Here is a 141038-nt window from a genome sequence, read left to right as displayed (position 1 = left end):
CAAGCTAAACTGTTGTAACTACACTTCACATGGTCAGGACTTTTCCTAATACAACACATTTGATGAAGCTTGAAGATACACACAAGCTTAATAGTCATAGTCACAGTCATAGCGCCACCTAGTGATGTCACAAACATCATTTGATTGACATCAGAATTATATTATAGTATGTAGTACATCTGTGTGCTCTTTATAACTGGCAGCGATATTTGCACAACTGTGCAGGTATAACCTGCTACTTTATACAAAATCCAAATACCATCATGTTTCAACACCTTGTCAGTTTACTGAACAGTCACACGCTCTCACGTACTTCTCCCCGCCTGTGGCTTTAATCAGTCTCCAGGCATTGAAGTGCCAAGTGTCAAAAGTTCATCTCGGTGGAGATATTCGCTTCTGCTGCTTTCTAGGCGTAAATGCTGCTGACTTGGCGAGGTCTTCTGCAAAAGATGTTCTCACTCTCAGAGAAACTTCTGTTTTAATAAAGGTTAAATAAAAAGAGAGCAAAGGTACATAAACCACAGAAATGAATGAAAAACTAACAAACTGGAGGTTTCACCTAACTAACATTGACTGAAAGGAAATAACTGGAGGAACTTTATGTGTTTAAATATTATCATGGAGAGTTTAAACTTACCAGCCGCTTGGTTCGATACTCCTGGAACCAAGTTCGGGAGCTACTCTAAGAAATGTACTTTTTTGAAGCTTTTGATGTTTAAATTATAATACACTATATAATATACTATATTATATATACTATAATACAAGCTGACACCTTTGAAAACTGCAACCTTCATAAAAACATGAAGTAAACTGTCAATGAAAATCATTATCTTTGCAAAGGCTTCATTTTGTGGGGGAAATGTATTGAATCACTCTGTAATTGTTCATTCATGCCAATAGGAATATTTCAGGCATATTTAAGAACAAAAAAGTACTGCATACATATTTCTCAAAGATGATCTATTTCACACATGGCCTTGGGAAACACTTACACACAGTTTGACGATAATAGTTGGACTGTTTATCACGACAGAGCAAACTACAAATTTTGACTGTGCTGCTTCATGGTTGGCTCTGTAAAAAACCTGCTCTATGCATGTCTATCCTGTCCCTGATATCATTCATCAGCCAGTGGTAGCATTGATAAGATTTAAAGCGTGTTCACATGACGCTGCCTTTCATACCAGTCATACTCTTAACAACAGAGGACCTCGGGAGGGAAATTCCACCCAGCAACTGTTAAAGTAGATAGTATACAAACTGGATTTTTCTTTAAAAACCTCAGAACACGGTTTCCTAGTGCCTCGTATCGTTAAACCAATTCACCTGAAGGATACAGATGATGAGCTGAGGAAATAATTTTCTTTAACTCCCCATTTTCTAATACAGTTATGAAGGTATCCAGGTATTGTTTGGTGGCTCTGTCCGAGCCAAAGTGCAAAACAGAAAAGCCCATGTACAGTAACCCCTGATCTGTGTGTATGCACAAGTTCCTGCAGACAGTAATTTCCATTTTAGTGTCACTCTCACTAAACCAATGCATGTTTTTCTTCTTTAGGCCCAAGTTTACAAGAACCTTCAGGGGCTGAATATGCAGAAAGAGCATGTGACTAACGAGGCAGCTATGACGGCAAGATGGAGAGATTTTTCTGTCTGCTGTGGTGGAATTCTAAAGATATGTGTGACAGGTCATGCAAAACATTGGTTATGGACTACAGTGTTGCGCTAAACTGGAGTGTACTCTACACACACACACACACACACGCACGCACGCACATGCGCGATGATTAAACGTCAGGGCTTTGTTTTGAGGGTAGAGATTCATTTCATGCTTTTGCTAACCAGGATTGGACTCAGAAACCTTGATACAACCTCCTGCTGTGTTACCACGGTGATATAAAGTCTCTCACTTTCACCTCATTTTCACTCTGTCACCCAGTTATGAATTCCCATATTACAGCTATCATCAGCAAACATGCGACACGAACTATTGCTGCTAAAAGCAGAGATGGAATATGAACTGTCTTGATTAATAGCATGTTACTTCATTCGGCCTGGTGCAGGATGTACTTTTACTGTACGTGCAGATGCCAACATACACAAAGCCTGCGGTGAGGGAGACACTCTGAAAGTAATGAATAATGTCTTGCATTTTAAAAGAGCTGTCATGCAAAAAAAAAAAAGTGAACACACGTGTTGAGGTTAAAATGAGATCGTTCGGTTTTTGTTTCGCAATTTTTGTCACGAACAGTTGGATTCTGTGAATTTTGGTTTGAAAACATCATCATGAGAATATTATGAAGACGTGAGGACACATCGTTTTCTGAGGCGCTTTAATAAGGCTTATGGAAGGTCAAATATTTAAGTATTGAGTTTAGGCCCAGTTTAGAGTAAAGTTTGGGTTTATTTAGCAGTGATGATGGCTAAGATTTGGCTCCAGGACAGAGGTTTTCAAACTGTGAGGCGGGTCTCTCAGTGGAGGCTCGGTGAATAGAAGTGAAAAAATATTGGTTATCAAAGGGTATCGTGAAGAACAGCCTAAATTTACGTGATTTAGCTACAGATGGTAAGAGATACAGAAGTTTTTAGATGAATTTGACTGAGTCAGAAATGAATACATGACTCAGGAAAGACTGATTTGGTAAACTCACAAGTTGTAAAACAGCAGTTGACTGTTTATGAGGTGAAGTATCATCCTAATGATCCTGAATGGGAGAACAGAAACAAACCTATTAATGTCAGGACGGCTAATGGGAGGCCCACCATCTCAGACTTAAAAAAAACAAAACAACCTTTGCTCATTATGTCAGCCAACAAAATCAAAAATGTATTATAAACATGATTGAAATAAGGTGAATGTTGTGATCTAAACAACCGTGTCAACTCATGAGCTCGTTTCCTGATTTTGAGACAATTACAACAACAGATGCGCAACTGCTGCACAGCTGCGGGAGTTTTTGTTTTTTGTTTTTTTTTTTAAACTGTGATTTGCAGAGAACATTTGAGTTTTTCTTTTTTATAATTTTTATTTCAAATTGAGCGTGAAAGTGCTCTACATGTTCAGAAATCCAGGACGTCTGCTGGCTTTCTTCACAGGTTTATTTGGTTCCAAATTCTGGATTTTTGAACTGTTTTTCACTTCCTCTATTAACTGCCGTGCGTAGCCGACATGAGTTACAGCGTCCAAAAACAATGTGTTTAAAACACAGGAAGACAGTGTGATCCTGAGTAAATAAAGTGGAACACGATTAATACACTGTACGTGACACATTTCTTTAAACTAAATGCCAACTTCGGCGTGACTGATATGAACATGTGGATGAGATTTTTTTTTTACCACATTGGGAAAGTCAGAAGTTTTCGAAGCATGAGGTCACAAATTAAAATACTGGATATGTTCTGACTTTTTATTGGCACTAAGTAGGAAAGTTAATGTGACCGTGAATGAATCACATTTTTTAAAACTCCATCCAACTCTCACATTTCACACAAACCACAAATATGAACCTCAAGGTGGCGCTAGAGGAGAGGTCAAGAGATCACATGGTTCGTGAGGGAATTTCTAAGTAACATCACATGAATGTCTGAACACAATTTTGCGGTAGTAATTGTCCATATAAGTCAGTTTCAGTGGTTAAATGTGTGACAGAGGGACTCACATTCGTCCATGTCTCGGTGGCTCATCAGACCTCAGGGAGTTGGGACCATGAAGGCCTCTGGAAGCCACCTGGTCTGCTGCTATACGTCTCCGTCTGCGCCAACAACCACACGGCTGGGGGATGGGGGGGTGGTGGGAAAAGTGTACAGGAAACCAGTACCTCACAGCTGCAGCGGTGGCGGCTCTGAGCCTTGCTTAGCTGAGCTGAGCCGTGCTGAGCCGCTGAAGACCTGGCTGGAGCATAGCCATGTTTCAGCCACGGCTGGTAGAGCTACACCGGGAAACACACACACAGCTTTCCCACGGGTCCCTGACTGGGGATTACAGTGCTCTCACAAGTTAACGTATACATTTGTGCACATGCACATACTGCACACATGTTTATATTGACACGCTGATATTTATCTCTTTTATAAACACATACAAATGCAACAACACATTCTCCAAATCCTGTGTCCCCCTGACCTTTGACCCTCCCTGTCATCTCCTTCTCCTTCACTCTGCCAGGTGTTTGGTCGGCGTCCTGTGGCTGCCAGCACAGCAGGCCCTCTGTTCTCAGCTCGCTGTGGAAGCCTTCACGTGCGCTCTCTGTTTCCCCCGTTTCTCCATCTCACTCTATTCATCATGACCATACCTCCGGCACTTTACTGTTGTTTCTCATTCTATTGCTTGTTGTTTTTGGCATTACTCTCCCCGAGGACCCCCACCGTGGAGCCAGTTAGCTCTCCAGCTCTAAGCTCTTAAGACAACAGAGCAAGGCCTCGATTTCTTTACACACTCTCTCTTTGCGAGAGCAGGCTAACACAATAACTGGAGGCGTACTGTACAAATGTTGCTCCTGAGGAAATTGGGAGTCTGCTTCACGGACAATGTTTGACCTCCTTTCTGCAGCAGACTGAACAGTCATTAATTACAGCAGAGGGCGCCAGATACTCTAGCATGTGCTCATGTCCTGGGGAGCTTCTCTTGTCCCGAGTCTTTTCTTTTAACAAGTTTCTTATTGAGCTTGTGCATTTTTTAAAGGAACTGTATATTTTAATGTAAGTCTAAATGTCTCTATCTTTATTCATTCTGAGGCAGAGCAAAGAAAGAGAGAAAGAAAAAAACCTATCCAAAAGTTTTCCCAAATCATATAATGTCGCAGGAAACTTAAAAACTGTAGCTACACCTCTTTTGCATCAAATTGTCCATGAAATTCCTGAAAGATGCTGTCTCTGTACGTGGTTTCCTTCGATCTATGATACTCAGGTCTATTCATGCATGTCAAAAGAATATCAGAACTACTACGGAAGTAAGAAATGGAGCAGAATAATTAAGCTCACAGAGAAACCAGCTGCTGGGTATACCTCATACCGCGGGCGTCAGACGTATGTTTGTGTGCTCGGCAAAAAGTACATTTCCACCCTTCAAGTGGACCTGAAAAGGTAAACGTCATTAAAGTTCAAGTGAGGAAGTTGGATTGTCAAGTATAAAGTCAGCTACAAAGCCTCTCTCACCCATCTGTTTACAGCCTTAATTAACAGGCAAACTTGAAGTCAGATGGAGGCTATGTCATCCGCCGTGTCAGGCCAGGGGTCAGTCCCTCTCTCTCCCTCTCTCTCTCTCCCTCTCTCTCTCTCTCTCTCTCTCTCTCTCTCTCTCATGGCTTCACTCTGGAAGTATTTAAGAGACCCTGGGGGTCACAAGACTAAACCTAGAGAAGGAAGCAAGGTTGAGTATTGGCGTCATTGTTAGGTAATAATGGACCGCAGTTGCAGCAGTAATTGGTCCTTTAAAAACACACACAAGACAGCTTATATATTTAACTGAGTTAAAACCAATCAAAACCTTTATAAAGGTTACATTTTATAACTGTATTTGCAGCTGCGCCCTTCATACCAGAGCTGATAGAAGCAACCTTCAAAGGAAAAGTTACAGTTTATAGAAAAACACGCTGCAAGCAAGCGAAAACAAAAAAGGTCAGAATTAATAAGACTTCTAACTTAAATGAACTAATTTGAAACACAAAAATGACAAAAGTAGTGGACATTTCTTTCAAATGTAAATGTGTTATGACAAACAGTAACAGAAAAGCCCAATCTGAGGTGCTTGTTAAAGATAATAGTGTTTACTTCAGAAATATAAAACACATGTGGCTTCAAGCATTATTGCATCAGCGCAATAATCAAAAAGTGAAGCAACCCACGAGACTGTTAGGCCTAAACATGCTTAAAGGATGGATGTGGAGGACGGAGAGATACCTATAGAGGTCAAGTTGTAGATCACAAGCCCTTGTCCTCCTTTACCAGCAGGAGAACTTGAAGTGGCCTGCAGGCTGATTGACGGTCACAGTTGGCCTCTTGAACATCTTGCAACACAAATGTTGTTACTCGTCACTAGGTACCAATTATTTATAATGAAAATCAGAAAAAAACAACTATTAATCCTCCCTCTCAAAACAGTTTGGGCCTCGATCTGTTTGCAAAGACTGGCTTTTCTTTTTTTCTGTAGGACGATAGTTTGGGATAAACAGATATAACAAGAAGAAGCTTCTCCTCCGTTTCATAGGTTACCAGGTTGAATCAACGCTGAAACAAAGTCACTTTCTGGAAGATGTTCAAACAGAGATGCTTGGAACATCAGCTACAAAGAGCAAAATGCTCAGAAACAAGATGCTGCCGCTCAGAAAACCCCACCGACAATAAATAAAAATAAACTGTGAAACACACAACACTCCACTCTGGTTGCACACTTGCTTGTCTACTACCCACTGATCTCATTTTGCCCTTAATAACAGAGGGCAGAGAGTTTAAATCTCTCCATCAGTCTCTGTTGTCCCTTCCCTTATCATTTTCTCCCTCCTTTGTTTTAATGTTTGCCGGAATGTCTCTTGTTGTGGTTGCCATGACGCCCAGCTTCAACACAATCAGCTGTAAACATTTCAGACAAGGAGATGATGTCATTCAGGGACACATATATCTGAATAATACAATTGACATTACAGCAAAACAAAAAATAACAACAACAACAAAAAGAAAACAGGACACTCTCGACTAGGGTGTAAAGTTGAACTTTGACCCAAAGTAAAAAAAGAAAAAAAGAACTCTGAAAAAAATCTCCATCTATATTTGAACTCCTCTGGGCTACTATAGATGCAACATGGCAGTTCAGATGAAAAGGACCTGCTCCCTTATAGGTAAGGGGGGGGGGGGGGGGCTTATCAAAATGAACAAAAACTAACTGATTCTTCGTTTCATGTGATTCTACAATAATAGAAACAGAAGTATTATATCACATTCATACACCTGGAGCTTTAATATAATTCTTTTCCCGCGCGCTCTATTACATCATGTTAGGTATTATTGATAGGCCCCGCCAGGATGAATGCACCTTCATTTTTGACCAAAGTGCAGAAGCTCAGTGTGTCTTTGATCAATGGACACTGGGTAACATCTTTGACTCTCACCTTCATACTTCCTCATCTTCAGCCGGGAAAGTCTACAGCATCTGGAAAGAGAAACCAGGTGAAGCTGAGCAGTAAAATCCTTGCTATCAGCTATTCCTCTTTTTCCCAGCTAACGGTACAGTTCACTAATGACCTGCTATTATGCGCAGCTGGTGTTGGGCTATGCTTGTTCAGGTCAAAGGTCCCAGATTCTCTCAGGTACGGCTCCGCTGGTCTGCGTCCCTACACTTTCAAAGCTGTCCTGGTTCTTCAACTCTACTCTTATTCTCTTCTGTTGTCTGGTGAAAATCTTTATTTTTCCAGATCTAATTATTCACGGGCAGATTATGTCCTCGTCTTTCAGCAAGAGATTTATTAAAATGTAATCAACTGAATCCTCTCGGTGAAAGATAAATTGCTTTTGTACTTTCCCTGACAAAGTGGGTCATTCACCTTGATATTTATATTTTCACAGTTTATTAGATGCTGGGGATGATAAATAGAGGCAGGACCCGAGACTTCTGCTCACGGGACTAATGTGTACTCGCAGGAAATGAATGATTCTGATCAAATATAATTAACATAAACACATCCACAGATTGTCCCCAAAACTGCTGATAGCATCACGCTAGAGCTGCTTTCTCTCCTGCTAGTTTAATGTTTAAACAAATCCCTTTAAAAGCCCCAAATCAACAATGCAGGGGCTACACACTCAGCATCGGAGGTAAAAGTCAAGAACGAGTCGGTACTTATAATAATAATTGTGAAAAATTATGCCTCTGAAGTACAATATTAATCTTCAAGACGCCAGAAGAGACCTTTTGCCTAACAAGAAGGGTATAAAGTGAACTGAAGGGTACGCAGTTGTACAATGTGGAAAGTTGTGTTGTTGTTTTTTTTTTGTTTTTTGTTTTTTTGAGGAGGAGCACGGATAGATTGTTTCATTTTAAGAAGGTTCAATCACTTCCTAAACCAGCAGTCCCAGGTTCTATTTTTTGGCACAAAACAATACACTCTGACTTTGTGAATATTTACAGCATCAGGAAGGCTAAAATGACACAAACTAAATATAATCCAGTGGGTTCGTGTACACGGTGTCATCCATTGTAACTGTGTGTGTAAGTGTTGTGTTTCAGTGGCTCTTGGATAACAATAGTACTCAGCGGCACAGGGGAAACAACTACATCAGGCTTTGCAAGGAGAGAAAATGCTTTTTATTGTGGGTATTTGGCCTTTTCATGGAATTTATTGACAATGAAACGAATATAGAAGATTGTTAGGCTATCTTGTTTGCTTGTGCATATTTTAAGCCTCAGAAATCCATCAACTAAAGAGTGAATAAACATCTTGAAAATGTTTTCATCATTTTTCTCAACTTTCAATCATGCATCACTGTATCACCATTAAGAAATGTGATATTGACTGCCATGTTGGATTGTTTTTAAACACTTTTTGGTTTTAGTTCCAAAAATAATGTTTTTTTTTTCAGTTTTATTTGAATTTTACTATTAGAATAAAACCTAAATGTCAGAGGACAATCGTATAATTGTATCAGACCCCCTTTAAGCAGGCACGGCTGCAGACTTCATAATTACATTCATGTCTGGATAAATATTTCAAAGATGGGTGAAGATGTCTTTGATAGACTCCCCTGAGGCTCTTTTGTGTCAGTCCTCCTTCACCCCAGCTGCTTGCAGCCTTGTCCCCTCACTTTACAGGTCGGGACGCGCACAGCTGCTTCTCCCCACCTCAGCTTCTCATTGTCTTCCACTGACATCATTGAATTACACACAGCAACACATCTTTCATCATCATTTCAGTAATGATTATCATTATCATACCACTTTTAAGATCTCTCAGTCTGCATCATATTTGGCTGACTTCCTTTCCAGTCTTGGAAAAAAGGAGTGGGAAAAGCTGGGTGGGGTTTAGGGCATGTGGGGTGGCAGGGTGGAGGAGGATGGAGCCATGATTGGATTTGGGAGAGGATATTTTGGTGAAACACTTTTGGTGGGAACGGTTTTGACTGAACGAGCCGACTGAATGAGAGACTGTGACCAGCTATTACACCTATGGTATCATTATCACACAATTGCGATGATCACGATCGTCATCATTGCATCGCCTCTGTGACTGCTTCTTATCGCCAGCTGCCGCTTTGATTCTTCCTTCCACCACTTATTCGCCCTTTTGGTTTTGAAGTCGTTCAAGGCAATTACCTTCCAAATCTGTTACACTATCTGACGTGTTATAAGCCCTGCTCTTTGTTCAAGTGGGTAATGACCATGTTGTTTTTACAATGGGGTGTACTGACCCCTCACAATGATAGGAATGGTCATTCTACAGCAGCAGTCTTATCTGGCATCAGCAGTGACAGTTGGGGAATGTGTTGTCGCGGTTACAAACCTATTACATTGTTTTCATGTTATGTATTTTAGTGAGAGGGTGAGGCTTTTGTGGCTTCCTGTTATCGCAATCTACAGTTGGTATACAACTCATTTACCCACTCATCTATATAACAGCGGGCAAAAAATTTAAGCCAAGAATGAAGCCAAACAACTAGAAAGGCATGTTATCTTTCAGTCATTCACCCGAGTGTATACATCTCAGGGCAGCAGAGGGTCACAGCAGGCTGTTTCCCTGAACCATACCCAGAAATCCACTGAGGTCTTATGTCAACAAGACTTTTAAACACTGTAAAACCTCACACCTCTCAGAGAAACCCCTGCACTTGGAAATGACTCTTCCTTAGTTTGCTTTTCTCTCACCCCGTCAACCTTCCCTCTGTCCGAAGTTGTCTTTCTTCCTCAGTAAAGTTTTTGATTGGTGTTGTGAAAATCTCAACAAAAATAAGAGCAACTGTTCTAAATCAGCACCTTAAAGGAACACACCAAATGTTTTGTATATGACTTATTCCACAGATTAAGATAGATTCCCTTCTCATGTCTGATGGTGCATCAGGAAGCGGAGATCCACAAGAGCTTTCAAATCGCTTGTTAGCTTGGCAGAATGAATGGCAGTGAATCGGTAGGTTCGCATACCTTCATCGAACGTAACCACAAACATTTTGCTGATTTTTCTGCTTAACAGTCATTAGGGTTTTGGCATAACATTTACTAAGAAACAATGAGATTTAATAATTTTTAGAACGAGACCCATTGCTTGAACCTCTTTCCTGATGGGGCGCAGTGATCTGATGCAGCGCACCCAGAAGTCCCACTGTAACATGGCCAAAAAAAACACACCATTTGTTGAGAACTTGAAGAATTACTACCACTGCTAATCATGGCCTACTTTATGAAATAAGATGATTACTTCTGGACTAACCAAGATCCTTATGTAGGTTATGCCAACCATTCCCACACCCTACTATTCATTGTGCTAAGCTAAATAGCAGTTAGCCAGTCTCACCTCCCTAAAGCACACTCAGAGGACAGAGGGATCTTCTTGCGTGGCTCTGGAGAAGTGGTTAATAAGCCAATTTCTTTACAAGTCAGTATTATCCTCAATACCATTTTAACAAGTTTAACAGCCCACTCCAGTAGAGCGATGCCACTTTTCTATATTCAAAATGCAGTACACTGTAACCACTATTTTTTCTTACAACTTTGCTTGTATCTATTCTGGCATCTTATCTCCTAAACTCTTTCTACCATCCCTCCTCTCTTCGAGGCTCCTGGCCCCTGCTGTGTGCATGAAACTTGACTGATCCTGGTCAGGAATTTGCCCTATATCACCAGAGTAGGGGCCCGTAGCTGTAAATCACATGACCAGTATGTGGGAATGGCCATAATGAAGATGGACGGGTAAGAGCGAGAGCTGACAGTGGGAGCTGCATTCCTATGGCTGGTCCTCCGATTACAGTGATCACACACACTTAAATCACTATTCCATGTTTTGTCTAACCTTTACATATTCCTAATATAACCCCTAATTGAGAATAAAGTGGACACCTAACCTTTCCCCCTTACTGAGAACAACAGAGCAATGCCACATAGCTCTGCGATATCTGAACATCTTTATTTTATTTTATTGGGTGACGTAAAACAGACAGAAATATGCTAATCAAGTCAAACACTCCATGATGTGGTAGAGTCTCTCAAACCAAACCACCGGCCTTCAACCAGCACCAGATGCTGGATGGAGACCACGTTATAGAAACCTTTGCAGAAGTTTCCTCAGTGAGACCACACACACCTCCACAGTCTCTTTTCACTTCCAACTTTATAGGAAGTCTCAGGAAATTGATGGCCAAGTTTACACTGTATTAAGGGTCTGTATTAGAAATGTTTTGCCCAGCTCTTGAGAAGAAATAACTCATAGAACCACAAAAATGATGAACTGGCATCTCAACGACTTCGCTGGCGCTTTCAAGAGTTCACTGAGTCTATCGCCGACTCAACCAGCCACACAATGCAACAAACATTGACTCTCGCAGATCCTCTGTCTTTTCATGGAACTGGGCTAGCAAAAACCAAACAGCTGGATGGCTATAGCACCACCTTTTATCCTGACAAAACTCCCTCCACCCCCAAGCCTCTGTCTGCTCATACACCTACAGTACAGCTGTTTGTGTGTATGTATGTGACACTTCAAAGTGCCCCCGTATGGGAGCTGTAGTGGGGTGACAAGCAGCCATGACCCAGCAGAGCAGGACTGCACTTGCCAAGCGAACGAGCTCTGGTTTGGACAGACTGAGTGACTTGTCATACTCACAAAAAGCAGATTACTGTTTTCAGAGCCAGAAATGCATCTACACGTGTGTTGTGTTGTGTGCATCAACTCCAAAATAATGAGAACAGCCTGTAACATAGTTGGTCAAGTAATCATGTCACTGTTCATTGTTAACTCCATTGTCTGAGAAAGCAAACCAGATTCCAGCCTTAATTGAAATCAGCGGTTCCCAAACTTTTAAAGTCCTTTACCTGGAACATTCAACCGCCTGCTGTGTACCCCCCTCTACCTACGTAGATGGAGATGAGACTAGCAGAGTGAACATCAATGCAAACTCTGTAAGACACAATACTGGAAGCCTCAGTGTAGCAGTTGGGTTCAACAATAGGGACACAGCCCTCTGTTGTTGTACTGCACCCACTGCTGCACCGGTGGACACGGAGTGAGATAGTTCCAATCATTTATCTATATTTGAGCAAGTTAACCAATACATTAGGTGCAATAGGGCCTTAGTTTTCTGACCCAGGAGGAATTTATCACAGATGATGTGTAATGAAATGGACCAAGGTCAGAGCCAATCGGAAGAAGAGAATGAGCAGGTCTTTGCAGAGGAAGGGCAGATAAATCAAAACCCTGAAAGGACATTACAGACGTGACATGTACACGCCTGAGGGTGCCCACAACCCAGTTTGGTAAGCAAGGATCTAAAGGTACTACACTGAAGACCAGAGTGATACAAAACCTGCCAAAAATACTTTTGTTTAGCACAAAATGAGCTGAAAAGATACATCGTGTCTGGCAAATTTTCTGGTAATTTTAAGTATTGGTGTATCGTATGTTTTTGTATCACTCGTTTGTTTTTGTTTTTTTTTAATTTTGCTCTTTTTTTTCCTAATAATCTCCAGCTCGAGGATGTCAGTTGCAAATTTGCTATATAGTTCACTCAGATCTGATGACATACATTAGGCATGGTCCCCAAACTAAACTGGGGGGACTATTAGTTATCTGAGCAGGTTTAGCCGCTACCCCTGCTTCCAGTGTTAATGCTTAGCTTATTATATCTGGCTTTGACTTTACACATAAAATGTAGGTGTGAGTTTGGTTTCAATCCCTTTAGTTGTGTAATAATAATTTCACTTAAACTGCAGGAAGAAACTGCCTTAAATGTTGAACTTCTTTCAGATGGTAGTTCATCTTGTTTTGGGAGAGGTATATGACGCTAACTCCACTTAGCACGACGCCAGTTTAAAAACCTACATTGCACGGAGGTAAAAGCAGTGGCAGGTTCATATTTGCCCTCCAAAGATCACGAAAAGTAGACAGACTGACTTAGACTGATGAGCAGAGATATAATGTGTATGTGAGTTCGCTGGTGGTGTCATCATGTAGCAAACACAGCTGGTCACCTGATGGTTTCAACCCAAACCGACCCTTGGAAAAACAGTCATGGTGACCACGCGGCATTGTGTGTGCATGCAAACATATGTGACAGGGCCATTTGTGTGTATTTGCAGTTCAGAGCGTGAAAATTGACTCATCATCGCTTTAGATCTCCTCTCTTGTCACGACACATGTCCTGTGTTTCCAGACTAAACGCCCTCTGCCCCCCGCCCCTTCTTTTTTTGGTTTGTGTAAAACTTCTGGGTGGTCCATTGATACACAGTTTTAATAGGCCTCAGAGCATATGCGTGCCTTACAGCAATAGATGTTTGACCCTAAACAAATGTATCGCATGCAGTTGCAGAGAACAACAGGATTTGTTTGTGTTGATAAAAGGACATGACTTCAGTTTCCCACATTGAGGATGAGAGAGGCTTTTCTTCATTTGTTTTATTAGAACGTATACAGTTTTATTTTTGTTTGATTGCCGTGCAAACTGACGACTTCTCCAAAAAATCTATTGCTTAATATGTTTTCTTCTGTTTAAAAAAACAAGGTGCGAACCAATTTAGCTGCTCTCACCCTCTTCTCTGCACACGCACACGCACAAACACACACACACACACACACACACACACACACACACACACACACACACACACACACACACACACACACACACACACGACCCTGCAGATCTGTTTTTCGTCTTTCCCCCTGTGATTGGAGGAACTTGTGAAAACAGCTGCAGCGCAATGAAGTGGGCATGAGACAACGGCAGGAAGGACTAGAGGCGTAGATGAAAGGTGGAAGGAATGCTGATGGGCAGGTAGGTTAAGAGAATGTTCTAAGTATCTTAGCATCTGTTATCCAAACCTATAATGATCACAGTGAGCATCACAGTGGAGTGGGCCGGGCATCAGGCTGGCAGCTAGTTGGACATCCTGTTCCATCATTTGTCTTACGTACACCTGCTTTACTAGAGTTTCACAGTCTTAAAAAGCTTTTGCAGGCTTTTCTAACGCACACAAAGCGATCACCCACACATCTGATACATGTACCTGAGCAAAATGAGGTGAAACAACATTTTACATTAGTAAGCCTGATTGTTAACTATAAATTGGGTTGCTAGATTGGAATGATGCTGTAATGTGGTTCGAATTGCTTGAAGGAACTCATAGTTTGTTTAGTTTGGCTTTCATGATCTGATCTTCATGGCTACCTTCGCCTCTTCTGCAGACGACAAGCTAACATTTATGGATAAACATTTATTCTTAGCTGACATAGATTGAAATATGTTGGTAATGGGATTCATCCAGTATCCAGTATCCAGATGGAGCAAACTGGTCAAGCTTGACAGCACTAAAAGGGGGGGGGGGGGGGGGGGATGTGTATAGTCTGAAGTTTTACTTTGATCAGAAATTCTTTTCTCTTGAGGTGCCAGTTGTAGTCTAATAGTGCTAGAATCTACTTCCAGTGATGACCTTATGTTGTTACTTTGATCAAACAACACAATTCCAATGAAATCACCCAAGAAGTCATTAAGAGTTGTCTCTTGTGTTGTTAATCTTGCCAGCACTAATCATTTCTATCATGCCTCTCAATTGAGATCACTTGATTTGCCTGGATGCACACGAAACATTCAAAACAGAATTTGACTGTTTGATGAAAACAGAAACAAAAATCAAAGTTCGCTGATGTGTAACGTAGCATATTTGTGCTCTTACATGAAGCAATATTCTGCTATTAAGCCGTGTTCCCTCGGGATTCTGGGAAATGTTGGAAATTTGTGAAAGATCGAAAAAAAAAAGTATGACAACATTGCAACACAAAATAATATTGTTAATATTATATCAATCTGTCTGCTCATTGGGAGTATTTATGTTATTGAGCAAGAAAGGCTCCGAGAAATTGGAGAGCCTCCAGCTGGACCAGTAATTTAGGGTAAAGATATGCTGAAATGTGTGGCGTGAAATACAAAATCTCGTTCCTGGCAGGGTGGCTGGATGAGCCGGAGAGCATATGGACAAAAAATGTTCAAGGTTATCTTGTCATGCATGTTGAACCTTTTACATTCATGTCTCATACACACCACGGTAGATTTATCCTACACGGGTACATATGTACTTCAGCAATGGGCAAATAACTGTTCCGCTAGAATGGAGATGACAAGTTTATGGCTCTCTAAAGTGAAGACACTTAAGGGGGGGGGGGGCAGACATATCAAAGTTCTTATACTTAGATATGTTTGACAGATTGTTCTAAAACCCAGACGCCATTTCCTACAGCGCTGTTGCCCATCCCCCGCTCTTAAGTGACCAGCGGGGGGAGAACCAGGATGAGGCTTCATTTTTCACCCCTTTCCTTTTTGACTCAGGGGTACGAGTCATTTTGGAGGACCTTACCTACGGCGCTATGTATCATCGCAAAGCCTGTGTAATTCAGGAATTATTTAAAATGGAAAAAACAAATTGAACTAGTGTGATGAGGAAAAACAGGACAGGAAAACTGGTCTTGATGCCGCTACATTTTGATAGAGCAAGTACATTCAACATAAAGCCTATACTTATTTCATTCATTTTCATCTAAAGTGAGTAAGAGTATGATTTCTTAAAACCACACTGTCATTTTACTGAGCAACAGTGATTCAATTCAGGAGGCTGGTGCATTCATGACCGTTATATTGAGCCTTAGCTCAAGTACAGTACATTTCTACCATGATTTGAGGATAAAAAAAAAAAGAAGAAGAAGAAGATCATGACAACTAGACAGGTAGCGAGCTGGATCGATCGATCTGATCGATCTGAAGTTTTACATTGCGTCAGTGACAAGGCAAGAGTTTTGTTTTCTACCTGGGAAAATAAGACAGAGGTTTACAAAAAAAATCACTGCAAAAACGAGCAAACTATTATGTGGCTGGAATGTTGATTTTGAATTCATTTTCATTTCATTTTGGGGCATTAAGTGATTGCAAACTCTGAAGTGAACGTGAGTGAACTGAATGGCCTGAATTGTTGAAAGAAAGAAGAAAGGTCAGTAAGGAGACAATTGCAGATGTGTACATTTTAATGATTATAGAAGCTAAGTTTATTTTAATAAATTGGTCTTAGATTTACTAGATACCTTAAGATTACAGTTTTTTTTTTTTAATTTTTACACCGGTAATATCACCTCCTGTCAATATCAATAAATGATTTTCAAACCAGCTGTCATGCACGTCTTTACAGTTTTAGCTCACAACTCAAAGTCTGTTATAGAGCAGACCTGATGTGCATGTGGTTATAACTCAGCAGCTTCCTCCCCCCTGCAGTCAAATTTACAGATGTAGCAAGAAATGACCTCACCTCATCCAAGTCTCAGCTCCCCCAAGGTTTGCACAGGAAATAGGGAGAACACCACCCCCGCCCAGCCCATTGCACCCAGCTCCCAAAGATATAACGTCAACACGAGAGGCCAAGAATAAAATGGATTTTCAAAAATGACTGACTGGCCCATCAGTATACACAATATTCTTAACATGCAAATAGGAGATAAACATTTAGCTCGAACTGCTGTTGTGAATTTTCAGACTGAATTCCAGCCGTTGTTTGGATTCCTCTGAGAGGGAATGTTTTATGCTCCTTTGAAAATACAGAAAAAAAGCACATCTGAAAGCCATTAGCTTCTCTTAGCAAACTCTTAGCAAGCAGTCTGGGGATTCTTTCCGCTCTCTTGGCATCCAACTACATTTCTTTCTTTGCCTCTTTCCCCTTTTCTTTTCCTTCTTGTTTGAGGGGCTCCAGTCTCTGTCTTTTGCAGTTACAAGGGTTATGGAATTTCAAAACTCTCCACCAGAAAGTTTTCCTCTACGGGCCACTAAAACCAACATCTTCCAAACTTCATCTGTATCAGACACATGAGCCTCTCTCCATCCCTCTCTCCACTGTATGTTTTAACTGTCACTTAACCGTGGCCCAGCAAGCTGCCCGGAGTTACAGTGAGCTGGATCACTGGGGAACAACATCACGTGTATGCACGCCTCTTCCTCCTCTGGTTCCCACATAGCAGGCAAGGGACATGTGAGGCAGGTCTTCCCTCCTCCTCCTCCTCCTCATCCTCTGCAGCCTAACCTTGCATAAATAGACCAATGTGTTTGTGTGCTGTTTTATGAGATCACATATTCTCATCCCCCCTGAACACTGCCATTCTTTGTCTCCACTCTTGTTATACTTTGAAGTTCTACATTCCTCTTCCACTGCATCACCGGGGCAGCACAGCTGCACAAGGCCAGGTCTTTACAGAGCCAAGCAGAGCAGCGCTCCAGGTAAGGTGAGGCAAGAAATGCCTGCATTGTAAGCGAATGATGGAAAGAAAGATGCTAGGAGTGGTAGGAGGAGGCATGAGAGACGAAGCAGGAAAAATTGGAACAGGAGATGAAGAAGGAGGATGTGAGTTACCGTCTGCACGTGAGGAGAGGTTGAGGTCATTTGTCTATTTGTCTTTCTACCTTTATATCAATCTGTCTGCTCATTGCAGTTTTCCACTTTAAATCAGCGTGTCCTTTTAGCTGCATGGTGCCTTTTTTTTTTATCTTTTGAAGGACCCCCCCCCCCCCTCCCCTCCCCTCCCCCTCCCCTCCCCCTGACCACAGGATTCCCTGCTGGGACCATCTCTAGCCCCAGCCACACTCCACCCTGACCCCATGCTCCAACCACAAAACCCAAGACCACGATGACACTATAAACCAACCTCCCAGCCCCACCTTATCTAATACACACACTGCACACACGCACGCGCACACACACAGTCACCACCACGCTCCCATGACCTTAAGGTTAACCTCAGCCAAAGCATACTACGAGCAAGGGAGAGTGAACAAACTTCAGTGTGGAAAATGGGAACGCTTACAGTTGGTGTTGTACACAAACAACAGGATTTTGCGTTTTTTCCATTATTTGAGGCCTGTGAAGCTTCAGTGAGCTTCAGAATGACCTAATTTAACTTGCATAGCATGCACATAATGAAATGAAATCCTTAAAATGATTCCTTATTTTTCCTCCAACTGCCTTTTTTTTAAACCTTGCTGATTGAAATAAAACATAAAGGGAGTTTTTTCCTTTTCATATCTCTTTTCATATTTCATCACGATGTCTTAAAGTTTTCCTCATCACAATAATTCAGAGCAAAGATGCGTGATGTAAGCGACCAGTTTCATTAAAACATCATTTCCTTACAGTCACGAAATGATATTTCATTTTCAAAAGTAAACATACAATATCTTGCAACAGTCTAGAAGCGAGGCACTATAAGCATAATATGCTTTCATATGATAGTTATTCCCAAAACATGCATTTTACATTTTAAGTACTCACAGAAGTGATTTGAGCTCATGACGATATGTATTTGCAACCGCCATCACTTCTTTGTGACTCCAGATTGCAGACATAGCAAGCTGCGTATATCTAGCTTGGAGATGACAGCATTCCCATCACTTACAAACAACAACAAAACTCCACTGACAAACTCCCGACCATGTTTTCTGGTAGAATTCACGTCTTCTCTATCTGATCATATGCTGTAACTGTAACCTTGCAAGCGTTTGCGCGATCATGAATGAGCTAGCTGGTTAAACCGAATGTGCCGGATGGTCAGACTCAATGGTGTGAACGAGCGGCAAACCTGATTTGTATATTATTGAGTCCATGGCTGGATGAAGGTTGATGTCATCCGACCTATTCAGAATCTGTGAACAGGACTCTTTGGACAGTTTAGCTGTTGCTAGCTGTTGTTCGTAGTTGATGGGCATGAGGCGCCATTCACCTCAAGTTAAACACACGGCTGTCTTTTTCTACATCCTGGAGTCACAGAGAAGTAGTGCAGACGTGAAAAAACATCTTTGTTTGCTCGAGACACCAATTTGTGAGGATTTGAAAGGAAAAATACACTTTTTGAAGTATCGCTTTAATCTGCATCCGTAAGTGCTTGTGAGAACCTCTATGCAGGATGTGAGCGGCAGTCTTACGTGTTACATCACCAACGCGGTGCATGCAACTCATTTTTGTTGAGCAATTTATCATAAACAGTCGTGTAAAAGGGCTGCTGTATGTCAAGGAAACAAATGTAAATGTTTAAAGAAATGTCCCATCTCTGCCTCTCCTGACCCACATTTGCACCGGTTCACCCCAGTGGGCAGCCGTACAGTATGACTAATCCAGGCCATTAATCTCTCCCTGCAGAGAAGCTGTCATGGAAGTGATTTGTCTCAGTGACAGCTCTCCTGGCTGGTCCAGAGACAAGCTGAAAGCCCCCACCAGCCTCTGGTGGTCTCTCATGGTTCTTTCTTTCAGCGCTGGGAGAGGTCGGGAATCACTTGAAGAATTCAACAAATTCGCAAGTATATAAGTTGACAAAGCACAGATCATCTTATTCTGCACAAACGGACACACAAAAAGAAGGAAACGCTTTTGACTATGATGAATCTATCAATAAATTATTCAAAGAATCACAGCTGACATGCAAGGCATTCCTCCTGTGATGGGCGGGATCTCGATGGCCGTACATATGGGTGTGTGCAAATGTAAAAGTGTGTTTTCATGTGAGGACAATGTAATCCTCATCTGGTTTCTGTACTTGCTTGTCATATGATGTGAGCAGCAAGCGAGACGCTGAGCTCGCTACACTGCAGCGACGACCAACCCCCTCATTCTTACTCCGACAGGGCCAGGGAACATGTACCAACAATGCAGTCTAGTCCGTGGACTACAAACTGCTTGCCGTTGTCAATGTGAGCCATGTAGACACCGCAAGGCTCACCACAAGTCTGACTAGGACCATTTTCTGTAATGGAATAACAAAATTAAATTTGACAATACAATTGTTTCCTGCAAGCACGTGTTCTAGTTGTGCATTTGAGCTGCGCACCTAGAGATGAACCCCTAATCTTGCATCCAGTGCACAGACACAAAAGATCTCTTTAACTTTGTCAGGGAAGTCTTTGACATCACAAGCACTTCTATTTAGTCGCTTGAGCAGATTGCTCCTCAAGACATATGTATTTACGTTAGGTCAAAATTCAGTTTGCTCACAGATGTGTATACAAATGAGTGTGCTGGAAAAAAAAAGAAGAGATGGGACACAAGTGAGTCGGAGAAAAAGAGGAAGGGAGGGCTAGTAAAACTATTTGCCCGGGCTCTGAAAGTGTAGCCAGATCACTGCTTGGTGAAATGTGGTTCTGTTTAGAGGGGGAGAGGGAGGGACTGCTGGGAGAGAGGGAGAGAGAGGGAGAGAGAGGGAGAGAGAGAGAGAGAGAGGAGGGACTGCGCGTGCACACACACACACACACACACACACACACACACACACACACACACACACACACACACACACACACACACACACACACGTAAATGAGCTTGAAACTCCTGAAGGGTTTAATTCTTTGTTCTCATCCATCCCAGTCTTTCTTGGTGTCAGAGTGAGACTGTGAGACTCCCCGAGAGCTTCTGCAGCACACCACAAATCATCCTACAAGACTCCGCTGCATGTCGAGGGCTGCTCCTACAGTGTGCTACATGTTCCACATTAGGATGCATTTGCATGTCCGCTAGGATGAAGTAAAAATGGACACGAATGTGGACTCAATCGTTTTCACAAACTGTATCTGCATATACAACGGTGCGATCATTTATGATGGAGAGGAAATATTTCCGAGTACGATTAAAATACTTCCTCTGATTATAAAAACAGTTGTGCATCTTCTCGTCATTCAGTCTGGAGAATTCACATTTACAGACTAAAAGCACATGGTTGCAATTACTTTGTTAATCTTAAAAACTGGTCAATCCGTCCAACTATCTCAGCCCTCTGAGGCTCATCAGAGGATGTTGGGGGGGGGGGGGGGGTGGAAATAAATAAGAGTACTTCCAGGTTGCCCAAAATTTATAATACCCAATTGTGTAAAAAAGTATTTATGACCCTTTCGAAACCTGTGTGTGTGAGTAGACAAAGGAGATGTGAGTGTCCCTGTCCACAGCAAACACTGCCCTGCTTGTTCTGCACAAAGACGTTTTCAGAGACCAACAGCAACGCTTTGATAAGACAGGGAATCTTTAGAGCTCCTTTGTGGTCTGAATGGTGCCGATCCTTGACTTGAACTTTGAAAACGTATTTGCTTCGGTTGAAAGAATGGCACCGTTTAACACCTGTGTGGTTCTTTTGGCAGTGATGAGGAGGCCCCATTCATGAAGTGCTCTTGCATACAAACTCCAGAACTTTTTTTTTTTTTTCAGTCCTCAATTTAGTATCACTGACAGGAAACTGAGGCTAATGGCTACTTGGAACTCTTGAGTAACACTTATGAATTTGAAAACCTGGTGATTACAAGAGCTACATGATATATGAGGGGGGAAAGGAGTTACCAAGAGGCATCAGGCTTTGCTCCCTGTCTGTGAGACTAAATTGAGGACAAAAAATAAATAAAAATCCTGGAACAACTTTATGCTAAGAGCATTTCAAAAATAACACTCTACACGGCTCTCATGCTAATATATCAACCAGTTCAACTAAAAGATGCTTGTTTTTTTTTTTCAATAAAACAATTACAAACCGGGATAAAAATCCAAGTTGCTTAAAAAGGTTGTCACCTCCCATCAGGAGCACAATCGTTGCTACGCAGCTCCTGTCATCGACTCTTTGAGGCTCTGAAATGGATGGATGAAAACTGTTCTTCCAAAAAAAGACTCCCTCCTTTGGTGTGTTGAAATCTGTTGCCCGTGAAAGCCAAAGCAAATGACTGACTTCATGTTCATCATCAAATCATTCAGAGGAACCTCGTGAGCTTGGTGTGGAGGTATGTATATTCACAATGTCTCTCATTTATTCAGGATTTTTTTTTTTTGTATTATTGAATTTGCCACCTGCTTGTATGTGGCAGTAGGAACATCCAAGCATTAATTCAACAAAAAAAAAAAAAAAAAAATCAGCCGCTTTACTTTTCTCTGGCTAAAATGTGATTAAGGCATTTTTAAGTGTCTCTTCCTTGAAGTGCACCATACAACTTTTTTTTTAAGAGTGTTGACGTCAGCGCAGTAGGTAGCAACACTTGAGATGTGCTCAGCTGTCCTCACCAATATACCACGCAGATGGTCTGTTTGTCTCTCTCTCTCGCTCTGTCTCTCTCTCTCTCCCTTTCTGTCTGTCTCTCTCCCTCTCTCTCGTTCTCTGTCTGTCTGTGTTCACTTCCTATCAGCACTTGTGGCAACAAAGCACAAGGATGTGTCAATCAAGAGCCCCTCTGGGCTGCAGCAGTAAATAGCAGAACTATTTGAATAGCGGGCTTAAATTTGACACACTGTGATGGAATAACACACGCTTGGGGCTTTGCTATTACATTTTTAAATTGAACCCATTGGAGTGGGAAGTTTTGAAGATGGTTTGACTGCTAAATTGCTTCGATTTTCATTCTTTCACAGCATCGTGACCTCTTTAACTCTGTTATTTAAATGATTCTTGTGGCTCCTCTCCACAGGCAAAGGGAGCTTTGCCGGTTTCTTGTGGATGCTCTTATCTCTCAGGTGGACTGCAGGAGTGCGATTCTTTTGCAGAGTGATGATAGTGAAGTCATGTTAGCTACAGTGTGAGGCTCTAGCTGCTTGGCCCCTGTTATAACAACTCCAGGAGTCTTGAGGAATGTGGGTTTGTCCTGCAGTCCGTTACTACCCCCTCTCAGTCAGTGTCCCCTCCCCTCTTCCTAACAGGGCAATTCCCTAACTTTTCTCTTTTTCTCACAAGGCTATAGTTCAATATTCCATTCTGGGGCACATATCCTGTCTCTAATTTCGGGCTCCTCGACACCAAAGGCACTCCATTTGCTGCAAGGTATTGTGCGCATTCTAACCTCATGACAGCAGTACAATAAGCTATCAATGGCTTTGATTGCTGCTATTGTTCCGCAGGTCCGTTGTTTCACGGGGGATTAACTCGTCTGATAAATAGATCTGAAAAAGTTAAGATGCTGAAAAGTGGATAAAAGGTTTAAAATTTGTTCCAAAGCGGCTGATGCGCGGAACTTTTTATTTTATTTTTTTACATTTTTTAGTTTGTTTTAATTATTTATTTTTTTTTACCGGCTTTTAAAGAAAGAGCAGGGGGGGGGGGGGGGGACCCGAGTCACGTTTTACAGTTTGCCTTGTTGAATTGTTTTTTTTTACTTTTTTCAGTTGGGGGGTGGGGGGGATCTTTTCCGGCGAAATCAGAAGGATTAAAAAAGTGCACTCCTTTTTTTTCCCCCCTCCTCGCATTTTGGATTAAGTCGGAGCTGATGTTGCGTTTTTCTCCATTCATAAAGTTGTGGTGAGCTCGTCTCCGCGCGGCGATATTGTGGAAAGATTATCTATCTTTGTCAACTCAATCATGCTTATGTTGCTCAGACGACTCCTGTGCGTACAGTAGATTCTCTCGTGATTCATCATTGCGCCTAAATCTACTGTAAACATTTTGTCACCTATATTTAAACAGACGCAGCTCTCACATGATTACGATTCATCGAAGATGCTTTATTTTGACAGCAGGGGTGTTCGAGGAGCTCTGCAGCTCTGTAATTGATCAGGCATGTTTTTCTTCTTTTTCAGCATTAATCCCGCCTCCATTCACTTCTCATACTTGCAAGCAACTTTTTTTTTTCTTTTCTCTTTTTAGAGTGGAAACTCTTTTGTCTTTTAATTGTCAGGGCCTTACACGCAGCTGTGTGTGAATAGTCAAACAACTATCAGTCTTTTTCTTTAAGTCTTTCACTGCTCATCAATCTCTCATCATCCATTAAACTTCATCTGGGTCAGTGGGATGCTGAGCTGTATTTCTTTTCTTTAGCCTAATATACAGTGTAATGCGGTTGGACCCATGGTTTCGGGGGCTGGAGGCTGTTGAGGTTGTATATCACCAGGGGCCCACAGTTCACTCTCAAACCTGTGGTCTATAATGAAGAGAAAATAAACCTCAAGGTTGTCCAATCCACTTGGACTGTGTTTTTCACTTTAATACCCCCTAAAGTAGTGAGGACCTCTGTGACTATGAGCTTTGCAATTCCAACGTAATTTGATTTAGAAATCCAGACCCTATACATCAGATAATGACTCATAATTGGAGTAATTTAATTTGGTGTCTTAAGGAGTAACTGTTAACAATTAAATGTCTCCACTGTTTTCTCTGCGGCTGTGGAATGTGTGATGGAAAGTGATTGTTCGCCGGTCATATTTACCTCAGTATTTAGCTCTCCACCCCTGTTCTCTCCATGGCCTCCGTCTCTCTGGCTCCCTCTAGACACAAGGCTTCGATTCAGGCCAGTAATTCACAATCCTTTTTGGCTTGTTACCCTTTTAACTGAAGCAATGTCTCATGACCCCTTGTTAAAGGTTGAATATGATTTCCTGGAGAGCTACGTTCTCTCTCTCTCTCTCTCTCTCTCTCTTTTTTTATTTTTTAGATTTTATCTTGTTTATTTAGCCATTACTTCAAAGCAGTTTCCCACAATAAAAGTGTAGATTTATAGATACTCCTCTTTTAATACATTACGCTACGTCTCAGATTTATCTCGCAATCTTTTAAGGGGTCGTGACCCCGAGTTTGGGAATCATAGGAAATGGATAAGCCATTTATTTTGCAGTATGGCAGGGTTTTCCATTACAAAATCCCTGAACATGACTTTTCAGACGAGCTTCAATTTATCATCTCTTGTAATGACAGTAAATACTTGATATTCAGCAGTCACAGAGGGAGTCTCCCCAATCAATTTATGGCTTTCCCCTCTGTATTGTGTTGTCAGGACATACAGTTTTTGGTGTCAGTGGTGTGTTAAAGCCCTCATGAGACGACTTTGAGCTGCAGTCAACTGAAAACAGATTGCTGGCAGTCAAGATTTAAATTTCTCTTTGTGTTGCCTTGCATGATTTTCTTTTCTCATCCCCATATCATGTGTTTTTCCTCTATTTTAACCACTCAACATGTCACAAATCCAATCTGAAAAAAATTGGCGTCCTGTTGGCTGATTCAGGTTGTATCAGTTTGAAGTTAATTGCCAAGACCCCTTGTCAGTGTATGTGTGTATCTCATCTCCATTTTTCTTCTGTCCAGCCCCAACTCTGGAGTGCACACCTGGACTTGGTCTGGATCCAGGTTTACATCACTCTGCTCAGCCTGGGTCCTCACGGTGAACAGAGAGTCCCAGAAGGAGTGCTAAAACTGGTATTACAGTTGGAGGGACAGCAAGACTGACCAATGGGACCAAAGAATCTGGCTCAGGTGCTGCTGGGATGGATGACGGTGTGTTTTGCTGCGGTCCATGTGGCCTGTGCTCAAACTGGGAATGGGCAGCTCCAAGCTAGCCGCTTCACTGGGAATGGGGACCAGAGAGAGGCTCAGCGGGTTCGACGCCGTGGTCAGGAAACACTGAGAGGGTAAGGATGACAACTTGTGTGTGTGTGTGTGGATCCACTGCGTTTCACTTCTATTTGATAAATAAAAAGAATATCCGTTGTTTCATTCTTAATTGTGTTAAAGATAGAAATAAGGTTCTTTTTTTGAGTTTTGCATACACAAACTCAGCCCATTTGTATCTGGAGAGGTTTTAAATAAAAATGACTTTCCCCTTTCTGCTTTCCTGGCAGCTCTCTTTCAACTGCTGTGCTTCCTGGTCTCAGGCCAAGCTCGCCTTATACCAAATTATGCTGCTGAATACTACCACATTGTTTTCTCAAAAACAGCACATGTTCGTCCTTAACGGGCTTCTTGTCATACTGAAACCTCCCTGTGTATTTATTTATGGCAAATTGTCATTTTCATGGGAAAGGGAGGAAAAAGGCAGCGTTCTTTATGAGGGTCTGATGAAGGAGAGCGTGACCCACATTCTCTGGAGTGTATTAGTTAAGCTGGAGAAAGTAGTTCAGGACTGCTGTTGGGAGACTGTCTGTGATAATTGTGTGTGTGTGTGTGTGCGCGCGCGCGTGTGTGTGTGGTACATACATGTATGCATGTTTTTAAAGGTGCTGTTTATTTGAGTGTCTATATGGGGGGAGATCACCTCTCACCAGCTGCAGCCCTCCTCCCCCTCCTCCTCCTCCTCCCCCTCCGCCTCCTCCTCCTCCTTCCTCCAGTCCAACTGTAACACAGAGAATCTGGGGATGTATGTCAGCTTTAACTGTATATTTTGCCTCTTTTTGAAAAACAAAGTATGTTTTGTTGAAGGCCTGTTGTCCACATCAGTTATTCCAATCAGACTCCCATCTGTCCCAGCTTATGCTTCACCCAGTGCCAAGCCACAGGAAATGAGGTATTCGTATCACCCGAAGGGGGGTATGAAATGGGGCGTTTGTTTCACTGCTGTAGGTGACAAAGCGGCAGAGGAAACATCGCGACAAGTACGACATAAAGACAGCAATGAGGGAATAAATGAGGGCTATGAGGATGGAGTTATTAGAGAAATAGAGATAAATATCTGTGCAGAAACTGTGCAAAGTTGTTTAGCTTGTACAACTGGTGTTTTCTCTAAAAACATGTTCTGTCACAGTCTTCGCCGCGTAATAGGAACAGATTAGTCTGCCTTGTCATTCATTTAAATAGGAGGCAGAGGTCCATTTTAAATAAAGGAAATAGTTCCCAACATATTAAAGCCAGAAATATTTCTAAATTTTATATTCTAAGTCTGAAAGAACACTTGAGTACTTTGACATTTTACTTTTCTTTGCCTTGTGGCACAGTTCTCCTTCATTACTGCTGGGCTGTCCTTTGGATGCATCTCAGGCACTCATTGGACCAGGTGACCGGCATCGATTTCCAAACATGTGACCCGAGCGAGCATTAATTTATAGTCAAAGTTTGTCTAACAGAGTGGCCAGAGACTTGCTCAATCACATATTATTCCCATCAAACGGTGCGTGGTTTCATGAGAACAAGTAACAAAAGCCTGCAGACTTTTTCCATTGTTGTGAACTGGTGGAAACACTACTGTGTTAGGACTGAAATGCTCCAGCAGTGATACTTCTGCTGTGAAATAATTAGGTGATGAGACTCAGATTATGTTCAAGCTCAGTGGGATTTAAGCCAAGACCACAATCCAGTTTTATTTGACATGATGTCCTACATCTTTTTGATTATTTTTATTGGATATCCAGGTGTTGCCTGGGAACTGTCATTTGAATTAGTGAGAAAGTCTAAAGGGCCTCCCATGTGCTACAGTAAGCTGGCCAAAGTAAATAAGCTTAATGTGTTGAATTTATTTCCAGTTACTGTTTGAGTGTCGCTGGATGAAAATAATCGTCTGAAATCGGGTAAAATTAGTCATGTTCATGTGAGGCTGTTTCATCCACTTTGGAAGGAAGCCTTGGGATGATCAGATCACATTTGTGATGAGTTAGTAAGCATTTTGGCTCCTGATGTGCCTTTGTGTAGTGTGAGCCAAAGTGGTCTTAAACAGGAGTTGATGAAATCTACTATAACTCATCCACCTCAAGCTACAACCCGCGACGATACATGCAAACCCTGCCCTGCGTCTCCATGCTTTCATCTCAGAGTTTCACCAATCCCAGCGGCCTGCCAGTAACTCCGTGTGGGTTTCACAGATCCTCCGCGTGGGAGATAGAGGGAGAGTTAGTGTAATGATGGTCATTATACTGGCCTTGGGCTGAAAGTGCAGTGTTTATTTGCTGGCGAGAAATCCACATCTCCTGGACTGTCTCTGGTAGTCCTGGATCTGATGCTGACTGACTGATTTATTGGCTCTCACACAACACACTGCAGCTTGGCATGTGTCCACTCAAGGGCGGTATCTGATCAGACCTTAGGCTGGCGGGCTGGCTGGCGGGCTGGCTGGCGGGCTGGCTGGATGATTGACTGTCTGCTTGGTAGAAGGAGAGAGGGAAAGCGTGAGGCAGACATAGAGAGCTTTTGCTTTTGATTGCTTTCTATTGCTTTCAAAAGCACTACCGAAAAGACTCGAATATTTATAGTTTAATAAGCTCTCATGAATGTCGAGTTGAAGAATCCAGCCAGGTTCTTTTTTTCCTCATTATCGGAGCCCAGCTTGGCACAGCTTTACCAAACCTCGCTGAGGAGTGACGGCTTGGATGCTGAATAACTTGGCAGACATTCAGACCCAAGGCAGAGAATTAGGATAATGTCAATACCACCCCAGTCGCCTGGATGGGCTCCTCTACATGCAGTCCCAAGAAAGTCTCTTTGGTATACTTGAAAGAGAATAAAAGAATTTCCTTGGATGTCACAGAGTGGACCTCTTCAGTCCAAATCTACTGTATCTGAGTATTTTGAGGACAGGAGAAGGAGAAAAAAAAAAAAAAGAGAGAACAAAAACATTGAAAAGAATTTATATTTGGGATGAATAAACGATTGCCAGTTTCCCCTTCAGTTTTATGTGCGTTAGGTTCAGCATTTATTTGTCAGCTCTTTATGTGCAGCTCATGAGCTATGAAGACAGGATTATTTAGGACAGATGTTAGGCATTAAATCTATGAATAAAGCGATATTAAATGTCAGTCTGTATTATTTAGCCACGAGTTCACTCTCTACATTTGACATTGTTGGTCTCTCTCTCTCTCTCTCTTACATTATACATTAACAGCAAAGAGGAGAGCTCAGTAATTTGATTTACAATTAGTCACCATTACAGCCGATCACAAACAGTATTATCTTTACCACAAATCATCTGAATGAACAGGGAAGTTGGATGATGAAATTTATTTGTATGGAAGTAGAGTAATAATCAAATATCCCCTCTGGGGTTTATGTGGTGCACCACAGTGTAAGTTGTTGTGCTATAGAACTTTATTATGTGTCAGCCGGAGGGCCATCACAACCTACACACACACACACACACACACACACACACACACACACACACACACACACACACACACACACACACACACACACACACACACACACACACACTCTGCTACCACAAAATGGAGCTATTAACTTTACACTGCCTGTCATTTTTTTAAACATTTGAATCACACAGTCTTTAAATTAGTCAAGACAATAGCGCCAACACTCTGTTTCCTTGTCTGCTGCAAAGATGAAGAGCAGTAAAGATATAACTTGTTAGAACTGTATTACAGTTTTGAGGCGCACAAATTAGCATTTCTCTTTTGTGTTACTCTTCCCTTGCTAGATTTCAGACTGAAACAATGTCACCCCGTCCTGTGTTATTCTTCTGTTCGAAGACAAGTTCCTACGTTCTATTCTGACTGTTCTATTCTATTTGTATATTTTTTATCCAACCACCATCTCCTCTTAACACTGCTTTGTGTGATGGTGGCATGTAATGTGTTAAAATTGCGTGGCAGCACCATGAAAACAAAACTAGTGTAAATCAAGTATGGAGTCTCTCTCATGTTGGTTCCCTGGTTGAACAATTAGCGGCGGTCAAACATCAAGTCTTTGCGGGGAGGACGAGTATTCATGTCTCATTGTAGTCTTGTTTAGAACGTCACGTGAACCCAAACCATGATGTTTTCCTGACTTTAACCAAATGTTTGTCATAAAGCATTATTTTTCTACAGTGAATGTCATTTCAATAAGCAGTTGTAAGTGAGTAACAATTAACTTTTATAAGCTACAAAAGAGGATGAACCGCCAACCAGAGCGTTGCTTTGTTAAACCAGGGATTTCATGTCTCCACTATGAAAGGATCCTAAATGACTGTGTTTTGACATTGTTTCTGTGGTGTTGGCACATCATTTTAACAGATGCCGTGCCACCACCATGTAATGTGGCGTTAGGCGGTCGTTGACACTTCAAGTTTTTTTTAGATTGTGTTGATTCTTCTGTGTTCCTTCAATTTCTTCACATTTACTTCTATCTACCCTTTTTTTTTTTTTTTTTGGTGCTTCGCTTTTTAATTGATCCTAAAGCAAGAAAATCTTCCACCTTGTGAAGCAATGGTGGGACCTACTTAGCAATGACCAGGTTTGCTTTCAGCGTTGTTACACATTTTACTGATGACTTAATTTCAGTTATAGAAAAGAAGGTTTCTTCATGTTAGGACAGCGACCAGCGTTGATTGCTTCCTCTCTCTTATCACCTCCTTGGTCTTTTATCATCCCCTCTCTCAGATCTGATAGGAGAGTAATAGGCCCAGGTGTTGCTGGAGGCAGCAATACATAAGAGTTTTCCTCAGAGGGGTCAAATACCAGGTGGTTGACCTTTGACCTTTGACCAGGACACTGACACACTCATACACAGACAGACACCTGACCTGCGTCCTGACAACTGAACTTCTGGTCTTTGTCGTGATGGAAACAGACTGTCTGTAGTCTTTTTACATGCCCGCTCTTCCTTGTAGGTCAGTCCAGGCTGACTGCTCTGAACTGCTTTAACCTTTGACCTTTTGGATTCCTGCATGTGGAGTGGACCCTCAGGCTAAAGCCTAATTATGTGTTGATTTTGCACTTTCTAATTTTGTAAAAACCCTAGACGAACCACATCAATGATTCACGACAGTAGAAAAGTGAATTTTAGAGTGAGAGAGAGCGTTTAGAGAGCGTTATTGTCGTAAGTAGCGGTTGAATTCCCTGTGAGACTGCTTACCCCAGTTTCCTCTTTTCTTCTATTCTTCATATTTCTCTTTGCATGAGGTGGCAGCCATTTTCCTTTTATTACTATTAATGCAGTTAACGAGCGATTCACGGGCCAGAAGGCAACTTCAAAGGCTGCGACATGGACACAGAAGAGTTAATCTCCTTTAGATTGAGCCCTGAGAACAGTAGGACATTTCAATATTAAGCAAAACCCCTGGGGCTCAAACTTCTTATTTTTTTTCTTCGTCTGTCTTTCATTCTGTTTTACTTCAGTTCACCATCTAAAGTCTGGTCTCTGTGAGGGACCAGGCACTGACCTGCAGGAAAGACTGGGATCGAGAGACAGAGGAAGAATAACAAACTAGAACACCTCAGGGTCAGGCCCGTATAATCCTTCATATATTAACATCCTCCGAGTCTGTAACAGTGGAAGATCTCCAGCGCTGTGTGGAGAAATAGATCAGGGAAGAAATCAAGTTCATTAAGTGTTGGAATGTCTCTCTCGCTCTCTCTCTCTCTCTCTCTCTCTCTCTCTCTCTCTCTCTCTCTCTCTCTCTCTCTCTCTCTGCATCGCTGATGGGTTTTTTTTTCAAGTCCCTGTTTGGTTTGTTTGTTTGCCCCAGAAATTCAACCCCTATACTGGCCCCTCCTTGCTTATGCTGCCCTCCTTTCCATATCTCTGTTTTCCGCTCCCATTCCTCCTCCTCCTCCTCCTCCTGCTTCCTCCTCTTCTCAACTTGTTTTGCTTTCCCTCCCACTGATCCTCTGTTCCTTTTCCTTTCCCACCGTCCTGTCTTCCCTCCTCCTCCTAACCACCGTTCCTGTCACTCTCTTTGCACTTTCGAATGCCAACCCGCATGTTTCTGCAAACCTCCAAAATGTCCCTGCCTCTGCCTTTTCTCCTCGTCTTTTGTTAGTTTTACCTTCCATCTCTGTCATCACGAACTCTACCAACATAAATATCTTTCCTCTCTGCCTGGCCCACCTGTTTGTCTGCCCCCTCCCATGCTATCTGGTAATGTGGTTGGAGGTGTGCTCTGCTCACCATACACTAGGGATGCAAACCCCAGCTGTCGTCTCCCTGGTGGCTGCCTGGGGTTACTACGGTTACTGTCTGTTGAGGAGGAGAGGAACGGTCATCTGTTTCATGCAGGAGAAACTTGAGATCTTCATTAGAGCTAATTCTTAATTTCCCTTCTAATGTGCTTGTTTTGGCTGGCAAACACGTAGAATTCTGCTTTAATGAAACAGATGCTTGTGTGCCGAACACGACTGCCATAGCTACCCTGGTGTTGTCTTTCTGTGTATCTGCAGTGCTAAACTGATAAGTTGATTGATCAGTTCAAGAGAAAATACTTTTACAACAGCTTTGATGATCAGCCAGTGGCTTTAGTCCTCCAAAGTCAGAGACTTCCTCTGGATTTACAGTATTTAAAGCTGATGCACACTTGTATATAGCATGCAGTCAAAACAGTTTTAGAACAGGCCAATGACAAAAGAGAAGCTGTAGAACAACTGAGCAAAGGTTGTAGAAGCGTTTGCTAAATAACCAAAATGAAGCACCCTGCTGATTTTGATGTAAAAGTCAGTTCACTTACTCATGAGGAGAATAAGTGAACCTGTCAAGAGCAGACAAAAAAAAAAAACCCATCTGTAAAGTGTCTGTCAGTTGCTCTGGTTGAAGCCTTGTTTAGACCTGATATGGACACGTGTCCAGAGTGATCAGATCACAAGTGGACAGCTCATGAGATCATGAGATCATGTGTTTACACCTGGCATTAGAATGCATCTAGACATGCGTCTGGTGACCATTTTACAAGAAACACATGGGGTATTTTTCCTCAAGTTGTGCGAAAAAGAAACATATCTTGTATATCATGTTTTCTTTTGCTGCAGATTGTCTCGACCAACACATCCATTCATAGTGAACGCTGGCATTTTAATTCCATTCTGTTTTGGATTTGGATTATTATTTAAAGTGATTTCACAGAGAGAGATCAGCTGCTGGTTTAGCAACAATAATGAGAGACAGAGCGACAGGGAGAGCAGTGCAGCAGTGTTTTACCCGTGTCTAATTGGTCAGAAATTGAACATTACAGACATGGTCTATCCCTTGGTTTGTTCCAGGCAAACCAAATCATTCAAGATGTTTGACACACTCATATCTCCATGGACTGTTGGAAATTACCAGACGCTGTGTAATAATAATAAAATGCTGCCATTGGCCTGTAAATCAGTGCGAATTTCCGCTTAAACCGAGGAAATCAGTTGACTAGGCAGTCCTTCATTGGAGCTCAGGACACAGTTGTGTACACAATGCTAAAAGAATGTGGCCACATGTGGCCCAGAGCACCTCCGTATGTGCTGTGACTCAGCGATCAGTGTGTCCTGAGTGTGTTCACACCTGTACTTAGAGCTGTCCAGTTGTGATCAGATCACTCTGGACGCATGCTAATGCCAGGTCTGAACATGGCCAAAGTAACGCTGATGATGTCATCTTGGTAATGTTACAACTAGCTAGATATTGATATTTGACAGATGTCCTGTGTTATAAATTGGTAACATAGCGTTTAAATGAGAAATACATTCCCTGCGTATACATATAATAAAAGTACAAGTAAATCAAAACAGTAGTCTACAGACTGGGTCTGTTCTTAGCTTTTTTCAGAAAAATCTATTCCCCCAAGATGCCTAGTGCTTTTCAGATGTGGATTGAGCCAACTCACACGTTTAGATTTCCGAAACGATACATTCAGTTTACATCAGTTGAGTCGGTGGTTAGCAGAGTGGCCTAGGACACATTAGTGTAGCCATCGCAAAAAGATATGTGACCACATGGGTCCCTGAACAACTCTGAAAGTGGTCTGAGCGATCACATGTCGCTATATCCTCTACTCACACCTTTACTTGAGCTCTCCGTTTGGGATCACATCACCTGAGACGCGTGTTGATGCCAGGTCTGACCAGGACCTTCATTTTTAAAGTGACGTAAAGTTGTGCGTCACAAATCCCAACCGTATCAAAGTGCAACACACTAAAAAAAACGGAGGTACCCATGTGTACCTAAAAGCAAGCCACAAATGCTTGTCGTTGGGGAAGAACAGTTATGTACCCTTCAGTTCACTTTGTACCTGTTTTCTTTGTGCCTACAGCCTCTAGAAGACCAATATTGTACCTTTGAAGTACCAGAATCTTGGTACTTGTCTTGGTGTCAATAGAGGACCCCTCTGAAGCTTGATGAGTTCATGTCTAATTTTACTAGTCCCTGGGTTCATGTCTGAAAACACTGGGTAATCAAGCATTACTTTAAACAGTCATAAATCATGTCCCAGGGTAGAAATAGTCCAAAGAGATGAGGTAGGCAAATGACTTTAGCATGAGCATCCAAAACGAGCCTTTATCCCAATTTGCCAAGTTGTGGTCTCTAAAATCATAGTCATGCCACCAGTAAATGCAAACAACAAACCACTGACACAAATGGCTGCAGATATACTCGTCATTATAAGCTTTGAAGGGTCACTAAGGATATCATTAGTACAGCCGCACAGTTGGAATCTCTTCAGCTTGCAAAACAGCTTCATGCAGTGTCCTGGGATGTTTCACTCCAGTGCACACACTGACTCACTTCCTTATAGTAGATGGATTTGTGTCTCATGCGTGATGGGAATTTGGGTCCATTTTAAACAAACTCGGTATAAGTAGGAAATGGGGATATAATTTTCTTGGATGATAAATAAAGTGTTCGTTATATGTTCCTTATGTGTGTGTGTGTGTGTGTGTGTGTGTGTGTGTGTGTGTGTGTGTGTGTGTGTGTGCGCGCGTGTGTGTGTGTGCGTGCATGTGTGTGTGAGAGAGAGAAAAAGCAGTCATCTGTAGATGTGGTAGAGCCATGTCCTCAGAGGAAAACTTTGTGGCTAACCTGTCCGACTAATCAAACCTTCCTTAATCTGGGATGATTCTTACATCTGTCAGACCAGGTCAAAGGTCAATGCAGGCTGGTCGGGATCAGAGCTGAAGGAGCAGCCTTGGATACTTGCCAGAGTACAAGAGAATCTGGCATTGAATTTGGGATGAAGGAGAGCTCCATGCATCCTGTCATTCAAAGTTAGAATTCAGCCTTGAATATTGCCGGCCTCCACCCTGGCCTCCGTCAACCACTTGAAAGAACTTTGCATCACTGTTTTGTTTACTTTGAAAGCAGAAGTCATGCAGGTCTTTGGCAACTCCTATAACTCTGTGTATTTGTGTAGGAATTTGTCCGAAATATGTTTGGGAAGGCTGCCTGAGTAGTGAATTTGTTTGTTCTTTCTTGTGATCTGTTAGGCCCAACGTGTGTGGCTCTCGCTTCCATTCATACTGCTGTCCAGGCTGGAAGACTCTACCAGGAGGGAACCAGTGTATTGTTCGTAAGTTCCTCCATCCTTTCACCCAAACCGCTCATCACTCACTGGCTAAATATCAGACAAACCAATGAACCAATTCAATTCTTCTTTCTTCTTCTTCTTCTTCTTCTTCTTCTTCTTCTTCTTCTTCTTCTTCTTCTTCTTCTTCTTCTTCAATCAGCAATTTGCAGGAATTCGTGTGGCGATGGCTTCTGCTCTAGACCCAACATGTGTACCTGTTCAAACGGTCAGCTCTCCTCCAGCTGTGGAGCCGGAGCAGGAGGTTGGTAAATGTCTCTCTCCTCATCATATACAGCAAATTCACCACCCTTTCAAGGCTCAAAAAGACTAATTAGAACACCCTACTATCAATTAACTATAATCAATAAATATAATCAATTGATATAGTATATAAATAATCAGCATCATGTTTTTAAGATTCCCTATATTCCACCACCCTTCCTGCTTTTCCGCCTTATTGTGAATTGAAGATTTTCAGGCTCTACACTTTAAATGTTTTTTTTGGTTCTATTTTATGACAAATTATAGACGTCATATTTCCTCAGTAAGCTGCCAACTGATTATCTGTGTATTACCGAGGAGTTCATGTGTCGAGACCCATAGAGTAGACGGATGGGAGCAGTACCTTTCTGGAGTCTCTTTTCATTGCCCTGAAACTATTACTAGCCAAGAAACACTCAGATAACCACTGTAAAATGGGAAAACTGGCGTCTAATTTGGACTTTTACAGATTAAACAAACAAGGCATTATCAGTTAATTGGTTTGCTTTAGAGCGGCTGGTAGTTGGCTTTTGTTACCTTTGGATGGAATCAGTCTTGTTGTTTTCTCTCCTTTCCAAGCTTTGTACTAAGTGACCTTGCTCCAGCCAAGTAGTTTAACTCACAGACACTAGACTGCTATCGTTCTTGCCATAAAACTCTCTGCCAGAAAAGAGTATTTCCTAAAATTCCTTTAAATGCCAGCCCTCTCTAACTAGCGTTACAGCCAGTGGGCTCAATCTTGTAAAATCTTTTGGATCGAAGCCTAAAAGTTGTCTTTATCACTTTAAATTTAGCAGATGCTTAAAAAAATAATAGTATAATCCCTTATTCTTCTACAAGATGTATATGATCCATACAACTGACAACATTATGTCGCTTGCCACGCTGAACAGTTTCAGCTCCTAAATCCAATTACCAGACTATTTCACAAATTTAATGCTCCCACCCTTCTCTCATGTGAGCCAGAATAACACTGTCGACAGAGTAATAGTGGTGTATAGAGTCCCAGCTCTGCACTAAAACCCTGCAGGTCACAGAGTTTGTCAGGATTAAAGCAGAGAGTCTGGCCGCCCCCAGCTCAGTCTACTGGGCTTAGTTACAGACCACTTAGGATATTGTGTGCATGTGTGTTTGGAGAGGAGTTAGTGTGTGAAATCTCATTACAGGTTTAGATATGAAGTTGGTATGTAGAGGACATGCAGAAAACATTTTAACACGACTTTAGGGAGCATGCAAACTATGTGTCAATGTGTGTGTATTAAGTAGTGTGCAGTGTGTTCAGCTTCACTGCTTTAGTAGGCCAAAGTCAGCTCGCTAGTCACGCCTGGACCCTGCCAGACGCTTTACACATGCTCACATTCCATTAAACCCACTAACACACACATTTTCGCTCATAGACAGATAATCATTGAAACCTAATTCTCTTGTTGAGACAGAAATACCGTGCACGCTCACTCACTCACTCACACACACACACACACACACACACACACACACACACACACACACACACACACACACACACAGTGAGAATCAGTTGGCTGCAACTCAGAACAGGATCTGTTTCAGTCCAAAGTAAGAATGACCCTTAGAGGAAGGGCACGCAGAATGGAGTGGAGAAAAACAGCCTCTGACCTGTGTGGCAGGATACACACAGATCTCCGTCAGTGCTTTGGCAAGAGCTATGAAGTCATGGTCTTTAAGGGGTCAAAAGGAGAAAGTGAGGTGATAAATTAGAGAAAGGGTTTAGCAGAGCGGGACTGAACCGTCACACTCTGTCATTCTTAGTGTTCTACAGGTCTTCAGGCAGGAAGGGAAGCTACTGAGATATTAATCACAAGCTACTTTATTGTTCTATGATTAGAAAATGGGGAAGATTCACGGTCTGTGAAAGTACCTCAGTCTCCAGCCTCTTAGGCAGGTTTAATGAAAGTCGGAGGTCAAACAACTTTATGACCTGAGATAAACGTACACCCAGAACTGCTACCTTAAGTAACCAAGAAGTTTTGCAGCACGTGTCAGTGCTTGGCTGTTTTATTTAACTGCTTCAGATATTACATTATAACACTTGTAACCATTTGTAATGTAAGTTGTGTAACTCTTCCTGAACTACTACTAATTTTCTTTGGCTCATTTGTTTAGAATGTTGTTTTTTGGGTGGTTTTTTTTTGAGCCACGTGTTTTCACGGTGTTTGAAAAATGACTTATGCTGAAAACTGTTTTCACCACCGTCTGTGAGTCAAGGCCAACAGTCTCATCGTCTTCCCAAATGTGTTAATTCTGCCTTTGGAGAAAGTCCACAATTTAACAAGATAATTCAGTGCAGTTGGGAACAAATTGTAGTTTGGAAACACCAATTTCCTCTGCCTTAATTACACAGCCTGATTCTCGCACCCTAGTTCGCTGGGTTATAGATAGCATCTTTATGTCTCACATCTTGCCTGTGGAATGCAGAGGTCTAAATAAATCAGTAACACATTTCTACATACAAGCATGTGTTTCCTTGGAAAGCCCAGCAGGCACTGCATTTGTAGAAGTTAAAAAAGCAATCTTGTGAAATCCAAGGTGTTTTTTGGAACTGCATGAGTCACTTTTACCGATAATGTGGACATAAATGTCAGTTCCCGCACAACTGTAAGTCACCCCTGTAATAAAGCCACTGTCAGAGCAGCAGCTGTGCCAGGGTCACCTTTATAACCTCTTCCTCCCATAACCATCATTATGAAATCATTAACGCTAACATTCTTGCGCTAATGCTGAGAAACAGCTGTCTTTAGACTGACAGGCTTCTATTGGCTATTGAAAATGGGCATTACTGGACCCTGGGAAAGCAGAGTGTCCTTTTTAATTAGAAGCCATGCCGTCGCCATAAAGTTTATCTGGATTGCAGCGTGTCTTTTTAGGCATGAGGGTGAAGCATGAGGAGAGTCTGTTCCTAAAACAAAATACAGGACTTTGAATTCCTAGAGTGCAAGGACTCCTAAGCTTATTCACACCAAGCATTTTCCCTCCATCACCCCTCTGTGCTGACTTGCCACTGTGGTGTGTGTGTAAATCAGGACAAAACACAGCTATTAAGATAGCCAGTTTTCCATCACGCACAGGTGCTCACACTCTCAACAGACACGCACACTCACACACTTCCTGTGTTTCGCAGCCCCTCATAAAAAACACCCAGATGTGAGCAGCTGACCGACGACACCACCAGAATACAGAGGTGCATTGTGGTTCTGCAGAACTACACCTAACTCTCTCTGCTCGACATTTGAGAGACTCTCGCTCACGCACATCCACCACCAACCCCCACCTCCTTTACCCTGTTGCTCTGCACGTGCAGCTTTCCAGGCGCGGGTCATTGGGGTAAACCTTCTCACTCAACCTGCATAGGATGGGCGGGGGGGGGGGGGGGGGTGTGAGGCGAAGTTAGCCAGTGAGATCATCTCCTTCTGACTCTAAATGTGCTTGTGTTTGCTTCCCTCTTATCCACCTCCTCCTCCTCCAATCTAGTTCCTTTGACAAAGAAAACACATGATACTAACCGAATCTCTGTGAATGGATAGAGAAAATATCTTCAGCCAAAGTGTTTCAGCACACTTCGTTATCCCGTCTCGTAACACTTTTGTGAGAGGTGGCTGAAAAAAAAATGGAGGATTTACTCAAGTTTCCCTCAGCTTCAGGGAAGTCGCAGCACGCTGGAACAATTTCCTCCACGGTTTGTTCCATGGCAGAGAAAACTAAAATCACTTACTGCATTAATTATTCATGTTTCACATCACTGCTCCAGTTGTTGGCCTGACTGTAGAAAGAGTCATGAGCGTGTGCAGCTCAAGTCTTGAACAAAGGGTAGGTTGAAACCTGAGAGGAGGACCTGACCCATCTCTTGTGAGATGGAGGAGAGAAAAGGAGGGGCAGCACACTAGTACACTAACCTAAAAACCTGGGCTGCTACGTGCTTCAATTTATCATCATATTGTCACGAGACACAATCCAGACAAGAAGCAGATTTTGCCAAATCTGACTGCCAAGTTTTGCACATGAGACAGTGAATTGGAACTCCTTCCAGAGGCATTAAATATATGGAGCGAGTCAGAGCTTTGTTGACTATTTCAGTGAATTACTCCCTTGTCATGCATTTACTGTAACTATACAAAGTCCCCATCCAAAGGTTTAGCCGCCAACAAAACAAGGCACGTGCGCTAATAGTGAAAAACTACCTATAGAGTATTTAGAGTTGGGGTACAGTTAAGCAAAGCTGGAGGATTAAAGTGGCTGAAAAGACTCCTGTGTGCAAACTCAAAAAGTCTCATTAGACAAAGTCAGCTTGGGGGAAGCTCCGTTATTTCCCCTCTGCTGCTCAGCTCTACATGCCAGAAATGTTAAAGAGAGAAAGAGACATAAACAGACAGTCGGAGAATAGGAGAGAGGAAATTAATGTTGAACTTGAGATTAAGATTTAGATAGAGGAGCATGAAAGGCACAAGGGAATACAGAAAAGTGGAAAACCAAAAAAAAAAAAAATCACATAGGGACTAAAGGACAATGAAATATCTTCCTTGAGCTGTAATTAAAAGAGGCGTCTGGTAAGAGCTTCATGTAGGTATCTACTTGTAGGTATCTACTTGTAGGTATCTACTTGTAGGTATCTTCATGTAGGTATCTACTTGTAGGTATCTTCATGTAGGTATCTACTTGTAGGTATCTACTTGTAGGTATCTTCATGTAGGTATCTACTTGTAGGTATCTTCATGTACGTATCTACTTGTAGGTATCTACATGTAGGTATCTACTTGTAGGTATCTTCATGTACGTATCTACTTGTAGGTATCTACTTGTAGGTATCTACTTGTAGGTATCTTCATGTAGGTATCTACTTGTAGGTATCTTCATGTAGGTATCTACTTGTAGGTATCTACATGTAGGTATCTACTTGTAGGTATCTTCATGTAGGCATCTACTTGTAGGTATCTACATGTAGGTATCTACTTGTAGGTATCTTCATGTACGTATCTACTTGTAGGTATCTACATGTAGGTATCTACTTGTAGGTATCTTCATGTAGGTATCTACTTGTAGGTATCTACATGTAGGTATCTACTTGTAGGTATCTTCATGTACGTATCTACTTGTAGGTATCTACATGTAGGTATCTACTTGTAGGTATCTTCATGTAGGTATCTACTTGTAGGTATCTACTTGTAGGTATCTACATGTAGGTATCTACTTGTAGGTATCTTCATGTACGTATCTACTTGTAGGTATCTTCATGTACGTATCTACATGTAGGTATCTACTTGTAGGTATCTACATGTACGTATCTACATGTAGGTATCTACTTGTAGGTATCTTCATGTACGTATCTACATGTAGGTATCTACTTGTAGGTATCTTCATGTAGGTATCTACTTGTAGGTATCTACATGTAGGTATCTACTTGTAGGTATCTTCATGTAGGTATCTACTTGTAGGTATCTACTTGTAGGTATCTACATGTAGGTATCTTCTTTTAGGTATCTTCATGTAGGTATCTTCTGCGGTTCTCCAGCCACCTGTGTACCAGGAAGACCATTACATGTCTCCTCATAAAGCTGCTGCTGTCACGAATGAGACTGTAGATCTCAAACTGCTGCTTAATGTCATCATAACCAAACCACCTCTGGTTTCTCGCTGCTCCACACAGCTCCTGCTCTTGCTTTTGTTTTCTCTTTTATTACCATTGTAACTATAAGACCCCCCCCCAACCCCCCCTGTCCAGTGAACCAGCTTCTCTTTGCAAATTCTTCACTGACTGACTTTAGCGTACCGCAGGATCAGCTTAGCGCTACCTTTAGGCCACCATTAGTCTGCTTGATAAGGTATGTGTCATGGCCCCAGGTGCCTTGTCTGTCAGTCTGAAGCTGCCAGAGACGTGCAACTATTGTTTATCTTCAACACGCAGTTTAGAAACAACTCTTAATCAGTCCGTTAATTCATGCTCAGGTTATTTTTTCAACAGTACATTTATTCACTCAAAGCCGTCTTCAGGGTTCAAATTTCCTTCCTGTCTTATCATTTCATTGTCATGTAAGAGCTTTGATAAGTTCATGTCACCTGTCAGCTTCATTCCTGATGCTTGTATGTCTCTGTCCCACAGTTCAGTCCTGTAACGTCAGGTGTATGAACGGAGGGAGCTGTGCAGAGGACTCCTGCTCCTGCCCCAAGGGCTACACAGGCAGCCACTGCGGACAACGTGAGTGTAAAGCCATGCCTGGATGTGTGTATGTGTATGTCATTGTTAGAGGTGGGGCCTTTGGTTATGTGAGGGTTTTTACTACTATTGGATAACCAGGCAGAGCAGTTGCCTCTTGCTTTGTCTATCAACACAGGGGCTGCCTGGTCAGATCCCAGTGTTGCCTCTTCAGGCTTGGTTGGGCATCTGCACAGACACATTTGGGTATGTCTTGGGGGTGGAAGGGGAGATGAGGGTATGCACTAGCACCCCCTCTGGCCATATAACTGATCTACTACAAACCTCACTCCTGCAAGGATAGGGTCTGTACCTCTACCTTTTTATCTACAGACAGATCTTCCTCTAAATGACATCACACTCAGCCCTCCACTATTTTCAGACCTCAGCAATGCACTGAGGTTGAAGTGGACAGCATGAACAGTTCCTGAGAAAAGCAACTAACATCCTGCACTTTTGCAGAAATTTCTCTCTTTATTTGAAAGACAGCAACAATAAAAAAATATTGGATTTGATTTCTCAGCTGGACCCAGGAGTCAATATTAGTCCAGGCTGTGTGGAGAACACAGCAAAACATGTCTAATATCATAGCATCTCTCACATGCTTACTGGCCTAATACTGGAAATCTGGACTATTATTAAAAACTGTAGCACAAAAGCTTGAATTAGGGTCCTTGTGGAGGTTGGAGCTAATGCTGAAGTGATGCTGTTGTCTAAATGATTAATGTTATCAATGAAAATACTCACATGTGTTTGTAATTGAAGGTGTTAGTGATTCAGTCGTTTGGAAGGTGAAGCCTTTCAAAACCATAATGAAACATGTGTGAGTAAACCATATTATTAAATTAACAAAAGATGCATCTGGAACGTCGGTCCAATCAAACCCGAGCTCACAGCAAACCTAATTGCTCTCTGGAACTAAACCATGAATAAATTGGCAAAGCATCTCTTCACTGTCAGCGATACAAAGCAGAGACAGATCTTGACCAAGCACAGACTAGTCCAAGAGAAAACAGGACACGGGAAGTCCTGGCTATCAAGATTCCCTGCATGGCAGGTGAGGTAGAGACAGAGATGCATGTCCTCCTAAAAATCTGACAAATATGATAAGAGCAGAGTGGAATACTTCAGTGATTCATTCATCCAAGACTCACAGTGCTTGGCAACAACAGAAATTGCTTACCACCAATCAACTTGGATGCCTTGTTGTGTTGTTTTGTACTGAGTAACTAGGAGTGCATATTTTAAATTGCAGTACACTTCTGTGTTGCTATTCAATAGCACGCCTGACCCAAGTGTGCTCAGGTTCACATGAACCATACCCAAGACCTCCATCTGAAGTGGACTCATGGGTGCAATTGGTAGGCAGAGTTCACACCAATCGACCTAACTGAACTTTGGGTTCTCCTTTGATCTAGGCCCGGATCCCTAATGTGAAAGACCTCTTTGTGAAGTATTCAGTTCCGTGTGAATCACTTTCTTTTTGTGTGTTTTGTAGCTGTGTGTGAGAACGGATGCCAGAACGGAGGGCGCTGCATCGGCCCCAACAGATGTGCCTGCGTCTACGGCTTCACTGGGCCACAGTGTGAGAGAGGTGAGAGCTCATTCTTCCATCAGTACATCACGTTAGGCTGAATGCACAAAAGGGTCCTGAGACAGTGAAGGAGAAAATGACAATTTCTTATGGGAGGGTCTTATTGTAGCAGCTTTAGCCTTCATTTTTATGATATATGGGACTGAAGATATTTGCAGGCAAAACACATGAAGTGTCACACAATCAGCTGATATTTTTGCCTTTCCCCCCTTTAGAAGGTTGAACTACAAAACTGTCCATGATTTTTATTATGCGTATCAACTTTCTGTTGAGGATTTCCTTAACTTGGATGGAGTGTTATTCCATTATAGTTGTGGATGAAGAGACAGCCTGAGGGATTCACATGTTCCTGTTTGGTTTCACCACAAAATCTGTGGCTGAGAGCAGTGGTTTCCAAACCACCTCTACCCCCTGAAACATTCAACCTCCTGCAGTCTACCTCCTCTACCTCAACGTATGATGTCACATTTTGCTGTTTTTGGAGGAAATATAACAAAGAAGTAGTAGGCCACTCATAGGAAAACCCGACAGTTGTATTAACAGGTTTTGTTCCTTACTCAGCCTCATGAGATTCTCATACATCATCAAAAAAAAATCGACACGATGCGCATTATGTCAATCACAATATGAAAGACTTGTACCTAATTTGGTGTTATTTGCACTGTTGGTGTTGAAACTAGCTGTGCTAACGCTGCCATTGGCTAGGCTAGGACAGTTAACCATGACGCTGGCTCTGTCAGACAAGGTACAGCCACGGAGAAGATGGTTTCCAGACTCAAGCTGTCATAGTAATTCTGCTATTGAATTACATCCATGAAAGCCATAGTTTCAACCATTCATCCACAATTTAGAATTTTGTACATCTCTTTGGTTGCCACGGTGCCTTATTTTTTCAGATGCTGGAAGAATATAACACAATGCAGCCCTAGTCTGCCTCCGGTTGGCTACTTGGCTCCGAGATAATCCGTCCAAATCAGAGGAAACTTAGGAAGGCCTTTTCACTCATTTTCCAATGGAGGATTTTGAGAGGATACATATTTACTAAATATGTGTTTTTGGTGTTCCCCCTGCCATAACTTGTTATGTTCCCCCGTTTTGGAATCACAAGTTTAGATGACATTAGCTAAATACGGCAAACACGAAGACGTTTTGAAATCTCGCTGCTTCTTGGAATACATTTATCAAGCCTTTATCGAGCTTTTGGAGTCAACACAGGCGGATGGGAGTCACCCTGAGAGCTCAGCTCATGGTGGGAAGGCTTTGATGTCCCTATCAGCCCAGTATTTATTCTTCATTACCTCAGTGTTTGGTGAGCATCCAGGCTGCTGATGACTTCATGTCATTAAACCAGACAGACAGTGGGTGTTTGTCTCCTAAGCTTTGAACAGAAGCTCTTGGTGTGTGTGATTGGAGGTGATGGCAGGATTTTGGAAGCAGATGAAAAACTGGCCTGAACTGGTCGCTGCATTTTATTTCACCTCGGTTCACCTTGTCAGAGAAGAAGATACATTTTAAAACTGTAGACCCTCTCGTTTCCCTGAACCTCCAACTCTCTCCCTCAACTCTTCTCTTCAGACTGTAGAGGTGTTTGCCCACCTCACATAATTTACATTTTCTTTTCCTACTAAATAACATACATTTACTTGTGTAAAATGCAGCCTTTGTTTTCTTCGTATCATTCCCACTTGTCTATGCTTCTGCAGGCATCCTTTTTTGTTTGTTTATCATTCTAACTTTCATTACCACTCCATCAAACTTTTCTTGCCCTCATCCGCTTGTTTCCATGCAGGATCTTGTTTACTTGGAAAAGTCAACATTCAACATGGCTGTGTTTGTCAGAGGGAGCCTTAAAGACATCTGGCCAAAAAAACCTACCCCCCACTCCTTCTTCCACAACCCCATAGGACTGACAGAATAGGCTTTTCTTTGTGGAGTTGTCCTGGACCTTTCCTGATGAGGAGTGAGTTGTGGAAGTAAAAGAGAGAGGGATGGTGGGAGAAAAGAGTGAAAATGAAAATGCACTCCCCAGCTGTGTCCACAAAACCTGGTGGAGGCAAGTACAAACACTACATGTTGCAGGACTCCTGGAACTGTTGGTAGCCACACGGGAAAAGCTGTAAAATCTGTGCTTTGGCGCCAAATATGCGTCAAAGAGAGAAAATAGAAAGTTAAACATAAAGAGCATTCACACAACAACACAACCTTTGAAACATTTGCCGGTTGTCCAAATTTAATCTAAAGCAGTCAACTTCTTTGGTTTTGCTTCACTTTAAATGGATCTTTGGCAAAACAGTCACTTGAGATCTGTATAGATCTGCCCCCCCCCCCCACGCACACACACATACACACAAGCTTCAGTATCTTCTGAAGGTTTTAATGATTATGATAAATGACCAGCACATTTTATTTACTGTAAGCCCGGCTCACAGCGAACGTCTGGCCCAGATGTGGCCCACATCTGTTCTCAGTTCAGTTTTACTTTGGCCCACATTTAACCTTAAACGATGGTGCTGATTCCGGGTGAGCGTGGCCGTCTAAACTCAGCCACCCTCTACATACCCGAGTCAATTTGAATTTGAGGCTATTAGTCAGTCGGTTGTTGTTGTGTGATTCAGAGAGAAGACTGTTGCTGATTATGAAGTTAGTGAAAGTCAACAACGTGGGCGACCTGGGTGTGCTTGATGGAGTCATGGGAAACCCCTGCTGGTAGTTAGTATGTCTGGAGTGTGAATGAATATGCAGCTATGCGCTTCCTGACTATGGTTCGAGTCAGCATTACTGCAGAACGACTCATTCCTGCCTTGTCATGAAAATTTCCCTCCATTCCTACAACGATTACTGTCTTAGAGCACCAGATGTACACAGAGGTCAGTACTTGTACCAGTATGTGTGCATATATGCTGCATTTTATTTCGTTGTGTGCAATATAAAATATGTGCAAGCTTATATGTGGAATGTGGTAATTTATATTAACAACTGTTCAACATGCATGCAGAGTAACACTGCCGGTGTATGCTGGAGGGAATGTAAGGCGACAACAAACCAGTTTCAGGGCCAGTTTGCCACCTAATTTCCAACCAGTTAAATGTGTTAAGACAACGAAAGAACTGATTCTCATTCAGGAAAACTGGTTTCCAGTAGACATTTTGGTGGTCGTGAATCAAGTACAGTGTCTGACTGACTGTCTGTTGTTTCTTAAGATTGCCATTTCATTTAGAGTTTAGTCTTTTGTTGGATTATCATATTCCAGAGCAAAGAGAGACTGCTTCCCTGCCTTGTGGTCCTCCACTGAAATCCAGATGATAGAAACTGAAACTCAGATGAAACTGGTATCCCAGCACATCCCCCAGAAGAGCCTACATCTATGCTGAAGCCAGCTCTTCGTTTCCCCCTTTTATCATGATGTAAATTAGGCTTTTATTTTGACAAACCTAGTAGTTCCCAACTCATTACAAATGTTACTTGCCTTCTTCACCAAATCATGGTGGGTTGTTGAAGGACTTTTTCTTTTTTCTTTTTTACATAAAATGTAGAATTATATCTAATGTGCTGGTGCAAGTGGTGCACCAATGAATATTGTGTATCTATTGATCTGATTTCCCATAAATAGAAAAAGGAAAATACCTCCGTTGTCCCTGCAGCAGAGCCTTACCCGTTCAACTGGTTCTGCTCCAGCACTGCGTGGTCCACTTCGTCTCATAGAACTGAACCAGCCTCCTCAGCCCAGTCCATCTCAAATAAGTCGATAATCATAGAGGAACAATTTTGCCCCCAGCAAGTAGTGATGTCAAGGGCATTTAGTGTTCTATTTCTGCTCTATTGACTCTGGCTAAGAGTGGCCAGAACATGTCTGGACAGGATGGCTGAGCTGGTGGATGGGTGGGACTCAGGGCAGGCGCAGGTCACTCTGTGGAAAATATTCCCTACAACAATTTAGCATTGAGTCAGCTAGTGTGGAGTCTTGTTAAATCTGATCTACACCAAGACGGTAAATTCTATACTAATGCAACAGGATGTTGCCTCATGAAATGTAGACGCCAATATGCAGGTTTAGTTTCCTGCCGGAGGGTACAGAAGAGACCCCATCAAACCAGGAAAGAGCAAATATAAATGAAGTGTTTTTATCTGCCATAACACACTGAATATGCTTCATTCAGGCACCGTGTTAATGATGTAACCCCTGGCTTAATTCATTTGTTGTGTTACATATTAACCATAATTCATAACGGTGTCTGCTTTTCACGGCGGCGCTACATTTGGATGATCCATCTCATAAACAAAACGCTAAGGAAGTCAGAGTCCAGGTCAAGTTCAGGTTTTGCTTTGTTCTCATCACTATTTGACAAGCGTAGGGATGAAGGCTGTCTTTGATCTGGACTGATGAAAAATAGAAGTCTCGCCGGAAAAAAAATAAGAAAGAAAAGAAAACACTACAAAGAGTTAGTAACACGAGCCATGAGTGCAAGTTGTTGATCGAACTTGGAGCCTATTTGCTCCAATGTGTTTTTGGCTGCATTCAATAAAGTCTGCTTTATTGTTCCATTGCTGCTCGTATTGTAACGGGACTTTTTCCCAAAAAACAGATTAAAATAGCTGTTGAGGCACAGATAGATTTTGCAGTACAGTAAGGTACAGAAAGCATCAGCTTGTTGCTACAAAGTATGGTACCAATCATTAAAGTGTATTGATGTGTTCAATTATTACTTCAGCTGTTTGGTCTATCAAGTCGAGTGTGTTCTTTAAGTACGACCTCAAAAAGGTCAGAAAAAGGCTTCGCACTGACAGATCTTTGTAGATTGCTTAGGCGCTCTTTTTCTTCCACAGTTGCGATCTGCTGCCTTTGTTTATTTGTGTGTGTTTACGATGTATTAAACATTCAGTCACATTTATGCTTTTTGGAACCAAAAAAATAAAAGGAACAGACTCCTCAAGGAATGATTAGGGCTTAAGGAAAAGAGCCATTTCAGGCCTGTTGATAATGGCTGTGATAAGACCTGAAGAGATTGCTATGGATGGAGGACAAACCTCCCAAACACATCAAGACACACACACACACACACACACACACACACACACACACACACACACACACACACACACACACACACACACACACAGACACACACACACACTCACACGCACACAGACACACACACACACACGAATGGGCACGCACACATGAAAACAAACAAGCCCACACATTTGAATCATTTATTTATACCCACATGAACAAAAGGACATATGGACATAAACAAGGAGATGCAATCAGAACATTTGCAAGAGCAGTGAGACGTGTGCTCATTCTGTTGGTGCACTCACATGCCCGCGCGCGTGCGCGCACGCACACGCACACGCACACACATACTCGCACTCAGAGGGTAATTAGAAAATCTCTCCCTTTATGAAAAGGTACGTAATTCATTCATGCTCAGAGTAAATCTTCCAGCTGTATAAAGTCTACAGAATACGCACACTGTCTCTTATTATTCACATGCGCCCATGCTCACACGTATGCATGCACACATGCACACACGTATGCATGCACACATGCACACACAATGGCTCGTGCACATACAAACTTCCCTTTATTCGTTTGACCTGTTGACCTCCTGTCGTACAACTTCATTATCACGTAATCAACTCGCATTTCACGTTTCTTATCTTCTCTGAGTGCCTCTCCTGGGAGTTTTCTGAATACTTCAGCAGTTATTAATGAGTCTGAAATGGATTTTTGCTCATATCTTGTACTGGTTTTCTTCCTCTCCTTTTCTGCCACTGCTCAGGTCAAGGCCCTCACTGATCCCACAACTGGACAAAGTGATGGGAAAGTGTTTTCCCAGAAGATTCTTGCCTAAGATTTTATAGTATTTTGTCTTCCTTTAATCCGTCTTTCAGCATTTTTCAGCCATGTTAGATTCTTGTATGGCTAAAGGAACATTACATGTGAAGGGCTCAAATCCTGCTAGCATCGCCTGATATGACTGGCTGGCTAATCCATGTGGACTGATCTGGGTGAAAGGTTACGAGTGCATCAGCAGCCTTAAGAAAGCTTCACACTGGACTACAACTGGAAGCAATTTCTGGAAACTTTTATATCGTCTGCCAAGGAGGTAGTGACATTTTCAGTACCGTTTGTCTGTTAGTAAGATTACGCAAAAACTATGAGGCCAAATTTCACCAAACTTGGTGGAGGGGTGTAGCCTGAGGAATTGGTTTAACGTGTAAGCATTGAGTTTGAGGTTGCCTTGACTCTGAGTGCCCTCGAGTTGAATGTGCTAATGTTTATACAATAAAAGCATTGTAAAACCCGAACAAATGAGACAACACCGAGTGGGCATGTTGTCATCATTACAGGAAATAAACTGTGTATGCTTGACGTCAGGTAGCACAGAGGCTGTGTGAAAAAAGCAGAGACGTGTGGATGAGACACTGAGGTCACTAAGTGTGGATTTAGGAATGAGGAGAGACGATCGGGTGAATGTTGAAACTAATGAGACAAAATTGCTTCCAAATGTTGGATTGCAGGATGTTGGATTTGTCCTAACCTGCCTGTGCCCATGCTCCCATGTGTCCATTGAATTTACATATATCCAGATGTGACTGACTTGTATGCCCAAGACAAACACCAGCTTGTCACATGGAGGGCCTTTATTTGAAATGAATCGACAAAGAGACAGTGTTATTTGTACTTAAAAAAGAAAAGGAGAGAAAAAAGAAGCTGGGATCGCAGGGCCAGCCGTTTGTTTGGCTCGATGCCTTAGCCAGATGCAGCGTTAATGTACACAGATGAGTATGTGCTATCTTGTTTATATGTGAGTGTTTAAGGGAGAGAACAGAGTGGGCAGAAAAGCACGCGTATGCGCATATATTTAATCAAGGACAAACTATCGGACTTGGCTGCTGTTGCTGGACAATCAGAGCATGGGGGAGTCTTGTCTCCTCAATGAGGAAACTCTGTCGGCCATGAACATTTTGCTCTTTTGTTTTCCTTTTTCTCTCTATGCCTCACCCTTTTTTGTCATTTTTTTCTAGCAAGAAATATGCATAATAATCCGTGTTTTGAGTTGTCAGTACTAGAAAGTACATAATAACACTGTGCAGCTAGACATAACTTATTGTTCAGTGCCATAAATGTCCATTGTTGTCAAGGAAGTACTAAAAATACATTTGGGAGAGTGAGTGTAACATTCACTAGTGTAACATTTACAGTTAACATGGACATTGTAGTTTATTTTAAGCTGTTCTTAAATGACCTCTGCGCAGTGGTGTGAATACCAATGAGAACAGCAAATCTGTTCTGTATTAATCCACATCTGAAAATAGTCCCTATCAAATTACACATTGACCCTGTTTCACGTAATATATGGTTATTAAATTATTTTAGATTTTTCACATTAACACTGTATATGCGCGACGTGTTTAAAAATGACCTTCAGGCCACAAACGGCCTCTGATGATGTTGTGAAGTTAAAAATATCCAGATGCGTTTAGCATCAGAAAAATGATAGGATAATTCAAAAACAGACTTTCCCCTCGAAAGCAGGATGGAAGGATTAACATCAGTATGGTGTATAGAAATATAGTGTTCTGCCTGGAAATATTTGGAGTGAAGGGAGACTCTCAGATGAAGATGGAGGGTCAAATAGCAGCTGGTGTGAGGAAGGCAGGGAGAGAATAGAAGACAGACAGGAAGGAAGGAAGACCCGACGTGGGTAGAGAGAAGTAAAGACAGATGCAAGGAGAAGCCAACTCTGCACGCTCACTTTGACCTACATTTTCTCTTGTTTCCTTTCTTTTCTGAGCCTCCCTTACTTTGCCCCATTCTCTGTGATCCCCTTTCAAGAAGCCAATAAGAGTAATATCTCTGGAGGAGGACTCGGATTTGTTATCTTTCCATCTCATTCTGACCCTCGCTGCTGAGCAGAACTCTCCTCCACATCTTCATTAGCCGTCCATGCAGTCCATCTTTCATCCTCAACTATAACAATCCACTTTTTATATATTAACTTTGGCACCGCCGAGGTGAACTCAATAAAGATTTCTCCCATGAGGGGAATCCATCTTTTGGCTCCTGAATGGATGTAGTGCTGGAGTGACTTCAGCATGAGGTCATTTTTGTTCTCGCGTGTGTATTTACTTACGGTTTCCTCCGTCTCCTTTAAGAAAAGACGGGCAAATCTACTCCTGTGTTATCAAGAACATGTGTTGCGTGAGGACGTGTTGTTGTCACGCAAAAATGCATTGTCCCATTGTTGCATTCATTTCAAGAGTTTGCAGTGGGGTGATGTCACGGACCACCGCGCTGCAGTTAGCTGCTCTCACTGATGCTGCTGTTCGGTGTTGTTGTCACTGAGACTGTAAACATTGCAGCCATTCCAACCTTATTGGCAATTTGCTGCTGTCCAATCTGTAGTGGGATGATGCCTGAAATCATGTGCTCTGACACTCTGCTACCAACACTAATATCGTTCTTCTTATCCCCCTCCTCATAAATGTGTCTCCCTGGAAGCCAATTGTTGATCCGAAGGCGAAGCACTTAAAATTGTGAGACTGAAGAGTTGTTTGAAGGTCCAGTGAGTCATGTCTCTAAAAGCCTCTTTTTTAATGCTGTGCCAAAGATCAATGACTCACTTTGCCAAATATTTCACAATATATATACCTCCTCCTTAAAGTATTATCTGTGCGTAATCCTGTTTCTTTTTATGTCGCACCAGATGTTTTCGAAGAGTAGGTCTTTTATGAATCAATCAAATCCTCTAACAAAGGTTATTTGCTTTTCCCACCACAGACTACAGGACTGGGCCATGCTTCACACAGGTGAACAACCAGATGTGCCAGGGCCAGCTCAGTGGAATAGTCTGCACCAAGACACTATGCTGCGCTACCATCGGTCGAGCTTGGGGCCACCCCTGCGAGCAGTGCCCCGCCCAGCCACACCCCTGCAGACGAGGCTTCATCCCCAACATCCGTACTGGAGCCTGCCAAGGTCAGACGAGACACATCCACTGTCTTTTCTGTTGACGCACCTGGAGGAGCATCCTTGTAATAGTGATGAAGGAAGACACGCATTCATTCGATTGCCTCTATAAACACTGGGACCATTCGTTAATCTGTCATCATCTCAGCTGCAATTCCTGCCCACAACATCCTCAAAGTAATGTTAACAACACTGAGGAGTGTTTACATGCACACCGTAGTCCGGATACTCACTTGTGTCTTCCTGTTAAGGTCTTATTTAACGGAAGGTGTACACATGACTTTCCCTAACGTCACAGTATTTAGAAGTACAAACAGGAAGATATGAGCTTTTTGCCACGCTGTGTATACACGATTTATCCTGTTCTTACCAATGATGTGCGAAATGTTAGTAGAATCAATGCCCAAATGTGAGTTTTGACTTAGAGAAACAAAAAGTGCTTACTTGCATCACTTCTTTTTGTGTTTAGCTTCAAGCTAATGATAATAATCCCATCAGCTATTAGCAACGGCAAAACTGTCCAAAAACATCAGTTTTACAAACTCTCAAGTGTATCTTCTGGTATAATCCACGTCCTCTTTATCCAAACGTGCGCTCAGTTATACACAAACACTTTAATTTGAGCTAAAACAAACTAGTTACAACCCGTCAGGTCTTTATGAGCTCACGACACCTATTGAAAGGCAAAATACACACTTTTTGGGTGAAGTACTGCATACATACTATAGATAGCTGGAGATAGACACAACAGAATCAAACGTCTCAGGCAAAATTAAAACGGTAAGAGAGTGAGACAATCTGAACTAGGATTCACCTTCTTTTATCAACATTCCTGTTGCTGGTGTCCCAGAATCCCTCAGACCAGACTTGACCCCCTCTACGTGCCTCTATAATCACCCAGAGCAGACTAAGCAATAACACTGCATCATTATGCTACCCGTGTGGCAGTCATGTCCCATGTTGATGTCATCCAGGTCCTCTCACATCCAGCCCCCCCCCCCCCCCCCCCCTTAGTTATGGGTGTGTGGATGGTAAAAACCATCAGGGCAGTGTCTGAGCTACTTTTGAGGACATAGAGTTGATTATTTTTTTGTGTAATTTGGAGGACTTTTACAGAAAAATCATGAATATAGAACATGGCGGTGTTACGGCATATTTACAGATCAAGGTGGCTTTTGAATTACAAATACGTGATAAATAAAAGCGGCTCCAAATGTCTCGAGGTTTCACAGAAAACAGTGTTTTGTTGCTAGAACAACAGCTGTAAATGTCCCGATGTCTTTCTCCTGGTTCAGTATTATGTGGGTTCTATATTAAATATAATGCATTGCTTTTATAAGGCCTGATAAGGTAATACGTCGCTGTATATATGATATTCGTGAAGGCGATTCAGGAGGGTAATGCATCTGGGACCTGAAAGTAGTTTAGATTTTGCTCCACAACTTGAACTCTTTTTGGATATGGCTGCCTGGCTGCTCACATGTTACAAATATATACCAGAATGTTCCAGAACGAGCTAATCAGCATCTCTCTGTGGCTCACATCTCATGTAGCTGACTTTTTTTTCATTATTTATTCAGAATCTCTAGTTCTGTCTTCACTATCTATTTATCTCTCCATGCACCATTTCTCTCACTCTCTTTGTCTCTATCTCTCTCTCTCTCACACACACTCGCACGCGCGCACACGCACACACGCACACACACACACACACACACACACACACACACACACACACACACACACACACACACATAAACCAAAGACACCTAATCGCCAGAGAGAGAGCCTAAAGCAACGTCTTGCTGGCAGCAGTATAAAGCACACATGACCATGAATCCAAATGTAAGGACTGCACTCCAGAGACTCCACATCAAAAATGTTGGCGGGTAGACTCTCTCTCTCTCTCTCTCTCTCTCTCGCTCTCACACACTCACACGCGCACACACATTCACGCCCTTTAGCACTCGACTGTACTTACATTAAAATGGAAGATTGAATGTATTCGGCTGATTGAATCAGGCTGTTTGTGTGGATTTGCACAGATGTTCCAGCGTTTTCGGTTTCACAGTTGATTCTCTTCAGTGCCTGACTAACACTGAGTCCAATATAATGCTACTTTGTGAGTAAATGTGTTGTATGTCTCAGCAAAGACAGGATCAGAGGGGCCTAGAGGGTCTTTACACTGATTTTTCAAGAAACCCGCCCAGTAACAAGTACCGGTAAAAGTGACTCACATTGAATGCTGGGAAAAAAACGAAAGAAGTCATTTCCTGTTCAAGCTGGTCTTTCTGGAAGTCGCCTGCTCCATGTTACTACTGATTTGTACATCAGTTCCCTTGAAAAATAGCTGAATATTGACAGAGGGTGCACCAGAAACATGTTCTGAACCATATGGGAGTACTTGTGGGTTTTTAGGTGGTTGACAAACATGGATACAAAACTTTTGTTGCTCTTATCAACACTGTCTGTGCAACCTTTTCTTAGATGTGGACGAATGCCAAGCGGTGCCTGGTCTTTGTGCTGGAGGTAACTGCATCAACACTGTGGGGTCGTATGAGTGTAAATGTCCCGCCGGCCACCGTCAGAGCGAAACCAACCACAAATGTGAAGGTGAGTTGATTAAGAAATGGCCTTTTCAACAATTACAAATAGAAACTTTTGTAAACTTATGAAGGTACTGGTGTAAATTCATCTCCAAAACCAGCAGCCATTTTCATACGCTGCCTTTTATCACTCTTGTGATTGATAAACACTAACAGCAGCACTGATTCTTCACATTCTTCACACTGATTTTCACATACATAATCGCCAGGCCATTTCACACCTTTTGGTTGTACAAAACATAATAAATATTCACTATCAATGTTGTAAACCCTTCATAGTTTATTGACCATGAGAACAAATGATATAATAAATTGAAAGGGGAAAAAAATGTCTTTTCTCACTCTTTCATTTCAAATCTTTTGTCAAATGTTCCCCCGTTCAATAGTATACACAAAACAATGGAAGAAAGAATTTATTTATGTTTGTATATCAGAATCCTACACTTTTTTTAGTCCCTCTAAAACAATGTATGATATGCACTTCATTTCAACCACGTTAATGTGGATACACTCGCTTTCAAGCGCACCGAATATCTATCACTTTGCAACTTTCAACCCTGTTTCGTTCAAAAAATACGTCACGATAAAGTTCTTAAACACCTTCAAACGTCACTTTAAGGTTTCAAAGTGTGATGATCAGACAACACGATTATTCAAGAGTTATTCTCCGTTCACTACTAACTGAACTTTACTGAAGGTCTCCTCGCCTGAGTGTGTGAACATCTCAACTAAAAAGAATCTTCACTGAGATTTTGTAAAGTTTACGGCGAGACGGTCATGGACTCTGCACTTCATGATAACCTCGGGTTTGCAAGGATCATTTGACGGGCGTTTAAAAAGTGACGACATGTTCCGAGTTAAAGTTGTCTGGACATGTGCGCATCAACTCAACGGAGACACACTGACATACACACACGGTAGAGGGGGATCACATTGCAATGTGTTGATTAGATGGAATTTAAACAATGCCCGGACTAAACAGTTTGATAGTTAGCCAGGCAGCGGTTGTGTCTCTTGGACTGAGGCCGGTGTTTTCTTAGTCCTTAGGGAGGATTACAGAAAGCCCTTAAACTGTTTCAGCCAGATGACTTCCATTCTACTGAACAAGGCCCAGCCTAGATTGGCAATTACAGTGGAGCAGTGTATGAATTATTATTTTAATTCTCCATTTAGTAACTTTTAGCGTGTCTTAAGAACTGCCAGATACAGACAGAATATTGTTTATATTTGCTGGAAACTGTCTCACATCCATGAAAAGCAATTATCATGACACACACAAAAAGTGATTTATGTGTCAGTGAATGAAGGCGGAAACGTGGAGGGTGACTTCACTGAACTGACTTACAGTTGTGGGTTTGGCTGAAGGCCACAGTTCAGGACTTGGGTTTTGGATGTGGTGGCCATATTCCAGTTTGTACCACACAGTACCACAGAGCTGAGCACTTTTACTACTTATATTTCCAAGAACTCAGAGACGGGATAGAAATGCATCAAAACATTCTGCTTAACGAGCTTCACAGAAAGTTAAAAAATATGTGCCAGTGTGTGTGTGTGCGTGTGTGTGTGCGTGTGTGTGCGCGTGTGTGTGTGTGGTCCGGCACATCACACAACAAAGGTGCCACCAAATGGTTTAAAATTTTGGTTGTGGAGTGGAATAATCTTTTTAGTCTCAGACTGTAAAACCAGTCAAGATGAGAGCTGCAACTCATTTTTATTTTTACTGAATATATTAGTCTACACGCGTCAAAAAAGACTGCATTAAAAGGTTTCTTACTTAGGTTCAACTTTCTGTGGCTCGTTTTTCGTTCAAGTCTATGTGAAATGTGATACGTTGTCAGTTCTGGTGTTGTTTAAGCATGCGAGTGAGAGGAGAAAGAACTCAGTGTTTGTTAAATCTTGTAAAAACAAGAGGACAATTGTACGTCTGCAGAAAACCCATGTTCAGTGTAATTTCACAAACCATCAGCACACGTCCTCTGGGTAAAGTTTTTTTTTTAATGAAAATGCTCTACTTTATGCAGCCTCACTGAGAGGTTTCACGGTGGAATTGGTGGAGTAGTTAAGATAAAGTGGCGGTTAAGATGTGATGGGTGTCTGATGGGCTTAGGAACAACAAGGCACCTGGTTTTACGGTCTGTTTTAGCTCCGACGGGGGCTTTTCAGTCTCTCCTCCCCTCCTTCTCTTCTTTTTGCTTCTCCTTCCATTTTCCCTCCATAAATACAGTCCTCTGGCTCAAAACCAGCTGTTAGTGCTCAACAAAGAAACACTTTCAGCATCCGTTACACAGGGACCTTCCCATCACGCCGACACACTCCCACTGTACAAATACACACACGCGGAGACAGTTTCACGCTTCACAGTTTAGATTAGATAAATCAACAGAAACTGGCTCAAACACACACACACGTTTTTGAAATTTAGCGTAGGCTGAGATAAACATGCGGCATATGTGACAACTAGAGCTTCATCCAGGTGACACTCATTTTCCTCCACACAGCTAGTCCCAAAGCGCTGCGTCAGTGTGGAGTGTAATGTCTGGCGAGCTCCTGCTGCTGCTGACACAAGGTTTATTTGGCTGGGTTTTTACTGCCTCACCTAGGCCTCCTGCCACCGCTGTCAGACGGGAGTCAGCCTGTGAGCTGTTAGCGCACATCCACAGGCTGATAGAGAGTGAATTACATGCCCTCTCCTCCAAGAAAGGCACACAGTAACACACCCCCGCTCTGCTTGTACAGGCTACCGCGCGCGCACGCACACACACACACACACACACACACACACACACACACACACACACACACACACACACACACACACACACATACACATGTCTGTACAAATGTAATTATGCCCCGCAGTGGTGCAGTAATTACGTATACGTATAAATAAGTGGGACACATCATAAAAACCCAATACCTTCTGGAACTTCACTTTTTGGTTCCCCCATCATGGAGTGTTGAGGTCTCCTTCACACAGTAACACAACTTAATGCCATCATAAAACATACCACACATATGAAAGCTCTGCCAAACACCGTGCCGAGGTATTCTCAGAGATCACTCCTGTATGTCGGGGTTTACTGAGTTCTCTTTCTTCCAATGTGGATTTAATTGGCACGTGCAGCTTGGAGGAGGCGGGTTTCACCCCGGACGGATAGTGAGTCGGTTGCAGGGCCATCAGGAGCAATTAGGGGTTCAGTATCTTGCTTAAGGATACTAAGACGTGGCCACCGGGTGAAGTGAGGATTGAACCAGCGACCTTTCAGTTGCTAGATGGCCATGTTACCTCCATGCCATGCTGCCCCATGCACTAATGGCTTTTTAGTCTTTTTGTTTGAGAAGAAGAAAGCCTTTATTACATTTGTGTGTAAATAGCTGCATTTTTATGGCGCTTTCTGGTCTACTGACCACTCAAAGCACTTCATGACATATTTACATTCAAACACTGGTGGTAAAGGCATCACGTGCTGCTCAGGACAGAGACTGGAACTGAACCAATAACCTTCCAATTATTAGACAACATGCTGTAGCTCTTTAGGCAAATTTGTCTCCTATACCCCAGTTACCAGCACCTTGGCTGGACTGAGTATTACTTTTTGAACATCTTTGATGGTGAGGAAACTAGAGAAAATACACACGGACAGAAGGAGAACTTCAAAACTGAAGGAACCTGCGACAGCAGGGGCAAAGTCACCTGATACATTATGGGTTTGAACAATTATTGCATGCATTGGAGTCGTTATATTTATATGTTTTTAAGCTCAACCCACCAGAAATATGTTACACTTTGCCAGCTGCAGAGCCATTCGATTTCTTTGCTGTTGTTGTTCTTTCAGAGGGAACTTTGTTCCAGCACACTAAACTCTAACAGCATCCTGCTACTGCATCGATTCAAAGAAAGAAACTGAGGACATTGAAAAGAATTTGCAGAGTTTACATGAGCCATACTGACCAGATGTGCCCTTGGCTGTGATGAACTAACTGGCGTGACTGTTTGTTTCAGATATCGATGAATGCAGCACCATTCCTGGTGTGTGTGATGGAGGCGAATGCACCAACACTGTTGGTAGCTACGTCTGCACCTGTCCACGAGGTCATATCTCCAGCACAGATGGCTCCAGATGTGTGGGTGAGTCTCTCTCACTCCCTCTCTCTGTCGCTCTGTCTCTCTCTCTGTCACACACGTGCGCACACACACACACATATTCAGACACCATCTCTCTCATTAATGCATTTCCTCCCATCTGGCCAGTAACTTCCACTGCTCCATCACTTCTTCCTGTGAGTTCTGATGAGTCAAACTGGCCTGCAGACCTGTGGTCTCCATGTGCGGACAAACACACTTGCACGCACTGTTTGGCCTTGACAGCATTAATCTGCTCTAACGTCGGTGCCCCTCTGACTCATTCACACACACACACACACACACACACACACACACACACACACACACACACACACACACACACACACACACACACACACACACACACTCCAACACACACATAGAGAGCATACCTAACTGACGTGTCCCATGAAACCCTACCAGGTGTTAATATATTCCTGCAATCCTCACCCCTCATGACAATCACAGTCAAACACAACCAGGTGTTAACATAGTATTTCAAGATTTACCCCCGAAACTGATCTTTTTTTTTTTTAAACTTCCTGCAGCAAAGCAAAACCACTTGTAATTGAAAATACATGTTTACCCCCACTTCCATCTCACATTATAAATGCTTGTATTTTTTAAAAATTTTCTAGTTTTAGCACAATCTGGGTGAAATAACGGGGTCCTCTGCTGTTGTTTTGGAAAACACGTGAGAGGAAATGGGTTTAACGTACGTCTCAGATTATGCACAGGGACATGTGCCCACCCGTGCACATGCAGGATGGCGGCTGATCTCATCGGTTATACGTCTGTTTGCGCACGCATGTGTGTGTGTGTGTGTGTGTGTGTGTGTGTGCTTGCCTGTCATGTGATTGTGCAGCTTCAAGGTAAAAGCATATGGTGCTGTTTAAGGAGAAATATAGGGACAACAAAGGGAAGACTGAAGAAATCAAAATGTCAGCCTCAATAAAGTGGAATTGATGCACCTAAAATTGAACACTGAACCTTTGTGACTCTAAATCCATAGGTATCAATATGCTGACAGCTTCTACCTCTCCAGAGAGGAATTTGTGACCTGGCTACAAGGGTTTGTGGGTGTAGAACATTGGTGGCTTCAGCTAGTTATGTTTGATAAGCTCCCTTTCATCCCTGAACTGTTTGTTACTCCCAAATAAAACATTTTCTTGCTGTATGGTGTTGAAAAATATAGAAATGAACCATCCCCCCGTTCCCCCCCCCCCCCCAACTCTACCTGCCCAATGCTTTGCCACCGCATGCACCCTCTGTCACGTGTTGAGTCATCACCTTTTTACCCAAAGGCGATGAAGTGCAGTTGGGGTGACCTTGGTATTGCTGTATTTCCCCCAATGGCCAGAGAAGGTGCTGTTGCACAGAGAACAGGATGCATACGCTCATCTGGCTTCTCACCTGCAGACACAGATAGCTCCACTACTCTGGCTTCTCCATAATGTACCAAACAATCTAAACCAAAACTGTGACCCAAAAGCCTGAATCGTGGGCCTGCTGAAGCGTTGCATCCCAAGATGAAACATAAAATGTTCTCATCTGCTACAGCCCGACAGTTCAAACTATGGTTTTATTCTATGGCATTAAATGTCACTCAAGTGAAATCATGTTAAACCATAATAAAAAAAAAACATCCACACAAAACACACACACACAAGGACGCCATACATTTTTAGTTCACATGAAGACAAGAGGAAGAGGAGAAGAAAGTGAGATGGAAATGAAGGGGAAGGGTTGAAGAAATGAAACTGATGAACTGAGGCTACGGTGAGGAAGAATTAGGTTGCCTGGTATACTTCATGTGATGTGTGGGTTAGTGGAACCACCACTGACAGAGAGATCAAATCACCCTGACTCAAAGACTCGACATCTGTCTGTTTTTATGCGTGACCATATTTTCCTTATTTTCCCCTCCTTCCTCTCCACTCTCATCCTCTTTCGTTTCATTTAGCCTGTGGTGATTTATGTATTTTTCTCTCTATCCTTCTTGCATGGATCACACACCAAAACGCCATCCCTCAACTGAGAGTTCCATTTACAGTAGAAAACCCTCTTCTCTTGTTCCACCTCTTCTGACTGCTTTTTTTCCCTTCCTCTCTCTTTATGTCCAATGCATGCACTCTCATTTTTAGTTTCCTATTTGCTCCAATTTTTTTCTTTTTTTCTCCCATCTACTGACATCTGGATCCCGTACTTCCCTTCTTTAGTTGTGGTTTGCTCTTCTACTCTTCAGCTGGAGGGAAAAAGAAAAAAGAGAGAGAGCAAATAAAACAGGTGCCAGACATAACCCCCATTTATCCTTCCTGCTTCTCTGTCCCATTTCCAAAATGGACAAAAGTAGATTGGGAGGAGACAGACAAACAAATGGAGGCTAGACAGGTTCAGGGTCTAAATCATCTCAGTCACACCTCAGACTTGGACTCAAAGGTACCATAACTCTCCTGGTTTCCTCTTTGACGAGACTCACATGGCTTGATTGAATTTCCCACACTGTTTCACTGTTGCCTTTTTTTTTTAAGTGTGTGGTCAGAACATAAAGTGACTAAACTGTTTTTATAAGGTTGAATTCTCGCTTACTCGCCCTCACTTTTAGAAGCAGGATGTACAGTTGCGGTCTGAAGGTTACGCTATGTGGCTGTAGGTGGCCTGGCGCCGACTGCACCGTGACATTATGAAGCAGGCCTGCAGGTTCTGCTGGGGGTTCAGTTATCAGGTCTATCACCCTGTCACATGGGGTCCAGTCAGTTATCCTATAGAAACACAAATGAAATCATATGATTGTGTGCTGGAGCAACAATCTAACTGAACACATCATCATCCTCTCCAAAGAAAAACCCTCCTTTCCCTCTCCGCCGCCATGCCGCCGGTTAGGTCACTCTGAAGGGATGCTTTTTGGGTTGTCTGTGTGTATTTATACATATGTTGTCTACTTGCGTATGTGTGTGTGTGTGTGTGTGTGTGTGTGTGTGTGTACGCTGTACTACATATGTTCCCAGACACAGTGCAGCCCCTCATATTCTATCTAATTGGCAAGAATTGCTCCACATGGAACTGATTAATTCCAGACTGCTGGCTCATTAGTGAGTTAATCGACATGTGCACCTCCCACTCCTTCATTTGGTTTTTCATTTTTCTCCCCCTTGTGTCTGTAGATACACTTAAGATCTTCGTATTCAATGTCTCTCTCTTTCTCTCTCTCCCTCTCTCTTTCTCTAAGTAGGTCTTTTTTTTCCTTCTCTGGGTATTTTCCCTTAAATACCCACAAACCTCCTCTCAATTTACACTCACTCTTTGAACCTCAGCGCCTTCTCCTGCTCCATTTACCCTGACCTGGTAACAAATAAGACCCCTTTTTGGAGGCCCCTTAGATGCCTGCAGTTAGTCGAGACCCCAGGCAACCTTTCCCACTGCCAGCCCATAAAGAAGTTTCCTCTGCAGTAACCATTGAGAACACAGGACAGCCCGAGGGGGGCTACCCAGGCTCTGTGCGCGCGAGATTATACCTTATGTATTTTTGACTAAGTATTATAGCAGATTACTTCTGGGGTCACTGCCCCAACAAGTTTATGACCCCATGTCGACAGCCCTGGGGGCTTTTACCTACAAGTCTGTGGAATGGTATTTCTCTGCTGACCTCTCCGATGAAATGTTCAGTCTGTTGCAACGCTGACTACACCCAGTATGACTGATATGATGTGTAAGAGGCTAAACAAGCAAAAGTTCAAAACAAAACAAAAACAGAATTTTCATCTGAAAATTTAAAACAATCCCTCATCTCTTTTTTTATGGGAGTGCTGTTTTATTTTCCATGACCTCTCAGGTTCGTTATGTACAAATTTTTTGCCCAAATTCTGTTTCACGAGGCTTGAAAATGGAAATTAAGTACCATTAATCTGAAATCGAGTGAACTTTGTTACTTTACAGTATCACTTTGTGCATATCTACATGTGCTTATAGCTGTAATTCTTTGTCTTTCTTTATTAACTTTTTCTGTCTTTTCACGTGTCTCTTCTGTCTTCAGACCAGCGGGTGGGCACCTGTTTCTCTGCGCTGGCTAACGGTCGCTGCGCTGGAGAACTTAATGGTCAGTTCACCAAGATGCAGTGTTGCTGTGAAACAGGACGCTGCTGGGCTTTGGGACAGATCCCTGAGATGTGTCCTGTGAGGGGGTCCGGTGAGTACACCCTTGGGGAAAAAAAAAACTCCAAAAACAAAAACAAAACAAAAAAGATGCGTGCAAATCTAATGTTTCAGCACTGACAACTGCATATGTTCCAGCTGACTCATCCCAAACAATACAAATAGGTATGAGCTTGAAATTAGAACAGAACATCTATCATTTCTCCCCTTCTGAACTCCGACAGTTTCCACAGCTGATTGTCAGTGACTTGGCACGAAGACAGGCAGTAAATAAAACCATGACAGCGTAAATGGTTCACAAGCCAAAGGAATTCAACTCAATAATGTTAAACTAGACCAGACGGATTCTGTTAGGGAGGTGCTGCCTTGAGTTGTTGTGCGCATCCACTCAAACTGATGAGGATAATGCCATCATCACAAACCAAATGGAGAAAGATGGGAAAGATTTGTGTCAAGATAATGACGTTCATCCCTTCAGTCAAGGCCGGAGTTCAAAAAAACGTCCCTGCGTGAGATTGTGTCATCTAGAACTGATCTCTTGCAGAATGTCCTGCCTGGGAGTATGACTTAAGTCACTCTCAGGAACACAAACCAGACTTAAAACCAGTTAATTTGGGAATGCAAATACATTTGAGGAGGAAAACCATGTCCCTAATTGGTAAACTGCTGATTTGTTTGTCAGTGGTTAGAGTTAAGTCTTCCAGGAAATGAATGCATGTCAATGTAAATACCTCAAATTGACTTAACTAAAGATGTGTGTGTGTGTGTGTGTGTGTGTGTGTGTGTGTGTGTGTGTGTGTGTGTGTGTGTGTGTGTGTGTGTGTGTGTGTGTGTGAGAGAATGAGCTAAGTTGAAAATAGGGCTGCTCAATTATGGTAAAAATCATAATCGACTATTTTGGTCAGTATTGGGATCACAGTCATTTACCACTGTTGTTATTGCCTTGTGGTGCAGACATCACAACAGCTGAGCTGGTTTTACCTTTCATCGTGGAAGTTTGGAATTTTCGGGAGGGATGAAAACACTCGCCTGTAAGCTTGATTCATACCAGAAAATGACAGCATCATTGTAAAACCGAAGGCGGCAAAATTATCGTTATTTTTTTTCTAATGGTCGTAAATGAAAATAAATGTTGAAAAATGCACATTAAAATAAAAGACTCGACCTACTGTTAGGCCATAAAGCTGAGCAGAACATCACAAATCCTCTTACTAATTTGCCAAACATTACTCCAGGCTGCTGAAACCAGTAAAAACACTTAAGTCAACACCATTAAAAAAAGAATAAAAGAAATGTTGCATGCAATGGCCTTTGTGAATCCTGCCGTTCCACGAAATAGAGAACATTTCTGGTACATTCATGAGAAGAATTCAGGCGGATCCAGGGAGGTTTTTGAATTAATCATCCACACATGCAAAAAAAAAGAAAGAAAGAAAGAAAGAAAGAAAATGGTCTGTGGAGGACTATTATCTGTTTCATCAGACCTGCAGTAAACATTCATCCACTGACGTTTCTTTTTCTTGCAGATGAGTTCAGGCGTCTGTGTATTATTGGGGTTCCCCAAGGACATGGTCTCCCTCACGGTTACCCTAACGGACACTTCCCCAACACCAACGGCAATGGCTTCAACTACGGATACAAGTTTCCAAGTGTACCTAATGGCAATGGTAACGGTGGTATAGGCGGCAATGGAGGAGGTGGGGGATCTCTGAAACATCAACAAATAGGTGAGATCCTCTGAGGTCTTAATAAATCTGGTAAATAGATACAAACTTTTTTTTGTCTTCTGACGGTGCGTTTTTTTGCATATTCTCAGGAACTGTTACTATCAACGACACCATCGATGTGTGCAAACATTTCACCAACCTGTGTCTGAACGGACGTTGCATTCCCACTCCCACAAGCTACCGCTGCGAGTGCAACATGGGTTACAGGCAAGACGTTCGCGGGGAATGTATCGGTAAGAAACACACTCACACACATTATGCTGCATACACATAAATAGAACCTCATCCAGGACTATGTGAGTGTGTAACACTTCATTTCATGCACCATGCTGCCATCTTCTGTACATGTTAAGAACTTAAAAATAAGTGGTCTAGGTCAAAACTTGCAGGGGGGGGGGGGTCATTAGTAGAAATGAAACTATAACAGATGAGGTCTAATGGTTGCTTTATTTATCTCTGTAGATGTGGACGAGTGCGTGAGTAATCCCTGTATCAATGGAGACTGTGTCAACACACCTGGATCATATCACTGCAAGTGTCATGAAGGTTACCAGGGAACTTCCACCAAACAAGCCTGTATCGGTACGTCTCACTGAGATCTCTGTAACTCTAATTTTAAAAGCGTTAAGACCTGAGCTGCAGTAGTTTGGTCTTTCAGAGACATTGAACCCTGCTTGCTCTGCTTGTGCTCCTCTGCACAGATATTGATGAGTGTATTGTTAATGGAGTGATGTGTCGTAACGGCCGCTGTGTCAACACCGAGGGAAGCTTTCAGTGTATCTGCAATGCTGGGTTTGAACTCACTCCTGATGGAAAGAACTGCATTGGTAAGGAGCCAGAACGTTAATACATTAAACTTTATATAAACCTTTTAAAAATCTGAACTGAATTCTGTTCTTTTTGTCCTTCCAGATCATGATGAATGCGCCACCACCAACATGTGTCTGAATGGCATGTGTATCAATGAGGATGGCAGTTTTAAATGCATCTGCAAGCCTGGTTTTGCCCTCGCAGCTAATGGACGCTACTGCACCGGTAAGATTTATTAAGTTAGCCTGAGAGGCTGGTGACAGATGTGTTGTTCTTCGTAATCTCTCTCTCTTTTTTTTTTTTAAAGGCCATTAGTGCAGTGTCGTTGCAGAAGTCAAAGTGCTATTCAAGCCACAGTACTTTAATAGCACTGATGATGGGAAAGAAGATTGCAGTGGCATTCATTTACGATCGCCTCACTGCCTGTGTTAACGCACCTTATCAGATGTACTGACTGTCTCCTGCTCTCTCTTTTTCTACCAGACATCGATGAGTGTCAGACACCAGGTATTTGTATGAACGGCCGCTGCATCAACTCTGAGGGCTCCTTCCGTTGTGAGTGCCCGCCGGGCCTGGCTATAGATGTTGATGGCAGGGTGTGTGTGGACACTCACATGAGAACCACCTGTTATGGTGCTATAAAGATGGGCACATGTTCGCGTCCCTTCCCTGGTGTGGTGACCAAGTCAGAGTGCTGTTGTGCTAATCCTGAACATGGCTTTGGAGAGCCTTGCCACCCCTGCCCCTCTAGAAACTCAGGTACAGCTTCATTGCTAAGCTTATTTTAATGATAAAATACTTTGTTTATTTGATCAGTAAATATCCAACTCAACATCATGTGTCTTTCAGCTGAATTCCAGGCTGTGTGCAGCAGTGGTATCGGCATCACAGCTGATGGCAGAGGTGAGTTTGACGAGTGTGAACGCCGCTGAGAAACTCTTGTGTCGTAAACATCTGCTGGATAACTCCTGTCTTCCTTCAGACATCAACGAGTGTGCCCTGGACCCGGACATTTGTCAGAACGGCATGTGTGAGAATCTGAGAGGAAGCTACCGCTGCATCTGTAACATCGGCTATGAGTCCGACAGCAGCGGAAAAAACTGTGTCGGTGAGTGTGGATTGAGGTAGATTGTGTTCTTTGTCTATTACATCCCAAGATCTCAGCATCATACATGCTTTAGTCTTTAAAGTGAGATGATCTTTTGCTAAATACGTGTCTGATGCTCAAAATACATTGGGAATGTCGGCAATCCATCACATTCCCAACTGGCTCCTCTCGACATGGAGGAACAGCAGCTCTACTCTGAATCCCTCCTGAATGACCGAGCTTCTCACCCTATCTCTAAGGCAGAGCCCAGCCACGCTGTGGAGGAAACTCCTTTCGGCCATTTGTATTCGCGATCTTGTTCTTTCGGTCATTTGCTCATGACCATGGGTGAGGGTTGGAATGTAGATTGACTGGTAGATCAAGAGCCTCGCCTTTTGGCTCAGCTCCCTCTTTACCACAACTGACTGGTTTAGGACCCGCATCACTGTGGATGCTGCCCCAATCTGCCTGTCAGTCTCCAGCTCCATCCTACCCTCACTTGTGAACAAAACCTCAAGATTCTTAAACTCCTACACCTGAGGCAGGACCTCCCCCCCCTGACCTGGAGAGGGCAGGCCACCCTTTTTCAGCTGAGGACTATGGCCTCAGACTTGGAGGTGTTGATTCTCATCCCAGCTGCTTCACATTCTGCTGCGAACTGTCCCAGCAAGAACTGGAGGTCGTGGCCTGATGGAGCTAAGAGGACCACATCATCCGCAAAAAGCAGAGACGACATCCTCCCGCAACCAAACTGGACTCCCCCCGGCTGTGCATAGATATTCTGTCCATAAAAGTTATGAACAGAACCGATGACAAAGGGAAGCCTTAGCAAAGTCCAACCCTCACTGGGAACAAGTCCGACATGCTGCTGGCAATGCGAACCAGACTCTCGCTCCTCCAGTAAAAAGACTGAACGGCCCTTTGTAAGGGGCCATCCACCCCATACTCCCTGAGTACCCCCCACAGGGTGCTCCTGGCAACACAGTCATAAGCCTTATCCAAATCTCTCTAATCATTCTAAACAGCATAACCTTTACATTAATCCTGTTTTCAACATCCACCTCCCTGCAGACATCAACGAGTGTCTGGTGAACCGTCTGCTGTGTGACAACGGCCTGTGCAGGAACACTCCTGGCTCCTACACCTGCTCCTGTCCCAAAGGCTTTGTCTTCAAGCCAGACTCAGAGACATGCGAAGGTTAAAACACACACACACACACACACACACACACACACACACACACACACACACACACACACACACACACACACACACGTGAATCTGCTGCTTTTCATCAATGTCTTTCTTTTCTTTTCTTTTTTTTTTAATTTGGACAGTCAAGGTCATCATGAGGTGACATCACCAGATGTTTTGTATAATGTCTCCAGTAAACATATCGCACATGAAAAGGAGAAGCCATTTATTTGTGCTTAACTGCCAAATTGTGATGATGGTCCATTTGAATCAGCCTCTCGTCTCTGACCTCAGGTGTGTATTTGCACATGTTTCAGATATCAATGAATGTGAGTCCAGCCCGTGCATCAACGGAGCCTGTCGCAATGTGGTCGGCTCCTTCAACTGCGAGTGCACTCACGGCAGCAAACTGGACTCTACCAACACCATCTGCGTGGGTAAGACATCCATCCGTGCACGTGCTATATAATGATTACACACAATAATGAGCATCAGTGGGAATAAAGTGTTGAATCATTTAAATAGACACTTACTGTTGTAAACAAATACTGAAGCGGTTTAGATTTCAAGGAGCCATTATCCTCCTCAGATGTTGGGCAAAATGGCACTCGCACAGATGATTTATTAGATAAATACTTGCATGCATGGCCTTGGTTCACATGGTTATCATGTTACTCATAGAGATCCACTATAGATTGAAGTTGACATGCGGTATGTAAGTCTCTGTGCTTAGGATACAAATTCCACTTGTTTAGAGGTTTCTTACTTTTGGGAAATCAGTCTGAGGAAGGTACATGCCATCCAGATGTTATTGTACATGGAAAAGGGGAGTGAGTCGTTAGATAAATAGACTTATTGCATATTGCATGAGCTGGCTCGGTCGGAGGACTACGAATTCCTCTTGGTTTGGTGTGTCTCTGATTTCACAGCACATCACTCAGCAGGAAAAGAAAGTAAATTGTGGTTTTGTGTTTGGGTGGCCTGGAGGTTTCGCAGACAAGGTGTCACTACAATGACTCGCTCAGTTCAATTGATATACAATAGCGTAGGATTAAATGTAATGATACATGAGTTTTACTCAGCATAACTTCTGCCCGCAGTAAAGAAGGTGAAGCGATGATTGTTTTTGTGGTGTACTGCCAGGGTTTACGTAATCATGTGGAGTTTTGAGCTGTAGGGGTGCTGTGGAGTAATGTTTTACGTGTTGCTCACACTCTACTTTGACCTAAACACTTGACTGCAGATGACAAGAACACAAATGTTTAGATTAAAAACCAAACTTCTCTATGGATCATCATAAGGAGACGGACAAACTGCAATATGGAAGGGAATTCTACTCAACATAAACAATGCAGGGTTATGAATCATTTATTTGTGCTTTTAAATGAGGAAATACTTTCTGAAATGTTCATGTATTCGTTGGCAAGAAAGCCCCCAGTTCTCTGTTAACCATGTTCCCTCCGCTGTTGCTCTACAGATAGCATGAAGAGCACTTGTTGGTTGACCATGCAAGACAGCCGCTGTGAGGTGAACATCAACGGAGCCACGCTGAAGTCTGAGTGTTGCTCCACACTGGGGGCCGCCTGGGGAAGCCCCTGCGAACCCTGCGAGATCGGTCAGTTTAAAGACGGATAAAGCCATATATTTCAAGATACAGAGAAAAAAAAAAGATTTATGGTTAAATGTACAATATTTTTTCTCTTATACCCTCACACATCTCATTTCTCGTAGACACTGCCTGTTCTCGAGGATTTGCTCGCATGAAGGGACTCGTCTGTGAAGGTAAGAATCAAAATGGACCCACAACCATCCAACACTGATACCCGTGAAGTCAGTTCATCCTTATATTCTCATAGTTTCCCTTCATTTTAAGTAAATTAACTTGAAACCTGTGTGTGTCTGTGTGTGTGTCACACTTTGAAATCTCGGGCAGACATTAATGAGTGTGAGGTGTTCCCTGGGCTGTGTACAAATGGCCGCTGTGTGAACAGCCAGGGTTCCTTCCGCTGTGAGTGCGCTGAGGGTCTGACATTAGACAGTACTGGACGCACATGTGTGGGTAAGACAGCTGCATGATAAAGGAATTGTTTCTTAACAATAAGCCATTTTTTTTTTAAATTTTATCACCAACATAAAACGTGCCAATCCCCAGATATGCGTAGTGAGCAGTGCTACATGAAATGGCATGAGGACGAGTGTGGTGAACCGCTACCAGGGAGGTACCGCGTGGATATGTGCTGCTGCTCTGTGGGTGCCGCCTGGGGTGTCGACTGTGAAGAGTGTCCCAAATCAAGCACACCCGAGTACAGAGCCATCTGTCCCAGAGGACCTGGCTTTGCCAACAGAGACATTCTGACTGGAAGGCCTTTCTACAAAGGTAATGAATTCCTCCATACTGAACATGAAATGTTTGACTTATTTTTAAATCCAAAAGGCAGAACTCAGACGAGTTCACGTTGTCGGGGGGGGCTGAGTCAGGCCTTAGACGGCGTGAAGAAGCAGAGCGAGGCAAGATCAAAACACAAAGATTACACTTCGAAAGCGTAGACTTAGCCAATAACAGTTACTGCTATCAGAGCAATCTGGCAGCTACTGAGAGTCAAACCAGGTAGATATAATGAAGAGGGTGATTAGTTAGACGAGTTGCAGCTGTTTGGGTGGACTAGCAGGGTCCAGCATGATCCAAAGCCACGCCAAGATACACATACACATAGAAACAAACAAAATAGATACAAACAGACACAGACGGTCAGGGAAATGAAGGGAAAACATTATGGAAAAAGAGAGAGAGAGACAGCCAGAACCATGACAGAACGAGGATACTTGGACCGTGTGTGTTTTTTTCTGCCCCAGAATCATGACGATCCAGATTCATGGTTCTAATTAATAAAATAAGCGTTCCTCACATCTGCAGTGGTGCATTTACAGTAATAAAATACTTAGGTCTGCCAAGTGGTGTCAAATGGTTGTTAATATTTATACTTTTGTATTTTTATTGTGGTATCAATATGAAGTGAGTTTCTTTTGTCTGGTTGTTTTTCCCAGACGTGAACGAGTGCAAGGTCTTCCAGGGTCTGTGTACTCACGGAACTTGCCGGAACACCATTGGTAGTTTTAAGTGTCGCTGCAACAGCGGCTTTGCTCTGACTGCTGAGGAGAGAAACTGCACAGGTACGGACGGAAAGATTAACCAAAGTCTTTGTTAACTTAGTTTTTCTTTTCTTAACAAAAAAAAGTCAAAATATCTTTTCTCCATTTTTAGATATTGATGAGTGTCGTATCTCCCCGGACCTGTGTGGCCATGGTACTTGCGTCAACACACCCGGCAGCTTTGAATGTGAATGCTTCGAGGGCTACGAGAGCGGCTTCATGATGATGAAGAACTGCATGGGTATGACTGCACTCTCGTGTATTCATGTCCACAGTTTGAGGAACGTTTCTAATCTTCTCCTGCCTTCTCTGCCCCTCCTCTTCCTCTCTACTGGCAGACATTGATGAGTGTGAGAGAAACCCCTTGTTGTGCCATGGAGGTACATGTCTAAACACAGAAGGGAGTTATGAGTGCGAATGTCCCACCGGACACTCGCTCAGCTCTGATGGATCAGCTTGTGAAGGTGGGTCGTACATCATACAGGCACGTGCATATCTAAAGCTGCTTTCCAAGTTCATAGCATCAGTCAGATTCAAGTTAGATTTCATGCTGAAAAATAATTTAAACCCAGTTTCCTGGTGATGTTTTTCTTTGTTCGTTTGTTTTTTTGCTGATTCTCTGTACTTTTTTGTTCTCGTTGGTTCTGTCAGATGTGAATGAGTGCCAGTTGAGTGACAACCTGTGTAAGAACGGCCAGTGTGTCAACATGCCTGGGACCTACCAGTGCTCCTGTGACACCGGTTACCAGGCCACACCAGACCGGCAAGGCTGCGTAGGTTAGTGGTGCAGAAAATATTCAGTGGTCTGGGGTTGAATTAGGAAATCTGCTAACATGGCAAAATGACATGACATGACAAAAAAAAAAAGTTTTCTGTGGGACCTAAACGGTGATTGTTTCTGATAGACATTGATGAGTGCACCATCATGAACGGAGGCTGCGAGACTCACTGCACCAACTCGGAGGGCAGCTACGAGTGCAGCTGCAGCGAAGGCTACGCTCTGATGCCTGACCTCAGGACCTGTTCAGGTAATCAAACAGGCTATATTTTAATTAGTTAGTGACTCAGAAATTAGATATGTGAAGAAATGCATTTCTAATTAGTTCTGTTGCTTCATTAGATATTGACGAGTGTGAGGAGACTCCAGACATCTGTGACGGCGGCCAGTGTACCAACATTCCTGGAGAATATCGCTGCCTGTGCTACGATGGTTTCATGGCCTCTATGGACATGAGAACCTGTATTGGTGAGCAGAAAACATCACACTGATAGACTTCTCCTGTCATACTTGTCTATTACGTTAATGGCCTTTTTCAGACCTGAACCTCCGTTCACAAGCGACGTGAGTTCCCTCCTGGCATTACGCTGCGTCCACTTGTGATCAATTCTGTCTCCTTTGCTCTATGTGCAAATAAACAGCCGAATCTCTTCTGTTAGCAAAAATGAAATGTATTTTAACCTTTGTATTTAACTGGAAATGTTAGACTATGGCTTAGATTGTATGGAAATTAAATAGTTAATTATTTTATGTTGCAGATAGTGTTGGAAATTGGAAATCTGATTTGTTTGTCTGTGGTCACAGTTATCAGATCTTACAACATCCTGAGCGTTCACACACGTACTGAAAGCTGTCCGCTCATCATCGTCTAACTCTGGACGCACATTCACTCTTTCCATCTGCTTCATTCATTTATTCATTCAGTGTCTGACCCAGCGTGTCTTTCTGTCAGTCTTCTCTCCGAGGCCGAGACACTCATGTACGATCTTTGTCTTTGCGTTGGTCTGAGCAGATGTGAACGAGTGTGATCTGAACCCGAACATCTGTCTCCACGGCGACTGCGAGAACACCAAAGGCTCCTTCATCTGCCACTGTCAGCTGGGATACTTTGTCAAGAAGGGATCCACAGGCTGCACAGGTACGCTCTCTCTCTCTCTCTCTCTCTCTCTCTCTCTCTCTCTCTCTCTCTCTCTCTCTCTCTCACACACACACACACACACACACACACACACTGCACTGTGTGTGAATACAATTTCATGCATACAGTACTTCTGTGTTTAAAATAATAATTAATTCATGGAGCACTGCCCTAGTCACAAACTACAAACACAGAAATAAGTATGCAACAATGTGTAATTCTTAAATTTGTATTTGTTTAGGTGTCATCTCGACAGAAAAAACAGTCAAACCCATTTTTTCTGATTAATGTTAATATTAATTCCAGATATCGATGAGTGTGAGGTCGGAGCTCATAACTGCGACATGCATGCTGCATGCATCAACGTTCCTGGCAGCTTTAAATGTCGCTGCAGAGATGGCTGGATAGGGGACGGCATCAAGTGTGTGGGTGAGTACACATCCAGATGATGTCTCTATGATGTTCAAACAGATTGAACATATCAGTGAAAAAATGAAGAGGCGGAGTTTTTTTTTTTTTTTGAACGGTCTCACGTTTTCTCTGGGTCTGTAGATCAAGACGAGTGCTCTGCTGAGGACCATAACTGCAACCCCAATGCAGACTGTGTCAACACACCAGGATCCTACAGGTGCACGTGCAAGGAAGGCTTTAACGGAGATGGCTTTTCTTGCTCTGGTAAGAAATTTTTTGACTATAAAGTTAAACGAAGTCCAGATACTGTTTGCTGTGCGCCTTGTGTTTTAAATGCATTGTCCCGTTCTGTCTCAGACATGGATGAGTGCGCAGACAACGTGAACTTGTGTGAGAACGGCCAGTGTCTGAACGCCCCGGGTGGCTACCGCTGCGAGTGCGAGATGGGCTTCACTCCTACAGAAGACAGCAAGGCCTGTCAAGGTACTACATTCTTTCTTTTTCTTCTGTTTATTTATGTTTCTATCTTACAGGTTGCACAACCAATATTTCCCCTTCCCTGTTATCATTTCCATAGACATCGATGAGTGTAATTTCCAGAACATCTGTGTGTTCGGAACGTGCCAGAACCTTCCAGGGATGTTCCGATGCGTCTGCGATGATGGTTATGAGCTGGACCGCAGCGGAGGAAACTGCACAGGTCAGCATCGCACGTCTGTCAAATACCTCTAAAATCATCTAATATTCAGTTAGATTGACAATAAAAACTCTTCCCTGCATATTTCCGTGAAAGTTTTTTTCTTCTGCAAATGAACAACAACTTATAAGTAATAAATATTTTTTTGGGCCATAAAAATCATCAAGAGCATCTGAGCTTTCCTCACATACAGAAGCGTGTTACGTCATGGGTTCTTTCATGCGTGTAGCTGAGCGCATACATGTCCTTGTGTACCGCAGACATCAACGAGTGTGCGGACCCTGTTAACTGCATCAACGGGCTGTGTGTGAACACTCCTGGAAGTTACCTGTGTAACTGCCCAGCTGATTTTGAGCTCAACCCCACTGGAGTGGGCTGCGTAGGTGAGTGTGTGAGACAGCAGGGTTTGCGGCGCTCTTCCACATGTAGCAGGTGTGCCGTATGATCGACAGTGATGAAGACTACACTCACTCTCACACCAGCTTATTACCTCAAAAGCTGCCCTAAAACAATGTAGCAATGAAGGAATATGTGTGTCTCTCAGATACTCGTGTCGGTAACTGCTTCCTGGACACCCTCGCCCGTGGCGATGGAGGAATCTCCTGCAGCGCTGAGATCGGAGTTGGCGTAACCAGAGCTTCATGTTGTTGCTCCCTGGGAAGTGCCTGGGGAAACCCCTGTGAACTGTGCCCCGCCCTTAACTCCAGTATGCACAAAAAGAATCGACGACCTAGCGATTGCTTGAGAATATGTTTTTAAGTGCTATACTTTGCCATAAGAAAGCAAATGTTTCTAGTGCTAGAAATAAACTAATACGCTTGTCTGTCTCGTCTTCAGCGGAATATAAGACTCTCTGTCCAGGAGGAGAGGGATTCAGACCCAACCCCATCACTGTCATCCTAGAGGGTTGGAGCATTCATATATATGATAATTACCATATGATTCATTCATTTACAACAGTAATTGGAAGCACTAAGTGTGCAAGCACAAAACACATGGCCACACGGTGACTATTTGAATGATCCTCTAGATATTGACGAGTGCCAGGAGCTGCCGGGTCTCTGCCAGGGCGGAAACTGTGTCAACACCTTCGGTAGTTTCCAGTGCGAGTGTCCAGCAGGCTACTATCTCAACGCGGAGACTCGCATCTGTGAAGGTTTGGACCAAAAAAGACGAGCTGTATCATCACACTACCCTGACAGTGTTTTACATATTTATCATATCTACGCGTGCAGATATTGATGAATGCACCACCCACATCGGGATCTGCGGACCTGGTACCTGCTACAACACATTGGGCAACTACACATGTGTGTGTCCCCCTGAATACATGCAGGTCAATGGTGGAAACAACTGCATGGGTAAGTCTCTTAATTGACTCTTAAATAAATGATTCTCAAGCCCATGTCAGCTTCTTGATGGAGCCTCTCTGGTAATGCAGACATGAGGAAAAGTGTGTGTTACCGTAACTTCAACGACACGTGTGAGAACGAGCTGTCCTTCAACATGACCAAGAAGATGTGCTGCTGTGCGTATAACGTTGGAAAAGCCTGGAACAAACCGTGCGAGGCCTGTCCTACTCCTGCTACCTGTGAGTGTCCCATCGGCAAAACGCACGTACCAGAACACCGTTACATTTACATGAAAAAGTACATCTGTCATGAACTCCCTCTCATCTGTTTCAGCTGAGTACCAGTTACTCTGTGGTAACCAGGCGCCTGGCTTCATTATTGACATCCACACTGGCAAGCCGATAGGTAAGATCATAACAAGGTCAGTCAGGTCGAGCGCAGTTTACAGATTATAATGACCTCTCTTTTCTTCTGTGCAGATATTGACGAGTGCAGGGAGATCCCTGGTATTTGTGCCAACGGCGTCTGTATCAACCAGATTGGGAGCTTCCGCTGTGAATGTCCGATGGGCTTCAGCTACAACAACATACTGCTCATTTGTGAAGGTAAAACCCCATTGGATCTCCCCCACATTTCCTTTTGGCATAACAGAGGAAAATGACAAGTTGTGAAGCACGTGTACATGACGATTTTGGATAGACTTCTTTTCTTTTTCACGTCTCGCTCTGTTGTCTGTATATTGTACTATGTAATGGCAGGCGGCACAAACATTACCGATTCTGTTCTAGTTTACACACACAAACACACACACACACAAACACACACACACACACACACACACGTGTATGGATGGTTACACTGGCACTCTAAGAAGCAATCCAGACAGTGATTGCAATTTTTTACAGTATGTCCTTGTCAAGACCTGCCAGAACCTTCAATCATCAGAACCCGCAAGCGCTGTCTGATCTGTACCTCAGCCAAAATGGTGCCGTTAGTTTTCTCTGCTGCTGTCTCGACAGTTATTGAGCCAGTGATTGATGTCCTCTGTTTCCCTCTCTCCCTATGTCCTGCACAGATATTGATGAGTGTAACAGTGGGGACAATCTGTGCCAGCGCAACGCCAACTGTATCAACATTCCAGGCAGCTACCGCTGCGAGTGCTCACCTGGCTTCAAACTGTCCCCCAGCGGAGCCTGTTTGGGTGAGTCTAACCTGTCTGACAGAGCCTGCTGGGGTTTCCCATCTTATGACAGGAGAGAGGTGGGCAGATTGTTGGTGTTGTGAGGAAAATGAAACATGGTGGCTTCCCTTGTTGGGGGAAAATCACCAGAATTAAAAGTCACTGAACTGTGGTAAAGCTGCAGCAATGTTTTTGAGATTCACGTAAAAATACCATGACTTTAGTAGCCTTGTTATTTTGTCTGTTTGTTAGAACTGAATGTGTTTACGACCTGAAGCTCTGAAACTTTATCATTTTTAAAAAATAAATATTCGAATGCCCAAGACACTCATCAGTAGATTTTCATCTGTTGCAGCTCTGTATAATATGTTAATATGGTTCTGCATCCCTCTTGCTCTCAGACCGTAACGAGTGCCAGGAGATCCCTAATGCCTGCAGCCATGGACAGTGTATTGACACTCAGGGGAGTTACCGCTGTGTCTGCCACAACGGCTTCAAGGCCACTGCGGACCAGACCATGTGCCTGGGTGAGAGGGTTGACCGCTAAAACACACTATCATTTATTCAGTCGTGCAGAGAAGTGTACCACCATTAAGCCTGAGGTATTACGTGCTTTTTGGGTTAGCTGTATGTGACGTCTCACTAGGTCAAAGGTCACTCACGAACATGCTTTTGGCCTTGTGAACACAAGGTGTCCCAAATCCGTTGAGGAAATTCCTTTAGATGGTCAAGATAACCTTGACGTATTCACCATAGCACAGAATTTATGCTCTAATTATTATACACTTTCAAAGAAAAGTCTAATTTGGCATTTCATATTCAATTGGCCAACTTAAAAGTGACGTCATAATATTCTGCATTATTCCATTAATGACACTTTTCCTACAGTTTGTGTCTGCACAAGTGCTACATTTATCTGGTTGTACAGAACATTTTTCCAACCACTGTGATGCTTGCATGACCCTTTGTGTGTGTGTGTGTGTGTGTGTGTGTGTGTGTGTGTGTGTGTGTGTGTGTGTGTGTGTGTGTGTGTGTGTGTGTATTTCAGACATTGATGAGTGTGACAGACAGCCATGTGGTAACGGAACCTGTAAAAATACGGTCGGGTCCTACAACTGTCTATGTTTCCCCGGCTTTGAGCTCACGCACAACAATGACTGCATGGGTAAGTGTCATGTTGGCTCAAGTTAGCATTAGCTCTTCAGATGCTACTAGATACCAACAATCAGAGGAGTTTTTGGAAAGTTCTAATCTCCTTAATGTTTAACTCGCAGACATTGACGAGTGCAGTGCCCTCCAGGGTCAAGTGTGCAGGAACGGACAGTGTATCAACGGACTCGGCTCCTTCCAGTGTCTCTGCCACGAGGGTTACGAGAACACGCCTGATGGCAAGAACTGTGTCGGTAGGTGTCAAGGAACTATAAGAGCTGAGTGGGGATGTAAACACCCGTTTAACACACCATTCAACATCTTACACATTTTCCACAGATATCAACGAGTGTGTGAGTCTGCCCGGCACCTGCTCCCCAGGAACTTGCCAGAATCTGGATGGATCATTCAGATGTATTTGCCCTCCAGGATACGAGGTGCAAAATGACCAGTGTATTGGTAGGATTCAAATTTATAGAAACGCATAAGGACAGATATTTTGTTATTTGAGACATTTACACATATACAATCTAACTTTACTGTCCCACTTCCCCCCCACCCCCCACCCCCCACCTTCCTTTCCAGATATCAACGAGTGTGAGGTGGAACCTAACATTTGCCAGTTTGGCACCTGTACCAACACCCCAGGCAGTTTCCAGTGCACCTGCCAGCCAGGCTTCATTCTCTCTGACAACAAACGCCGCTGCTTCGGTGAGAGAAACTATTGTACAGTACTTTTATTCACATTACAAAACTGTAGCCTTGCCCTTACTTGACTCTTTTTTTCTTTGTAAAACAGATACCAGAGAGAGTTTCTGTTTCACTAAGTTTGACGCTGGAAAATGCTCCGTGCCTAAAGCCTTCAACACCACTAAGGTCAAGTGCTGCTGCAGTAAGATGCCTGGAGAGGGCTGGGGACTTCCTTGTGAGCTTTGCCCGCGAGAGAGCGAAGGTAAGATGCACACAAGGCGCTGTAATTAAGACATGTGCATGATGACATTTGTAAAATAATGAAGCTGACCTTCTGGTATGTCTCCAGCTGCCTTCAACGCCCTATGTCCCTACGGTCATGGTTCCCTGCCTGGACCAGGAGATGCTCGTGAAGGTGAGTGCTGCAATGTGGGTCTCATCCCTCAAAGCTCTTAAATAGCCTCACTGTAACAGTTTTACGATGTTTACGCCTCTTTATATCCTATTTGTCTTGTTTTGTGTTCAGACATTAATTTCTTCTAGAATCTGAATTTAGTTGATCTTTGGTACAGTGCAACTAAAACATACTGCTTTCTCTATCTTACTTTAGATATAAATGAGTGTCTGGACAACCCTGGCATCTGCCAGAATGGTATCTGCATTAACACCGATACTTCCTTCCGTTGCGAATGCCCCTTTGGATACAACCTGGATTTCACTGGAGTTAACTGTATAGGTAAGGTAGTTTCTGTATCTGACCTTGGATTTCTAGAAGTAGTAGTACTATTTAGAGTATTTATCATGACTCTGCCACAGAAAAGGAATATTAATTGCTGCCGAGCCCCTTTTCTCTCCTCTGGGAGATGTACTGATGTTACTCTCCTAGCAGCAGTTTTTCTTACATTAATAGCCTGCTCTATTTTTGGTGCTAACATTTTAAGCTGCTTTGACAGTAGCTTTTAAATTCAAAAGGTATAAATGTTTAATTGGTTTAATTGTCTCCAACTCTGTCCTCCCCAGACACTGATGAGTGTTCCATAGGAAACCCATGTGGAAATGGAACCTGCACCAATGTGGTTGGAGGTTTCGAATGTTCATGCCAGGACGGCTTCGAACCTGGACCCATGATGACCTGTGAAGGTCAGCTATTCGCATCTGTGCACGCGAGGGGAACTGTCTGTAGTTTCTGCATTGGTCAAAATGAAATGACACCACCCTCTGTCTCGTCCTGACTGCAGACATAAATGAATGCTCTAAGAATCCTCTGCTGTGTGCCTTCCGCTGTGTCAACACCTTTGGCTCCTATGAGTGTATGTGCCCTGCTGGTTACGTGCTGCGAGACGACCAGCGCATGTGTCGAGGTGAAAAGATTCAGTGGATCTCCTGTTTGCAAAATCTTTTATTTGTAGTTCGTAGTAGTAGTTATACTGACCGTCTCTCATTGTCCTCCATCAGATCAGGATGAGTGTTCGGAGGGTCTGGATGACTGTGACTCCAAGGGTATGACTTGTAAGAACCTGATCGGTACCTTCATGTGTATATGCCCCACGGGCATGCAGCGCCGGCCGGACGGAGAGGGATGTATGGGTGAGTGAAAAGGCTAATCGGACTGTCCACTTAAGTGCTCCTACGTTATGTGCTGTTGTCATTGGTTTTACCTGCCTCCTCACTCTCTGTGCACTTTACTCCTCAGACCTGAATGAGTGCCGTGCCAAGCCTGGCATTTGTAAGAACGGCCGCTGTGTCAACACAGTGGGAAGTTACCGCTGCGAGTGCAATGATGGCTTTGAGCCGAGCTCCACTGGAACTGAGTGCATTGGTAAGACAGCGTCTGATGGACAACACGTAACGAAGTTGTGCCGATGCTCTGCTTTCGAGACAAAATCCTCAAGAGTTATCAGTTGTTTCATGATTCAAAATAAACAAATAAAGACATCTTTCTTCCACCTGAAACCCTCTTCTGTCTTCCTTCAGACAACCGAAAGGGCTTCTGTTACATGGAGGTCCTGCATACAATGTGCCAGCAGTCGTCCACCAACAGGAACAGTGTCACCAAGTCTGAGTGCTGCTGCAACACCGGTCGAGGCTGGGGGTCGCAGTGTGAGCTCTGTCCGCTGCCCGGCACTGTACAGTACAAGAAGATGTGCCCACTTGGACCAGGCTACACCACTGATGGTAGAGGTGAGTACCAGGAGCCAGATTTGGTTGAGTAATGGGGCCACTCACTACCGCTGCAATGGCAAATAACATGTCACTATACTTCAAGATATCAACGAGTGCCAGGTGATGCCAGATCTGTGCCAGAATGGTCAGTGCATCAACACCATCGGTTCCTTCCGTTGCCACTGTAACGTCGGATACAAAACAGACTACACGGCAACCTCGTGCGTCGGTACGGCTGCTATTTATTTATATCCCATGATAGGCTTTTCTTCAATCTGCAGCACACTCACAAATCTTAATTTTTTTCTGTTTATACAGATATGGATGAGTGTGCCCTGTCTCCCAAGCCCTGTAACTTCCTGTGCAAAAACACAGAGGGCAGCTACCTCTGCTCCTGTCCCCGAGGATACAGCCTGCAACCAGATGGAAAAACCTGCAAAGGTACATGGACTCTTTATCTCTTAGTATCACTTTGGTGTTGGTGTGTAATTACATAGCTTCCCGTCTGTGGTGATTTTTTAATGATCTTTTTTCAGCAGTTATCTATTCGAGTCATCTTAGCAGCTTAAGCACACCAGCAGCCTGACCGCTGTTTATTGCCCCACTAAATTGATACGATCAGTTTTAAATTTTAGCAACAGTGATAGATGGCTGTCATATCAATTATTATCAAAGTTTATGGCTTTAAGGCTTCATTTCTAAGTGTATTTGCCTTTTAATAGTACTTATTTCTCCCTTTCTAAGATCTGGATGAGTGTTCGACCAAGCAACATAACTGCCAGTTCCTTTGTGTCAACACCATCGGAGGCTTCACTTGCAAGTGTCCTCCTGGCTTCACTCAGCATCAGACTGCCTGCATCGGTGAGTTCAGCGTTACCCTGCACCTCAATCATCCTGGAATGGATTGTGATTGAACCAAAAAAACAAACAAACCCCCAAAACACAAATTGTATCTACTCTTTGCAGACAACAACGAGTGCATGGGTCAGAACAGTATGTGTGGTTCTCAGGCGTCTTGTGTCAACACGCCTGGTAGCTTCAACTGTGAGTGCTCTAAAGGCTTTTCCTTGGACACTACAGGCCTGGAGTGTGAGGGTAAGCGGCAATAACCTTCAAATTTGTTTAGTCACAGATTAAAAAAAAGTGTTTGGACTGAGTCCAGCGAGTTGTGGCTGTGTAAAATGTACTTAAAAAGTCTGAGAGTGTGTTTCTTTTCATTTTCCTCAGATGTTGATGAGTGCAGCAGTAACCATCGCTGTCAACACGGCTGTCAAAACATGCTGGGAGGTTACCGCTGTGGCTGTCCACAGGGATACGTTCAGCACTACCAGTGGAACCAGTGTGTGGGTGAGTTACACTGTCACGATGGACATCAAGGTTTCCATTTCTTCATTGTTGTTCTGCTGTTACAATAGCTTTGCATTATGAATGTGATACTGGCCCTTTATGCAGCTCTTCATTTCCTGTGAGGTTTTTAGTTCCTGTCTCTTTAAGACCTCCCTCCCTAAAAGCCCATTATGTTTTTTTCTAATTGGCTATCTTCCGGAAGCCTGGGGAGCGGCGGCGTCATGTCAAGTCATCAAGATATCCAAGCAGAAATAAACACTGAGTAATCATAGGAATCTGAGGCTTTTTTCCTCCAATCGACTGAGATTAATTGATTTCTTTTTTTCTTTTAACATCCGACACTTTTGCATTATATGTGACAGAATATATGGAAAGACTCCATTAAGTGTCATTCTGAGTGTGCAACAATACAGAAAGTGATCTTGGTGAACAGTTCCAGGTTTATGCAAACAGAGAGATGGTAAAAATGAAGCCACGTTTGATTATGAATCCCCCCAAATTACAAAGAAACATACTTGGAACTATCTCAGTCCTCATCTTCTGAATTCCTTCAAGTTCTCCTTTTCATTTCTATGCATTTGATTTTAGTGTCAATCCACGTGCATCTGGGCAATACATAAATTATGAAATGATTATAAATTGTTATTTATAAAAATATGTGAGAGTACAAATCAGCTCTCATCTGAAGAGTCACGCTGAATAAATTCATAACAGAAGTTATTTAAAAGCTCTTTCCATCTTAACTGAGCTGAAAAAATGACTCACCTTCTCACTCTCAACCTTCTTTTCCTTGCAGATGAAAACGAGTGTCAGTCAGGAGCGCTGTGCGGCTCCGCCTCCTGCTACAACACACTGGGCAGCTACAAGTGTGTGTGTCCCTCTGGCTTTGACTTTGAACAGGGTGCTGGTGGCTGCCAAGATGTGAATGAATGTAGTATGGGCAGCAACCCCTGCATCTACGGCTGCTCCAACACGGACGGAGGCTACCTGTGTGGCTGTCCTGGAGGTTTCTACAGAGCCGGACAGGGGTGAGGGGACTTATACGCTCTCACACCGCTGACTGTATTTCAGCTGTTTGTTAAATGCTGGATCATACCACTCATCACACTGATTTCTCTTGTTTTTGTCCAGTCACTGTATAACAGGCTCAGGTTTCCCAGGCCAGTTTGCTGGGGAGGGTGAGGACGAGGACAGTCTGTCCCCTGAGGCCTGCTACGAGTGTAAGATCAACGGAGGAGGAAAGGGTGGACGACACAAACGAAACACTGACGAAAATGAGCTCAACCAGGTAACTGCTTATAAGTACTTGTCTCCAAGACCACATACTTTTGACCCTAAGTGTCTGTGACTAGCAAACGTCCTGCTTACTCATGCCTTACCCGTGTCCTCATTTTCAATAAAGGAACCTGAAGTGAGCCTGGCCAGTGTTGATATCCAAGACTCTATCCCCATGAATGTTTCTCTGGCCTCGCTGCTCAACAAGGATCCTCTCCTAGAGCTTCTGCCTGCCCTGCACCCCCTGGAGCACCATGTACGCTATGTCATCACCCATGGCAACAGTAATGAACACTTCCGCCTGCTGGAACGCCGCGATGGAAAGAGCGTGCTCCGGCTTGGCAAGAGGCCACCTCCACCAGGATCCTACAGGGTGGATATCGCCAGTCTGCCGCTGTTTGGGCCTCGAAGACGACACCAGCTGGAGGAGCAGCACGACAGTGACTACCTACAAGGGGAACTAGGGGACGCCCTACGCATCAAGCTCCACATCCACCTGCACTGAGCTCAGAGTGCCCTGGACTGATTCTCAAAGTTTTGTCCTACCCTTGTAACCAGTAACTCCTCCCCCCCTTCCAGTGCCCCCCAGCAGGACCGTCCCCACCATCAGGGGGTAATCAAGGGCTATGAAAGACTGAGTCAGCCCACCTCTACCACCACTCTGTTACTGTTCATGTTATTATATGTTCCTGTTTTGTGTGGTTTCTTTCTTCCTTTTTTTTTTTTTACCCTGATAACTCTTGCGCCCATTGTCTCTACCAGACCTAGCACTCATCATCCACTGGGAGATCCAGTGGAGAATATGACAGAGAGGTGACTCGTCCTCAGAACCCCCCCCCCCCCCCCCATACACAAATATGTCCAAAAAAAAAGACAATGTGGCACACAATTCCATGAAGCACTTTTGTAGGCAGGTACTCAAAGCATGAGTTTATTAGAAAAAGAAAAGTGCTGAGAGTCGTCAAAACTGTCTTAATGCATTTGTGGAAGTGATTCAGTTACAATGCAGGAAACTTAAAAAGTCTGTTATTTAAATATCCAAGTTACAGACTGAAGGTCGGGTGCCGGCGCGGTGGTCTAAGGACGCTCTCACCTCTCTGTGATCTTCGTGAACATCACAACTCTGGGGATCGTCGTGTCTGCCCCTCTCAGTATTGTAGTGTGTCATTTAATGTATTTGTGCTGTTTGACAAATGTTAACAAGAAGGACTGCAACATTTACACAGCATTTCAGGTTCTTAAGTCCATAGCGGTCTGTTTTTTTGTTTTTTTTTTTTAAATAGCTGGATGCCAACCAATATTCAGATGCTTGTTTTCTGCTCTGATGTGACTGATTTATATCCTGCCTGCAGGCAGGAGGTAGACAGGGATTAGCGTGTTTGCGTGTGTGTGCTGTCATGTTTGGTTACCTCAGTACTTCTCACCAAGTATGGACACCAGCTGTGATGCTGACTTAGAAACAAAAGAGGGTGCTATAGTCCCTCAGCATCCACCGTGAACAGGGAATACACCAGTTAGCAGCTCGTAGACATAAAAGAAGATCAGTTTGTTTGTATTTAGGGATTCACACTTAAGGTGCACTGACTCTTGATGTTGAGAGTCAGCTTCTTTTTTTTTTTTTACTTGTGTTAAGAGGCTTCTTGCGGTTCCGCAGTTTTACGTTCCTGAGTATAGATGTTTTAGTTGAGCAGAACTTGAAGCTGAACTTGACAACCACCTTAGACTTCACCATGAGCTCGACGGCCTCATTTACAAAACACAGAGACGCGCGGCTGAAGGCAGCGACGGTCTCAAAGGTACATGACATGTTAACATTACCTAAGCTGTAACTCAAGGTAGTGCTTAAAAAATGTATAAAAAAAAAAAAGTATGCACAGGTGAACACGAAACCTCACACACACACACACACACCTAAAAAAAAAAAAGAAAAAAAGAAAAAAAAAGACCCAAACAAATATCTGTCAGGTCAACTTTCATTTCTCGTGATTTTTTTTTCTCTCAAAGAGGAAAAAAAAGGTGCTAGATAATCCCGTCTCTTATGCTGTACAAAGGAAAGTGCAGTCTTGAATCTGGATTGCAAAAAAGTGACAATGTTTTTGCTAGGTTTTTTTTTTTTTTTTTTAATTCGTGTTGTGTTCGTCTGTCTTTTGTATTGTCTCAGTGCTGAAAAAAAAACAATATTATCAAACTTGCTTCTTGAAAATTAAATTGTATATTTTTAAGTGAAATGTAGATTTTTTTTAAACGTCAAGGCTGTCAAAACAAATACTCACAGTGAACCCAAGAACTGAAGGCCTTTAGTGCTGTTGACTTTGTTTTGTTAAGGAACAAAAGTAATCAGAAAAAGCATCCTTGATCACTGACTGTATCATTTTAAGCCACTGTTGTCTAGTCAGTGATAGGAAAGAGGAGAAAAAAAAAAGCATGTCAGACTTGAAGATTATTAATATTTCCAACATGAGGAAGATCACACTGTCTGTACAACATCACAAACATCAATCCAGCCAGGAAATATGGCGCAAAACAAGAGTCATTTTCAAGGTTGCTGCACTGCCCCACAGCCTTGGCAAAGTTTATCATGCATAACCGTTTTTCTCTAACCTGGGAAGCTTTGTATACTTTGTATCTTTACTGTCAGTTTGTCTTTTATTTTGCCGCTATGTTTTTTTTTGTTTGTTTTTTTGTTTTTAAAAAAGGCAGTGTGCTTACTGTGTTTCAGCTTCAGTGTCAAACTTGAATACTGTCATCATCATCATCATCATCAACATCGTCATCATCTTGTAGCATTGAAATATCATTTGCCGTATTAATGGGAAAGCAACTTTCAGTCGTTCAAATGTCCATCAAACCACTGAAAAGACAATCATCCAATCATATTGACTGGCTGAAGATCAATAAATCGATCAGCCCTCATAGGAGACATTTCTAATATCTGCATCCTTGTTTATGTGAAAAAAAAACCAAAGATCAATAACACCAAGTGGCGGTCTTTTAAATCAGACTATTCACATAATACTGTACACTTTTGTTCAGTGACATAAATGCAATAAAATATTGTGGGTTATATTTTTAAGCGTTTTGTCCTGAGTTTGTCTTTTCTATTGAAAAAAAAAAAAGTGACACAAGTTGACTACTACTTAGTAAATGATTTATTTGATTTCCAACATGAAACGTGGACGCTCCACACAGTCCAGCTATCAAATTATGATGAGCAATAGGTCCGCTCCACTGATTCAACCCAGTATATCAAAATCAAGCAGAAAGTCAGAAAAATAGGAAATTACAAAACAGAAAAAAAGCAAAGCTGTCTGCTTTGCCTCCTTCTGAGATGCGGCCGCATTACTACCTCCACAGGTCTGATAGAGTAAGAGGAAGATAGCAAAAAGGAGACTCTAAAACTTGAGTCTGAATAGAAAAATAAAGCCTTCTTTTGCCTAAAGGTTTCTGTTTGCTTCATCACCACACTTGGCAGGCAAAGGAAACAAACAGTTAACCACACCTCCACTTGCAGTAATAAGAGATTATATAGTGTCAATATGGCTTTTCAGTTATAGACAAGGGAACACACAAAACACACGAGATTTCATGGGGACACAAACTACCTGCTACTTAGAAAGCAGTGTTGCACGAAGACGAGAGTTGGAAACTACAATCAGCACAGAAACGTGAGGAGCTGTGATCCCTGATCAACACCTGGATGCTCCAGGACGGACCTTCATTCATTAAAGGGGCATCTGCTTTTGTGTAAACTCCACCATTCCTGCCTGTGTTCAGTGTTCTGGTAACAACTGTAGCTCCGAGGTTATATTGTGAGTGGAGGTGGCCTTTACTGACTGGTATGTTAGACTAGTAGAGTAGGTCAGATTAAGGCAGCTGTGTAGCTTCATTATTTCTGTCCATCATGGTCCAGCATCTGGGTCTGGGTGAGCGTTTTGCTTGCAGCTTTCAGTGACATGTGTGTCATAGTAACATAGGGACCTACAGCCTCATATTTACATCAGTACACAGGCTGAAATACACCAGTAAACGCCCCTCCTCGAGCGCATTCACCGTATTGTTGCTGTCCGATTCCGCATCTAAATCAATGCGTCTTGAAACATCACCCTACACAAGTGCATAATCAAACTGACCCCTCTCCAGCCCCTCCTTGTGGTCAGTCCAGGATGATGCAGGCATGCGGCTGTAGGGGTCCAGCAGGATCCTGAAGCACCTGACCAGCAGGAAGACCAGGAAGAGCATGAGGAGACCTACGAAGGCCAAGGCGGTGCGTTGCTCGGTGTCCACCCCAACCAAAGCCAGAGGAGGGCTGCTGCTGCCACCGCCAGGACTGCCGGGAAGGGAGGAGCTGGCTGGGGACAGCAGCAACTCGTAGTCAAGTGTGGGCCCATCACTCATCCTCCACGGGGCCCGAAGGCAGGGCTTACACACCGACTGGATGGTTGGTATATTGGGAAGAGGCGCGGAGAAAGAAGGGAAGGTGCTCATGAGAGGTACACTGGAGACTGTCAGTTTGCCTGATGTGCAGAGAAGGCAGCTTTATATATTAGACCGTAGTTGCTGGGTGGGGGGGCTTAAACAAGAAATGAGGGGATACAAATTAGCAGGCAGGAAGACAATCTCCAGTTCTTGTCTAAGTGTGTGTGCATTAATCACAGCAGGACACAGATGTTCTTCTGCTGGCCAGTTTTTTTCTGTCAAATCTAGGACAGTGAAATGACCCAGACACCCCTGCCCCTAATCTGATATGACAATGTGACAGACACATGCATATACACACACACACACACACACACACACACACACACACACACACACACACACACACACACACTTTTCAATTAAAATGGACTAATTTTAAGTGTAACACATTGTTGAGGAGCTTATTAACCAGTCTATGGAAGCTATCCAGCCTGTTCTTCAAGTGACCACCCTCAGGCAGTAATATATTTAGGGTATTTATTTATCAGGGCCACTGTGCTAGTCAGCGCAGACAGGAAGTGACACTGCTAATGCAAACACGTGTCTGATCACAGTCAAGGTCAGCGTTCTAGATGGGAATTAGTATGGGCGTTCTCTCACAGAACTGAGACACATGATAACCGTGTAACCAGGTATATGTTTGCACTACTGCCCGTGTGTGTGTTTGCATGTGGCTAATAAGATTAGGAGGTCAGTCGATCAGCACTCTGAATATGAAACAGCGCATCACCTTTGCTGATGTCGTTCACTAAATGCAAAGTTCTGCCTCCCCTTAGGTAGCTGGAGCGTGATAAGTAGGTCAGAGCTGTCAGATGCTCAAAGAAGTCTCTTTCCCTTTGGGATGATCTCGTCAAAAATCACCTCTGTTGACAAGTAGCGATGCAACAGGAGGTAGGAAATGACTTGCAAGGTTCTGGGAAGGTGAATGTCTTTTGTGTTTTCAGTCAAAAAGAGGTGGCTTCCTCCCGTTCGGTCTGCTGAAAGTAGAATCTGTCAATGGAGCTGTTCTTACAGTCCTCAGCTGACATGACAGACTGATGTTCACAGACTCGTCAGATGTTCCTGGTGAAGCTGAGCAGCTGCTGAGTCACTGCAGCTGCAATTACCTCACAACCTGAAAGAAATAAAGGCACCTGGTTAGAAAGGCTTTGAAAAAAAGTCACTTAATTTAATTTGCATGACACAGAATCAATATTTTCAAATCCTTTAATATAACTTAAGGCACTGCAGAACTTTTCTAATAGGATTAATTGTTTCTAACATAGACCTTAAGGACAAGATTAAGTCATTCCTTCCTCGTTTCATCATATGATGCGATTATTACAGTGACAGTGACATTAGCCATCTGCGGAGAGAATGCAGCACCAGCATCCTCTGTAATGACACTCAATTATAAGCTCATTACACCCACATTAGCAGTAATGAATGCATGATTATAAACACCGAAGCAAAATTACATCATCCCTATTTGTCAGTGTAGTGTTACGACGTGCCAACTGTTGACCCCTGTCGTTCGTTTGTTCACATGATGGAAGCGCAGCCTCATTAATTATCTAAAATCACATCTCCCGTGGCAGACACGGTTTCAAATCATTCAGGAAACATGACACGCAAACCATTTTTACCTGCTCATCCGAGTCATCTGAATAGAACAATGACTTGACTGTTTGCTCTCAACAGTGTGTGTGCGTGTGTGTGTGTGTGTGTGTGTGTGTGTTTGTTGGCGGAGGGGGGGCATCCTCAGGGGCAGGAACCAGACTTGATACCAATTTAGTTGGAACGGCATGTTCAGGTGGGGATAAAAGGCGTTAAACTGTGATTTTTGGGTCATCTGTCAAGGTTAGGGTTTCATGTAATTGTATGTAAATAGTGTATTGTTTTTTTTGGGGGGGGGGGTCAGGAGTCTCAGGTGATTTAATTATAAATCTGTATTAATTAAGATGAACATAAGAACTTATTTCCATCCTCCTCAGAGCCAGACAAGAGGATAGATACCTTTCTCTCAGTAGGAGCTGAGACCTACAGATTAGCTAGTTAGTGTAGCACAATAAGTGGGAGTAGATGGGCAAGTTAGCACACCTTCAACTTGCACATACAGCCTCCAAGACCTGTAATTCTTCATCTCATTATTGTAGCTCAAATAGGATCAAGATCTTATTTCTTTCAACAATCAATCCTCCTCATCCTCTCCTACAAAGTCAGACGTGATTAGTCATAGCAGTCGCTCTTAGTTGTCAACAAACCTTTTTGTTAAGCTGGCTGAAGTTTGGAGGTGCTGCTTCAAATCACTGCACCCGGTCAGTAAAGTACTTCCAGTGATGCGTCCGATGCAAAAATAACAACATTGTGCAATTTTAAATTGTTATTTCATGGTGCACGTAACAAAGAATGCTAATTATATTAATGCAGGCAAAGACCATTGTGTTATGCTAGCTAGTGTTTAGCTGGTGTCTGTGGGTCTCATCTCCCTAATGCAAGCACAGAGGGGAGAAGTGAATCTATCCCCTTTGTCTGGCTCTGGCGAGGATAGTCAGTAAATGTACCTCTCAAAAAGTTGGCGTGTTCCTTTAAGGGTAGGGCCAGAGAGAGATGCTTAGAAAAGACAAATATAAGAGGCTGCGCAGGAAGAGAGAGATAGATAGATAGATAGAGATAGAGAGAGAGAGAGAGAGAGAGAGAGAGAGAGAGAGAGAGAGAGAGAGAGAGAGAGGCTGGGAGAAAGATGGCTACAGTAATACATTTTAAATTGCAAGTTAATGCATCAGTAGATGCAGTGACTAAGGAAGGTTTTTATTATGAAATATTGTTGACTTCGTTATTGTTTTTATAGCTAGAATACATACAAATGATTAGACATTTCAAGACCAAAATAGCAACAAAAAAAAGATTAATAGCTGGGGTAAAGATGGAGGGACAGAGCATGTGTTCCTATGGTGAATGGGCAGCAGTACAGAGGAGAGGGGAAAGGTTTGCTGGCACAAACTGGACTGACTCTCCTCTATAACCATGGCAAAATGCCTCATCCATTCACTCTGCTACTGCTTCTCTTTCTCTTTCTCTGTCTCTTCCAGTTCAAAAGGCTTTCTATCTGCTACTTCATCAGCCAGAGTCTCCAGGGTGCTCAGTGCACCACATTCAGGCTGGCAGCAGGATGACCGGGAACCTGGCACTCACACTGTGAATGAACGTGCACCACTGTGTGTGTGTGTGTGTGTGTGTGTGTGTGTGTGTGTTTGTGTGTACATCCAGAACTGCTGTGTGCGTATGTGTTTCAGTTTGTCACTGCCTCTGACTGAAGTGAGTTTCACAGCCCAAAAATAGGTCAGAAACCTTGAAAGACTTTTCAAGGACATTCTTGCAAATGACACCGTTACACATCTGCAGCTTCTGATCAGAAATTCATGTGACATTTGGATGTTGATTGATTAACATATAATGACCTGTTTTGTTGTGTGTGAGTGTGTGTGTGTGTGTGTGTGGGGGGGGGGGGGTTCAGCAGTTGCCTTTTTGAATACCTACTTTGAGAAATGTTTTTTTTCTACAGAGAAAACAGGACAAGATTAAATGTTAAATTTGAATTTTAAAGGAAGAGTTCAGTTTTTTTTTATTATCATTCTATCCATATTTGCAATTCTCACCAGTTCTTTCTCTGCCAAAAGGTCACTGTATACAGAGGAGAAAAAACCCACAGTATCATGTAAACACAACAAGTATGCAGACAGCCATGCAAATTCTGTGGAAACTGTCGACCACCCACTCACACTCGGAGTCATTACATGCACTCGCTGGAAATACAAGCACAAGTGGGAGCAAAAACACACATTGCTGACAAAGCCCACACACAGGGATCATTTCCATTTTGAATGTAGGAGGATGGGCTAAAAGGTACAAACCTAACCCTCTCATCTGATCCTATCCTCCGTGTAATTATTTAGCCAACGTGCTTCTCCATTATCTCTCTCTAACTCATCGGGGGGGGGGGGGTAGAGATAAATCGAATAAGAGACGGGGGGAATGAACTTCCAGATGAGAGGGAGAGAGAGAGAGTATTGTCCAATTTATCATCTGATACAATAACAGGTGTACTATTACTACTATATAGTGTATTGATTAATGTTCATGTAAGAGGAAACCTGTATAGATACAGTATGTTCTGTCTTACAGGTCAGATGCTTCACTCACAGGCTCCTGAGGTGTGCGTGCGTGTGTGTGTGTGTGTGTGTGTGTGTGTGTGTGTGTGTGTGTGTGTGTGTGTGTGTGTGTGAATAAGTCATTGGGAGGTAGAGGGAGGACAGACAGAGATTGCTCAGCTTATTTTCCTCTTCGTTAAGCCTTGCCTCCACCATCACCCACCATCAGCCACATACACACACACACATACACACAGTCTGTCGTCTCGCTTGACTCACATTAGTTCACATTCCTGAGATGAAGGGAAGTGAGGCGGATACTCGTCAGTCTTCATCAAATAGCTCTTAAATGGACACCTCAGCCACGTAAGTGCACCGGAGATAATTTATTCACAATCAAAAACGCACACACACACACACACTCACGGTGACACATGCACATACATGTTCACACAGTAGATAAAACACATTTAAATGCTTTATTTAAATCCTGCAGTTACATTAAAATTGTCTAGAACTCAAATATTTAGAGGTCTTATACATGCCTAGACACCCAGGGGTAAAGAATACTCCACACACACACACACACACACACACACACACACACACACACACACACACACACACACACACACACACACACACACACACTGGCATCACCTCCTTACAGACCCATCTGTCAAGCTAACATTGACAGAACTCATCAGGCTAAATGAATTGAGCTGACAGTAATCTCTCAGGTTTCACCTTTTCTCATCTCTCTCCACCTACCATTCTCTATTCTAGTGGTTCTTAACCTGAGGGTCAGGACCCCCACAGGAGTCGCAAGATCATTTCTGGGGGTTCACTAATTGGTTGCGTAGAAAACCGAACAGCAATTTTTTTTATACTGGTAATGTCCCCCCCCCCCACACACACACACACATTTTATCACCTATAATTGTTATACAATTTGTCTAGGCCTACAAAAAACTATGAAGGCAGGTCTTAAGCATTATAAAACTTTAATGTTATACAACTTTATATACGTCTTAACAGGCCCAGTTATCTCAGGCCTATGGGAATGTATATCTTTCCATTATTGCTGTTTATGGCTGCTGACTGCATGCGCAGTTATTTAAATGATTCTAAAACACTAAAGCCTAAATTGAATGGTCTGTCTGTGGGAAAAAAAGGAGGTGGGGGGGTAACTTTATTATTCTGAGTGAGGGGCATGTCTCTAAAAGGTTGAGAACCACGACTCTGTCCTAACAAATGCGCATTTACCAAAACTAATCTACAACAGGCTTTGTCATTCGTAATAGGATTCAATACCGATCGTGAGCAAAAATGTCAGATCTGTGGCACCAAAAATCTAAAAAGAAAAACCAATCAATGAAACATCGTCTTAGCCAAACATACTGCATCTCATTGTGTGGTCCTTTTTTGGATGTCCCCCACCCCCTCCTTCTCAAATATTAGCTATCCGTGAGCCTGTTGGGGCACACTGATAGAACCGACACCCAAGCCTCCAAAAGGTTCGCTGCAGAGATAGCTTTTATTTGGGATTATTTATAAGCCACTCTCAGAAAGTAATTAGACTTTAGAAACAACGAGAAAGGGAGAAAAGAGGGCGGGCAAGTGGCAAGAGTCAGTAAATGTTCCCCTGTCGCAGGAGCAGCCTGCTGGGAATTGAATTAACCCTTTCAAATGGGCTGCTTATAGAGATAAAGTGGACCTGAAGAAAAGGCAAAGAGGACAAGCCTGCGATCCAGGTGAGTATCCCTGTTTTGATCTACTGCATAAACTCCACACACATATTGCGTATTGATACCATCCATCATTCAGCCTCATTGATTAAGTTTGATTTTTTTTGGTGAGGGGTGTTTGCCTCCATGGGTTAATTCATCACCGCGGGGAGCTGACACCCACAGTTGCTAATGAGGGTGATGGGAAGCAGGTCACCTTGAGATGTGAACAAAAACATGCTTCATACACCAAAACCTGTATAACCTGCAGGTCAGAGCTCCTCGAGTCTTTCTCCATCATTTGCACATGCGCACACGCACGCACACACACAACTGCAGACACACATGCATACAAATTTACAGATCCAAACACAACTGACTTGCAGGTGTGTTTTAGCTGTGGAGTTGTCTCTCTTTACACTTGGCTAGCAGCTTAGCTCCTGACCAGACACTTCCTCAGACAGCCCTCATCATAATTAGTCTGGCAGACACTCAGTAGGCGAGCTAATGGTGATAAAGTTTGGCAATTAAATACTCTGCTGTTCCAACTCCGCCAATGGGTCGACTCGGTGTATACACTTGGACAAGCACCAAAAGGAGTGTATTTGTGTGTGTGAGACAGACAGACAGACACACACACACACACACATACACACAAACACACACTCACATACAGATGGAGTGTGTTCTTTCACTACATGCAAATGAGAATCTGTGGGAGTAGAAAGCACTAAAGACTGCTGACCTTTTAAAAACAAAGAGATGCAGCACAGCAACAGCCAGGGCAGTACACTTTATATTAATGTATTCTTCAAGAGGCTGTCCATTGTCATAAACACGTGCACTTCTCTAGTAGTCTCTCCTCATCAGTTTGAAGTATAGATTTCGTGGCGAGGCATTATATAAAGAGGAAAAGCAGAGTGGAGGAAAGCCGTTCACATCCGTTTGCAGAGAAACTCATATTGTAGCGAACCAGCGCGAATGAACAAGGGACGGCGATATTGAAGGAAAGACAAATGGAGTTTTACACAGATGAAGGAGCAAAGGGAAGGAACACGCCCTTTGTGGTTCTCAAAAGCAGCAAGCAATTCCATGTTTGAAGCTGCCCACAATCTATCATTTTCCCCTCTGGCTCAGATGAACATGCAGTCCATTTCCTCTATCAGCACATTTTGGTCAACTTTCGATGTCACTCCAGCATCAATATTCAAAGTATTCTTTATATAGTACTACATGAGCTTTCTGTGTTACTTAGAAAAAAAAGTGATTGAAACACAGCTAATATGCAGACGTTCTCCCCTGACAGGATCATCTGCTACATGTTTCTCCAAAAGAAAAGGAAAAAAAAGGAGCGCCGAACTGGATCAAATTTCCAGACATCCAATCTGCTCTGTCCTCTCCCCTGGTTGTTTGTGTCACTCTCCCTGACAGCCTGGAGCACCAGTGTGTCTGACTGCCATCAGGGGAGGGGGGGGTTCTCAGACATCCTGTATGTTAGTGGAGGGAGGATGGACTCTGGATGTCTGGATGCTGATAAGGATGACTAAAGTAAATATACTGGTCAAGAATACAAGGTGGATATAACTTGGACATTGAAAACAAATCTGATGCAGAAATCCAACAAACGTCGGTCTGAGGGGGTCAAACCATGGACTCACGGGGGGATATGTCCAGCTTCATCACGTTTCCCAGTAATTTTTGATCAAACTGGGTGAAGTTTGGGAATGTAGCTGAAAAGGAAACGCATATTAGGAGCATGACCTTCTATCGAAAACCGTGTTATAAGCAACGATGCGCATGGCTGCAACAAACAGTAGAAGAAGAAGAATCATCTTTGCCATCAGAAAAATGAAGAGGTCTGGAGGAAGGAGATGGACACGTTAATTCTTTTTTCCTGTCTGTCAGGGTTATAATGCTGGAAAAAGTTTGAGAGGATGATGCTGACAGTGGAGAAACAGCTGGTCAGTCACAGGAGTTAAAGATTCATGACACCAGAGCAAAATCATGGAAGAGGTTTCATCTCCTCTTCTGAAGATGTATTCTTAAAGGCATAATCCACATCAAGCCAGCATGAAAACGTATTTGCCAGTTTTCGAGTTTTCATTAACCTTTATAATGCAAAACTTCTGACTTTGCATGAAAAATATAAACATGACCAACTGTACTGATCTGTAACCGGCTACAAATATGTTTATTTCTGCTTCTCTAACTTGGGAGGTCTGTGTGGCGTGAACTGTTTTCAAAATGAGCCTCAAGTGGCCACGTAAGGGACTGCAGCCCCTGGAACGTCATGACTACAACCACTTTTCATTTGCTTCATTCTAACAAACTAAAAAAAAAACCAAAACCCTTAACCCCCCCTCAAAAAAAGGTGTTAAATAAACCACGAGTTTGAAATTATTTCCTCATCTCCAAACACCCTTCTCTGCAGCGCCTTGCTCGATAAAGTGTCTGAGAAAATATTAGCAGCTATAAAAGTACAATAAAATCGACTAAATGCACATCCTCACAGAGTGAACCCTTTTTATGTGTTTTATTTCATCTAGTCATTATTCTCCAAGCAACTCGAGGCCGATTCAAAGGCAAGAGGGTCCTGAAACAAATTTGTCCCCTTCAGGAACCACATTTCTCTGTTCCCTCAGACACTCCTGTCTCTCCTATTCAGCGCTAACAGCACCACCTTAATCTGCTCTGTCATATCTGACCCGTATTTCTATCATCATCACCCCCCCCCCCCACACACACACACACACACGCACACACACTAGCATCCCTATTTGAAATTGGCCTCTTTCACCCTCCCATTTTCTACCAAAGTCCCATCTGTCCCACCAGTCAGGGTGAATAAATGTCAACCAAATCACATCCACCTACATCCTATATTTAATTCACAAATCCTACACAGGAAATATTGTGATGAGGATGAAGGGTGACCAGTCGGACCGGGTCAGCGGCGGATGGATAAATGTGTGGACGTGCGAGTTTTGTTTGTTGCAGGGCAAATAAAAGTAGGATTTCTGCAGAGAACATTTATCAGGCGATATAGGAGAAAATATCAGGAAAGTATAGGAGGCAGCCAATCCAGTAGTTCACCTCGAAAGACCGCCCCCCCCTTTCCCTCTGCTGCTGCTGTCAAGGCAACAACCGGTGCAGCACAGCAGCGAGAAAGACCTGAGGAGGTGAGAGGTGGTCAGATTAAAGATGAGGTAAGAGAAGACAGAGCAAGTAAATGGCTATAAGAATGGGTAAAAGCATGGAAGAAAGGTGGAGAGCAGAACAGTAATCCCTATGATTTGTGTCTACATTTAGACACAGTGGAGGTCTGCGGCTGCCCGAGGAGCAGGGAAGGTCAGTTAGCATCAATATGATACATCTCCTGGAATAGAGAGGGGGAAAAAATACTGGGAGGTGAGAGAAAAAAAGAGATAATATGGGGGGGGGGGTGGAAGTGGAAGTTAAGGGTGCGTTATGGAGATGTCAGCACTCTTAAAGTCAAAAAACAGCACTTTCCTTCCAGCCACCAGCCGTTCTGTCAAGTCCACCGGGACAGAACAGATCCTGCACCAGCCAGCCAGTCACGACGGCAATGAGGTCCATATATATTACATGGTCTGCCCACACAGCACTCGCTCCAAACCAGGATGACAGGGCTTGGTATTAAAAAATTAAGAAACTTTGTTGTAGATGGCAGTAGACCGGGATATCAGAGCATCCATGAGCCCGGATGTAAAACAATGCTTTTCAGGAAGTGATGCCCCCCACACCCATGAGTCAGAAAATACAACATCAGGGTACAATCCGGTCACCCTTTTAAGAAAACAGGAGCTTTAAATACTCAACAATGGAAGAGCATAAAATGCTGATTCTCACAGTGAAGCTAAAACACTGTAACTTTGCCCAGCAGGGTGCTGCTGATCCCTGCTGACAGTAGAAGCCATCAGTTGGGCCCCTAAGTACCGATTAAACACAGAAGAAAAGTCATCGCTGAGACACGGACATATCACCTTGCCAGAATGAATTTGATTATGGAGCTTACTGTATAGGACAGAGAGGGTGTGTGTGTGTGTGTGTGTGTGTGTGTGTGTGGGAGGGGGGGGGGATCCTAAGGCCAAATACAGAAGAAAGGAGAGCTTATCTTCTTCACTTCATAGTTCATCAGCATTTTTCCTTGAATAGGTGAAGAGGATTCGGCTCTTCCCCGAGTTAATAGAGTCATGCTGGGAGCTGGAGTCTGCCTACGAGCTGAGATGGAGCAGGAACGCAATCAATCCTGCCTTGTGTCAGTCATCAAAGAGCTATAGATTATGGGGGTCATGAATATTTGATGATTGATCGTTACCAGGAAATCAAAACTGTTACGTCTCAGGGGATCACCTCACGCTCACTTGTCAAGGTTGAAGACCTGAAATAACTCCGCCATATCTCCTCTGTAGTGAGTTTTTCCTGCAAGTGGACAGGTTTTGTGTTTGTATGAACATGAGGTGGTTCTTTATGGGACAGCAAATCGGCTGTTTATGACCTCATGTGAAACGCCGCCACATTACGTACAGCAAATTGAATCACGCTCAGTGTGACATTGCTATTATGGCAGGGGCAATATACGGTAGGGTCATGAAATAGACGGGCTATTTTCTCTCAGAACATCTCGAAACTGTCATTTCAGACCTGAACTGCGTTACGGCATGAAATTTCAATTATGGTGAGCAAAATAATGCAGCAAAGACAATTTGGTGACTTTACTTCCTGTGCTGCTTCGAAACGAGACTTGAACAATGTAATAAAGCAGCCACCTTGGTGGGCAATAGAGAATAAATGACACAAGATATTGAAGGTAATAACAGCGAGCGGCAGTGACACGGGGAGACAGCTGTGTGCCGGAGAAGCTGATTCACTAATGCGCTGCTTGTAATGCTGTTTATCCTGATGGGACGGAAGGAGGGCTTTGTGGGTAAACCCACCAGGGTTTTCTCTTTCCTTCCCTTCTCTTCTCTCATTACAGGCCATCCCAAGATGACATGGGCAGCTTCCTGTAGATCAGTAGGTCAGTATTTATCATAGGTGGTAAACTGAGCGTTGTCATTAAAGCCAAGTAGCCACAGGCTGTTTCACTGTAGGTTTTCATTCACTCGCTCTCTTATTTCTGAAAGCCTTAATGCCCATTTTTGTTGCACCAGTATGCAACATGTTGTGGATCAGCTTGTTTCATGAATAATTCTTTTAATCTCAAATGGCAAAACAAAAAAAACAAAAAAAAAACCCACAAAACAAAACATCAGTGATAATCTCTTTAAATGGAATGTTATAGGTGTTTGACCATCATTTTGTACAAATTCAGCCAGCATTTAATATACTCAGGGTTCAGAAGAGCATCTGTAGGTTTGTTGCAATGCACATTTATACCGTTCGACCACACTGCTTGTTTTGGATTATTTTAGCAGTTCTTAGCATATACTTTCTCTGTTTAAAACTGATGCTCATAAAAATGCAAGACAGTGTGCGGACCTTACAAAATGTTCCTCTCAGAATTCTGCCCGAGCATTCGAGTGTTCTCAGCTGTGGCATCCCAAACATTTTAATCAGAATGCTCAAATTATTTTAGAAATGCACCTCTTCAGCGACCATCCATCAAATTGGAGATACCAAAACTCAGATTACTCATTACTGTTAGCGAGAGATAGTCAATTATTCATCAGTTGTCACTGCAACACGAGACAATAAGGTTGGAAGTGGCCGTGAAACGTTGTGGTGCATCTAACGCCCGGCACAGATTTCAGGGTGGTTGGTAAATGATAAGGGCCAAAGACCGCACCTGCACGACCGGGACAGCATCAAATTACACACTAACTGATTTTATCACCGACAGCTGCACTGACAACACAATGCATACGGAGGTTGGTTTTTTTTTTCCTTTCCTGCAAGCATCAGTTGTAAATCTGAAATAAAAAAATAAATCATGACAGGAAATGAGATTTTTACTCTGAGTGACATTTCTAAATTAAATTCACTTGCAAGCTGTTCAGGGTGTATGCATCCTAATGACCTTCAGATGAGTTCAGACCAAGGAAAAAATACATTATATCTCAGCATGATAATTCAATTATAAACTGTCCACAACTCCTTAGGGTGCTTGGGGCTGAAATGGGAGAAAAACTTAGTAATTTCATGGTCGGTGATGTGGTAACCAGTAGTTAAGTGGTTTCGATAAATCAAAGTGGGCAGGTTTGGTTGAGAAAATTTAAAAAAACAAGTAACCAGTTGTAGGATATTCAGGTCCTAACATCTGATATATTCTCAAATGAAAACAAAGTCACCTTTACATGAAGTTTCTATTGTTTCTGCACAAAGACAAGACATGACGTTTTTCTGATGATGAAAGAAACTTCTTCTCACTTAACATTCAGCCTCCTTGACATCTTCTGTACCATTTGTTCTGTTTAGGTCCAAACTAAACATTTATTGGCAGCTGATCAGCTGACAGCAGTTTACGGAAACAAAATTAACTGAAAAGGACCGAGCTGTAAATGATGTAAAACCCAAAATGAATCCTTCACTTATCTCTATTCGTCCTAAACAGCAACAAAGACATGCATGTCGGACTTATTTGCCAAAGCTATAGATTTTTTTTTGAAGCACTATGGAAAACATAGCTCAGGATATGTTGCACACACCTGACTCATGAGCTGGTCCGCTGTGCTGCAGCCTGAAAGTTTGTGATGCTCTCGCCTCTCCGCCTCTTCCTCCGTTGCTTCTGAGCGTCGCTGGGCTCGCAGACACGATGGAGAGCAGGCAGACTGTTAAAGCCCCGCCCACTCCCGCCTCCCCCGGAGGGAACAGCCTATCACAGACCTGCCCGAACACACTCAGCCAATACTCATGCAAAAAGAATTAATAATAATAATAATAATAATAATAATAATAATAATAATAATAATAATAATAATAATAATAATTTTCAAAATTATTATACAACATGTATACATGCAAAATTTGTTTATAATAAAAGGTCTTCCTAAAACTTCAATTCAAATAATTCACAACACAACAATTGGAACACCTCTGTATAGTTAACTTTGACGAAATGATCATTAAAATAAGTGCAACAGCCGGAAGGAGGATTTGTTGTAGGAGGGTTTTTATCTGAATGCATCAGTAAGGTTTATATAAATAATGGGAAAGTGGGAGTATATTCCTATCCGTCATACAGTAGCCTGTCTTCTCTTGGGAATATATTCAATAAATACACTATTGAGCACCATAGACACATCATTTGTTGGTGCACTTGCACTGAGGGACCATCAATACACCTATTAGTGACAATGTTTTGCACAATTAACCCCATTAGGTCTTTCCAGTCATTCGTAATGAAAGAGTCCAGGTTTTCCTGGGAAAAGCTCCCAAATACCAGCTGCAGTACATAATTGTTGTCATGTTCAACTCAAAGATTTTTGAACCGTTTTTTTTTTTTTTTCAATTGTAAGAAATCAGAGGCGCCGGCACTGAAAGAAGTGGAGAAGACCCCTAGAGGATTAATAGTGTTTGCTTGAAAAGTCTATTGCACGCTTCAGTCCAGATCAGACTGCTGTGAAATCCAAACGTTGCAGGCGTGCGGATCCGCAGGGAAAATAAAGGTCATGTTTCTGCAGGTTTTTAGAAAACTAATTAACATCATTGTATGTATCACTGTGTAATCCTGCTATATATAACGCTTGTGATGCTGGAATTAATGAACATTCACACATCTTACCGTTCAACTTTTCTATAGGCTTAATTCCTTTAGACAGCAGCTTGTTTCACTCCCCTCCTCCATTGAAAGCCCCCCCCCCCCCCCCCGCACTAAAGAAACAATCCAAATAACTCGGTGCCCTGTAATGCCCTGCACACAGCTTATCAAATGGAGAAAAGTTTTACAGGATTCTTTAAATTCAGATTTCACATGCTTATACACCAAAAACCCCTTAAAGTATCAAACGGAAAAGTCCGCCTCTTCTCTCATCATGTCACTCCACCCCAACACTTCCTTCCGTACGCCTTATTCCTGCCTCCATCTTTAACACTCTCCCCACCCATCCTCTTCCTGCTCTTCTGATCTGAGGACTCCCATGTGGGGGAACCACTGGGTAAAAGACTATGAGCCACCTGCCGCCATTCCTCCATCTCCCTTGCTGGTGCCGGTCACCTCGCCTACGTTGTAGGAGCAGCAGGTCAGAGCTGGAGAGTTGCAGCAGGTGGGAGACAAGAGCAAGACAGCAGCGGTCGAGCAGCTCTGCATGTGGAGTGACCTTAATTAGATTTATTGCTGTAGTTCTTCTGGTCCTCGGAGTATCATCTCCACTTATGTAACCGGAGGGGGAATTTGCCAACCTGCTTCCTGGAACTATTTTTGTAGAGAAATGAGAGCTTATTTGATACTCGATTGTTGAAAACATTTGTTCAGAACAGAACTGCGCCTCTTCTCTTCTTACCTAACAAACCCCTTTGACTCTTTGTGCAGTCCTGCCCTCTGTGGTTCACCAGCAGAAAGGACAGAATATGAAAGTGTTCCAACCACGAAATCTCATCAAATTCAGGACAAACATTGTCAAAACACAGGAAGGACGTGCGAGCGATGACTGATATTCCCCTCATAGTAATGAAAGCGTGGGCAGACGCAGATGAGTTGACAACCCAACTGGACGTAAATGTATCGTCACTTTGCTAATTTTGATTACCGCTATTTTCTCTTGGAACAAAATGGCAGCTTCACATTAGAGACTGAAACTGCCAGTGTCTTTTAAAGTGTGTATGAGTGTGTGTTCATCACCTGTGGAGTGGCTGTGTGGGTGTGTGTAAGTGCATTATGGATATGGATTTTGTCACTTTGTGTAGGAGGCTCTGAAACTGACATGTTGACTAGAGGGATGTGTGTGTGTGTGTGTGTGTCTGTGTCTGTGTGTCTGTATAAATGGTTCCATGCATGCTTAATTCTCCTGTATGCAAGTGAAAAATGTTACCTTTTCTACTGTGTGTGTGGATGTCATGGGCAGCGTGTGTGTTTGTGTATGTGTGGGGAGCAGGCAGCCATGACCAATCAATAAGCCTGATAATGAGATCTGAGGGGTGTCATTATGGTGGCCCCTCGGGCGTGCAAACACCCCCTCTTTCTTCCGTAAAGAGCATCGCTGTCTCCTCTCCTCTGAGTGAACACTCACCTCATTAACTTTTTGAGCCAAAACAACAATGAGCACCATTTACTATTCCCTGTAAAGCAAACAAACAAATTTCTTTTCCTGTTAAGTACATAATTGCTTAAACGTTCTCAAAGTGTTCATCTAACTGACAGAGATTTTTTTTAGCAGCAGTAGGAATGGCTGTGGTTACTCTGGAGATTCACGTTCACGTGAGAAAGATAAGATCTCTCTGGGCCAATCCCAAGTCACCCCTAAGTCCTACCACTCGCCCCTACCCCTCCATCTTGCACGTTCACGCACGGGGGTAGGGATGTCCCAAATCGAGCGTTAGCGTTAGTTCTGTCAGGCCGTGGTAGTCAAGCGCTATTGGCTTCCTGTCTATCAATCAAATTGACCAATCAGCTGATCTACAGCTGCCCCGCATCAGCTGAGCAAATCCCTTGCTTCTGATTGGCCCCTCTCAACTTAAATGTCACCCGGCCTCAACTCCCGTTCTGCTAGCTCTGGCTATGCTGCCCTGCCCGCTGTCATCGCTGCTATCTGCTGTTATTTGCTATCCGCTGCTGCTGCTGCTGCTGCTGCTATCTGCTATCTGCTATCTGCTATCTGCTGCTGCTGCTGCTATTTGCTGTACAGTTGCTCCTGCTCGCAACTTGCTACCCTCCACCTCCCAGCTCCACCTTGTCGTGTATACATGGCATAGTTCGTTCCATGTCATGTTGCTGCTCTGTTCACAGGGGTATGTTTGCTCTTCCAGTCTTAAACTGGGAGAACCTTCCCTCACGCTGCTGGTCCCCTGTTTCATGGTGCTCATGAAAAATCATCAAGGGACTCCTCTGAACAGAGCCATACCGCCAATTTGTACTATAATAAACAAATCAAGCTCATTATCATCTCTTGTGTTTCTTGACGTGAATGAACCTGACAGAATTCTTGTTGAGGCAGAGGGGAAGGGCGCAGTAATGGGGCTATATGGCCCTCCAAACAGAGTTTTTTCAGAGGCACACTCCAAAGCGAGTGTTCCGAGAAATCTCCCAGAATGCCTCGCGAATCACCAAAAGATGGCAGGGAACGATTCACAAGCTACAAAAGACATCCATAAATGTAAGTATTTTTTCATAAATAAAGATTTTTTTTTTTAAATGATGGTAACCATCAGAAGAGAAATCACCACAGCTGAAGATGTCATTTTGATATTTTCAGAAACACGCCAGAAAACAATCGTCGCGTCCGTTCACGACGTCACTGACGACTAATGATGACTTTTCTGTTTATGAGGGGTATTGTCCCATTTCACAAGGGAATATTTCAACCCCTAACCCTGGTAGGGGGAGGGGTGAACATAAAGAAATGGGATTCGACTACAGTCAGTGAATTCCACACCGGTGAATTTCAAAACTATTTATGTCTTAAAAATGGCGCTCGTTACCAACACTTTTTTGGGGACTTAGATGTTTGTGGTGTAGTTTATTTATTACTTTCTTGCCTCTGTTATTCTTCATCTAGAATTGTAAAAGTAGTGTTCATATGTGAAGACCTTCTGTCAAAACAAAACAAGCTAATAAATAAAAGAGACTTATTTTTGGCAGTACTCCAAAACCCCATGTGAAAATCCCATTTGCTTTTGGTTGAGAGGAACCCATGCAAATGCAAAATCACATCATTTAATTTACATATGCAGTTTGTGAGGAACAAATCCTGTTACAAATCCTAAAAATGATGACGTGCGTCATGCTGTCAGAGAAGTGTGGGGCCGCAATTGTGATTGACAGCAGTGGAAATTACTTTCTGAAAATATGCAGCAATAAGTTGGGGATAAAAATAAACCATATAGGACCATGTACTTATAATTCTAGTGGAAACTCTTTAAGGCATTCCATCACATACATGCACATCTTTACAGTATAAACTAGAAAGCTGCAATGACAAAGTGTGTTTGAAGAGGGGGTTTTCCTCCCTGAAGCTCAGTGTCCCTCGTGGCAGTAATCCCTCCCATGTTGAACAGCGGATCATGGATAATCAAACCAGTGGCCTCTGTTTTTAAAGTGAAAGTGGAAAAGTGAACAGGGTATCTGAAAGTCATTAAAACCTCTGGGAATGAGAGCTGTTTTGTAGCCGTGACCTTGAGAGCTGTTAGTTCCCCTGTGTGCCTGTTTGTGTGTGTGCGTGTGTGTGTGTGTGCGCGCGCGCGCGTGTGTGTGTGTGTGTGTGTGTATACTGTACTATACTGCGGGGATTAAGCTTATGGAGCACTGTAGTGCCAAGAATTCTTGCTAAACCGTAGGGAGTCTGTCATCTAAATGTAAGGAAGCAAGTTTTGTTTTCTTTAAAGAAACAACCTTGTGGTAATATAATTCAGTTCATCCAATTACAACATACCGAATAAGAACATAATTAAACACATACATTTTTATTAAGTTCTGCAGAGATTCTTAACCTGAACAAGTGCTTCATCAGCACATATCACAACAACACAAACAAACCACGACTGGAGTCGTTTGCAAAATAGTTCCATTTCCTGTGCTAATTTAATTTATTAAAAATATGACATTTAAATCTGCAAAGGGCAGCAGATGACATTTCGTGCGTCTGTGTGTGTGTGTGTGTGTGTGTGTGTGTGTGAGTGTATACATGTGTACACGCGTGTCTGTGTGTCCTCTACTGTCAGGATAGTTGGGAGTGCAGGGGTTGTGTGTCCCTGGTGGTTTGGTGCTGGCTGCAGGGGAGGTGATCAGTGGAAAGGCTTCAATCGTGTCCTCTCAGTCCTGCTGTTGGTGCAACGCTCCATCAAACACTTGCACTTCTTCACCCTGGATTGTCCCAGTACCACCGCTGGGTATGTGCACCCTGCTTGTGCCAGACACCCACCCACACACACACACACACACACACACACACACACACACACACACACACACACACACACACACACACACACTTAGTCCTCCATTTGACATTCTACTTTTCTTTAATTATTCTAAATCATCTGTCCAGGATGCACCACTGGCATGTGGAGTCAGATGTGCTTTATGCGGACAAAATGCCGGAACCCAAACATTTATGTTTGAGAGATAAGACTTTTAAGTTTGGGGTTAGAATTAGAGCTAGAGGGTCATGGGTAGGCATTCAGTTTCAATGTCAAGTTTAAGGTTGGGAAATGCATGAATAAATGTCAATGATGGGTCTGCACAATTACAGCAAAAACATACAGTTGTTGTTTCCCTGTTAAGGTTGGGATTTTGTGCACCACATGTCCACAGGACACCAATTCAACAATTTTGTGAAACGTTAAAGAAAGATGCTCACTGAGAAGCAATGAAGGAAGTTTTTGCTACTTCTCTTTTACGTTTTTTTTCTTTTTCTAAGTGTTACAGGGCTGTGTTTATGTGATATTACACCCCTGGCAGTCTCTTTATTTCTGGAGCTCCAGTGCCATCCACAGCAGCAGCTTAAACATCAAATAATTGCTATGTTACAAAACCTAAAGGAGTCGGACACCAAACTAGTCTCTCATGGTGCCGATTTTTTCTCTCTCCTCAACAAGTGTGAGACTCTGAATATTACCTGTCAGTTAAGGATAAAACTCCAAAATATTCATATTGGTTCCTGGTTATATGTTTGAATATTTGACCTGTGTCACGCGTCAAGACATTCAGATGATAAAGTTTGATTATAGATCCACAAGCATCTAAAAAGGGTCCATGACTGCAGCTTTCTTCTTCAACAGCTGCATTAAGAAAATTGAAACTACCTGAAACGACTCGTGATGTTTGAAATGTTGCAAAATAAAAGTTTCAGTTGCCAAAAATAAGCAAACCAGCACCAGGATGAAATAACTGTCTAAATAGAACAAATACTCCCCATCCACTTTTGTGAATCAATAACCAGCTACAAGATACACAGTGGTTAGCACTGTCGTCTCACAGCAAGAAGGTTGCAGGTTCGAGTCCCGGCTCCAGCACAGGATCTTTCTGTGTCTAGTCTCCATGTTCTCCCTGTTCCTGTGTGGGTTCTCTCTGGTTCTCCAGCTTCCTCCCACAGTCCAAAGACATCAAGAGGGGACGAGGCTGATTGATACTCTAAATTGACCATAGGTGTGACTGTGAGTGTGAATGGTTGTCTGTCTATATGTGATGGTCCTGAGATGGACTGGCGACCTGTCTCGCCTGAAAGCTGCTAGGATAGGCTCCAGCCCACCCACGACCCTTAACAGGAATAACTGGTAGAAAATGGATGGATGGATGGAAGACGCAAAGGGTTTTGCAATGTATCTAAACGCAGACTGAGATGGAGCTTTTAAAAAAGGAAAATGCACAGCTTATGTCACAATGAATGTCATTTTGTTGATGTAAATAATTCTCATAACCTGAAGATATCCCGGTTGTTGGTGGTGTATTAGCAAGCCTTCAGCTCTATGAGCCTGCTGCTTGCATGGGAGCGCTAACATCCTCAGCTGCTGTAAACTGTCGATAAATATCTCATGCCTGTCCATCACTCCTCACCTTTGATGGCAAAATGAGTTTTTAATAAGACATTGGCTCAACCTCTGACCTCGCTAAGAGCGGCGAGAGGATTTATGCTGTGTCCCAAAGGAGAATGTTGTGAGGTTAAATGCACCATCAGTTATTCTGAAGGGTTTTTTTAAAACGCGGATGATTATAAACAATTCCTGTGCGAGCTGAGAGATTGTTTGACTTGAAATGACTGATGACTCTTTCTGTCTGATATAAGCTCGAGAAATTAAGTGTAAAGCTTTAAATGTCTGATTTCACAGACTGTGATTAAAACATTTTGTGAAACCAAAAATGTTTCACACGACTGCATACGCTCTGTTTACCCTTCTGGGGAACGAATGAAAAAGAGAGAGAAAGAGAGAGAGAGCGCAAGAGAGGGGTACTGAATTAAATTAAAATATGAGGACACTTGATTCAGATAAAAGGGCCTGATGGAGTCAGGTGACTGATGATGCACCATTTTAAATTCTCTCCACGCGATTAGTATCGCCGGAGGATTAATTCTGGTGATACGAAGGGATTGATCATTTTTTATAAATTGATGAAACAAATAACAAATATGTTAATAACAGATGAGGGATAATCCTTGCCAGAAAGGCAACCAGCCACTCTGGTGCAATGCATCACAAAATTGTTATTTTCATTTTTCTAACTGGTGGTGAGTGTTACAAAAGCCTACGTCTGAGTTAACTTGGCCTGTTTACATGTCATAGAAGGTACAAACAAGTGCGAATGATCAGATTAAGAGGGTTCCTGTTCTATTTACCCATCACATGAACCAGCATTCACAAGACAAGGGACCTGGTGCACCTAAATGAAACGCGCTTATTGTCTGAAGCTGCAATAACGTGTCACTTCAACACCGATAAATCAATCTCTCTACCTGTGATTAAACTGACAAAGCCAGAGATCAGTCTCTGCTGATGTATGAAACAGTTTGAGACACTGAAAGCCCAGCTGAGGTACCCGGACACCAATGAAGCGATTGGGATCGACTCATTGAGCTGTTTAGCCCTTCTGACGATGGGATGCTGACTGGAGTCCCCAGCTGCTGAGAGACCATCATGCATCAGTATCCCAGTACCACCAGTGTTGTATCCAGCCTGCATATGTCCACTCATCACGAGACATCATGACAGTACAGGGAAAATTACTGGTAGAAAAAGCTAACTGATGAAAATTGATTTTTATATTTTTTGTAATCACAACAACATTAAAAACAGCTTAGAGCAGAGAGCATAAATAATGGTCAGCTAACTTAGTCAACTCATGTTTCTTGTATATAAAAAATACTTCAGCCTGATTTTTTTATTTTATTTTATTTAGATTTTGTTTTCTTTGCTTGGAGTTTGAAGGAAAAAAAATGCATAAACTTTCCAACTCCGACTAAAAAAGTGTCTCCCTCCATATCGTATTTTTCTGCACCTGTGACAAGGCTGTACCTGCCGTTAAAAGGTCTGGCTTCACATCTCGCATTAATGCTACCAACTTCTACTAACTTAAGATTGAGTTGGAAAAACTGCGTGCTGATGTAATCTGTAGTGAGGTTCAATAATATAAATACGAAGCTGAGCTTATACGGGGACCAAAGTGATTGGCTCTGCTCTTTTAGGTTGGATTTTTGGATGATGGACTTTACCCAACATTTAAAGCTTCATTGCATGTGTAAGATTCTTTCTAGAGATAGTCTATTCAAAAATGTTGTTGTGCGTGTGTGATGTTGGAGCATTTGCAGCAGGGTGAAGTGGAAGCAATCAGCATTTTTACTTGATTGTCAGATTCTGCACATTTGCAGCCTCTTTGTTACACCTAAACTCTGCGTCGTTGCTTGGATAAACTGGTGAATGAAAAGCGGTTATTCAGAGATTTGTGGGTCATAGGTAAAAATCTGAACAAGGCCTTTGGGGGCCCGTCTGCCTGAGCTGTGTGAAGTCAAGCAAGTGCACATGGTTCTTTTTGCAAAAGGTAGGAGGCCTACAAAGACCAGGCCTACAGGGGATTAATTAAATATTCAGAATTGCCTTTGCTCTTGTCATCAGTCTGTAGAGCTGCAAGGTAGGAGGGGAGAGGGGAGATGTTTTGATATTTTTGTCTTAGATTTAATTTCCTCCTTTTGCATATTTTATTAAAGACCTCACCTCTGCAACCCCCCTCCAAACTTCCTCCTCTCCGTTCCTGCTGTCTTGTGCCTGCTATCTATCATTCCATCTGACTTTAATATGCTTTACAGAGGAAAATAAGTCATTCATCACAGTGTGGCGAGGCTCAGGACACTGCCATGCTGCACATTTCATAGGCCAGTAAGCCTCCGCAGTTGCACGGGCCAGCTGTAGAGCTGCTAATGCCTCTATTTATTTCGCCAGGCAGGTCAGGCACAATCCGTCACTCCAGCCTCGTCTACCCTGACTGTGTCACACCTTTTATGGATCCACAAGCTGCTCCTTGGTAAACATCTCTCTGGTCACCTTATTCTCCTGTTTTTTTTGCTTTTTTTTTAATGATGGATAGATGGGTGGAGTGGTGCAGAAATAGAAAAAAAATAACGAGGAATAAGGTAAGGTAAGAAAAAACTGATACAACAAATCCAGCTCATGACACAAAGGGGCTGCATCCCAGTCTCATAGTGGTGTAAACATGACCTATAATCAGCAGAACCGGTTAAGTCTTTGCCACTGGCAAAAAAGTAGAGTGTGGAGGATTGCTGGGAAATATGAGTCTGTTGGGGGAATGAACTCATATTATCAAATACCATTCATGCATTGCTTTTAAATGACTGCAATTATCATTTGAGGCATGATTAGTCAGTGAAGGATTCTCATGAGGACAGTGTGGTGGATTAACTATGTCAGCCTGACACTTTTACAGGGGAATTGCAAAGAAACAATGAGAGCTAAGGAAGGTTCAAGTTACAGTATATTAATGTGACCTATGTTGCAAGCCTCTGTGGGCTAAATGTTCAGTCCGTTAATTGAGTTTTTAAAGATAATTACAAACAGTCGCGCAGTAAAGAAAACCACATGAAGAGGAAGTGACCTTTGGGCTAATTAGCAGAGACATAGTCCCAAATCTTTGCGTAATCTAACATCACTAATCCTGAATGAGAAGGTGCTTTTCAATCATCGCTGATAATTTGTAAAAGGTGGACACTTGATTATGGGACTCAAAATCATGTAACCTTTCTCCCTTTTTGGAGCTGAATTGCATGAGATGGAGAAAGAGTCCATCTTGTTTTGGTTACAGCGGTTTCAACTCTCTGAACCCAAATGCAGACAATGACACAGTTGGACCAATTTTATTGCTACGCCCACGCTTGTGGAACAAATACACAAATATAGTAACAAAGGAAGGAGGGAGATGGAGGAAAGCGAAATAAACACACATGTGCAAGAAATTTGGCGTCATGACTCTGGCTGTGACACATCCTGTAAACTTGAAAAGTTAATTATGCGTTCATGTGCAACTGTGAAGTGGGATGGTTCCAACTTCTGATGTGGGAGAACACACAGAACGCTTGCGAAATTCAGAATATCACGCTAGGAAAGCATGACGTTTTGTCGGGGGGGGGGTGTTTTTGGAGCGAAGAGAAGTAAGTTTGATGAGAAACGTAATTACAAATAAATCTCTGTTGTTCATTTAGGTTATGGGCTAATCATCAGCGCATGTGTGATGTCAAACCATGTTGCATAGTCTTCTCTTTGTTTTTTTGGGAGCTATGTTTTTGCAGCTGATGTGACGTTAGCTTTCTGGCTAGTTTGAACTTTCTGACTGCAGAAAAAGAGCAGTTTTTCTGTTTTTGTTTTCTTTATATTTCCACTTTCCAGCTGCTTCCGCGCACTGTAAAAGTTCTTCCTCCTCCCAGTGCACCATGAGAAACTGCACTTGTGTCCGTTTTTGCACTTTCTTTGACTTTATGTTGACCCCTTCAGGCCTTGTGTTCCTCCGTCTATGTCCTCACATTTCTCCACTTTCCCTCTCTCACGCTCCACCTTCTGCCTCTAGTAATAAATCACCTCACCTGTCTGTTTCTATGACCCTGACTTTAATAACTATTGATGAGAGGAAGGAACTCTTCATTCACAACCTCATCTACCTGTCACTCTGATGGAGAGTGAGCAGAAAACCAACCATACTGTGCAAACACTCAGGAATGCACACACAGCAAAGTAGAGATACATACATATACATCACCTAGCTACCTCACTGCTCTGGATTAGGGCTCTGCATCCTGGATTGACCTCTAATTCCTCTGAGAACAGACCAAGATCTTCTTTTTGATTATTAGCAGGCTGTAATTTCCTGTATGCTAATGCAAACCTTTGACAAGCTAACACTCATTTCCCCAGACTCTTGGCACCTTTGACTGATCGGACATGGCAACAGCATGGGAAGTTAATCTAGCTGGACCTCCATCATCATTAGGGTTATTGATAGGCTCCAGAGCAATGAGGGCAAAAAGACCTGTACCTGTAACCCACCCTGGCTGTTCTTTGGCCTCAGCCCCATCCTGATTTACCTCTATTGATTGGCTGTCTCTGTAGATCAGCTGATCTGTCACAGCGTCTGCACATAGGACCCATAAAAAAGAGAATATGAAGAAATGTAAGCATGAGTCATTGTTGGAAAGAAGTCTATTTTATTATGTTGAACTCTACATACTATCACCCTCCTCTCTGCTTGATTGCCACGATGATGTGTTATCACCGTCAGAGCTCTCATGCAAGCTGCTCATTCTCCATGTTTTGTGGAGAGTGATGCATCTCTTATGGCTGCCGTCTGTGTTGTCTGCACAGTAGGAGCCCAACTGTGGGCCAAAAGTTAATGGCTTTGTTCAACACAGCTCAAAACAACCTGAAGCTCTGTGCATCTGGTTAGCAGCGCAAGCGCCATGCTTCATTTTGATTGGATACCAAGCAGAGGATAATATGGACACTAGGGCTTCTAGATTTTGTGGCATATCAGACCTCTGAAGAGGAACAGTAAACACAGCTGCTTCAAGAGAGGAGAGAGCGTTTGTCCCTGATCAATAGAAACAGCATTTGCATCCATTGTTTTCCCTCCTCTCAGCAGAATCATTATTCTCATAAAGAATCTCCTCCCTACAATTAGAGTGAGCTTGCTGATGGTGTCTCGAGTGGACAGTGGATTAGATTTAGAAAAAAAATCAGGCAGAAAGGGGTGATAATGAAAATAAATTTGTTGGAAAAGGGCGAATGCACAAGGTTCAAAAGCATGGAAAGGCATTGAAAGTGATCAAAAAGAAAAGGTAATGGATTATGTAAGCTCTTATGGTCCGCGTGATAGCAGACTTGACATGTTAAAAATGTCTGTGACTAGCTTATATTTATGGAGGTTGGTTTATATTTGAAATCTATGTAGCAGTACAGTCGAGTGGAAGAGTTTGCATTTGAGGTTCATGCCAGTTATGGTGATATCGGTCATCAATATGACTCTGGATCATGACGCTGATGGTCGAATGTTGGCACCAACAGCCGGCAGCATGATGTACATTCAGCCAATCTGCATATAAGAAATCGTAAAATGGTCAAGTGCCAAATTTCTGATTAAGTTTAAATGTGTCATAACATATTAGGATTGACACACGGTGCTGCAGAGACGACTAAAAAAATGATCTCATCTTTACTGAACTTTTTCAGAGAAATGCTAAAGTGTCACTTAAGTCATGAGGGCATGTGTGTGTGCGTGTGTGTCTGTCTGTCTGTCTCTCTCTCTCTCTCTCTATATATATATATATAGACAGAGAGGGAGAGAGTTCATAATTTTATAATAAATATTTATTATTATATTATGGCAAATCATTAATTTTATTTCTATTTTCTTCCGCTTATCCTATTAAGGATGGGGGGGGGGGGGCTGGAGCCTATCCCAGCAGCTTTCGGGTGAGAGGCGGGGAGCTCTCCAGTGCTGTCAGGGTGTTATGCATGGGGTGGGAGTCAGTGCTCAACAGAGATGACAGCTTGGCCATCATTCTCTCTGCACTCCGAAGGACCTCAGCCTCCTGAGCAGGTAGAGTCTGCTCTGACCCTTCCTGTAGATGGCTGCGGTGTTGTTGACCAGGCCACTTTGTTGTTCAGATGAACACCCAGGTATTTATAAGATGTCACCATCTCAATGTCCATTCCCTGGATGCTCACCGGCGTTGGGTGGGACTGCGTCGGCCTGCGGAAGTCCACCGCCAGCTCCTTGGTTTTCCCAGCATTGATCCGGAGGTGGTTCCTCAATCACCAGTCCACCAAGTCCTGGGTCAGTTCTCTGTACTCCCTGTTGTCCTCATCTGAATCCCAACTGAATGGTATTGAACGCATTGGAGAAGTAAAAAACATGATTCTCACAGTGCTCCCAGGCTTCTCCAGGTGAGAGAGGGCTCAATGAAGGAGGAAGATCACGGCATCATCCATCCCAATGCCAAGCTGGTAGGCGAACTGCAGTGGGTCCGTGGATGAGCCCACCTCCAGGGGTCTCCATAAGGTGGGATGTAAGTGCCACTGGTCTGTAGCTGCTGTGGTCCTTGGGGTGCGGTGTCTTGGGCACAGGGACCATACAGGATGTTTTCCACAGCTGTGTCACTCTCCCCAGCTTCAGGCTCAGGTTGAACATGTGTTCAGCTATCCCACACAGCTGGTCTGCGCAGGACTTCAGGACCCTGGAGCTGATTCTGTCAGGACCCGGCGCCTTCCTTGGCTTGATCCTCCTGAGCTGGTTTCTCACCTGAATTGTTGTGAGGGACAGGTTGGAGCAGGGGGCTCTGTATTCAGGAGTGGTGATGGTGAGTGGATGAAGGGGCCGGTGGGGGGTGGCTGGGAGCTGAGTGCTGTAGACAGAGGTGTGAAGGTGGGTAGGGGGGTGAGGGTGCGATGGCCTTCTGGAGGTGCTGATGAGGGGGGTTGCAGCAGTGAAAACTGGTCAGGGGGAGAAGTAGGTGATCAAACCTATCGAAGTAAAGGGTTTAGATCGTTCATCCATCGTTGACCCCCACCAGTCTGGGAGCTGGGTTCGCCGTGGCCAGAAATGGTCCTGAGGCCTTGCCAGACTCCCCTGGTGTTGTTCTGCTGCAGCTGATCCTCCATCTTCCTCCTGTAGCAGCTCTTCCCCTCCCTGATCTTCTTTCTCAGCTCCCTCTTCACAGCCTTCAGCTCGTCCCTGTTCCCTATAAAAACGAGGGTATTATGTCAGTGCTGGAGTGTGTGTGTGTGTGTGTGTGTGTGTGTGTGTGTGTGTGTGTGTGTGTGTGTGTGTGTGTGTGTGTGTGTGTGTGTGTGTGTGTGTGAGTTTGCTGGAACTGATCCAGCCTGACTGAGTATTTATCAGCATGATCAGCATCAGCGCATGCAGACACACAACCTTTGGCTAACACGGCAGCCATACTGTAAGAGCCATCATCCTTCATCCGTGCTGTAATGTTGGGCGAGGGAGTTCCAGCACGTCCAGCACGTCCTGCTGGTCTCTGGGTGTGCATGTTAGGAGACACGGGGGGCTGATCAGAGCGCTCTTGCAGCCAATTACTGCTAAACAGGCACACCTGACCCCACATAAATGTACCACCTGCTTTGCAACTCGTTTACCATGCTGAACATGTATTGTCTGGCTGCCCGTCAGCTCCTCTCTCCCATCTGTCGCTCTCCTCTTTTATTTTATTGAAGATAAGGTCTTCTTTTTTCATCACACATGTTGATCCAACTCTCCATGTGATCGCGCTGCCTGATCTTATGAGACTGGTTCGATATACTGTATGAAAATTAGATATTCACCACTGACTTTCATTGGAAGACCCACTACTCCTCAAAATTAGGTTCTGAAAACAGTTACAATAACAAGAGGGAGGAGGGCTTTATGAAAAGATGGAGGGGATAACCTTTGAAAGAAAAATTTAATTTTAATGCCAAGCAATATCCCCAAACAGAAACCTTAGAGATCTTTTACTGAACTGGCTAAAGGTATGAAAGTTAAACCACAATTTTGTCATATTACGTCTGAGAGACAGCTGAAGGAATCACAAACATCACGGCAGAGGCGGAGCAAGATTGTGTGTAACCGCCTTCGCGACAAAACATGGAGGTGAAATTAATTTTGTGTGGAAAATTATATCATATTTTGTGATTTAATGAAACTCCCGTATTCAGTAACTCCCACCTGTCCTCTGTCTAAGCCCTGTGCTTTAATGAGTTCCCTTACACACAACTGTCCTGCATAATCTGTCTCTCCAGGGGGTGTCCCCTGCACCTTTCTTCACACTGTTTTCTGACCGCTTGTATGAATGTAAGTGTGTGTATGTGTGTGTGTGTGTGTGTGTGTGTGTGTGTGTGTGTGCGCCCATTAAATGACATGTTGGAAAAGTGCCTAACTGCACTGGCGAATCTGGGTCAGATTGAGCTCCTCTGCTAGCTTAGTTGGGTGACCTTCATCTTCTAAAGGACTTCCTGTGGACTGGGTACATCAGAGTTGTCACTGTTCAACTTCAGATCAAGTATGTCAAGCTGCATTAAACATAATGTCTGATGCAGAGTGGGTGGCGATTACTATTGACATCACATTACTCTTTGATATAGTCTGGTGCGGAAGTTGGTACCCAAACAGCAGCAGAAAGAAAGAGGACTGGTGAGAAGAACGACGCTGGTTAAACCGTCCTTATAGAGAGGAAAGTGTAGTTAACAGGACGTCAGAATAAAAGGACAAATGACAGGTAAAAAAATGCTTTACATGTCTCTGACAAATACCATCTATAATATAAAGATGAATATCAAATGCTCCAGCTCAGCGAACATTGTACTCTGTTAGTTTAATGGAATCTCTCTGTAAAAGCTTTTACTGTTTTGTTTCCTAAACTCTTGGGAGTTGCTCCCATATTGATTATGTTTTATGTGACGTGTGATTTCTTTTTATTCTGGAGCTGTTGTCACTCAGCTTGCTAGCCCTGCTGCAGCTGCCAGCCTGGATCCCTGACCACAGCATGATGTCAGCACTCAGCCGTCAAGTGAAAGAGTTTATGTGACACTTCTGCCCTACTTCCATGGGACTTGACCCAGCACCACTTGTGTGTGTGTGTGTGTGTGTGTGTGTGAGTGTGTGTGTGTGTGCTTGGTTGGTTTGTCATCTGCATTGCTGGCATCGTCTTCTTCCCTCAGACAGAGATGTTTGTTTTCTGAGCATATGATTCTTGTCTTCAAAAATGCATAGTACTCTTCACGTGTGTATCTCACCACATGATGAAGCGTGTGTGCAAACATGAAGGTAAGGAAAGTTTTCTACAGATGCAGTATTTTTCAGATTCCTTTTTTTGTGTTTCTGCAAGTAAGCATGAACCTCACCTAACTATGAGCAATTTTTATTCATTTCATTTGCAAAATGAATCCCTGAGGAGATTTTAAGCCTCAGCTCTTGATTCTATCCATAGGTAGCAATGCACACACACACACACACACACACACACGCACACACACTACAGTTGAGGAGTATGTACTTTGCTCAAGGGCACTTCAAATGTGGTCGAAATTTATGATACCATGTTGTGAAAATCAACTGTTGCCGATTGGAAACCTGGGAAAAACAAAGTCCAAATGTGATTATCATATTGTTTGGACTTTATCTAAATCAATTTGATGTTATATGATTGGAAAAGGCTGCAGTAATCATACACTCACGAATGTTTAGTCAAGGACACTGCTTCACAAGAATTCCTTAAAAACCCAGTGAAATTGAAGGCAGTGATATTTGTTTCCGTATTTCTGTGTTTCCACACCCCCGAGTCCAGGATGAGTCATCAAACATCTTTATGTTTAAATAGGAAAAGACCGGGTTTTGATATTTGGCATACATGAAAAGATAAATGAATATGGGGACACGGTTAAAACGGGGAAATCTATTTTCAATTAACTTTGTATTTTAAAAAGTCATTACATCATGACACTTGTTTTTAATTCCAAAAGCAGCTTGAGAAACAGCTGGTACTCAGACACAGTCAGGTCCTCTCTTCTTCAGCTGGTCTCTAAAAGGATCTAGTGGACAAGTCCCCTGAGGTGAATTCTCCCGGGTGGCTCGTCTAAATCCCAGTGTGAGGAGAGGATTGTGGGGGCGCATTCTGAGCAATGAGCACTACATTGGGGAGCTGCAACCTCAGCACAGCTGAGAGACAGAGAGGATCCATCATCGTGGACAGCTCTGGTGGAGCTGCTGGTTCACATGTACAACCCAGACACAGCCAGTAGGCCTTATTATAAGCCACTCCCAAAAAATCCTCACCCAGGGCCACTGTAATCAATCGCGCTGAATAAAAATGGGCCAGTATGAATGCATGCAACAACGCATCCTGCTCTGGAGCCCACCATCTGTACTGAGCTGTCAGCCGGCTGCCACACACACAGTGAGCTACTGAAGTGTGAACGCACTCTTTCATCTTGTACCTGAATTCATCCGAGACACGTTGTATGTGAGCTGAATGACAAGCAGAGACTCTCGAGGGACCTCAGGCCTCATCTTTGACAGATTTAATGAATATGAATACACATAACCACAGACACCAAAAGACCATTTATGAAGATGTGGATATTACACCACTTTTTTCTGTCCCTGAAGGGAAAAAAAAACGACCATATATTCACCCATCTTCAGTGAATATGCACACACAGTCATCAGATTGGAGTCCGTGAGCAGATGGATGTCCTGCTTCATAGAACCTCAGCCATGAACGCTGAAGGAGGAGAAAGCACCGTTGTTCTACCTGGCACGCGTCTGTAACCTTTAGGCGAGGACCACCTCAGTTAGGCTGGTTCAATTTGGAAAACTGAACCAAGATGGTGATATTTTACATCGTGGAAATGGCTTAAATAGTTGGGGGGGGGGGGGGGGGGAGAGACAGCTCTTCCTGTAGGTTGAAGAAGATTAAAAGGTTCAGTGTTGATGCAGCTTTGGGTTCAACCTCTATTCACGTACCTTAAATAAATAGTTATCGGGAACAACAATGGCAACTGCTCTGAAGAGTACATCGGCTTGCATTGAAGCGATTTGTCAAAAAACATTTCTGCACGTCCGCGGGAAGACCGGTGAGAACGGGGTGACATTCAGCATTTGAGCTGCCCAACAGGTGGGTTGAGTTTTAATTGTAGACTGAATCTGACGGTGGGGTTAGATTAAGTACTGATGTGAAGACTAATAACTGAAGGCAAGCCAAGGGTCGGTTAAATATGATAACCATATTTGGACTGGTGACATGGTGAAAAATATGATCCCACAGCGACAGATGTCAATGTTCAGACTAAATGATTTGTGTCAGTACACAAGAGGTTAAATTATTAAAGTAGATGAGCGCTCCAACTCGAAACATTTAAAAGTACAAATACTGCTGCATCCTAAAAAGAAACAGCATTTATGAATCCCTCTCTTTTAGATATGACTAATTCCTCCAAGGTTTTTTTTTTTTGTAATCAATAAAAAGAATTAAAATGTTAGATAATTTATTTTTATTTTACAAAATGTCTGCTAGTGTGAAAAACAGATTCTCTTTATTTTTCATAATAAATATAGACTTTCTCACAGTTTAACAATTACATTGGATGATTATCATACAAACGAGGATGGTGGCGAGCTCCAGATCACGGCGCCTCAGAGGGGGACTGGACAGAGCTTGAGGAAAACCTCTGATTATGAAAACAATAATGCAGCACCACTGCCGTGATTTCCTCAACATCTTATTAAACAAGCTGTGACTGATATCACTAAATTATTTAATCCCGTTAATGACAAAAAAAAAAAAAAAAAATTAACGGGTGTCCTGCACCATAAAGCTTTGATAAACAGACAAACATGCAGGTACTGTGGAATTTGACGGTGGTACTCTACCGCCCCCTAGTGTGTCATTTTGACAAGCATCTCAAGCAAAGCTGGTGAAGTAAAGAAGAAAGAGTGATGTATTCAGCGGCAAAGCAGCGGCAAAGCAGCGGCAAAGCAACATCTCTGCAGTTGAGTGCTACACTTGTCTGTCCCTCGTCTCTGTGCGCCCCACCCCAAGCAAGCTCCAGTGCCCGTTCAGGTACAGGATGTTCTGTCCCTGCATGAGTGTGTTTGTACTGCGTGTATCAAAGAGTCTTAGAGGATCTGTTCGGTGCTAGAGGCGGAGATATCAAGTAGTCTCCAGGCAGCGGATGGGTTGAGCTCCTCCTGGTCTCGACAGAGGGCCCACACGTACATCATCCTCAGCACTTTCTCCTAGCAATGAAAAATAGATTGATGCACTCATGAATGATTCTTCCAATCTTTATCAATGATAATAATCATATAAAACAATCCACAAACATACTCTGAGACAATGGTGAGCCACATATTAACATGTATTTTGTATGCACATTAACCTGGATGACAACATGATCAATTTCATAGTTCGACTTTGAGAGTTTATTGCAAATGAATTTGTGAGAATGACTCTGAATTGGCCAAACAGTGGCCAGAGATTGTTTTTGTGTTTGCTGTGTATATGTGGGTATTAAAACATGCTGGTTTAATACGTATTTTATATTGAACTCAAGTTAATAACTTTACAGTAATAAAAATCAAAATGTTCCTTTTCATTTATGTTTGTTATTCTCGATGACATTTTGATCATGATGTGATAAACTGCAGGAGATCATAGACTAGTTCTTCTAGTGGTGATTGTGTGTGTGTGTGTGTGTGTGTGTGTATTTGTGTAACTCACAGGGTCACCCTCCACCACTTCTCCTTTGGTGTTTCGGATTATCATTACTAACTGAGCCTGAAAGGTGACTATCAGCACCGGACCCTGGTCCATCATCTTCCCCATGGCCAACTAGAGACAAGGAGACACACACACACACACACTTTAAATCAACCAATATCACATCGTCTTATTGTGGTGCAGTAGCTGGTGACAAACAATCAGCAGACGTAACCATGGATAAGGAAACTTTGACAATGCAGATGACCACCATGCTCTGACAACCACTCAACAAAAGTGAAATGTCCACACAGGAAATATTAATCGTGTGACTGTGACTAGCTTACATCAATGTTGTCAATGTCCAGGATCTTCGAATGGAACTTAAGTCCCCTGGCCTTGGCTTGCTGAATCGGGTGCGCCATCTGGCTGTAGGTCTGTTCAAACAAAATGGAGAACAAGAGGAACATTATGAACCAAAAATAATATACACAATGTTTTTTGAGGTACTACAGTGACACAAATACAGTCCAGCTATTGTCTGCACATCAGTTTTCACAGATTTATTTCAATGCTTTCCAAACTTCAAGCAAAGAATTAGACGTACTGCCTCATAACACCAGTCCTTGAGTACCTCCAGTTCCCCTTGGATCAGTGCCTGCACGGGACAGAACACACACCAGCTTAGATTCCTTGTAAAGGTGGGAGCTCGAGTATTTCTATCTAATTTGGATTTTATACACAGAACAAACATTATATGACCACTGGAACTGAGAACTGCAAGAAAATATGTGGGAGCTTGTCTTAATTTGGTCTGTTTCTCTGAAAAGGACAAGACGATGAAACTGTTACACTCCAACATACCTCCAGTATGTTGGGAATAATATCTCGTTCACACTGCTTGAGGAAAGAATCTTTGTCAAAGGATGGGTCCACCTTCAAAATCTCTGTCAGCACCTCAGACATCTCAGTCTTGGAGAACAATCCGCCTTAACACATGTGGAAAAAAACATGAGGGTAAATCTCCAGACTACTAGAACGACACGTTGTATTACTGAAGTGTATCAAATCATGTTGGATTCATAACAGCCATTACTAAACCTACAAAAATTGGTGGCATTCAACTTGTTTTTCCAACTTAATCACTACAAGGCATCACTGACTATGACCATCTCTAAACAGTCGGGGTTGAACCTGCATTAACTGATTTTTTTTAGCAACTTGGGGGCAACAAAGTTTAGGTGAAATGCTGACGTAACAGAAAACTTGCAACCAGAAATTGAATCAGTGAGCTGAAACGTGCTGTAAAAAAGATGAATTCAATTCACTGTATCATGTATCTGAGTTATCAAGCAATTACTGCACCCTATCCCCTCCATTCCAACATGAATTATGAGTAATACAGACTATTGGACCACCTGAGTTCTCTCACCTATGAGGTCAGTCATTTTGTCGGTGACAGCACGAGATGCTCTGATGAAAGCGTTGTCACTCTCGTCGTACTTCATCTTCATTTCAAAGAATCCTGCAGCGGAAACAGGAATGAGATTTTCTGCTGACGCTTACCATATTTTCCATAGATGCCCTGATGTTGGGAAAACAAATCAAACCATACAAACTCATATTGACAAGATCCACAGAGATTTAAGAACAACTTTTGCTCTTCAAATGAATTCCCACTTGGCCTGCTGGTAGAAAATATGAAGAATAAACATCCTGCCGTGCATCGCCTGTTCACTTTTATTGGTGCAAACATTATTGGTCACCACCACTTCAAGAGCATAAAGCTACAAAATCTGCAGTTACATTCATTTTCTAAATCCTGAATTTTAACAATATATCCCCACATTAACTCGCCGATGCATTTCCGCTTCCCAACCATTATTACGCATGCATTAGCCAGGGATGTAAAGATGGGGTCAGTTCTTACTGTTGAAGACCACATTGTTGTCTTTGAAGTCCTTCCACTGCTGGTACCATTTGGAGTCTTTGTGGAGCACCACACCTGTAGCTTCTCTAGAGAACACACACGGTACCAGTTTGAATCGTATTCATCCAGAGAGAGAGAAAACAAGGCTGCAGCAAAGGAAGGAAAACACAGTCGCGTAAAGGAAACTGAAAACCAAGAATGTTCAGCTTTATTGACCATTTCGCCGCACAGTTATCACACTCGTCCTCTTCCAACAAACCATCGACACATCAGGGATCTTGTCCCTGCCAACTGTGCTTCAGTTGGACAGGAGATAAATAATACTGTCACTTGTACCTGAGCATGTCAGCTTCAGCTACTTGGTTGTTTCAGCTGTGCTAGACGCTCCTTACAGGGCAACTATGAATAGAGATTTCGTAGAGTGGCGACTGATAGTTTGCAGAGGGTTTATGAATGAGAGAGACCATCTGTGAGAAGGAAGAGGCTCTTACACGCACCTATGATGCTGTCCTTCTTCCCTTTCCAGGAGTTTTAAAAACCAATCACATTTGGCCCCTTTGGAATTTAAAAACTAAAAGATAACTACACCACAGCAGGTGTGATCTCGACACTCCCCACTAGTCGGTCAAGAAGCCCCTGAAGAGGCGTGCCCCCCCTGAGTATCAGGGTAAAGCAGAGGGCACTCACGTACTCATTGGCTTCGAAGACCTTCGTCTCATCCGCTGCCCCCTTGGAGGAGAACTCACTCCTCTTCCTGAGTCTAGCAGGAGGTCGGTACGGACCAGTGTGGCCCAGGTCACCGATCTCTTTCTTTACACTCTCCATGCCCTGACAAAACATTAGAATCAACATCACATAAAATCCAGTATTCAATTAGTAATGTCGAGGACTTCTGCACATCACAACATCCCTGTCCAACCACTTTCTATGAATTAATTATGAAATGTTGATCAAGGGAGCCTAAAACTCCCTAACAGATACGCCAACATGTTAGAAAGAATTCCCAGGCAGAGCAACAGGTCAGTGCATGTGACAGAAACCAGAATTATATCTACGTACACATCTCTCCATACACAAGCAGCGTTAACATTACCATAACATGCAAGCAATCAAGCATTCACAAGGTTTTACATTCACAAGAAAGTCAGAATTACAGTCACTGGTATCATAATATGACTGATAGATAAGTTTACCTTCAGTAATAAGGAAGCTGAGGCTTATCAAATGTTTAATAAATCATGCATGTACACATTTGAAGTTAACTGAGAAAAGAGAGCTGACTCAAGTATAGATAACATTGGATTATCGCACACCGTGACCTTGATCTAATTGTTCGCAATCATGCGATTATTTATATCATGAATGTATTGTTCAAAAACACATGTGCATGTGTGAAAAAGCAACCCCTTCCCCTCAGGGGTATAGAAAATGGCTGGATGGATGTTTGACGATGATGAAGGTCAAACCTCCTAGGTTTTTGCACTGATGTCTCAACGTGGTACTGTCTTGGTATTAGTATCCACATGTTTTTGCATTTATTTTAATTACAAAAAATATTACTTAAGAGTTCATTTAATGGATTCATGGAAGAGCAAAAAAAAAAAAAAAGTATAATGATAAAAAAAAACAACTCATTTGTTTTGAAGCAGCATTAACACACTGATCTCAATCTAACCTTAATCTTGTAATGAGATCTGTGGAAGTACTGCCTTTAATCAAAGGGTTAATGCACGCGTGAACTCTCTCAAGGAGAAGCAACAAACTAAGTCTGCATCCTTGAAGAGAAACAGCATGTACTTGGACTCTGTACCTGTGAGATTGCTCTGAACGCACCAGTCTTCCCCAGCATCTCTCCGCTCTTTGAGACCGTTTCAGCAGAGGTCTTGGCTGTTTTGGCTGCCTCTTCCATTCCCTCCTTGATTTTCTTCCCAATTTCTGTTCGACTAACCTCCTCTATGCCCTGCTCGCACAGAAGACACAAATGCACCATGTAAGAGTGGAAGGATCAACTTTAACACCATGTTAACATAGCTATCAAAAGAGAGGTTGCACCTGAATGAGATACTTATGACATTAACCTCTTTAACGGTCTCTGACAGGTTCCCTAGCTTCTTCTTGAGAACCTCGGAGGTCTTCACTGTTTCAGACTCGATCGTTTTCTGGGGAAGAGACAAGGAGGAAATGGCAGTAAAAATGAGTTACAATATAATTGTAAGAAAAAATAAATGCTTTATATATTAGAATACTAACATATTTCCTTCGAGCTTGTCTCAGTGCGTCCGAATCCTCAAGTTTTTTGGCTTCTTCTCGGAATTTCTTGATGTTTTCTTTCATTTCTTTGTTCTTGTTTATCTCCTGCTTCAGATTGTCCAGAAACTCGCCGAGAAAACCTTTTCTCCCACCACCTCTCTCCCCTGACAAATATCTCACATGTAGAAGCGGCGACTGAGGCACCTTGATAGCGTGAAACAAAAACACCAAAGAATATAATAAAATTAAGGGCAACCAAGTGTGCCTTGAGCCATGCAGTTTAACTTCATTGATGTTCGTCATTTTAACTCACGCACTGAAATCTGTAGGAAAGTTGAGTGAGACGACAGAAATGGAGCACATCAAAAGTTATGAAAGGACGTTTTTAAAATTACGTTCCCTCTTCAGTGCGTTGAAACTCTTGAATGGAAACGTCAGTTCATGAACCGTTCTTTATCCCAGTCACTCTTCATTGCAAACTATTAGCTTGATTTCATCATAATGCTTAAAATATTTGGTCAATTTGTAAGTTCATAATGTGCATACTCAAAAAACAGATAGCAACTCTTTGAAAACAATAAACGAATATAATAAAAGCAACTTCATAAACTGAAGCATGCTAACAGCTAGCCTCCCAATGCTCGCATATGTTCATACCTGCGATGAAGTTGAGAGGGACCATCGTATCCTGTAGATATTTGGTCTGTTGTGCAGCAGCAGGTAGGAGGAGGGAAACGCCACGAAGCCCCGTTTTATACATATCTGTCGAAAGGTATATATATAAAAAAAAATCTTTAAACTAAAAAAAGTGTCGAATAAACAGGCGGGTATCAAAGTTAGAAGCTCGAGAAAACTCGCGATAGTTCTAACTGGGAGCCTCATAGTAAAAGGACCAGAATGACATGTCACTGACGTTACAGGAGAAGGCATTCTAATTAAAAGAGTTGGTAAACAACTGTCACTATAACGCAGGATAGAAAGTATTATCATGTAGCTCCCCGAGGTGACATTATATGGATGTTTAGTTCAAACACCGGCTCGACGTCTTTCCAGGGGTTAGCATTAACCGAGCTAGCCATAGCTAGATTAACATCCTGACAAATAAGACACGTCATTCGCTGATGGTAGTAAGAGAGACCACTTTTTGGTGCCCCACTCATTGTTTAGTAGTTTTTAAATTTAGATATTTAACGCAGAACGTCAAGCTCTCACCTGATAACACTGACATAAGGGGGTCGCCATCTTGAACGTAGTGCATGTGACCTTCTTCCGGTGGTGACCTTCCATGTTCATGGGGGAGGGTTTTGAATGATTTATCAGGCGCGTTTTACCTACTCTCAAATTCAGCTCACAATGGTGCAATTCAAATTTAACCCTCAATCTGTTTACACCACTTACACTACAATATAAAACTTAATTTAAGAGTGTATAGTAAACATTTATGATGTGGCATTGCAATAGTGAACATAACAGCCAATACAAGATTTCAGATACTGAGATTTATTATCAAAACACCTTGTAGAACAAAAGGCAAAGACAAGTGAAGCATGAAGGGAAAAAAAATTAAAAATTTGGTCTCTAAAAAGAAAGATGAAAGAAGACTTCTCTTCTCTCAGTCTCTAAAAAAAAGGGGGGAAATTAAAAGTAAAACTAAAACAATGCTTTCACCAATACAACTTACTAACTAAATAACATTCACAGATACAAATATCTAACAAACCAATTGGATAGGAATATAATATGAATATGCTGGAGGGCAAATTGGATGATACAGGGCGTTTGGGCATCAGGGACTGAATGACACGTCAAATGCAACTAACAAATAATTTATGCATTCCTATCAATTCTAACATCAATCTCTCTTCCACTCAGCCGATAACCATTCATGGTCCGGCAGGCACGCTCAGCTGTCTCAGGGTTGTCGAAACGAACCACACCACAGCCCTTAGACTTGCCATTCTCCATCTTAATATCAGCATACTGAACCATACCTGCAAGGGAAAGAACATAAATACTAGATGCCGTCTTAAAATTAAATGGCAGATTTGTATTCCAGATCATCATAACTCTTACCACATGTATTGAAGGTATCCTTCAGCATTTTCCAGGTGAAGTCAAATGGAAGCTGAAAGACAAAATTTTAAATTGTATTGAAAATCAGTGAGTTTACGTCACAATGTACTGACCACACGAATGAAGCTTAAAATCTCTGAATATTAAATGCTTACATTTCTGACAAAGATCTGGCATCCCTTTCTGATGTTGCCTCCTCCAGTTCCAGCACCTCCAGCTCCAGCCCCTCCAAAGGAATTGCCACCAAATCCGCGATCCAAGTCAGTGGATCGATCAAACTGACCACCTACGCCTCCGGATCCCATCCGGTCCATTCCAGAGCTCATGCGGTCAAGGCCACCAGATTGGAAACGGTCAAGACCTCCAGTTGAGCTCATGCGATCGAAGTTGCTGGACATTCTGTCAAGTCCAGTGTTGCCCATGCGATCCATACCCATTGGGGAGCCAAAGTCCAGACTACCACCCATGCGGTCCAAACCAGATGGGCCCAGGCGGTCAAATCCTGCTTGGCCAAGACGGTCCATACCGGAGCTCATACGGTCCAGGCTTGGTCCAAGCCTGTCCATACTGGGCCCCAGCCGGTCCATCCCCGAGCCCATCCGATCAAAACCAGTGCCGAGCCTGTCCAGGTCAGACACACGATCCATCCTCTCCATACCCATCCGGTCCATCCCTCCCATACGATCCATGGACGTTCCCAGGCGGTCCATTCCAGAACTCATGCGGTCCATGCCCATGGAGTTTCCTGCATAAGGAAAATTATTTGGGAAGCTGAACAAATAATCAGAATAGATGTGATGCTCAGTACTACCCAGGGGAGTTACAGGAATCTTTAACAAAATCCTGAGAGTACTAACCCATTCCTCTTTCAAACGAGTCTCCAAAATTATTGCGAGACATTCCCATTTCATTTCGACCAAACTCCCTGTCAAAACCACCACCACCAATCCCACGGTCCATCTCTGACAATGCAAGAGATGAAGCCATTAGAGTCATCCAGCAAAACGTGAATGTCTTCCACGCTTGCTTTGGAATGCTTAAAATAACATCTTACCATTCATTCTGCCCATTCCAGAGGAGCCAAAGCGATCCATGTTGTTCATTCCTCCAAAGTTATCCATTCCTGGAGGAAACAAACAAGAGTGTCAGACCACCCAAGAAAAATCAATTTCCAAAATGATATTCTAGCTTTTCTAGCTATTCTTGGTTGAGGATTGGTATGCTTCAAGATGCGCCAGGTCAATGTGATGCATCTATGTGAATGAAGTGCCGAGCATGCTACTCGGGTGCGGGAAATAAAGGTCTACAGCTGAACTGTTGTACATACCTCCTCCCATACGGCCTCCCATGTTGCCAAAGTTCATTCCTTCCATTCCTGCAAGTGACAAGTGACAGTGAGCAGCAGATTTCATTGACTCTTATGTTAAATGACTCAACTTCAGCTGGTTACCTCCAGGGCCCATGTTGCCCATTCCTCCACCACCGCCACCACCTCCTGCACCACCTCTGTTGAGTTGAGTAGCATCAATGGGCTGGCCACCAGGTCCCAAGCCCAGTCCAACACCGCTTAGGCCACCTGAGCAGAGAAACAGATACAATTTCAGATGATGTTTATGCAGGAAGGTTTTTGAATCCACAGGAACTACTACTACTACTACAGGGTTACTAGTTTTATTACTGCCACACAGAAAAATTACAAGTATAACTTATAATCCAGGTAAAATTCAGATTGTTTTATATAAATGCCGGTTAATACATTTTACACTTACGGGGAAGAGCAGCAGCTCTGTCAGGTGGTCCAAAATCTTTGGGCAAGGACTTCTCATCCTGAAAGAGGCAAATAAAGCCATTCAGGCCACCTTGAACTAAACAGTTAAACTCTGAGGGGGAAAAAATTACCAGGGTTTAAACAACCTACCAGTTTCACGTGCATGACCCTATTGAACAAGAGCTGCCCGTTGAACATAGCTGTGAATTCATTAAGGAAATTATACAAGACATATCTTGAGACAATGCAATTACACTGAAAAAGTATTCCAAATAATGAAAATTTTCACAAGGATACAGACAGCTTGGACTGCTTCTATGGGCATGTCAAATGTTACTGTGCCCATGCCTCGGCTCTTTCCGTCTTTGTCCTCAAGAATGTCAGTCCTCACCACCATGCCCGCCATGCTGAACACTTCCTTCAGCTTCTTCCAGCCAACTTTGTAGTCAAGCTATGGGGACGAACGCAATAATAAATTTACTCTCTTCAAAAGCAAATCTACATAGGTAAGTCAAGACCACTAAGTCCTCAACACAATCAAATTTAGTCATTGTATACTAAATGTGTAACTCTTATAACAAAGGAATAACAAAAGGCCAAAATCTCACATTAGCAACAAAGACGGTGTTGCCAATCCTTCCAGCCTGCAGGCCATGGATGATCTCATTAGGGATGTTTGGGTTGTTCATCAGACTGGGAGGGATATTGACCATGGGGCCAGTTGGTCCAGGGCCCATTCTATCCATATTCATGCGATCCATTCCTCCCATTCCTCCCATGCCACCCATCCCCCCCATACCTCCCATGCCCCCCATGCCCCCCATTCCACCATGACCCCCTGGAGGGCCTCCGCCACCTTGTGCCTTGTTGATTTCCCTCTGAGCAATCACACCATCAGGATCCTGCCAAAAAGCAAGAAAAAGTGACTTAAGCTGTGCAAAACGTAGATTAATCTAGTCAGCCGTTTGCCTTAGCCTACCTCTTTCACTTTTAGGGGTCGTCCATTAAGGTTGTGCTTGTTGACCTTCTCCACTGCCTTCTTCATGAGCTCTTCAGTCCTAAACTCAACGACACTGAGAGAAAACATACAGTGAGAATACTCTCCACCACATTTCTAGTAAAAACCCTTTAAATACAAACATATCTAATGCTGTAATCTCCCAGTCGACTGGTCGATTATTAGTCAATACGTTCTGGCTTGACCAAAATTCTGATTGGTCAATTTTTTGCTACCTTAATTTCATCAGGAGGAAAGTACCGAAAGCACCCCTGTTTCACAAATAATCTATCTTTGAACACCCCCCCTGTTTTTGCTATTTTGGATTAGCCTGACCCACTAGAGACAGACTGAAGAATACTAGGCCAATCGCTGGTGGTTTGATGAATGTATATTTAATTTTGACGGTTTCATTTAAAGTCAGTCCTTGTCCACCATGTCAAAGACATCTGCAGCGTGACAGCATTTCATGAAAATAGATAATGGGAAAAAAGTCGAATGCAAAGTTTGCAAACAACAGTTTGCATATCACAGCTCCACGACAAATAAAACGATGACGCATCATCTAAAAACGGTAAGCTAACTTGTCTACCTTAGGTTGCCCCATCAGTTTTGAGTATATGAACATATCGGCATTGACATTTCAATGTTTTAGTCTAATAATTGTTTTGTTTTAATCGTAAAAATTCTGATAGTGGACTTCCCTTTAGTGTTTAAGAGTAAAGTTTTAAGTTAAATGTCTCGCTCTGTGCGCCGGACAAATGATAGTGTCGGTCAATTATTATAACTTGACAAAAACAATTGTCTAAATATTCCTCAACAGGTTTTGTGCTGATAGTTGACACAGTATATTTTTCATATATGAAATTAGTCGATTTTTAGTCGAAATTTGAGGGCTTCAGTCGACCAAGAATTTCTTTGGTTGATTACAGCCCTAAACATATCCAATCTGGAAAACACTGAAAAATTATTGGATAAGTTAAGAGATCAATGAAGGACACTTACGCACAACCCTTTGTTGATTGAAGATACGACAGGCAGGACCAGGAGTAAAAAAAACAATCACATTAGTAAATAACATTAAGGATACGTTTTAGAAATATACAAAGAGAATTTGAATTTCATGCACAATCAAAAGCTCAACATCACAAGCCTACAGCCACAACTGTGCCACTGCCTCCAGATATTTATATTACAATCTCACATTACTAACACGATGCAAGCAAGAGTGCTTTCTGTTAGAATTTTCCAACATCAAAAAGGCAGAAAATCCACAGTGAAATAGGATTCCCCATTACTAAAGATATTGGAACTAACTATTCCAGAAAAGACATTCTGAAGAAGGTGTTATATTTTACAACCATCTTAACAGTCCTGCAACAACCTCCTGCAAACTACACCACTTTAGTTCATAAGGAGAAGAACCAGCACTCAAAAAGTGACATTATCAGCTACTACAATCCCACAGGATTGGCTAGAGAGAAAGCTGAAGTCCTTTTATAAGAGCATCAACCCTCACATGACCACAAGTCAGGGCCACAGGCGACACCAGATAGGACACACCTCCAGCATGTCACTATCACACACACTCCAGCAGAGTCCTGAATCTGAACAATTCCCGAACAATGGAAAGGAGAAACCAAAGCTGACAAACACAGGTTTGTCTAGGATTATTCATGGTTTATTTGTATGTATTTGCACTTACCCTCGATTTGCCTTCTGCGTCCATTAAGTGTTCCACGTACGTTACCTCACCCACTACAAATCAGATTCCAGACGACACACACCAAGGGGAGAGAAGCCGAGAGAACAATGGGGGTTTAGAGCAGAAACAAGCAGGTTGGCCGATGACAGTGAGCTCAGACTGTCAGTCCTGAGCCTTCCTTCAGCACCTCGGCAGCATCACAATATGGTACAGGTCTACAAAAATCAAACTAGTCTTTAAAGAAAAAAAAAATAAGGACTTCTTACCCCGTCCTTGTCTCAATTCTCCCGAAGCACCAGAAGCAAAAAAACTGAGGACAACAACTGTTTAAATGGCCATGAGCCTTCCCATTCGGGAATAATGCAATAGAAACCCAACTTCTACTTGAAGATACTTGACAAAGTAATTTCAAGTTGGTAAAGCCTGTTCAATGCCTCGGCCCATCTCATTGCAAACCATTGCAAACTTTAGTCGCAAACCTCATGCTAAAGCATCAATACATCTGCCCATCAGCTGAGCCTTAGTGGAAACTTACAACTAGGACAATGATAGCCCAAGTTACAATAAAGCTACTAGAGGGCAGAAAGTTCCATCTACAAAGACATATTCTTACAGTGGACCTGTTTCTGAGACGCACAATCAGATTTTAATTCAGTGTCAGCCATGCCTTCTTTCCAGATCATCACGCGCCTGTTCAACGAATGGACCTCAGTGACCAAACCTCTAGAGACAAGGACAGTGCATAAGAAGTTGCTTCATTTTGTAGACCTGTACCCCAAAGAAACTCCACCACACGTCTGTGTTTGGCACAAAATGGAGATCTGCTGAGAAAACAAGGTCACACCTAAAAAAGAAAATGCAATTTAACTACACAGTCAGTTGTCAGAAAACGAATACGAGGCAGTCCTTCAGAGTAGACAGTACTCTTTTTAGGACATGCTTTAACAAATACCACATAAATGCATTACTTCTGATATAAACAATTCCAAAACCACCATTTTCACGGTAGCATCACATTAAATTCCATATTTTTCATTAGAGGGAACGTAAGGCTTATCCCAGTTGAATCCCTAAATAGTTCTTATTACTTGGTCCCAAAACTTGATAAAGAATACTAGGAAAGCGCATATCGTTTTACCTTATTGCAACCTAATCACACATTATCACTGCAGCAATGAACTATATGTTCTTTCATGCATCTCTTGGGGTGGAAAGCATCTCATTTTGCCGCCCATATTCCCACACCATTGGATTTTTCACATTTGTGTTCCAACTTTACACATATACAACGCCCACTTCACCAGAAGAACCACAAAAGGTTCTGCTAATCTCAAAGGAAGATAGATGTTCTAACATCCAGGTTCACAGCAAATCATTAGTTGTCCAAATAAGAGAGACCTCTTCCAAACTTGTACTTCCAAATAACTCCAGCAGAGGATCTCAAACGACGTTAGACACCTTTCATCCCAGAACAAATTCACAAAGCTCTTAAAAGCTGCAGTGGTCAAACAAAATGACCCTGGATGATGCGCTTTTAAATCAAGTCCAAGTTGACCGTCCATCTCGTTTCAAGAAACCTTACCTTTTTCTTTCATTAGGTCTTTGAGGGCTTGCCATTTCACATCATAGGGAATGTTGCTGACGAACACCCGGTATCTTTTGTTCACGATTCCGTAGGGTTCGTAGCGACCACCTCCTCCTCTCTTCTGGGGCCTCTCCTTTCTGCTGGGATTGGGTTCATGTTTGACTTTGCCATTCACTTCTCTGTAAGGGGGCGAGGGGGGTTACTTAAGTGAAAAAAATATTTCCAAAGGGGAATCTCGACACCGGAAATCGTATCTAAAATGCATACTCTATTACTGAAGTACGAGCAGAACCTAGAACTCTGAGCTACAATTAGCATTCCCTGTTGCTTTCCTTCTTTTTTTGAGATTCCAGTAATGTGATAAATGTAAATTATCCAAAGATCTTTCAAGAAACTCATAAGTGTTAAAAATGTGTGTTTTCAACCAGACAGGTATGACAGAAATAAAGCAAAGAACTATTTACACACCAAGTGTGTGTTCAATTAGTGGTAAGTGATCGACACGAAGCCGCATGGCAAGGCCACATTTTGGACCAACTTGTGTTGCTGAAAATATTGCAATTAAAGTCAGTGATAATAAAATTACACATAATCACTGGAAATTAAATAAGAATACTGTGAGCGAACATGAAACAAAGCCGGCAGTCTATATTCGAAGATAGCTAAGTGGATCACTATTGTAGCCGATACCTTAGTTTCGTAAAATGGCTGCTGTTAGCAGAACATCAACATTCAAGTTCTGGAGGAAATCGCGGGGGTCCAAATGGACATGCCAGAAGACGGCGAAGGGGGACGCATATTTATATGTTCGCAATCCCTTTCAATATTTGCGTGATTGTTAAACTACGTTCCATAAGTTGCAACATCGTCACGGTTGGCTAGGTAGTTAGCTAGCTAGCTAGCTAGCACCAACAAAGGAACGGTGATGCATTGACCTACCCTGGTTGTTGCTGCTGCTGCGGCGGCGGCTGCTGCGGCGGCTGCTGCTGTTGTTGTTGCGGCGTCGGCGGCTGTTGCTGCTGCTGCTGCTGCTGAATGGTTTTGTCGGTAGTGGTTTCAGCTTGCTCGTTAGACATCTTTTTTTGTTAAAATTGCACCTTCGAGGACTTTCTCGGTTAATATTAACGAGCCGAATTCCTCAACAAGTTTTAGTTGACTGAATGGCCTGACTGAGTCGTTCGTGCCAGCTAATGAAAATGGCGAGAGAAGCTCTCCGACCGTGGCGGATACGAGTGTCTTTTTTTAAACATGCGTGATGCTTCCACATCCGGTGCTTCCCTGTCCATGTTGCACCGAACGTTTTGAGTTTTCTTTCATGGTGAAATAGAGTTTGCTTGTATGTTCCCCGTCGTTAGATGGACTGACATACTGTTTTTTTTTTTTTTTTGCACACCTTTGAGACTTTATTATGCTATTAATTTAGTCTTAGACACAGGAAGCAAAGTTTGTGGCTGTGCCTCCTTGAAACATTATTTTACTAAAGGTTAAAGGTCCAGTTGTGAGAGGTTAATTTTTAATCAGTTATCTATTTTTGATTTTCGTATAAACACTAAGCAATACATTATATGTAAGATAGGTAGAATATCAAATCAACATAGGGAAGCTGGTGAAGAGGAGGGAGCTCTTTTGGAAGAAATACAGATACACGTTGATGCATGTGATCGTTTAGTATGGAGTGTGGAGAGAATTGTGTGATATGATAAAGCCCTTTTTGTCGTAATTTACGTCTTGATGAACAGTAACAGGTACAACAATCCAGGTGGTGGCGCTATAATGGGCTGCTTCGTAATTTTTCATCTGCATTAAAATGCTGCAACGAAGAAGAGGACAGGGGGGGGGACGGAAGTCAGTTCAAGTGGGAGCTAATGATTACCGAAACCTGAACAATAGAGGAGAATATTGGAATATTTTTTGTATTTGTATCACCCGCGTGTTGTAGGAACATTTATGGGTATAGTACGAAAAGAGATAGCACAATATCATTACTTGGCCGTTTACGGCTCTGTGTAGCTGTTGCTTAAATTGAAAATGATAGCGTTAGCATTAGCCTTTTGCTAGGGACGTATGTTATTCACTGGACAACGCACCATTCAAGCGCGGCGTTTGTATTAACAAGTTGTTAAAACCGTCATACATCATATAGCTTAAATCTTGCTAAAAATGGCTACTGGTGCAGATGTAAGGGACATTCTGGAGTTGACAGGAGGGGAAAATGACGGTCCCATCAGCAAAAAAGATCTCATCAACTCAGACAAGGTGAGATAAAAAGATTTCTCTAATACAACATTTGGAAAGACGTTTCTCTATACATGTTAATCGTCTGTGAAATGTGCTGAAATCTGGCTAGAAAGAACATTCACGACAATGTCGCAACATTTGAAGCTAATAGTATTCTGAGATTGAGGGTTTAACTAAAATGTATCAAATTGTATTAAGTACAACCATTTTCTCTATCTCAGAAAAAAAGCAAGAAGGCAACTGAAACCTTGACCTTCAAGAGACCAGAGGGAATGCACCGAGAGGTTTACGCTCTGCTGTATTCAGATAAGAAGTAAGGACTCCTTAGATGAAATTGTGGGCTCTTCTTGAGTTTTTGCATTTGATTTTTTTGAAGATTTGGACTCATTGGAAGCTATTAAGTTCCATGTGGAACAGCTCTGGACAAAAAAAAATGAGTTGTTGTAACCTTTCTCTACTCATTTGTAGATAATATTCATTCATCAGAAATTTAATGACAAAAGAGAAAATAACGACAGTATTTCCACAATAGCTGATATTGTCTTCACATTTTTAAATCACAAACTAAAACTCATGACGGAGCAGTGCTTTCAGCGATGTCATTTTTCGTGTATCCCATTTGTCTCATTTTTCACACACTTATAACAATTTTTTGAATTTATGTGCTGTGAATCCACAGAGATGCCCCCCCTTTACTACCTAGTGATACTACTCAGGGCTACAGGACAGTCAAAGCCAAGCTAGGTTGTAAAAAAGTGCGTCCATGGAAGTGGATGCCTTTCACCAATCCAGCTCGCAGGGATGGAGCCATTTTCCACCATTGGCGACGTGCAGCAGAGGAGGGCAAGGACTACCCTTTTGCCCGCTTCAATAAGGTAGGAAGTACTATAAACTCTTAAATCTCAACAGATTTTTGCTCTTCTTTGTTATTCATTCTATTCAGCCCATAAATATTGTTATTGGATCAAAAACACTGATCATGAGATAATGTTTAAATTTGTATCTCGTACATTGAAATATAAAATGATATGATGCCCCTTGAATACATAAGACTATGATAAGATAATGCTGAACAACCTGGTCCAGTGATACTTAGTTTGGAATGCAATCTGATAATCGGTTACCTGAAACTGAAAAGAAGCCATCCACTTGGAAGACAGATCTTCAGTGTTTTGCAGTTGGAACATTAAAACAACCCTGTTTTTGATTGTGTATTGATTTTATTTGAGTTTAGGTTCTTCCCTCACAATTTGTGTGTCACAAGTTTAGAGAAGTTGACTCACAACATCCAAGTTCATTTTTCGCTGTCTGTTGTCAGAATAACTAAGAACAATATTTTGTCTCCTCCTTCTGTCATCAACTCCTGAGATATACAATCATTTACACTTTTCTGCAATTTTTCTTATTTTTTTACATCCCCCTCTTCTTTCTCGTGTCTCTGTATAGACAGTACAAGTACCTGTGTATTCGGAGCAGGAATATCAGGTGCATCTCCATGACGACGGATGGACTAAAGCTGAGACGGACCACCTGTTTGACCTGTGCAAACGTTTTGACCTGCGCTTCATAGTTGTCCATGACCGTTATGACCACCAGCAATACAGAGTAATCACAGAGTCACTTACAAACAAACATTTGTTATTATATAAATAATGTTGTGAATGAATACAAATCTGTTTGATTAGTAAGTTTAAAGTCATATTTGTCCATTCATGCTTTTCAGAAGCGTTCTGTGGAGGACCTGAAAGAGCGCTATTATAATATTTGTGGTAAGCTGACCAAGGTCCGAGCAGCTTCAGGGACAGAACCCAAGATCTACATTTTTGATGCTGGCCATGAAAGACGCCGCAAAGAGCAACTGGAGAAGCTCTTCAGTCGCACACCTGAACAAGTTAGTCAGCTTGTCGTGTAAATATGTCTTGAACCATTACGGAGTAAAATTTAAGAATTAAGTATTGCCCAGCTAAAATTAACAGAATCATGCTTAAAAAAATACCATGATGATGATACAAGCAAAAAAAACCAAAACAATTTAATGTTAAAAACAGCAATTTATGACGCATACTGACATTTTAGAATATTAGCTCAAGACTGTAATTCTGTTGATTTTCCTGCAGGTGGCAGAAGAGGAATATCTTATTCAGGAGCTGAGAAAGATAGAAACTAGGAAGAAGGAGCGAGAGAAGAAAGCTCAGGATCTGCAGAAACTTATTAAAGCTGCTGACACAACCACAGAGTTGAGGAGAGCTGAAAAGAGGGTCTCCAAGAAGAAGCTCCCACAAAAGCGAGAAACTGAAAAACCAGTAAGTTCTCAAACCTCAATCCTTTAATGGTTTGTTACTGTCATCATAACAATGCCAGTTAGAGTTGATATTCTTCTGACTTTAGCATTTCCTTTTATTCCTTTTACTTTATTTCTGATTAAACTAACACAAAACATGTCAGTAATATTCATCACATGTCTCTCAGGCTGTTCCAGAAACTGCAGGCATCAAATTCCCTGATTTTAAATCATCTGGAGTCACACTGCGCAGCCAGAGGGTGAGTATCACTATCAGCCCTGTTGACATACTATACCTTCAACCTACAACTTCAACCTGGCTCTCAAATCCAATGGGGAACACAGCCTGTCAATCTAAATCAGCAATTATCCCATAGCGTTGGATTAGTGATCTGTATCGGTAAAATGTTGTGGTCTAACAGTCATATCTTAACCCGACTTATATAGAAGTTTCAGCCTCTAATAAGTGCCAACAAAAGCTTACACAGGAGCAGGTAAGTTGAGTTAGGTACAATTTACACAACAACACAGGCATTTTTAAGTGGGAGAAATGTGCGGCTGGAGTCGAGACAGTTCTTCAAAGAGTTCTTCTACCGTTACACTCAGTCCTGGATGCTTGGACAGAGGCTGATGTTTGTATTTTAGGTAGGCAGATTATTTTTTTTCATTGAACCAGTAGAAGCAATATCTGATTCACTCAACGTGTATGAGCAGCCAGGATGTTTGACTCCTCCAGCTCACTGTCTCTCATTAGTGCTGTGATGATTAATTCTGTTAGTGCCTGTGTAATATTTGTAAGAGCAAGCACAGGGACCCTTATTCATCTTCAAGACTGATGAGGAGCTGCCGCTCTCTATGGAAAATGCATTAGTACGGCTAAAGAGTGGAGTTCCCCTCCAGCTAATCAGTCAGACAGAGTTCAGTGAATAAAGACATTTTGATCTGGCTCACTGAAGTGCATTTCATACGAATTAAAAGCCCAGATGTGGAGCTGTTTATCTTCATATCCTCTACACCTTAAATCACATCCTTGTGTGTGTGTGAGTGTGTGTTGATGTTTGTGTCTGTCTGTTTTTGTGTGTGATTTAGATGAAACTGCCAAGCTCGGTGGGCCAGAAGAAGAACAAGGCCATTGAGCAGATCTTGATAGAGCAAGGAGTGGGTGAGTGTGAGGCGTCATCACTGCGCTAACATTTTCAAGTTTAAGTTTTTAACTTCTCCAAATTATACAAAGATCCTGTTGTATTTTTTCCACCCCATTTTTTAAAAATAGAATTACACATAGAAGTATAAGAATAATCAGTTCATTTGCTGTTTTGGAATGATGGATGTTGCTTTTTTATCAATACTAGAAATACTGTGAATTTAATCTAACTCTTAATTTCTGAAACACTTTTGGTTTTGTGCCTATCTTTGGATGCAGATCTCAACCCCATGCCAACGGAAGAAATTGTCCAGATGTTCAATGAGCTGCGCAGCGACCTGGTGCTGCTCTATGAGCTGAAGCAGGCCCACAGCAACTGTGAGTATGAACAACAGATGCTGCGTCACCGCTACGAGGCCCTGCTGAAGGCCGGGAGCGGAGGTATTTGTGGCGGAATCACAGGATCGGCCGCTTCACAGCAGGGATTAGAACCCAATACCAACAACAGCAACGCAGCATCCACACCAGGAGGTGAAGCTCAGGTCTGGCCCAGCGCCGATGACATCAAGGTTGAAGCTAAGGAGCAGATCATCGACGTAGTCGGAGCTCCACTTACCCCGAACTCAGTGAGTCTATTTTTTGATTTCTCTGATAATTCCAGTCTGATCAGGTTTTTTTTCTGGACTTGACCCAAATCTGAGAGCTTGAAGGACAAAACTGGAGCACATAAATCACCATGACAAAGCCTTCATGTTTTGAGGCTACTTTTATTTATATTTTAATAATACAAATCCAACTAATCCTGTGTTCAGCTGGCTTGTCAAACAGAGCTGGCAGTGACATTTCAAGTTCTCGTTGAGGGGTCTGTGTAGAAGTGGGTTGGATCCGAAAGCAAAGATCTGCTGAATTGGCAGAATAAAACGAGCAGTGGTGATGCTATGTGTATGGGTTTGTCTCCTCTCTCCCAGGCCAACAGTGGGAGTCAGCAGGAACAGTAGTGCACACAGCGAATAGGAACAAGAGGAGCAAAAAACAGAAATTGATGCACTTGTCAGGAGTTAGTCCACTGCACATCCCCCCTTGTCGTCTCAACAACGGCGACTCAGTTCTTCAGTAAATGGCATTGACTATTGGTGGCCAACTCACTTAGTAATGTGGCAGCAAGCATATTCTTGAATTGCATTACAATGTCTTTAGTACTTACTGTTTCAATGGTTCCACAACAAAAAAGTCAAAATGAAATATTTAATTGAATCAGTTGCCCCTGTTTGAGGCAAGTCTACTCGTTTCTGTAGTCCTTCCTGACTCCTCAGGCACTTTAGCTTTCTCTTCTTCAAAACAGCTCCTAAAGTTTGCATCATAAGAGCATGATTTATCTGGATTTAGGGATTTAAGAAAAAAAGGTGTCACCGTTTTGGAAAAAAATACATAATTGCTATTATTTTGACTGATATTGCAAATCAATATGATCAATATATAAGCAGGAATTGTCATTTTTGTGTCATTATTATTATTATTATTATTATTACATTTTTAATAGAAACAGAGGCCTAAATGATAATGGTGTGATTACTTTTGCAGTCTGTACCAAACAAGGATGTCTTGTTAAATCTGTAGAATGTCCTTTGCGTGCTGGGACATCTCTACAGCACCACACTTCATTTAGAATGGTGCGTTGACAAACCTTGAGCAAATACTGACTCTCCTGGATATCGCATTCAGCCTTACTGTGATTCAGATAAAATTAATTTTGTGGATTTATGTTAAAGTAATAGATAAATTATGAAGTCCCAAATGTAGGTATGGAGTATCGATTCATTAAAGCTCTGGTTTCCTCTGTACACACGAAAGCACAAAGTACAGGTTTAGAGGCGAGAAAATAAAGAGATTCTGGAGGAAAATCTAAAATGAAGAGAATTGTGGAGTTATGGCACACAAGAACCTTGAAGAGATTTATTTCTCCCTTTTCAGCGCAAACGGAGAGAATCGGCATCCAGCTCGTCATCAGTGAAAAAGGTGAAGAAGCCTTGATGAGGCAGGAGCACCACACGGCGGAGGATGACACCTGCAGGTTTTGTGGTTGGACATGAGAGACACAGGGGAGCAGGACCACCCTGCTGTGGCCATTTATGTCCAAACACAACAGCTACACACACAGTCACAGACACATCTTCTCAGCTACTAAGGGGACTTCACCCCATCTGGCCTGCTTACCATCTTTTGTGACAAAGGCAACAACTGAGTGACATTTCATTCCATTACTCGCCTTCTCCTTGCTTCCACCAGTGCTCAGGCTCGGATGAGGCGAGATCAACTGTAAATTGCTAGGCTGAGCTAATCGGGACTGGGGCGAGAAGGCGGGAATCACTCGGTAATTGAAATGAATTGGAATGAAAGAAGAGACTCCAGGAGTGGGAGGACCTCAAGCTGCAATACTTATTTGACCCATGTGAGGTTTTGTGTTGCCTAATCATGCCATAGTGTTTACTGGAAATGTGTTTTTGTGTTAGCCTGTAGTAGCGGCTCCCTCTCTTGTGGATAGTGCTTCGAGCTTCTGCGCCATGTGGAGTAGAGCGGGCTGATGGATGCTGTTTGTCCTCAGGTGACCTTGATGATGCTTTCGTGAATGATTCAATAAACCTCATTGGGTTTTTTTTTTCTTGCCACGTCACATGCATATGTTCTCCAATGGTGGGACCTTCACATCTCAAGCATCTGTCACTCTTTCTCAGACAAAACTGCAAATTGGGTTGAAATTGGTTTGGAATACACATTTGCAGAGGAGACTGTCGGATCTTGACTTTCTTGCCTTACATGTCATTAAAGTTAAGTGACAACTAAAGACTTCATTAATATGATAATTAAGCAGCGATCATTGTTAGGTTGGTTCAGCCATGGAAACTTCATTAGTTTCTCTCCCCATAATATTGCTAATTGCATGTTGATTATGTCGTTTAGCCTAAGTTGACATTAATTTCTATGCAAATTTTTAACATGTTTGCTCAGAAGAGGGGACTAATGTGGTTAGTGCATACCATATATACATAAATATTCATATAGAATTAGCACAATTCTATGTAAATATTGCAAATATGTTGTATGATTACAAATGAATGTTTAAATTTATAATATTTTAGAATCTAAGCGTATATTAGTTTGTGACCTGCTGAAGAAAGGA

At 42.7% G+C, this 141038-nt stretch overlaps 5 protein-coding genes across 5 annotated transcripts; 2 read left to right on the top strand and 3 right to left on the bottom strand.

Moving 5' to 3' along the window:
- The first annotated feature begins 22928 nt into the window (after positions 1-22928).
- On the top strand, positions 22929-86412 carry fbn3 (fibrillin 3). Its single transcript, XM_086223425.1, has 65 exons — positions 22929-22994; positions 25245-25567; positions 35027-35109; positions 35267-35368; positions 41498-41593; positions 43089-43184; positions 51973-52170; positions 54649-54774; positions 58771-58896; positions 62927-63079; positions 64572-64772; positions 64862-65005; positions 65235-65354; positions 65474-65599; positions 65685-65807; positions 66066-66341; positions 66432-66485; positions 66565-66690; positions 67741-67866; positions 68181-68300; positions 69341-69478; positions 69595-69645; positions 69797-69922; positions 70016-70240; positions 70909-71034; positions 71126-71254; positions 71352-71477; positions 71665-71790; positions 71919-72041; positions 72134-72259; positions 72804-72929; positions 73236-73358; positions 73482-73604; positions 73698-73823; positions 73918-74040; positions 74298-74420; positions 74582-74743; positions 74875-74943; positions 75068-75193; positions 75273-75398; positions 75479-75628; positions 75723-75794; positions 75869-75994; positions 76465-76590; positions 76971-77096; positions 77618-77734; positions 77844-77972; positions 78058-78177; positions 78304-78429; positions 78518-78670; positions 78758-78823; positions 79019-79144; positions 79429-79548; positions 79647-79769; positions 79864-79995; positions 80102-80227; positions 80383-80589; positions 80675-80800; positions 80890-81012; positions 81316-81432; positions 81538-81666; positions 81799-81918; positions 82715-82946; positions 83050-83206; positions 83321-86412. Exons 2-65 carry the CDS (start codon positions 25389-25391, stop codon positions 83696-83698), a joined length of 8625 nt encoding a protein of 2874 aa, XP_086079551.1. The 5' UTR covers positions 22929-22994; positions 25245-25388; the 3' UTR covers positions 83699-86412.
- Positions 86360-100275, bottom strand: LOC147249808 (cortexin-1-like). The gene is made up of 2 exons (XM_086223424.1): positions 100198-100275; positions 86360-88786 (listed from the first exon to the last, which is right to left on the bottom strand). Exon 2 carries the CDS (start codon positions 87676-87678, stop codon positions 87298-87300), a length of 381 nt encoding a protein of 126 aa, XP_086079550.1. The 5' UTR covers positions 87679-88786; positions 100198-100275; the 3' UTR covers positions 86360-87297.
- Positions 100276-117847: 17572 nt separating this feature from the next.
- Positions 117848-125367, bottom strand: timm44 (translocase of inner mitochondrial membrane 44 homolog (yeast)). Its single transcript, XM_086223287.1, has 13 exons — positions 125282-125367; positions 124727-124831; positions 124070-124273; positions 123898-123978; positions 123630-123779; positions 122511-122647; positions 121820-121905; positions 121322-121414; positions 120754-120878; positions 120497-120547; positions 120237-120326; positions 119911-120021; positions 117848-119426 (listed from the first exon to the last, which is right to left on the bottom strand). The coding sequence occupies exons 1-13, from the start codon at positions 125360-125362 to the stop codon at positions 119307-119309; spliced, it is 1434 nt and encodes a 477-aa protein (XP_086079413.1). The 5' UTR covers positions 125363-125367; the 3' UTR covers positions 117848-119306.
- A 181-nt stretch (positions 125368-125548) lies between these two features.
- hnrnpm (heterogeneous nuclear ribonucleoprotein M) lies at positions 125549-133444 on the bottom strand. The gene is made up of 16 exons (XM_086223288.1): positions 133137-133444; positions 132195-132376; positions 130613-130665; positions 129913-129920; positions 128890-128983; positions 128519-128812; positions 128208-128361; positions 128061-128110; positions 127912-127969; positions 127593-127718; positions 127470-127517; positions 127197-127265; positions 127000-127104; positions 126298-126887; positions 126143-126194; positions 125549-126060 (listed from the first exon to the last, which is right to left on the bottom strand). Exons 1-16 carry the CDS (start codon positions 133271-133273, stop codon positions 125897-125899), a joined length of 2184 nt encoding a protein of 727 aa, XP_086079414.1. The 5' UTR covers positions 133274-133444; the 3' UTR covers positions 125549-125896.
- Positions 133445-134001: 557 nt separating this feature from the next.
- dmap1 (DNA methyltransferase 1 associated protein 1) lies at positions 134002-140526 on the top strand. Its single transcript, XM_086223286.1, has 10 exons — positions 134002-134453; positions 134657-134748; positions 135115-135310; positions 135882-136040; positions 136159-136326; positions 136553-136738; positions 136905-136976; positions 137806-137878; positions 138140-138486; positions 139832-140526. The coding sequence occupies exons 1-10, from the start codon at positions 134358-134360 to the stop codon at positions 139889-139891; spliced, it is 1449 nt and encodes a 482-aa protein (XP_086079412.1). The 5' UTR covers positions 134002-134357; the 3' UTR covers positions 139892-140526.
- Positions 140527-141038: the final 512 nt, after the last annotated feature.

Source organism: Aulostomus chinensis, chromosome 14, assembly GCF_037954235.1.
Source record: "Aulostomus chinensis isolate RoL2024-O1b breed Wild chromosome 14, RoL_Achi_v1.0, whole genome shotgun sequence".
Lineage (NCBI taxonomy): Eukaryota > Metazoa > Chordata > Actinopteri > Syngnathiformes > Aulostomidae > Aulostomus > Aulostomus chinensis.
This window is presented reverse-complemented; position numbering and strand designations above follow the sequence as displayed.

Bases quoted from the DNA above. Each gene is read 5' to 3' on its own strand.
- fbn3 (XM_086223425.1), top strand. From the start codon at position 25,389: ATGGGACCAAAGAATCTGGCTCAGGTGCTGCTGGGATGGATGACGGTG. The intron at 71,035-71,125 runs GTACGGACGGAA...CTCCATTTTTAG, and splicing joins TGAGGAGAGAAACTGCACAG to ATATTGATGAGTGTCGTATC. The intron at 81,667-81,798 runs GTAAGCGGCAAT...CATTTTCCTCAG, and splicing joins TACAGGCCTGGAGTGTGAGG to ATGTTGATGAGTGCAGCAGT.
- LOC147249808 (XM_086223424.1), bottom strand. From the start codon at position 87,678: ATGAGCACCTTCCCTTCTTTCTCCGCGCCTCTTCCCAATATACCAACC.
- timm44 (XM_086223287.1), bottom strand. From the start codon at position 125,362: ATGAACATGGAAGGTCACCACCGGAAGAAGGTCACATGCACTACGTTC. The intron at 121,906-122,510 runs GTACGTGAGTGC...TGTGTTCTCTAG, and splicing joins AAGGTCTTCGAAGCCAATGA to AGAAGCTACAGGTGTGGTGC. The intron at 120,548-120,753 runs GTATGTTGGAGT...TGTCCCGTGCAG, and splicing joins TTATTCCCAACATACTGGAG to GCACTGATCCAAGGGGAACT.
- hnrnpm (XM_086223288.1), bottom strand. From the start codon at position 133,273: ATGTCTAACGAGCAAGCTGAAACCACTACCGACAAAACCATTCAGCAG. The intron at 127,970-128,060 runs GTAGGTTGTTTA...TGCCTCTTTCAG, and splicing joins GGGTCATGCACGTGAAACTG to GATGAGAAGTCCTTGCCCAA. The intron at 127,266-127,469 runs GTATGTACAACA...TGTTTCCTCCAG, and splicing joins GGGAGGCCGTATGGGAGGAG to GAATGGATAACTTTGGAGGA.
- dmap1 (XM_086223286.1), top strand. From the start codon at position 134,358: ATGGCTACTGGTGCAGATGTAAGGGACATTCTGGAGTTGACAGGAGGG. The intron at 136,977-137,805 runs GTGAGTATCACT...TGTGTGATTTAG, and splicing joins TCACACTGCGCAGCCAGAGG to ATGAAACTGCCAAGCTCGGT. The intron at 138,487-139,831 runs GTGAGTCTATTT...CTCCCTTTTCAG, and splicing joins CTCCACTTACCCCGAACTCA to CGCAAACGGAGAGAATCGGC.